The 144,179-nt window shown below is 44.9% G+C and overlaps 3 protein-coding genes across 3 annotated transcripts; 2 read left to right on the top strand and 1 right to left on the bottom strand.

Moving 5' to 3' along the window:
- The first annotated feature begins 18,597 nt into the window (after nucleotides 1-18,597).
- Nucleotides 18,598-41,670, top strand: LRRC69 (leucine rich repeat containing 69). Its single transcript, XM_078864186.1, has 8 exons — nucleotides 18,598-18,786; nucleotides 23,152-23,278; nucleotides 24,399-24,471; nucleotides 27,044-27,239; nucleotides 28,746-28,817; nucleotides 35,004-35,105; nucleotides 39,222-39,401; nucleotides 39,784-41,670. Exons 1-8 carry the CDS (start codon nucleotides 18,604-18,606, stop codon nucleotides 39,892-39,894), a joined length of 1,044 nt encoding a protein of 347 aa, XP_078720312.1. The 5' UTR covers nucleotides 18,598-18,603; the 3' UTR covers nucleotides 39,895-41,670.
- A 2,627-nt stretch (nucleotides 41,671-44,297) lies between these two features.
- Nucleotides 44,298-60,830, top strand: LOC144936746 (interleukin-17D-like). Its single transcript, XM_078863870.1, has 3 exons — nucleotides 44,298-45,068; nucleotides 57,936-58,216; nucleotides 60,101-60,830. The coding sequence occupies exons 1-3, from the start codon at nucleotides 44,817-44,819 to the stop codon at nucleotides 60,324-60,326; spliced, it is 759 nt and encodes a 252-aa protein (XP_078719996.1). The 5' UTR covers nucleotides 44,298-44,816; the 3' UTR covers nucleotides 60,327-60,830.
- Nucleotides 60,831-81,945: 21,115 nt separating this feature from the next.
- Nucleotides 81,946-139,117, bottom strand: LOC144936942 (rhophilin-2-like). Its single transcript, XM_078864185.1, has 15 exons — nucleotides 139,017-139,117; nucleotides 124,028-124,143; nucleotides 117,152-117,280; nucleotides 114,770-114,845; nucleotides 110,882-110,959; nucleotides 108,554-108,678; nucleotides 107,669-107,835; nucleotides 104,843-105,030; nucleotides 103,758-103,914; nucleotides 98,849-98,968; nucleotides 97,120-97,314; nucleotides 94,967-95,043; nucleotides 90,781-90,927; nucleotides 88,623-88,781; nucleotides 81,946-86,358 (listed from the first exon to the last, which is right to left on the bottom strand). Exons 1-15 carry the CDS (start codon nucleotides 139,059-139,061, stop codon nucleotides 86,143-86,145), a joined length of 1,995 nt encoding a protein of 664 aa, XP_078720311.1. The 5' UTR covers nucleotides 139,062-139,117; the 3' UTR covers nucleotides 81,946-86,142.
- Nucleotides 139,118-144,179: the final 5,062 nt, after the last annotated feature.

Raw genomic sequence — 144,179 nt, 5'->3', positions numbered from 1 at the left:
CGGGAGACCGACTACGCATCTGTGGGAAAGCGGCTACGCATCTGCCGGAAGAGCGGCTGCATGTCCATAGGGAGAGCAGCTGCACATCGACGGGAAGAGCGGCTGCACATCGACGGGGAGAGCGGCTGTGCACCGACGGGGAGATCGGCTGAGGTTTTCCGCAGTCACGCGCCAACCACGTGGCATGGTGGAGGACCGCCATGTGGAGAGGAGCGCAGGATGTCACAGAGAGCGCACCCCGGGCGACGGCGCAGAGAGGAGTATTGGGGAAATCCCAGCTGGAGCTTCCGTGAGAGCGGGAGCAAGGGGCCCCGGATGAGGGACCGTACACATGGTGGGTGCCATTTTTCCCTCGGAGGACCTGCTGTGGTCAGTGGGTGCCATTTTGAGGTGAGTGCGGAAACGCGCGGAGGAAGCGTGAACGTTGGCGGAACTGCAAGGAGCTGCTCCTGTCCTGGCATGGGAGGCTCGCACAAGATTCCTCCAGAGAGAGCGAAAGGAGGTTGAGACACCCTACGCCTTCCGGGAAACGCTGCTGGCGCTAGGACGGGAGGCATACCCGCTCTTGGGTGAGGGGGCGCTCGACTTTTAGGTGGCAAAAAGGCTGCGGGAGCTGGCGAGGGAGTTGAGAGTCACCCTGCCCTCCACCGTCGGTGCAGAGATTTCATCCTTAATGGTGGCCCGGAAGGTACAAGCCTTCGATGAATACCAGCAACGGACAAGGAAGGAGGCTGCTGCATGGCGGATGGAAGACATGATGGCGTCATTGGGTGGCCGGGGGACGCATGCAAGAGGATCCCTGCGGCGGGAGCCGTGGCAAGGGCAGTTCCACCCGCCCTGGGAACCCACGCCCAGGTGTGGGTTCCGAGGGCAGGTGTGGCCGGTCGGGCCACATCACTGTGGAGTGTCGGGGTGCCAGCAGAGTCACCGACGCCCTCTGACCCATTGGCAAAGTCGACCCAAGCCCCCCCACACCCGGGTCTCTGAGGCCTACCGAGACCGCCATGTGCGAGGTCTCAGGGACTGGATCCGGACAGGTGCGGCAGAGCAGAGAGGGGTCACGCCCTTTAAGCCATGGGCTCCTTCTTCCTCCATCATCTCTTCTTATCCCTCGGAATTCCGGAGGTACAAGACCCTGCTGAGATGGGGGTGACGGGTGCTATGAACTGGATCTCTTTTGCATGGGGGGAACCGGGGGAGAGGAGGGTTTGGGGTTAAGGGCCTTGGTAAAGGGGTTGAATGAAAGTGTTGCTGATTTGTGGGGGGGCGCCGCGTAGTTGAAGGTGTTGCCAATTCGCGGGGGGGGGGGGGGCGGGGGGCGCCGCATTGTGTGAGTTTGCTGTTGGTTCATGGGGGGCACGGCGGTTGTAACGGGATTGTAAAAATATATATATTTTTTTTCTATTTCGGTTGTGTTAGTGTTAGTGTTAGGGGTATTCCTCGAGATTGGGAGTTGCTCTGCCTGTCCACCGGTTGCGGCTGCTATATTGGCAGCCGGGACGGCTGTTTTTAACGAAGGGGGGAGGGGGGTGATGTAGTGACACAGCGCCAACTACTATCCAGCAGCGGCAACTGCGGTGGACACGCCATCGAGCATATACAGTGAGGGAAAAAGTATTTGATCCCCTGCTGATTTTGTACGTTTGCCTACTGACAAAGAAATTATCAGTCTATAATTTTAATGGTAGGTTTATTTGAACAGTGAGAGACAGAATAACAACAACAACAAAATCCAGAAAAACGCATGTCAAAAATGTTATAAATTGATTTGCATTTTAATTAGGGAAATAAGTATTTGACCCCCTCTCAATCAGAAAGAATTCTGGCTCCCAGGTGTCTTTTATACAGGTAACGAGCTGAGATTAGGAGCTCACTATTAAAGGGAGTGCTCCTAATCTCAGCTTGTTACCTGTATAAAAAACACCTGTTCACAGAAGCAATCAATCAATCAGCTTCCAAACTCTCCACCATGGCCAAGACTAAAGAGCTCTCCAAGGATGTCAGGGACAGGATGTAGACCTACACAAGGTTGGAATGGGCTACAAGACTATCGCCAAGCAGCTTGGTGAGAAGGTGACACAGTTGGAGCGATCTTCTTGGTTCTTTCGGTAAAGTCACGTAGAATGGAAATAATAAAATAATAAAAATAAAACATCATAAAATAATTCTTACGACGTTTCGGCCACAACGCAAGCAGCCGTCCTCAGGTGGAGAACAGACCTGCTCTCCACCTGAGGACCTGCTCAAGAACCAAGAAGATGAATCCCTGCAGTCACGAAAGCTTTAAATCGAAGTTGGTGCGATTATTCGCAAATGGAAGAAACACAAAAGAACTGTCAATCTCCCTTGGCTTGGGGCTCCATGCCAAGATCTCACCTCGTGGAGTTGCAATGATCATGAGAATGGTAAGGAATCAGCCCAGAACTACACGGGAGGATCTTGTCAATGATCTTAAGGCAGCTGGGACCATAGTCACCAAGAAAACAGTTGGTAACACACTACGCCGTGAAGGACTGAAATCCTGAAGCGTCCGCAAGGTCCCCATGCTCAAGAAAGTACATATACATGCCCGTCTAAAGTTTGCCAATGAACATCTAAATGATTCAGAGGACAACTGGGTGAAAGTGTTGTGGTCAGATGAGACCAAAATGGAGCTCTTTGGCATCAACTCAACTCGCCGTGTTTGGAGAAGGAGGAATGCTGTCTATGACCCCAAGAACACCATCCCCACCGTCAAACATGGAGGTGGAAACATTATGCTTTGGGGGTGTTTTTCTGCTAAGGGGACAGGAAAACTTCACCGCATCAAAGGGACGATGGACGGGTCCATGTACCAGCAAATCTTGGGTGAGAACCTCCTTCCCTCAGCCAGGGCATTGAAAATGGGTCGTGGATGGGTATTCTAGCATGACAATGACCCAAAACACACGGCCAAGGCAACAAAGATGTGGCTCAAGAAGAAGCACATTAAGGTCCTGGATTGGCCTAGCCAGTCTCTAGACCTTAATCCCATAGAAAATCTGTGGAGGGAGCTGAAGGTTCGAGTTGCCAAACGTCAGCCTCGCAACCTTAATGACTTGGAGAAGATCTGCAAAGAGGAGGGGGACAAAATCCCTCCTGAGATGTGTGCAAACCTGGTGGCCAACTACAAGAAACGTCTGACCTCTGTGATTGCCAACAAGGGTTTTGCCACCAAGTACTAAGTCATGTTTTGCAGAGGGGTCAAATACTTATTTCCCTCATTAAAATGCAAATCAATTTATAACATTTTTGACATGCGTTTTTCTGGATTTTGTTGTTGTTATTCTGTCTCTCACTGTTCAAATAAACCTACCATTAAAATGATAGACTGATCATTTCTTTGTCAGTGAGCAAACGTCCAAAATCAGCAGGGGATCAAATTTTTTTTTCCCTCACTGTACACGGGTGTGCCGGCAGGGCGGAGGAACTGGGGCAAGGGTCACGGAAGACCTCATAGGGAGGCCCCTGGAACCCTCTGGTGGGTTCGAGAAGGGAGGCACGGCTAGGTTTGAGTCAGGCCGTGCCGATTAGAATATAAGCAGCGGAGAGTGAGAGCTCCTGGCTGCCGGTTTTGGAGTGGACTCGTCTCGTCGTCGCTGCCACCTTCGCCCGATAATTACATGGCTGGACAGTAGTTGGCTGTCTCGGTCGACGCTGTCGATGCAGCGCAGTCAGGGTTGTGTCTAGGCTGGGGTGTACGGCAGCGTGGTCAAGAGAGAGGAGGCCGGAGTTGGTGTGATGGGATAATAAAGACAATGAGGGAGACGGTACCTCCTGCAACTACCTCGTCTCCGACTGAGTGTGTGCACCGCACACCACACGCACACACGTCGAGAAGAGGACACTACACATTCTTCATGCACTGTCGCGGTGTTCCAATTATTGAGAATGGCTTTGGCTTTCATTTGTGAGAACTTGCATGATAAATTCATCAATTATATTAATAATAACATTTTAATTACGAAATTTTAACCAAACAAAGATAGACAAGATGAGGTTAGACTGCGTTTTGAAACCCGAACTTAACATTTCAAAAGGAACATATTAATGTACCGAAAGTTGTAAATCAATATTTCACACGTGCATTAAAAAAAACGTAGAAATTGACAGAGAAAGTGAAAGACTCTTCAGTGTGTAAAGAAGCATTCTGAAGGTGCTTGCTAAAGATGACACAAAGACAGAAACAGAAACATGGAGCAGACAAAACGCACAGAGACATCGTGACTGTTAAAGAAGTGAGTGAGCCTTAGCAGGACACGCTGATAGAAATGATAATGGACAGTAGATGAGACTAATTGTGGGGCGCAGGCAAAGGGGGGGGGGACATACTCATGAATGAATACATTTACAAGTGCATTGCTCTATCACCTACGATCCCACTTGTTGGCAGCTGCTGTCCCTATGCCGCACAAGGTGACTCAACTCCCGCGCCGGCGATGGGCCTCAGTCTGCCAGTTGGGAGCAAGAGGGCGTCTACTGTGGAGATGTAGTGAAACAAATCAGCTGGTGTGGTGGAGCCAGTTGGATTGGCGAGCGGTGGGACAGGAGCTTAACGAGGGGGTACATTCGGGGCTCTCTCCCCGACCCAGGTGGCGACCGCAAACGAGAACCTGAAAGCTTGTATGGGAAGAGGAAATAATATAGTGGGGTATAGGGGGCAGGGAAAGAGGGGGGTCCAGAAGAGGGGGGGGGCCCTACATCATTTTTAAATAATATAGGACACACTGACCCAGCACGGCTGATATTCTATGCTTGAATCTGGGGGTTGTAGCTGGCAGTGGCTCAATGTGGTTACCGTGTGCAGTGACGTGGATCGTCTGTCTCATCGTTGAGTCATCAAACGACTATTCTGCAGATATGTTAAAAAAAGTAAACATCGTCCGGCTGTTGAGGGCTGAACTGCATAATGTGCCAGGTGATTAGCGCACGTTGAACACGTGTAAATATAGCATGGGCCATGTGCCATCGTTGAACATGTGTTAACAAAGCATGGAGCACGTGCCATCATTGAACACGTTTTAACAAAGCTTGAGGTATGTGCCATCGTTGTACGTGCCATCGTTGAACACGTGTTAACAAATTATGGGGCACGTGCCATCGTTGAACACGTGTTAACAAAGCATGGAGCACGTGCCATCATTGAACACGTGTTAACAAAGCTTGAGGCATGTGCCATCGTTGTACGTGCCATCGTTGAACACGTGTTAACAAATTATGGAGCACGTGCCATCGTTGAACACGTGTTAACAAAGCATGGGGCACGTGCCCCCTGATTGTCGGATGAGTTGGGCCTATTTAAGTGACTTGTTGAAGGGACTGCAGCTCGGCTGGCTTCATACCCCTGACATGGTTACACGAGGCTCTGCTGACGACAGCAGAGAGGATGATTTGCCTTGCGACCACAAGAATGGTAACAGCAAGTTAAGTTCTAATGGGTACAACAAATTCCATTGGTAATAAATCAAATGATAAAAATGCATATAATGGCAGAACGAATAACAGGGATTTTGTTTCTGGTTTGTTTAATACGCTGTTGAACGGAGGATATATATGTATATTTTTTTATCTAAATAACGAGTTATGAAATAATTTTAAACCATAACGAGAGTAAGAGAATGCAATAATGATGCTGATCTGCAATTGTAAAAGAAAAAGAGAAATTAAAAAATATCAAACGGAGCTTGCATGAGAGAGAAAGAGAGCTCCAACTCGGCTTCTTATCGCCTCCATTCGGAGGGTGGCCAGAGCCCTATGTGAGATAATATTCAGCACTCCCCTACAACCACTACACTTACATTTATTTACACAGCGGAAGGGTAGGATTGACATTAATATAACTATATATCTCATACACACTCAATATCAAAGGAAAAGAGATGTAAACATTATTGACAAGATGCGTTTCAGTCATGCAAAATCTCCTTTGCATACTTTCAAGATATTGAAATTGTGTAAGTTCATTTTATTGAAATTGTGTAAGTTTATTTTACTAGAATTGAAGCTCTAGCCAGCTGCATTTTAAGACCATTTTCCCCTAAAAATGAGTATTTTATCGGTGGAGGTAAACAATCCTCTTCACTGTCAAAGTAAACGGATATTTAATCAACCAGGGGATTTCAAAACAATCTCTACACCGCGTAATACAGTATTGCTCTTCTGAAGCTTGAAAGACAAATCGAAAAATTCAAATACAATCATTATAAAAAGCATGCTTAATGAGCTCCTCCTAGTCTTCCAAATTTAACATTCCAAGGGAAACCAAAACACAAAAGATATGTTAACAATAAATAGGGACTATGTATACGAAAACAACAGTGTGAAACGTATCCACTAAACCAAGTAAAGAGACAAATCTTCTGCGACGATGAACGACATGGCGTGATATTTGACCTGCCATTGTTTTTCATTTCTTTTTCTGTTCCAACCGATAATCCATATGTGCTTCAATCATTGCAGACAGCCGAATTAGAATATAGTGCCATCCCAGGATTATTTTGAAAGCACTTTTAATCTTTCCAGCCCTCACCACCGAAGCATAATACAGCAGACTAAAATCATAATAGGCTTTTCTGCTCAGCTCCAGGAGCAGGCGATCACACCGAATCTGGGTTTCTTACCTTTAAAAAAACTCAGCGCCTATAAAATAATTCCCCACTATAATAAGAGAGAGAATTTATTTTTTGAAAGCTTACAAAATTATTAATGAGGCTTTCATCACACTCGGTGACCTTTCCAGATTTCCATAAATTGTCATAATTAGCACAGTCATTACGGTATGTTTAAGATAGTGCAGTGATGAACTCAAATGACCTGTGGTGTGCAGTGTTTAATGCAGCCATTTTGTGTTGTCTTTACACACAATGGTCGCAGAGACACAACTCGGCTCGAGCACGCTTCAAATGGTGGTGGCGGTGGTGGTTTTATTGTGCGATGCAGACCCCCCCCCCCCCCGCGTTTGTAATTTTCTACTTTTACGGAAAACATTCCGAAGAGCACTAGCGAACAATTTGTACACACACGGTGATACCAATTCCGCCCTCCGCGTGGCAAATATAATCGCATAGCGACTGTTCCCATGTCTGTGGGAAACGGCGAGTTTTATCGGTGACTTTGTTTTCCATATAGCTGTTTAGACAGAATGCATGAATATGTTTAGGTTCCCAATAAATCACAAATAGATACAAATTATGTGAATGTATTTTCAAATCACGGTCATAAAAGCAGTCCTCCGAGGTTCAGCCTTGATGTGAATGAGGATATATAGTTAGGAATAAAACAGTTGTAACCAGACTCTTTGGTTCTTTCGGTAAAGTCACGTAGGTATAAAAAAATAAATTTAATTACGACGTTTCGGGTGCAACACAAGCGTCCGTCAGCAGGTGGGACAACCACAGCAAGAATCAATTGCTGAAGTGGGCAAAAGAGCTGCTGTAACAAGAGGCTATATAGGTAAGAGGGGTTGTAACCAGGTCCTGCAAAAAATATTACTATCCAATTTCGCCAAGTTTTAAGAAAGGCACTTACTTGACAATTGACAATTTTCTGTTATTTCGAGCCTTTTTTCAATCCACTGCTGGAGGAAGGCCTCCCCATGCCGTGTTATCCACAGGGGTTGATTAAGCATGCCCAGGTCCGGATCAGATCATCACTCGCTAATGATGTCAGCTGTGGCTGGAAATCGAACACAGGTCGCCGGGTTCATCAGGCAGTGCGCCAACAATTGTACCACCACTCCAATCATGATTTTAAATATCTTACTAAAACATTTTACTGCGATTTGGATGCATCGAACAAGAGCACACTTCGTATAACACATGCCTACCTGAAGAAAATGTCAAATAATTTCACTCACCATCCTTTCAACTTTAATTCTCCCTCATCGTTCCTGGTAAAATGTAAAATAAAAATTCACCACGTGTGCACTTCAAAGACATGATATTGAATGTTGAAACAACAGGAAAATAACATTCTCACGGCAATGTAACTGGCAACGCTTGGGCCGATTTCAGGCGAAACATTAGCAAGCCGATCATGGGACCTCCCTTGCCAGTATCAAAATATAAAAATATATTTGACCCTTTCTGGCAATAAAACAGGTGTTAAGATGTTAAAACACCAAACAGAAACCTTTTGCAAGGAATCAGCAAAAAAAAATAAAGCTGTCTGGTGTGGACCAATCAGTTTCAAAGACAATGCATAAATACTATTAGAGCATGTTTTTTTTGCATGTTCGCCACAAATATATCTGGTTAATGCAGACACGATTCATTGAAAAATGTTTCTTTTTGGTGTTTTAACATCTTAACACCTGTTTTATTGCCAAAAAAGGTAAAACCAATTATTATATTTAGCAAGCCGAGTTTTCGCAATGCAATATGGGAATAAAGACAGGTTTGACCATCGAACTCCACCGTGCAAGTGACAGCAGCTGAGCAGCAACGAGTGTTGACATTAATCATCACCACGTCCTACTGCCCACGCCAAAGCCCCCGGAACGACGTTCAATTGCACAGGAGCGCACCTTCTACCAAATGCGTCGTAATTTGCTTGCAGTTAAGATAATTTTCACATTTGCTCAAAAATTACTCGCGTAATATTCTATTTGTATGATTTTTTTCCTTCGTGAATTGGGTCATTACATTGTTAGGTGTTTAGATATAAGACTGTTATATATTTTTCCCCGTGGAAAAAAAGTCATATAATTTGCAATTTCCATAATAAAAATTGTGTTGCCTGGTTGAACAAAGCATCACGGTGTGAATGATGTGCAGACACGCGCAGTATTCGCAATGAGGTGAAGATTTTGTCGGTGTGGGCGATCATGTTTTCTCCGTCGTATTGAACAGCGAGTCACATCTATCTCACATTTGGTTCCTTTATTCGCTTGTGTTCGGCGTGTTTGTTTTCAGGTGTGTACTGGTGACGTGTTATGAAAATCACAAATGACGGAGCAAATGATCACGCCAGCCGCGGGTTTCTACATTACAGCATTACAGTGTAGATTCTCGCCGTTGTATTTCTAAAGGTTTATTACATTTTAGCTTGTTTCGATGAGAAATTACAAACAATGCATCAACACGGCATTGCCATGACGCCAAGTGTAATAGCTGTCCATAAGAGATGTTTTGGGTTTGACCGCGTAAATATAAATATGTCATTAAACCCACCACCACCCGACACAGCCAATTAGTAAGGTTTTTGCCACGTAAACAAAACATGACAATTCGTTACTAGTAAACTAGTACAGCACACCGGTGTGTTGGAGAGTAAACCCACAACGTTTACTCTCCAACACATCGGCGTGCTGTACTCGTAACGAATTGCCATTTTTGTTAACGTGACAACCCTTACTAATTGGCTGTGTCAGGTGTTGGTGGGTTTAACCACACATTTATATTTACGCGATCTAACACCAAAACCTCTATAATGGATAATATTAGTCGCGGAAGCCTACGTGTTAAACTGTAATAGCTGTGCTGCAATGAACAAAATCGAGAATGCTATGTTTTGTTTTCGAGTTAAATCTCTTTTTGTGATCGGATTATAAACTGGTTTTAGCGCTCAAAGTGTAATCATTGTTTCGGCGTATATAAAAAGTAAACATGTATTAAAATCATTCCTCTTTCGTGCCATTACGTATGAATTTCAAGGTGCATTCATTTGTAAATTATTGCCGAGTTGGTTCGCCTTATGAAAAGTTGTTTGGCCATTGATTTTTGTGTTGCATAACTTTATCACAAAACTAAATGCTAACAACAGCAGCACTTAACCTTACACTTATTGACTAAATAAACCAAATGCAATGTGGTGAGCATACCACCACCACCCCAACCCCTTATCAAGCTCCCATGTAATCAATACTCGTCCGATGGTGGGGGGGGGATGCATTAGCGGAATGGCGACCTTCGCAAAACCACACGCAAACATCCCCTTACAAAAACGGATTGGAAATCCTTCAGCGGGTAGACCGGGGAAGAGGCAGCGCGAGATTTCAGGGGGGGGGGTATCCCCCCCACACCGCCGCTGCTGCCAGAGAGACGACTTTCACGGGGTTGTGCTGGTGCTGTAAGGGGCCTCTCACGCAGGCAACGGCCACGCGAAGAGTCTCGCAATTTTGTTGCAAGGTATTTCAAAAGGGGAGAATTTAAGTCATTCTTTTGGAGATGAAAGGAGGTGCGGAACAAGCTATATAATTCCCAATTATTCACTCTCGTGTGATGTTTCAGGTATTTTTTGTGATGTCACATAATTGAGGATAATACGAAATCTAAAGTTTTCACATTTAATTAAAAATGTACGCGTAAAACAACGGTTAAAAGTTGCTCTTGAAATAAATCTACTTACATTTTTGAAATGAGTTTCTCAAATGAAATTCCTTCATGCCACTGGTACCTTGATCTACTGAGAGGCGCTCGGCAAAAAGTGAATTCATAGCTGTCAATGTGGCTTCAGACAATGGCGAAGCCAGGATTTTCAGGTAGGGGGGGCAACCCCTCCAGCAATGAAAAATGATAGAGGAGTTGTTAGTAAGGAAGGACTTGTCCCTTGCTTTTTATTCGACGCGTGTGCGGCGATGGCACAGCCATCGATCGAGGGTCGAATTCGAACCGCGTTGTGTGATTGGCATCGCGCTCGCTGAAGCTGTTGATGCCTTCAGGAAAGTCGTGTACTGTGTACACAACTGCGCACAATTCTGAGTCACTTATAACTGCTTTGCCGTTACTTATTGACGATTGTCCTATCATCTCATTAGAGTCACTGGCACGTAATAATATGCTACACAGTGGCAGTGGGGGTTGCAAAATGCCGATTTATTACTAATAAACCCCAATGATCCGATCGAAATTAGGGATTTCGATCGGATCATTGGAGGGGCACGTGCCACCCCCCCCACTGGCTCTGCCAGTGGCTTCACTCCACCCAACGGTACCTTCCACGTGGCATTTCAGTGTGCTAAGGAATTGCGATGTATGCCCAAGTATACACAATTACCATTTCACTTCAATCGCAAGCAAAGTGTGCAGCAATGAAGTATTACGTGAGAGACTTGAACACGTCAGTTGGGATGAGCAAGTACACGCTGCTCTGATACAGCGCACTGTATAAAACGTACTGAGGAGACCTCATGCACAGAATTAAGCAATATTGACAGCTAGGCGGTGTCATATAGAAAAACAAGGTCTTCTTATAATGTGCCTCTGTGACAGCTTAAGCCCAAACCACAGTAGTTACACACTTGTAAAAAAAAAGTTATCCACATCCCCATGAGGATGACACCATAAGCAATGGAAACCCAGAATAAAAATCAATCGAGGATCAGTGATATCAAGCCACTTAGCAGCCTAATCGACAACATGACCTCAGGATGTCCACACTGCGGTTGATCAATGAAAGCATTATCTGCTACTTTCCATGGATGGGTTCCCACAAGCCCATAGCCTCCCACGCACAACACACAGAGCGAAGCTTCGTCCAAATTGCAGTGAGCTGGTGATGTCTGCAGTACACCGCACTTGTGGGGGTGGTGGACTGCAGCTCGGAGTAACGCCTCTAATAAAACAGGAACTTACTAGATCATGTTTTGCATCGCATTTGTTATTGAGGTGCGCGTAATATTTTCACGATATGGTGTGGTACATAATGTAACAATTATAAATTGCAAAGGCTGGAATAGGTGGCGACCCACTGCTGATTCGGAGTATTTTTAAAGGTGCTCTACAAGTTTCTAATTCGCACCATGGTCTCTGCTCTTCTCATTGCACGACGATCTGGATTTTGGTCTTCCCCTTGACCTCTGAGATATGTGAATCACTCCGATGCCTGTCTTGGCAATGTGCCCTCCTCCATCCTGCACATGCGTCCCACCAATCACAACTACCTTCTCCTCTTCCCCCTTATCTACAGTACCCTCTTGCTGTATTCTAATGTGAACTTTCAAGTTATTTACTTTGTCCTGCTTTGCAATTTCTAGCATCTTACTCTATGCACCTGTGTTTAAAGTCCAACTTTCTGACCCATACACTAACACAAACATTACTCTTGCCTCAAATGCCTGTCTCTTAACACTAAAACTGACATCTCTCCTAAGAAGTGTTTTACGTATTCCATCACATGCCTGCCCTGCCATACATCGCTTTACCTCAAAAACTTGTCATCTCCTTGTCATAAATGCACATTCATAGGTCCATGCACAAGGTCCTCCAATACCTCAACATTCTCAGTTCCTCTTGGCACCCGTTTTGTGAGACAGGTGTGGTAAAGGTGGAACGAGAGTTTCCACATCGGTCGCTATATCTCACAACATGGAACGTTCTTCCTTCCGATATTAGGAAGCCACTGGGAGCTATTCACTTTTAAATCATCTAGATTGGAAACGAAATTTATAGGACTGCTTTTTGTGTTTAGTTTGTTGTCTTTCCCCCGCACCTCCTATTAGCACAATTGGCTACATACATAAAATATCCCACCATTAAGCAGTGGCAACCTGGTGCTAACTTCTCAGATGTTGCGAGCACTTGTAGATAATCATCCACCATGGAAATGTTAGGACAATTGTTGCCGTCAACTGTCACCCGCAATGCATTAACCATGAGGGACTACGACAGCTTGGCCTGCAGTGGAATGGAGTGTGTTCTCTCGAAGGAATCATTGCAGCATGGAGCTGAATCCGTTGAATGGCTCAGAAGCCGATCATGCTTATCGTTTACCCATCACACCACATCGTCGCACCACACCACACACCATCACGTGCACATTGCACTCATACAGGGGACTTGAGGCTGACATTTTTTTTCAAGTAAATAGAGGGTGCCATTGGATAGCAGTTGTATGATCCCTGTCTGCAATCTGATTGTAAGTCACCATCACGGGTGCTCACTCGATAGAGCTGGGATCAGATTTGTCCAATGTTTCGGCAACGATATTTGTATATTGGGAAATGCTGAGGCAAACAATTCCCAGTGCAGACTGTCCTAAAATTGCCGAAGTGGACCGTGGTCTAAGGAGATGCATTGCAGCACAACAACTCTGTTTTTGCCCTAGCACTGAGTTTCCACTCATTGTGAAAAATGTATGTCTGTGAATACTGCTGTCCTTTTCAAAGGCACCAATGGGCAAAGCTCACCAAACAAGCTGTCTGGAAACAACTCACCATCACCTTGAGTCAATGCCCACAAGCAAATAGATCTAACCAGACCATGCACTGTCGCTAAAGTGAAAGCAGCCCGCCGGGCCACAAAATCGAACAAGAAACCGGGATATGATTGCCTGTGTCCTGAGTTCTTAAAGAACCTGGGACTGCATGGGAAAAAAACGGCTTGCAAACCTCTTCACCCTCATACACAGGACAGGAAAACTCTCAAAATCATGGAAGCCAAAGTCACCGCCATTCTGAAAGCCCCAGATCCGGAAAACTCTGCAGCTACAGGCCAATATCCCTCTTGTCTTCCACCTCAAAGCTCACAACCATAACCACCTGTTACATATGTATTGACAGGGTGCCATCTGTTGACCAGGAGGGGTAATTACAGGTATGGGTGCGTTATATAAAAGCGGAGCGTAACTGGGCTAAAGGTCAGAGGCGGGGATCAGTCTGGAAGCTCCGGGAACCTGCTGGAAGGTTATAGAAGGAGGCATGGCCGGAGGCGGGACTTGGCCACGCCGAGGAGTATATAAGAGGGGCATAACCGAAGGTTCGGGGCTGTCATGGGGGTCCGGGTGCTGGCTGCCGTCACTGTCTTCGCCGTCATCTCTTCTTCATCATCCGGCTGCATGGCCGATCCGATGTCCGGCTCCCATCATCGTCATCGCTGTATTAGTCAGCCAGCTATATTATTAACGTCGGCGATGGGGCTGTATGAGTGGGGTCAGCCATGCATAGCCCAATATCTATGTTGCTCAGTGATTGTGCCTGTCAGGTGTGAAAATAAACAAGGAGCGCTCTGCACGTCGTGTCTCGGAAGTCGCTCACTATACATATATATGTGAGCTGCAATGTACATCATCTTGCAGGCTCATATATGCAAGTTCGTGTATGAGTCTCCAACCAAGTCCCTGCAAAACCACCACAAGCACTTTACACCTGAAGAATCATGCAGCAGATGGCACCCTTGATGTGTCCTTCTGTGGTAGCCCAGTGCCCTATGACCTCACTCCAAGATATCTAGGAGTTATCATGGATAGAAGCCTGACCTTCAGGCCCATATAAAACAGATCTGTGAAAATGCCAATTCAAAAATCACCCAGCAACAGACATTTGCAGGAGCGACCTGGGGCATCTCAACTGATTTGCTGCAAAGTGCCACCCTATCACTTATCTAGTCAGTGGTAGAGGACTGTGATCCAGCCTGGTCTAGGAGCTCGTACACAAAACTGTAAGATGCACAATTAAATAATGCAATGCGCATCATAACTGGAACATAGAAATTGACACCAATCCACTGGCTCCCTGTTCTCACAAACATTCTGCCACCAAATATCCTCAGAGACCTGCAAACTGCAAGGGAGTTGACATATTTTCCTGGCAATGACAACCTACCCATCAACCAAGACCCTCAACAATGTACCTCGTCGCAGACTCAAGCCTTGACCCCCCATTTTGGTATCGTGCTCTCACCATCCGCGAATCTCACCCAGATCTGTAAGAGTGGTGTCAAATGGAATGGAACACCTCATACGGTTGGCTACGCATCAGAAAATCAACAGGCCGAAGCGAACATCTCCTTCATGAACGTAAAATTAAAGAAGTAATAATAAAAATAAAATATAAAATATTTTATTTGTATTATTATTTCTATTATTTTTATTATTTATTTTTACCTACGTGACTTTACCGAAAAAACCTAAGAGTATGAATCCTTGCAGTCACGAAAGCTTCAAATCTATGAGTAAAATTAAAGGCTAAGCCACAGGGCGAATGCGGCCGTAAAACCCAAATCGTGGACCATATACTAATCCTGTCGTCTGTGCTCCTTCAACGGAGAAATAGCAAAACTACACACGCTCTCGAAGTCCTCTTGCGGCCAGCAGACCTTGACATGGGCATTTAGCTCCCGAACATATTGACATACACAAGAATAGCATAGGGGAAGACAGTGGCTACTCATGAATGTGGTGGTTATCTTTTTTGAAAAGTGCTGTTCCTTTTGTTGGAAACGTACAGAACCCTCACACAACACACGGCAATAAACGTTTGTGTTGACTTACAACTTTTGTCCGAGTTATTACTGGGCTCGAAATTCTTGTATTGGAAATTCATGCAGAAAAAAAACCCACTTTGAATATAATGTGCTATGGTTGTGGATGCTGCCGTGGTGCAATGGTTATAGCATGCTGGACTTCAGAAGTGGCCGTTTTGATATTCTAGTGCAGGAGTTGAAATAATGGTTCAAGTTTTATTTTTACCCCCCCCGCCTTTGTCCACCAAACAGCATAAGTGAGTACACCACAGTTATCCCCCCAGATGGAGTTACCTCGAGCTTAATCTCTAAATGAATTGGGAGGCTGCACCTTGACGTTGTTGTATTGTATCAACACATAGATGTTACACTAACTTCCTTTTTCACATTGTTGATTTCCCGCGATGTTGCCCAGCAAATGTAATACTTTAGAAAGCCAAATGGGAGTTTCCCAATACAGCAGTGGTTCTTCACTAAATTTCAGAGAGGGGCCACTTTTGCCGATAAGACATCATCAGTGTGAGGGCCACCACACATTTTAAACCATTGGGGGTTTGACAGCAGCACGATGATGATGATGGGGTGTTTTCACTATTTGTGTATTGTCGGGGGCCGCAAGTCAGGGGCCGTACTAAAGGCCACCATTGGCCCGCGGGCTACTGGCGGACACTTCACGGCAGAGTAGTGGCAGTGGTAACACCTGTGCCCCAGCAAGAATAGTTTTTGGGTTCGATTCCCAACTCGGGCGGCTTTCTGTGTGGAGTTTGTATGTTCTTTTCCTGTTCTGCAGTGGTTTCCTCTGGATTCCCCAGTTTCCTCTCAAAGAAAAAAAACCCCATACAATTTGACTGGTATTGACTCAACACCCCAATGCTGAAATATTTAACTGCAAATTACTCAATTGGGAATACACATAGCAACAATATATTTGGGTAAACAAGCGTAAATACATAAACAAACACAAATACGCCACTGCGAGCCACCAATGGAGCACTCCCGCCATCCAGTGTCTCGTCGTCGGCACTGCAATCTGCAAAATGACAATGCAGTGAATTTTAACACCGCTTGTTACGAGTACCGTGTTTATAGTCTAGGGTCGCCGCGATATGGCGATGCTACGATACATCGTACGGTATAATATCCACGATAATTGTACCGTCTGTTTGGAAAAAAATGTCATGGAGTGATTTTAGTTGGCGATTTTATATACAGAAATATTTCAAGACAAAATCATTATGGAAAAACATACGTAATTTATAGTTCCAGAAACACATAACTACAACCAATTATATTAGTGCTTTGTCATCGAGTTTTTTCAGTAATTGGTGGTTATAATACGTGATTTTAGTAATCTTTTAAATTAATTCTTGTGTAACTGACAGTATGTGCAATATAAGTGTTATAGGTTGTAGATCAAACACCCAAAAATGTAATCGTTTTATTTTGTATCGATTCTAACACTATTGATACACACTCACCAATAAAAACGCTCAACATACTGAACGAATGTGTTTATGTTTTGGTTATTTGTACTTGTGCACCACTGACATTGCAGCAGTATAACCAACTACTGTAATTTTACTTGACTAATTGTAACGGTGCTGTGTTAACGGTGAATTGTATGCATACACCTTAAAATGGCTTTCTCTCTCTTTAGATATTTTCAAACTGCTTTCTCACGTCTTTTTCCCTTGGTTGATGTTGAACTATTTCCGCCTTTTCATGCATTGCGACCCTGAGAACGATTGTTTAAGGGCGCTTTATAAATGTATTCATTATTTACAGTTTATTTTAAAATTACTGGTACGGCATGATCTAAAGTTTTATCTCAACATTCATTAACTGTCTTAAAAAGTCGAATACTGATACTGACTGTTACATTGTAACATGGCTAGAATTGGGCAACATTGGGCGAATTAAAAAAAATCACCCACTGGATGAGCAAGTACAGTTTAAATAAATGCAACAGTTACACTTCTGCCGATGGGAAACAAAATTGGGAGACGCCAAATTGAGTGACATTCATTCCTATTAAAATGTCGCTTCGTGTTTCGTCTGGCTCAACCACCTTCAAGGTAAACATAGATGTTGGCTCTACATCAACAAGAAGAAAAATAAGAAAACATGAAAATGTATCTTTAAATCAGAAGATTTGGTTATACTGGAGGAATCCGATGAGCTATAAAGTTATTCTTCACACATGTCCAGTAAATACATACAAAATATTCAGATTCTGATTTATCCCCTTCTCTTCAAAACACCACGCTCCCGATCGTTGTCCCTGCGAGAGGAGGGTAGTGAGTCCAGTTCCAATTCCGAGGGCACCTGGTCCCGGGTTTGTTATATTGGGCTGTATGTATCTTCTTAGGTTTTTTCGGTAAAGTCACGTAGGTAAAACATCAAAATGAATGAAAATAAAATAAAATAAAATCAAAAATCAAAAATCACGACGTTTCGGAGGCTGCATCAAGCTAATCTGGCTGTGACGGTCCCACCTGATGACGGAGACTTGTGTTGCCTCCGAAACGTCGTGATTTTTTATTTTATTTTCATTCATTTTGATGTTTTACCTACGTGACTTTACCGAAAAAACCTAAGAAGATGATTCCTTGCAGTCACGAAAGCTTCAAATCTAGGCTGTATGTATTTATGTTGAACTTCTTTCGCACTGTACGAAGCCAACCGTGCTAATCGGAGGTGCGGTGTAAGGACAGCAGATTAAACATTTCCAGCAGCTGTAACGAAATGAGTTTTTTAACCTCGATGATTTAAAAGTGCATAACTCCAGTGGCTTCCCAATATCGGTAGGAAGAGAGTTCCAGACGGACACAGAAGCGCATCTGAAAGCCCGCGATGCAGTGACCGTCTTTGTTCGTTCGCTAGCCAAAATCCACTGCTAGTCAGCATCACCGGAGATCGCTTTAAAATTGTGTTCTTAACTAATTTTCAGAGGGGGCCACTTTATCCGATAAGACAACAGATACACATTTGAAACCATTGGGGTTTGACAGCAGCACGATGATGATGGGGTGTTTTCACTATTTGTGTATTTTCAGGGGCCGCACTAAAGGCCATCAGGGACCCCTAGCGGCCCGCGGGCCTCGCAGTGAAGGAAACAACCGCTCTAAGATGTGTATCTACACGCACATTGTCCTCAGAGCACACTCGCACGCGGGCAGCGTAAATTTCTTCGAGCGGCCGGGAAGAGGCGGGCGACGACACCAACGACTGTTGACTCAATGACGGAGTCTTTGAGGAGCAACAAACACACGGGGGCCCACATTGCCACCGGCTGGCATTCCTCGCTGCCATGGCGATGTAAGAAACACCGGAGGGCATTTTTTGTATTTACCCCCTCCCCTCTCTCTCATTGTCTCTCTCACACAAAGTCGCGCGAGACGAGGGGATGTCGTCTTCGGACCCGGCGCTGCTGAGGGCCGTGCGAGCCAAAGCCAAGACGATGAACCTGAGCAGCAAGAAGATGAGGCGGCTGCCTGGCGCCATCGGGCAGCTGCCGTGGCTGGAGCGGCTGTGCGTGAAGAGCAACGCTCTGAGCGAGCTGCCCGCCGAGATGCACTGCCTGACTCGCGTGAGTGAGGAGTGAGTGAGTGTGAGTGAGTGTGTGGAGTGAGTGGAGTGGAGTGAGTGAGAGTGAGTGGAGTGAGTGTGTGGAGTGAGTGGAGTGGAGTGAGTGAGAGTGAGTGGAGTGAGTGTGTGGAGTGAGTGAGTGGAGTGTGAGTGAGATGGTGAGTGTGAGTGAGTGTGTGGAGTGAGTGGAGTGGAGTGAGTGAGAGAGTGAGTGTGAGTGAGTGTGTGGAGTGAGTGGAGTGAGTGAGTGGAGTGAGTGTGTGGAGTGAGTGGAGTGAGTGAGTGGAGTGAGTGAGTGAGTGGAGTGAGTGAGTGGAGTGAGTGTGTGGAGTGAGTGGAGTGAGTGAGTGGAGTGAGTTAGTGAGTGGAGTGAGTGAGTGGAGTGAGTGGAGTGAGTGAGTGGAGTGAGTGGAGTGAGTGGAGTGAGTGAGTGAGTGAGTGGAGTGAGTGAGTGGAGTGAGTGGAGTGAGTGAGTGGAGTGAGTGAGTGGAGTGAGTGGAGTGAGTGAGTGGAGTGAGTGAGTGGAGTGAGTGGAGTGAGTGAGTGGAGTGAGTGGAGTGAGTGAGTGGAGTGAGTGAGTGAGTGGAGTGAGTGAGTGGAGTGAGTGAGTGAGTGGAGTGAGTGAGTGAGTGGAGTGAGAGTGAGTGGAGTGAGTGAGTGGAGTGAGTGAGTGGAGTGTGAGTGAGAGTGTGGAGTGAGTGGAGTGAGTGAGTGGAGTGAGTGAGTGAGAGTGAGTGGAGTGAGTGAGTGGAGTGAGTGAGTGGAGTGAGTGAGTGGAGTGAGTGAGTGAGTGAGAGAGTGTGAGTGAGTTTGTGGAGTGAGTGAGTGAGAGTGAGTGAGTGTGTGGAGTGAGTGGAGTGAGTGGAGTGAGTGAGAGTGAGTGGAGTGAGTGAGTGGAGTGAGTGAGAGTGAGTGGAGTGAGTGAGTGGAGTCAGTGAGTGGAGTGAGAGTGAGTGGAGTGAGTGAGTGGAGTGTGAGTGAGAGTGTGGAGTGAGTGGAGTGAGTGAGTGGAGTGAGTGAGAGTGAGTGAGAGTGAGTGAGTGTGTGGAGTGAGTGGAGTGAGTGAGTGAGTGGAGTGAGTGAGTGGAGTGAGTGAGAGTGAGTGGAGTGAGTGAGTGAGTGGAGTGAGTGAGAGAGTGAGTGTGAGTGAGTGTGTGGAGTGAGTGGAGTGGAGAGAGTGAGTGTGAGTGTGTGGAGTGAGTGGAGTGAGTGGAGTGAGTGAGAGTGAGTGGAGTAAGTGAGTGGAGTGTGAGTGAGAGAGTGAGTGTGAGTGAGTGTGTGGAGTGAGTGGAGTGAGTGAGTGGAGTGAGTGAGAGTGAGTGAGTGGAGTGAGTGGAGTGAGTGAGAGAGTGAGTGTGAGTGAGTGTGTGGAGTGAGTGGAGTGGAGTGAGTGAGTGGAGTGTGAGTGAGAGAGTGAGTGTGAGTGAGTGTGTGGAGTGAAGTGAGTGGAGTGAGTGAGTGGAGTGAGTGAGTGGAGTGAGTGAGTGAGTGGAGTGAGTGGAGTGAGTGAGTGAGAGTGAGTGAGTGAGTGGAGTGAGTGGAGTGAGTGAGTGGAGTGAGTGGAGTGAGAGTGAGTGGAGTGAGTGAGTGGAGTGAGTGAGTGGAGTGAGTGAGTGGAGTGTGAGTGAGAGTGTGGAGTGAGTGGAGTGAGTGAGTGGAGTGAGTGAGAGTGAGTGGAGTGAGTGAGTGGAGTGAGTGAGTGGAGTGAGTGAGTGGAGTGAGTGAGTGAGAGAGTGTGAGTGAGTTTGTGGAGTGAGTGAGTGGAGTGAGTGAGTGAGTGAGTGTGTGGAGTGAGTGGAGTGAGTGAGTGGAGTGAGTGAGAGTGAGTGGAGTGAGTGAGTGAGTGGAGTGAGTGAGAGTGAGTGGAGTGAGTGGAGTGAGTGGAGTGAGTGAGTGGAGTGAGAGTGAGTGGAGTGAGTGAGTGGAGTGAGTGAGTGAGTGGAGTGAGTGAGTGGAGTGTGAGTGAGAGTGTGGAGTGAGTGGAGTGAGTGAGTGGAGTGAGTGAGAGTGAGTGAGTGTGTGGAGTGAGTGGAGTGAGTGGAGTGAGTGAGTGGAGTGAGTGAGTGGAGTGAGTGAGTGGAGTGAGTGAGTGAGTGAGTGGAGTGAGTGAGAGAGTGAGTGTGAGTGAGTGTGTGGAGTGAGTGGAGCGGAGAGAGTGAGTGTGAGTGTGTGGAGTGAGTGGAGTGAGTGAGTGGAGTGAGTGAGAGTGAGTGAGTGGAGTGTGAGTGAGAGAGAGAGTGTGAGTGAGTGTGTGGAGTGAGTGGAGTGAGTGAGTGGAGTGAGTGAGAGTGAGTGAGTGGAGTGAGTGGAGTGAGTGAGAGAGTGAGTGTGAGTGAGTGTGTGGAGTGAGTGGAGTGGAGTGAGTGAGTGGAGTGTGAGTGAGAGAGTGAGTGTGAGTGAGTGTGTGGAGTGAAGTGAGTGGAGTGAGTGAGTGGAGTGAGTGAGAGTGAGTGAGAGAGTGAGTGAGTGGAGTGAGTGAGTGGAGTGAGTGAGTGGAGTGAGTGAGAGTGAGTGAGAGAGTGAGTGTGAGTGTGTGGAGTGAAATGGAGTGAGTGAGTGGAGTGAGTAAGAGTGAGTGGAGTGAGTGAGTGAGAGTGAGTGAGTGAGTGTGTGAGTGTGTGGAGTGAAGTGGAGTGAGTAGAGTGAGTGAGTGGAGTGAGTGAGTGAGTGGAGTGAGTGAGTGAGAGTGAGTGAGTGTGTGAGTGTGTGGAGTGAAGTGGAGTGAGTAGAGTGAGTGAGTGGAGTGAGTGAGTGAGTGGAGTGAGTGAGTGGAGTGAGTGAGTGGAGTGAGTGAGTGGAGTGAGTGAGTGGAGTGAGGAGTGAGTGAAGTGAGTGAGTGAGAGTGAGTGAGTGGAGTGAATGAGTGAGTGAGTGAGGAGTGAGTGAAGTGAGTGAGTGAGTGAGAGTGAGTGAGTGGAGTGAGAGTGAGTAAGTGGAGTGAATGAGTGAGTGGAGTGACGGAGGAGTGAGTGACCGGCGGCCACTCTCGGGGCGGTGTTGACTCGTCAACGCCGACGCCGCTACTCACGGGCTCCAGGTCGCGTTCGGCGGTCGAACGAGGGAGGAGGCCGTGGGCCCAAGGCAACCTCCCAACCCCCTGGCAGTGTTGACGCAGAAGCTGCTGCCAGGTTTTGCTCGTGCTGAACCAATGCTGCTGGGACATGAATGCACAAAATCACTCCCGGCAGGAAGGCTGGTCGACTTGCCGATGGGATGTGCATCCAAAATATACATTGATTTTGTTTTCATGTGCGGGGGATTGACATGGGAAGGAGGCGAATTGTCTGTTTATGTTGTTTATATATATCCGTCCGTACATAAGCGCTCCTTTGTCATGTGTTTATACAACAGTGTTTAGAGAATAAACACTGACTTTGTCCACTTTCTATTGGCATTATAGTCACACTCCACGATAGTATAATTACTTATTTCACCACAATGATGATATAATGATTACTGTATTATTAATACGTGTTTAGAGATTTAGAGCTATTCATAACTATCATAAGTTTGGCCTGACTGAGTGAAACCCGTGAGCCTCTCTCTTATGGCTCGTAATTCTTTTAGTGAGCCTTTATGGATTGTTCGAAAACCTTTGAGATTTGATAGCCAGGGCTGTAAATCATCAACCATCATCGTAGTTCCAGTGTTTAGTGGTGATTGTGTAACGAGCTGCCTCTTAATGCGTTGGGTGATAGACTTGTTGGGCATGTCGTCAATGCATTGCAGTAACTGTGCCGTTACAGTACTGGTCTTGTATGCACAGATACAAATATTTAAACGTTACCTCTCTCTTGTCACAGTATTGTACTGCATTTTCTTTCATGAGAATACTCTGCTAATATTGTACCGCACTGTAAAGTGCATGAGGTGCATTACAGTCCCTACTAGTTTTAAAGTGTGAAGGATTACTAGCTATCAATTAGCAATTTTTAATGGACATAGCTCCTGACTTGGAGTAGAGAGTGTCTCTCAAACCCATAATGTCTAGGACCGCTAATCCCAATGAACTAATCCCAATAATTGGAACTCTCAGGAGGAAGTTCATGAGCGTACATTGGCGACATAATTTATGCACGAGCAAAACAATGAACCAATCTTAGCTGCTACGTGAGAAACTTGTTGTGCACGGACATGAAAAAATATTGTTGCTATTATGCAGATAAAATATTGTGGAGTCAATATTCCTGAGTTGACTGTAACATAGAAACGTGGAAACATTTGAAACGTGACCAAGTTCTGCAGCTGAAGGCAAATGCAGCATAAGATAACTGTGCTGATACATTATCACATTCTTGCACCAAATATGTAATCCCTAATGATTGTGTAACACTTTGCAGGTAACACTTTTGCTGTATTTTTGCAGCTCACAGAGTTGAATCTGGGAAACAATGAGTTGCAGGAGGTACCAGAGATCTTGCGCCATTTGACATCACTGCAAAAGCTCCATCTTTTCAACAACCGCATCAAACGCTTTTCAGACAATGTTCTAGGTACGTCTTTCTGTGGTAGATGGATCAAGATTCTCTAATTTAAACGAGTCTTGGAAATTGTATACGTCGGCTTTCCCGACCAACATTGTGATTCATAATTAGTTTATTTTGGTTAAATCATGGTGGAGGTAAAATGTAAATTTATAACACTTTAACCCTCCACCAACGTACAAAGCCAATCAAATCATTTTATCACGTGCGCAAATATGCCAAACCAAATCAACTGGCATATTTGCCCATGCGACAACTTAATTTTTTTGGTTCCATCGGGTAGTGGAGGATTATAGTTAGAAAACTGGCATACACGAGTCTTGAGACTTGGAAATATGGCATGAACTATTAGCTGTAATGGACTGTTAGTAATTTAAGAAGAAAAAAACAATTCAATCAAAACATTCCAAAAATTATGAACAATATATTTTTGGGTCAGATCCAGTGAGTAGAATGTGGTGTATAGTCTCCTCCACCCGACTCAGTTGTCACTTCATGAACAAACGTGCCAATGTATTATTGGTACAGCAGCACAAACGGTGTGTTGGAGAGTGATCCACAACATTTAATAATTGGGTACCTGACATGGCACGTTTGTTTACGTGGCAACTTCATTGTGTCGGGTGGAGGAGGGTGTGCAACCCAGCTTACTCACGCGATCTGACTCAAACACCAATTATGAATCATATTGGTCACAAAAGCCAAAGTGTTCAATTTTTTCTATTTCATCTGCATATTGTTTACATTGACTGTTTTAAACTCCCAATACTCCTCTCCAGCTTCATGACCGTCGCTGCACTCGTCGGGCCCACACTTGTATAAACGATATGACCTCGCTTACTGCACCGTGGCTCTGGCAAAATGCAGTCAGTACAGAATTCAGAGATTGATTTGCAGAAGCGCCTTTCAATGCAGCATGCAGATGCCTGCAAGTGCCCACAGGTCCACTGGCATGTACAGCTGTTGCCCAAGTCCTAACACAAAGTATACTTCTCATGCCTTTTATAGAACTTCGCTCTGGTTAATTAAATGTGTATTTTATGTTTTCCTAAAATGTTATCTTGTTAAATCAATTCTTTTGACAGCATGACATCGCTACGTTTAACCATAAGTGATATCATGCGTTTAGAAGGGTTGCACAACCTGGTGATGCTCAACATCAACAACAATCAGCTGAAGACCCTCCCAAGGAACATCAACAAGTATGCATGCACAGTGATCACACTCGGCATTTTGATAAAATGCAGTGCTGAAGCCTTTACTGTGATATTTTGTATGTAGTGGGTAAGCAATGATAATTAATTTACCAAATGAGTTCTACGTGCTTGCGCATGCTCAATTGGGATTATAAGTAGCAACTATCGTCCCCTGCTGCGAAAACTTGGCAGGGCCCTCCTGAGAGAGAGAGTCGTGAGACTCGGACTGGCTTTACTCGGTAAACGAGCAGAACATATCGCATAATCAATGCAACAAAAATCCCATACTCACCTCTTTAAGCTGGCCTGTACCCCCTAGTTCTGGTCGTTTAGCCTGGTTATGTTTACTTCCTTCTTTCCATACATGGGTGCATTGGGATCTACAGATGGAATGTGCCTTACAAATGTAAATGATTATACGAGGTAATTGCTATTGGCCAAATATTCCAACGCTAAACAAATTACCGTACATCCAAATGACTCAATTGGGATGACACGGGTGAACGTTGCCCCCACTGCAAGAACTTGGGAGGACCCTGCTGAAAAAATATTGAGACCTCAGTGAGCCTTTGATGGGCAAAGCTGCTTAATAATAATAATGATCGCCTTGCATTGCCATCAATAAGCCGCTAGAGGGCGATGTTGCTTATGATTACGTAATTTCATATGGGGACGGTGACAGCAGACACAACGCTTGGGATGCCCAAATTATTTGTTGCAATGAATACAAAAAAATGTTATGGCTTAGGGCCAGATGACCTTAATCCTAGGCTGCTTTCATTATGCTTGCACATTAAACAGCCACTGCACACAAGCTGTCACGATGCATGGAAAGGTCTTTGTGCCTCTCATCAGGATGTAGCAGCCAAGAAGAGGCGTTATCTTTAGCCTTCACAAATGAAGTGCGAGTGATGTAGACGTAGGGAGGAAGTCATGGCTGAAACTGGGATAAACAGCAATACTCAAGTCAAACCACCCACCAGGTGTATCTTGCAGAGCTGCCTGCTTGGTGGAAACCAAGGATCCAGAGTCAGTCAATGTTTACTTGCAGGATGCACTATAACGTCGCCAACAAATGAGCGAGACGTAATTCGATTTAAAATGCTTAGATTCACTGCAACGTTGTTTTGGACAATTTAAAGAACGCAGTAGTTTGGGCAGGGGCACGTGACGACCCACCACGTCACGGCGCCCCCTAGCGAGCACTCAAGCTCCAGATTTTAAAACACCACCACTGTACACTCCACTACCCTCTCTCAGTGGAAACTGCCGCAATCTCTGGTGAGAACTCTGTATTAACCTATAAATAAGAAAGGTTAATAGAGGGCATCTTGTTATCTTTATGGAACGGTACTTAATATTTGAATGCATGTTTTGTATGTATGTTGCAATTCTTTCACACCGTATGTAGAGCCAATTGTGATAATCATGGTTGACCAAAAATTACACCCAGGAATGTATCCTAAGTTTATATAATTAAGTCAACGGTGAAACAGGTTTCCATTTACGTTGTTTTGCCTAATGTCGCGTTTGCCGAGGACGCGTCCCCAACGTAAATAGAGGACTTGCCGTAGAGGACTGAGAAAGGATTGTAAGGAGGAACCCATTGGAGAGTGCTCTCAGGGCATGTTCTCCCAAACTTGACAAGTCAAACGCGAATATATGGACATTATTGCCAATAACTTGGTAATGGTGGGGGAATCTGATGTTTTTTGTTAATTAAAAAATAGATTTTGTCTGCTATTACAAGAATAATAAATGAGCTAATTTAGATTTTAAAAGCCCCATATCTACTTCTTTCCAAATGCTTTGTTGATCATATGTGGTTGGTGGAACAAGGCTTGTGCCAAGTACAGTGTTGCTTTGCTGTTCTTTTTTCCTGTGCTCTGGATAAGTGTATGTGTATGTATGTTACACTTATTTTGCACTGTACATACCCAACCGTGCTAATCGGATGTGCAATGAATGTCAAAAGCAACGTGGTATTTGTGGGTTCCCCAAAATATCCAGCAGCCAGTGTGTCCACCACAGACATACCAATATTTCTACAAAACAATTTACTTTCATACAGTATTCATTTTCTCTCTTGATTCTGAGCCAAGTGAAAAGTCCACGTTCTTATGGGCCGCCATCCATTTAGTACGTACGCAGGGGGGGAGGGGGTGTAAAAAATATGCGTGCGTACAGGGAGGGGGGAGGAGTCAAGTTTTTACAGATTTTTGCGTACGTACTGAATGGAAGGTCCCTTACGGTAGAGAACAGTCTTATTCATAGGGCAATCGCTGTCGATTTCACCACAAAGTTATACTCATTATATCAACCCCAGAGGGATGATGAACTTCGTCAAACCCCAATTTGCATTTAAAATCATCACCATTGCAACGTAGGAGGATCTTAATGCAGACTCGCTGGAAAGTCCACGGGCATTCTCACTGTGGCTGCATTCGACAAGAATCGCATTGCTTACCATGGAAGACCTATTCACTCGAAATCCTTGTCAATTGTGGCTGATTGCTGAGATGTTGTTGTTCGTGAACACCGCGCAATTTTCTCCAATTGTGTTGCATTGGCTGTCGAGTTTGACGAAGCTGCATAAGCTGAGTGCGAACGGGAACCTGCTGGAGAGCGTTCCCGAAGAGCTGTGTGGCCTGGCACGCCTCAAGGAGCTGCATCTGGCCAACAACCGGCTCACGGCCCTCCCAGCCGAATTGGGACATTTAAACAATCTGGAGCGTCTGCACCTGCAGCACAACGAGATCCGTGAGCTGCCAGAGGTAACGCACTAGTCGGTGGTTGCAGGAAAAAAAAAGTCAGTGTCCGAGATTTCTTGCTCACGTGTATGTATGTTGAACTTTTTTCGCACTGTACATAGCCAACCGTGCTTATCGCAGGTTTGAATTATCGTTGAGAGGGTGCTCATCAATTTACAAATATGAGCATGTTGTGGAATTACACAGTCCTATGGCAGGGGCAAGTGTATTCACATGAAAGCCGCTGTTATCTTCCCTACAAAATGGTACCTATTTTTTTTATCAACCCCAAAGATCATAGTGTAGTGAGTCCAACTGAGTCGCAGACATTATCTTGGGAGCAACACTATTTATGATACAACAGCACGCAATATAACACGATCTACACTCGGGTCTGGAATGCCCATCTAACCATGCTACGGCAGAACTAGACACGGTTCGCTATCCCAGTCTGGACCACAAGCTGGGTTCCGGACCGCGTGGCTAGAGGCTTCTTCTCCCCGACGTGGATCTTCATAACACCAGCACACCAAGAACCTCGAGCTCCTCATGGGGCCCTCGTTATATTACCCGGGGCTCTCGTTATATTACCCGGGGCTGGGGCTGGCTCCGCCCTTCGCCCCGCCCACCTTCCAGGTCTCTCGAGCTCTTTCTCAAAGGTTTCCGAGAGCTCTTTTGGACCACGTGACCACCCCGCGGCCCCCGTTCACCGGTGGTCCCCCTCCAATATCATCCGGTCACATGTCAGCAGGTCAACCAGTGTATCATGCCCCAACTTAACCCCGGCTGGCTGATGCTCCCTCTCGCTCTCTCACCGGGAGCCCGCACCGCATACTGCTTGCGGTGCCTCCATGCTAACCTGCGCTCACCCAAGCCCCACTACGGCTGGTACTACACCCCGTAACCCAGGCTGCCCATAATGACAACACATTATCCGCCGTGGCTTCGTAAGCCCCGGCACCATACAGTGACAACCACAGTCACTACATCAGTAATAATTTAAACGTGTAACGTGCCACACTGTTTTCTCTCACTCTTGAGAGAGAGAACGATACGCAGGGACAAACAGGAATCACAGGGAAGCGGGATAGGCAGTCAATCGGGCAGCTAGTGCCAAATTCCCCCTCTCAAGCTCTCCAATCCTACATATGTAAAGGTGTTATCAGCCAATTAATGAGTGTTTAAGTGTGGGAATAAACCGGAGCACCGGGAGAAAACCTACGCGTGCGAAGGGACGATACTCTATCCCACACAGATGGAACAGGTGGAGTCCATATTTGCTTCTCTTGGCAAGGCAGAGTATGGCACCTCCTCAACGCCCATGGGAAGAGAGTTTCCCAACGTTTGTGTGATCTACCAACTCTCGCTGCCTCCGCAGTGCTGAATTACAGGGGTGCATAGCCACCACAACATTTTTTTTGCTATTTCTATGACCATGGTAAAGTATTTTCTAAACCTGTTCCTGTGCTATTTTAAGAAAATGTCTCAAATAACATGAAAGCCCCCGATCGGTTTGTTTTTCGTGTTTAGAGTCTTGGAAGCCTTCAAAAGCTGGAAGTTGTTGATGTGGCAGCAAACGAACTCTGGGTTTTTCCCTCAAGCGTAAGTGTGAACAAACAAAAACATCGATAAACTGCACGGCACACATTGCAGTTGTTTTGATACACAAACTTTAATGGTTGGTTAGGCATGACCATATTTACAAATGCAAATGCACATGAAAGAGCAAATCACTGACAAAGAATTGTGTTTAAAGTCAATATAGGACACCGCATATACAAATTATGAACTGCCAACGTACAAAAAAGGAAAGTATAGGATTACTTCTTCCAAAAATGTATCCACAAATTTTATTATCTGTCGGATCCAGATGATCATGTAGGATTCATAGAAACATTTGATGAAGGATCATTTTAAAACTTAAAAATTGCGATTGTAAATAAGGCATCTGTAAAGGAAACTGGGTGTCGCTCCCAAATCTGTAGGAGTAAGTTTTGGGCTCCGATCTGGCTACCATAGAACCATGGGTGGAGTTGGGGGGGGGCATGGGGACGCAAGCCCCCCCCCCCCCAAACTGGACACCTTTATTTATTTTCAGTAGTTTACAATTAAGACTTAAAATAATTAAATATATGCACCCGCGATTCCTAACCTGAGGGACAAAGCGAACCCCTGCGCCCCCCACTCCCCAAAATATAGAAGTCAAACTCCGCCTATGCACAGAACCTGATGGAACAGCTGATGGGGGTGGGGATGTGGGGTGGGAGAGGCAGGGTAGAGAGGTGGAGTTTACACCTGTAGAAATAAGATGTGTTTGACAATCCGGGATATAAATGAAACACTGACAAGTTGACAGGGCTGAACTCATTAGCATCTACCATAAGTTTTGGTTGCGACTGTCTTTTCTCCATAGTCATGTTTTCTAACCGCAAAAGTTTTAAATTGCCTCACTGCCAGTGACAGAGATAAATGAGTTATTGTAATTGTTGTTTTATATATTTGTATATATATAAATGTGGGTTTTCCAATGTCGCAGCATGCATGACGTTGCGTTTAGCAATCGTGGGAGGCCACGTTTGTTTACAAGGTTCACGAATTGTTTTTTTTATCCAAGACAACTTGAACTTTATAAACTCACTGGGATTTTTTTTGCCCAAGTCAGCCCCCCTGACATCATTGTGAGAAAAGTTTTACCATTGTTACCTTTCACTCATATATTCTTACCCAATTTAAATTCATGCACTGATAAAGAAAACGAATTTTACACAACATAAAATTAAAATAAATAAAATAAATATATAACCTAAACTCCAAATTGCCATATTATGTTTGAGAAGGAAATTTCACATCCGAAATGGAAATTGCAGGTGAAGTTCTTTATTGTTCTACAAAACAAGGATTTAAAAATAAAAATAATTTCAAACATGAATATGTGGCAGCGCTTATATTATCACTAGCTTATTTGCCCGTCCTAGGATGGAAGCTGTAATATTTACGGAAAAATTTAGAGTATAATTGTATCCTGTGTAAAATTAATGGCAGTGAATCTTGCAAAAAAGTATGTCATCAAACACTTCACTGCATTTCACTGAAGCACTGTATTAACGGCAGTGATTATTGCACAAAACTACATCATAACAACCTAACTTCATGTCACTATAGTACTGACCTTCAATATGTTCAAATTCACTGCTCTGATACTTTATTCTCTTCTGTTTTTGGTCGCTGGGGTTGAAATAAATTGGAATTTGATACAATATCTGGAAATCACAGAGAAATGTCTATTTTACCATAATGTAGAAGCATAAATTAGACTGACCTTTTGTCTGAAGTGCTGAAGAAATAAATAAAGACACCAAATCCACTTTGTTGCTGCGTATAATTATTTATTAGATTCACTTTCAATAAAGAAACGTCAAACTTAAAGCAAATTTGTGAAAAAAAATTACGTTCGACCTTCTGCGTGAGTGTAAAAATCCACCCGCTCGTGAATATTAATGAGGGGGGGGGGGGTTAGGCATTTGGAGTGACGTCACGCGCGTTACACACGAACAGACATTCTTGGCTCATTATAGTAGTAATGTTGTTGTGCGTTCATTTTTAGTAATTGGAGATATTTGCTGTATTTGATTAAACGTTTCTTAAGTATCACAACAGCATAAATAAATTTACATTTTCTAACAAAACCATTATGAACAATAAATGAAAGGATAAACTCATTGCCATCTACAGCACGGATAATAAACTTGATATGTGCGTTAAACATAGCCATTGATTTATTAGACTCTGGTACTGCACAACAACGGCAGCCAATGTCCCCACAATGTAAACATTGAAATTAATCAAGAAGTGACTAAATCAATGTGGATCTGGATCGATAAATCAACACACACACACATCTACTGATGCACACAGACATCGTCTTTCACACACACACACGACTTATATACACACGGATGTACACACGCATATAGGCTCACACACACATCGACCTACACACACATATCGACTAAGACACACACATGGATCCACGCACACACATGGACTTACACACACACACTAATATGGACGTACACACACTAATATGGACTTACACACACTAATATGGACTTACACACACAGACATATCAACTCAGACACACACACATATCGCCTCATACAGACACATATATCGACACACACACATCGACTTACATAGACTCACACACGGAACTACACACACAAACATATGGACTTATAGACTCACAAACACATGGACTTACAAACACATACATCAACGCACACACACACATGGACCTACACACACATGGGCCTACACACACACACGAAGAAATGGAGTTACACTGACTCACATGGAGCCACACACACATCAACTCACATGCACACATCGACTCACACGCACATATGGACTTAGACACATACATAAATATTAAAACAATGTACTAACTTAATTTAAAAATATTAGTTGTCTACGCACACACACCACGCACACACATATCGACTCACACACGCACATGGACTTACACATGCACGGCGACTTACATATACACATATCGACTTACAAAGACACAGCGACTCACACACATGCACTTACACACATACATCAACTCCCACACATCGCTTTACACGCACACACAATTGATTTTGTATTTTCACTTACACACACACATCGACTGACACACACACACACATCGACTCTTATACACAGACACATGGACTTACACACACACACATCGATGCAGACACGCACATGGACTTACACGCACACATGGACTTGACACACACGTTATTATTAAAAAATTTACGAACCTAATTGTTAAATATTAGTTGTGTACACACACATCACGCACCCCCATTGACTAACACACACACATCGACCGACACACAGACATATCAACTCACGCACACACACATTAACTCGCACACATATCGACTTATATACACACACACACTGACGTACACACACACACATCGTGGCAGACAGACACATCGACTCACGCACACAAAGACATAGATACACACATAAATATTGTAATATTTAGCAGCTACATTTTTTAATATTAGTTGTCTACACACAAACAATATTATTTTTATGTTTCCAAACTTATTTTGTAAATATTAGTTTTCTATGTACGTGAATTTAGCGAAAGAAGAAAATAAGACTTACTTAACATTGCCATGGTGAGGCCTAGTCCCGCGCTAGAGCCCCCGGCCTCGCCTAGATTGCCCAGCCGGCCGAGATGGCAACTTGGCAGGCTGGAGGCCAGGCCGCTACCACCCCACCCACGATCCTCCTGCCCACTCTGCAGTAATATCTACGGCCTACAGTAGTAGCATTTACCGACTATAGTAGTAACTGCACACATCAGGGTGGGGAGGGAGAAGAGGACATCACACTGTGCAGAATTTACCTCAGCATTTTGTGTATTTTTATAGCATGTTTAACGCTAAATAAAATTCCCCCCTCACCCCCACCGAACGCGTGTGACTTGGCAGGGGCCTTCCCCCCCACCGAACGCGTGTGAGTTGGTATGGTCGATTGCGCGCGATTGAATAAATAATTAAATGAAAACAGCACTAAATCGCTAATTTAACTACTTTAAAGTTGACGGATGGGAAAAAGGAATAGCGCTTGCTCACCACGGGGCTTACGGCGTGGTACCTAACTATTTTTTTTTTTAAATATAAACCCCACCTTTTGAGAGCCAAATCCTTCGCAAGTGTGCGAACACACAGACAGACAAAAAAATACATTTATAGGTAAGAAAATGTGCATGGTTGCGTGGATTTTTCTCCGGGTCCTCCAGTTTTCCCCTCCACATAAAAAATCAACATGCATTCATATCATATTTGGTCGCTATACATTTCCACATGATAAGCCACTTTGTTAAGCTAGCATTTATGGCCAGGTCACTTCTGAAAAAGAGCTACATAGCTCATTGGGCCTTACCTGGTAAAATAAAAATGGTTTAGTTTATAGTAGTATTAAGCTAGCAATTACAATTCAATGATTCCCCATGCATTAACAAGGTGCTCATCTCCTGGTATATCAACAGGGCAATCATAGTTGGCTTTCCAAAAAGTGGTACTGAATTTATGAACCCTGTAAGGATAGTTCACTGAATCGACGTACTGAAGGAATACAAGTTCACAACATCCGACTGTGAGTTAGGATCATTGTGAGAGAAACTTTCTACTTGAGGATTTTGGTTTCATTGAGCCCATAAAATCACAAATTTAGCATTTTGATCTAATTTTCAGGGTCAACTACAGGGTGGGTAAAATAGCCAGATCCTAAATAACAGCAATGTACTGGGACGGAGATAGTTTGTGTTCACTATCCAAAATAGCTTAAAACGGTGGTGTAATCCAAATCTACATAGTGGATCATGCAGATTTTGAAATAAAATCAAACCTGCTGGGCTTCAAGGGAACCAGAAGATGGTAGTGCAAATGGGTCAATGCATCTGTGTGGACAAATGCATATTATACCCTTGTAATGCGTGAGGTTTTTTTCTCCCTTGGTACTCGAGTTTCCTCCCACTTGCAAATCACTTCTCGTAAAAGTAAATGGTCACAAACGCCAATACGGCAGCCTCCTGAAGCGGAGGGTGTCTTGAAGAGCTCTCAGCCTTACACATCATGCAGACCCTACCCCAGTTCAAGAGAACCGCATCCGTGGCTATAACACAGTGGTTCTTCACCTTTACTGCAGCCTTGTACTTATTTGGTTCTCAATCGTAATTTTTTTACAATGTTATTAAATACATAGGGTTTTATGAAATAAAGTAGTTGTACTTACGTGCCCGTGCTTAATTTGCATTTCGATAATTTACCTACTAAAAAATTCTGCCCATGTCTCACACCCCCAGAAAGGGCATCTCTCACCCCAGGGGTCCGTGCACCCCAGGATAAGAACCACTGCCATACCAGTAATAGGTGAAGACATAATTTGCTCCACCCCTTACTCACTGCCAGGGTGCAGCCATTCAATGTAATTAAATGTCATAAATACCCTGAAGCTGCCTTTCAGGTAAATATGTGGCACGATGTGGGTGATTTAGCAACTTGCTGACAAGATTATCACTGTAAACTTATGAAGTAGACATAACCCAGAGCCAGAGATGGAAATTCCACATTCCTACATATGGGGCCAGTCTCTACAGGAAACTACTGTTTACTTTCCATAATAATCATCAGCACGATCCATGAGCAGATAGCCCCGTAGGTGTCCACTGCACATTTCGTAATTAGTTTCCACTTTCCTCTGTCTTGTGCCAATGTCCTCAAGTAGTGCCACATCCTTCTGGCTCAATCTCTGATGTCGTCGTCAAGCCGTTCTCTGTCCGGTCTTCCTCACTTTCCGGTTCCATCCATTTTTCCGAACAACACACTTTAAATTTTCCTGTTGTCCATCCTACAGATGTGTCCAAATAGTGCCATTTTCTTTCTCATCACTGCCTGCATCAGGTTTTCTTATACGGTATGAGCAACCAATGTCTTACTTCTACGTTGGCGACTCTTTGGGTCCAGCTTAGATGCAGTATCCTTTCCATAATGGGATAAATTAATCGTAGGGAGATGATGGGCTGAGCCAACCACTGCCTGGGTGTTGAGCTTCCAAGCCTTTGGGCATACCATGTTATACCGAACAGCACCATATAAACAAACATCGGCTCCATCATTCAGTCGTGGAAATTCTGTACAGTGCGGCGTGGGAAGAAATCCATCCCGGTGGTAGTGAATATCGACTACAAAATGACAGCATTTCCAAATACATTTGCACAGCTGCACAGGTTGCCCCTGAAGGAGCTGTACTGCGAGGAGAACCCGTTGGTGAGGTTCTCCCCAGTGGAATCGGTCCAAGAGGATGAGGTGATGTCACTCAAGGCAAGTACAACTGGCATCATCAACCTTAGCCATACACGTAGTCAATTTAACACTCTAAAATTGTTATTTTTTATGCTATGAGACGTTATACAGACTATCTTAATATGCGTGTTCGTTTCAAGCGTATTGTACACATTAAGACTGCCATTTAGTTTATTTGTTTCACGAAATATTTAACATTATTCATTGGTGTGTACGAGGAATATTAATACTGCCAAGTTTTACTCATCGGCCACACCTGTTAAACAGGTTTGCTTCACAGGAGGTTTTTCACCCCATGCAAAGTAACATTATTCACGATTGTAATTCGTATATTTTAGTCTATTTTTCTACAGTCGGGGTGGATTGCCTATCACGTGAGTTTGATTCTCAGCTGCAGCTAAAATCAGTGGCGAGTGCGATAAACCTCTTTCTCCCTCACACCCACTTTACCAACCCGCCTAACCAGCATGGTGAAGTATGGTCAAACAACCCCCATGACTGACATGGATCAACATGCCTTCATCCAGCAGCTGACTGATAAAGGACTAAACGATTATGAACTATTAAAATTATTATTGTAGTACAGGAGTCAATGACATCAACGTGAGGCATTGCTACAGCAGTCACTATATCAAAGCGACTGCTTGTCGATGCAAATTGACTTGATGTGTTTATATTACTGATCTACTATGTCCTTGGCAAACATGAACATACTTTTGCCTTCCTTGCTGTCCTTGGGTGTGGCACATAGCGCCACTCATGCCCAAGAGCAGTGGTTTGTATTTTGACTCTATTCTAATGTAGTACATTTTCAGCCAGGTTGGACTTTTATATACACACATTTTTAGATTCAGATTTCCAATTTCGTAGGATTAATGTTTGTATTCTTGTATGACTCAAGAGAGCTGTGAATTTCAATACATGGGGGAGGACGCTACACATTTCATGGCTGGACAGCGTAAGCAATTTGGAAATCCAGAATAGAATTTGATGGGAAAATGTAGACGTAATTAAGAAGAGGTGGTAGAGAGTCAGACGTGTGTGCACAGTGAAGAACGGGCATTTTCGTCCAACTAAATCTCCAGGAGAGCCAGGACTACCAAACATAATGGTCTCACACATTGCAGGTACAATCCTTCTACACACAGGAAACACAAGCCCTGCTCCTCTCCCACAAAATAGACATAATGCAGAAGCACAGCAACAAATCCGTGGATTCGTGGAATCTTCCTCTCATACCCACATAATAAATAACTCATTTTTCATTAAATTACATCTTTAATCACTGCTCTTGCAGTGCTCAAATTAAACCAAAACCTAAATGCTGACAGCTACTGAGTGAAACCCAGCACTTACAAAGAAGGCATATACTGTACTGGAAGGGAATCCAGGCTTTGACACTTTAAAGACACCACGACCTCAAGTGGTAAAATTTAATTGCTTTAAAAAATAGCCCCAAGCACATCACTCCATGTTAACCAGTTTCCAACATATTCAATTAAATAATCTCATCACACAAATAATGACACATCACAGATAACCCACCCAATCAGCCCTCTTAATTAAATGGCTAGATTACCCATTGGACCTTAATAGAATATCTCCTCTTTACAACATCACAGCCAACAGTGCCCCGGGATCCACATACGCATGCCTTATGGCGTAATATTTCCAGCAAGGCCACTGCAGATAATGCACGGGAAGAAATGTGTAAAAACTCATACTGTATCTTTGAATAAGCATCACGCCACTTCATCCAATTCAAATTAATCCACGGCACATATCTTTCAAAGAGGCAATGAGTCAAATACTGTACAGAAATTTCCTCCTACAAGTCAGCGCGAATGATGCAATAGATCATTTGAAACATATTTTTTGGGCTTGTCTTAATGTATACGATTTTTTGGGGCATATTTGGACTGACAGTATCTGTCATGAATCACTAAACATCTCATAGCCGTTAATCCTGAAATTATTATTTTAAACCTGTTTCATACCATGAAGGTTATCTAATATTCCAAGTCGATGCTTTGTACCAGCTTAACAACTGCGAAACTAACCATACTAAACACATGTATCACGATAAAATACATCGTTTTCCCGATGTGGACAATGAATGAAGAGACATGGCAATCACTAGATACATCTATTACCGTATTGATGGGAACATCTGATGGAAAATTTGAACCAAATGTGGGTCCAATTCATAGGATCACCACCAATATAAGAAAGTTAAAACATTCATGACCCTCAATCAAACCTAAGCACCCACCAACTCAAACCCACCCCATAGTATAAAACTTACCCATCGTAAATGTATATAACATAACGTACCATCTAATGCATCATCCTTTGGCCATCACAGCTCATCACGTAAGTATATCCCTTTTATCTGGATACTGTGGCGGCAAACTCCCCCATCCCTTCCTCCTCTTTTTCTGTGAGTTCTCTTCCTCCTTTCCCTTTCTTCCTTTTTCCCAAATCCCCCCCCCCTCGCTTAATCCCTCCTCCCCTTTGATCTGCTTTTCCTGGAATGCGATGATCACACTGTCTTTTATCTATTTACCACACTCTGGATGCAGCATTCCTCTTTAAGTTTCAATAAATCATCAAATAAAGAAAATAACTAAAAAGGTTATCTTCTTGGTTCTTTCGGTAAAGTCACGTAGAAGGGAAGTAATAAAATAATAAAAATAAAACATAAACATAATAAAATAATTCTCACGACGTTTCGACCACAACGCAAGCAGCCGTCCTCAGGTGAAGAACATGTCTGTCGATAAGACAGAGTCTGTCTTATGTTTTATTTTTATTATTTTATTACTTCCCTTCTACGTGACTTTACCGAAAGAACCAAGAAGATGAATCCCTGCAGTCACGAAAGCTTTAAATCGAAATTTAACTAAAAAGGTTAGTTAACAAAGATAGGAACTTGAGTGACATCCAGCAGTTGAGCTTTTTAAATGATTATGCATGTTTACCCCCTTGTTCACCTCAATGATTTTTGAGGCTCTTTTTTCAGGAGGGTCCTGCAAAGTTTTTTGCAGTAGGCAGCGATGTTGCTGCTGTGTATAATCCCAGTTGAGTAATTTGCAGGTAATGTTAGCATTTGCGATGTTTGGACAATAGCAGTTACATTTCCTATTCTTTCGGTAAAGTCACGTAGATAGTTTATAAGAAAATAACGATCGCTTGTGTTGGGATTGAAACGTCGTAGTTTTTTGTAAAAAAAATATTTTTGTTATTTTCTTTGAACCTATCTATGTAACTTTACTGAAAAACCCAAAGATTATGAATTCCTGCAGTCAGGAAAGCTTGAAGTCAAGCAGTTACATTGTTTTTTGTTTAGACCTAAAGCGAAATGGTTTGAGACTGTCAAATGGGACCTTGGAGGAGTGGTCAGTTTAACACATAGGCTTTCGCGACCAATATTATCCGTAATATAGGTTTTCTTTCGGGTTAGATCGTGTAAATAGAAATGTGTTGTTAAACCCGCCACCACCCGACAAAGCCAATTAGTAATGTTTGTCATGTAAACAAAACATACAAATTCGGTACTAGTTCAGCACACTGGTGTGTTAGAGTAAACGCACTACATTTTTAGAAGAGTCGACTGTGGGAAATAGCCGAAGGAAGATGTGTCAACAGCAATGGCGTTGGATAGGCTACGTACGGTGCAATAGAAGGTCAACATACATAGTCACAGTGGTGGGCTTACTCAAACTCTCCAAGATCGTACTGCCCCATAACTCTGGACCACAATTGCTATAATAGCTAGCCAAATGTCATTATCACAGCAATGCAATAAATCAAAACCACAGCTATATTTCTCCAGATATTAATGCTCTATGATAACCCCCAGTAGTCAACTGGGACATTTTCAGTAAGCAGCGATCTGTGAAACAACCACGTGACTTATTTAGTCAAATAACCCATAGTTGCTACTCCCCCATGTTTTCCTCATCAGCCAATTACACTCATGTTATGCCATAGGCCATACAGTGCTGTAAACGTTGATCTGGATATTTTATTGCTTAGCCTGAGGGAATTTTATTGATTCATTGTGCAAATGCGCAGGTAGGAAAGCAAGAAGCAGATTTTAATAGTTTTCCCTCATGAATGTCTCCATTACAGGAATTGGTTGCAAGATTTATTCTGCATGAGATGAAAACATTTTCGTCGCCTCTGCAACTTGCTGTGGCCGAGCATCCACCTACTCAGGAAACATTGACACAGGCCAGGATCTGCGCAGTCTGTGGAGAGAGCTTTCTCAATATCTGGCTTGAATGTGTGCAATTTCTCAATGCCAAGAATGTAAGTCCTTACACATTTATAAACCATATTGTTGGTTGCAAGAGCGGAAACTAAAAGGCTCAAAGTTCTGTTCTTCAAATCTTAACTTTTAGCTTTTTTAGTTGAAAATGATAAAGGTATTGGAATAAAAATTTCCATCTGCCAGTCATTCAGCACTGTGGCAGACAGAATTCCTAACAAATTTTGGGATATGAACCAAAATATTTGCCATGCAACGGAAAGGATCCCCATTGTTGGGTAACAAAATCCACCATCTTGAAACTAATAGCACCTATTTAGGTCGCCATTATTTAAACTACAATTTACAGTTTTTGGCCCACAAATGTGTGATGCAGATACTGATCTTGTGTTGACCGACTGATGTGTTATGTTGTCTCGGTAGGATCTGAAGCTGATATCAAGCATCACAGTCATCCCTGTGCGAGTACTTCTCTGCTCCTACAAGTGTTTTAATCAGCCAGGGCATGCATTTTATGGGATGGCCTTCACATAGATGTGCAGATGCAGCAACTGTTAAGAGCTTTGGGGTGCGAATTATGAAGAATATCCTGCCATCATCCTGTCCCATTCTGATGGAATGACGACTATTTTTTTTATAAAGTCATCCCGCATCTGCCATTTATAATTCAAACAAGACCCTCTCTGTCACTATGAGGCCATATCCCAACAGATCTCAGTCTGTATACCGGATAGAGCCAAAATGGGCATGAATGGGTGCCAACTGGGGGCATGGCCTTGACAGTGACTGTAGGTGTAGGGGTGGCGACAGTTTTAAAAGTCACATTGGCCACATTAACTCGGCCACAATGTGGTTTGGAATTCAACGACAAAAATTCTGGAAGGGGTCATAATTGCATAGAATTAAAGAGCTCCATACCCATACAGGTTACACGGGAACACAACCAACACACGCACAGGTTTTGTGACTCGCTATCACCATTTATCTTGATCATCAGTATCACAGTATTAGGTACACACTGTCCTTTGTGGACCAATCCTGCTAAGCAAATGCATGTACACGCAAATAGGTGTACATGTGAGACAAATTGCTACCCAATCAGTTGGCTATGTCTGTGGATGGGCATTGCACTATGCTGCATGGCCTGTGCCCATCCATCAACTCTGGTTAGTATTCAGAGTAGAGTGCTCAATACACTGACCCACTTGTCAACAGAAATGGACACCATAGAGGATCATTGACTGACAACAGTTTTCCACAGCAAAATCCATCACGTACATGAACAGTGTCCCTGATTTCCAAATTCCTTCCTTTGCTCATCATCAGGCAAAAAAAACCCTTGGTGCGTAGTGGTTCACACAAGACGCTGCCAGGCGATCCTATTTCCTGCGCTTACCACCAAACTTAGTGCAGGCCAAGGCCATGGTGGTGAAGATCAGCCTCAATTGTGCGTGTCCACATCAGCCATGTCCTGCCCTGGGTCCTAGTGTGGATCAGCAGAGGACGTTCGCCCTGGCAACACGTCCAAAGAACCGAAGTTTTCTGGCTCTGACCATGTCAGACACTGATGGAGCGCCCTGTGCAAAGGCGGACCTCGCCACTGGTGATAAGCTCACTGAAGTAAATGCGGAGTGGCCGTCGCAGGCACCACTGGTTGCAGGCATCCAGCTTCTATCTCAATGACGCTGTCGTTGACGGAAAGGATATTCACATTATAGAGGCCGATCTTTGTTGCTGTTGTAATGCTGGAGCGCCAGATTTGTCTGTCGAGCTGTTTTTTACACTCGCGTGTAATTGAGATTCGCCTTTTTAATTTCTGCCTTGCTGCTTCCAGAACGTTGCAAATTACTACCGAGATACGTATACGATTTTACTACTTCAAAGTTGTTGCCCACTCTTTGCACTTCAGTTAATTCGTGTAGCTGCTCATCAGTGGTCTATATTTTTGGTAATCAAACATTCAAGCTTCATGAAAAGTAAGCCTATAGTTTGTAAAGAATAGGAGGATTTTTTTAAATTAATGAACACAGTCTACCATATTTTAGTACTGGTCCGTAAAATTGTAAAAAAAATTATGTACATATTGATATGATTTATTGTTTTGTATGTTACACCGTATTTCCTGTGCAAACATTCTTTTTTATATTGCCCTCTTACTCTAAAATGAAATCCCTGAAATTAAGGTATGTTGTAAATAATATATATTTCTACAATTATATTTAATAGGGATACAAATGTTAAAGTATTTTATTACCACACACCTTACGCACAAAAAACAATTGGACCTCATAACCAGCTTTTCACACCTGAAAATGGTATATATTAGTGATACTGTGTTTTGTTATAAAATGAAAACATATTTTGGTTGGCTTTTTTTGTTACGTTATTGCTATTGCGTTCAATAAAAATGGTAATCTGATGTAACAAAATGAAGAGATTAAACTCTTAAGTACAACTTAGTTTTACACTGCACCATCATGACATGGATAGATGATACACATTGATTACAAAATTGAGAGTACAGTATATGCAAATTTACAAATTTGTGATTTGGGACAGCAACACCACCATTCTGAGATAAATGCATAAACGATGTTAGGAAAAGATTTTTGGAAATCTTAAAATCGGTAACAAATTCCCACCAACCTCACCCCCACCACCTTGATGTCTTAAGGTGCCATGCAGAGAGACAATGTTTCAAGGTTCCATGCAGAGCGACAATGTGTCAAGGTTCCGTGCAGAGCAACAATAATAGAAAAGGTACCGATTGGCAACATAAGAGGTTTTCACGACCTTATTAACATGTGCCTGGAAGGAAATAGACTGGTCAAATAGCACCGTGATATTTCTGATCTCGTGTTGAGCAGGCATTATGGCCATTACTCTGCAAGTGGAGTAATATGTCTGAAATAAGCATTTTAAAGGTTCATATATATTTTTTTATGGCTTCCAATTGAGATGCTCTTTCTATCTTGGGTTAAATTAACCTTAGTGCTGCATTTGATATAGTCAATTATAACACTTCACTTACTTGATTTTAGAACCTATTTGGTATGGAATTTCTAGTACTGCCTCTTAGTTGGTTCAGCTGCTATCTCTCTAAAAGAAAGCAATTTGTCTCAAGCCGTCTAGACGTTGAAAAGTCAAAAAGTAAGGCTCCATTTCTATTCTTGGTCCCTGCACCATGTGGACCAATGCACGTCTCATAGGCAGTCCTGTTGATACCAATTTCCGCATTGAAGTCTCTGAGGACAACAAAGCCATCTTGAGGGGGCCACATGTCCACTACTGAGTGAAGCATAGCATAGGTGTTCCCGTCATGTCAGTAGGAACAAGAGGCACCCTAAAGAGTGCCTCAACCTTATTATTTTACACTCACTGACCGCAGTAACCCCTGCCACCATCACGACTAATCTGGCTCTCCACAGGGCAATGCACCTCGGACAGGGCAGCCACTTTGGCCTGCACAGTTTCCTTGATAGGAGGGGTCTGTATGATCACCTAGCCAGTGTTAGGACGATCCAGGAGCCGAACCTTTCGACTCGTCGAAGGTTCACACCAGGCTGGTGTCCTTTGGCAGCTGGAACAGCCGGGCCGGGGCAGAACTCACCGCCGCCCTGGCTGCTGATCCTGCAGATCTTTGTCGAGGCATCAGTAGAGGGTCCTTTCACGAGGCTCAGTTGCAACCTGCACCGCGGATGATGTTTTTTGTCTGTGTTTAAGATAGCATGAAAACACACCACAGGTGGGCTATGAGAAGGCAGAATGAAAAAGTAGGATATCGACAAGTCAGAATGAAATGAGATTTTAAAAAATAATCTGTACGAGTCGTGACAAGTTGTTATCGCTATTGTTGTGATCGTTATGGTTGCTGTTAAGTTGGCAAAGTGAAGAGCACAGGTGGTGCATCTGCCAGTCATCTCAGTCAACCCATGGCACCTGGGTCTGTTCAGTGACCTCCTGCCAGCGGACCTTCGACAATTCACATGGCCTCAAAATGTACCTTGCATAGCACAAAAGTGCCGTGGTGCCATCACCGTCACTTAGTGCCGGATGGCAATTGTTGTTTCTGTTAATATTGTGGTAGTTGGTTATTATTGTGGTAGTTAGTGTTGTGGTTGTTATAGTGGTAGTTGTTATTGTGGAACTTTGCAATGATTATTGTGGTGGCTGTTTTGGTAGTTATTGTGGTGGGTGTTGTTGTTGTGGCTGGTGCTTTGATGTTATTGGGGGCCGTCCATAAACGACGTCACGCGATTTTGGCCGATTTTTGACCCCCCTCCCCCCTCGTCACACGGCGTCACAAAAAGTCAGACCCCCCCCTCAAATATGACGTCACAAAGCTCTGCCCCCCCCCCAACCATATTTCCATTTTGAAAATAAAACATGCTTCAAATCACTTTAAACTATTGTCATTGTAGTGCGTATTTAATGTGGCGCTGCACTCTGATGTTGAAGGAGAAAACATTTATTAATAAGTCGATTTAATTCAATAGAACGCGTTATCTATATTTATTTAAAGTTGCGCATTTTGATGTGACGTCACATTTCTCCCCCCCCCCTCGTCATACATCGTCACAAATGTCTGACCCCCCCCCCAGGTGCGTGACGTCATTTGTGGACGGCCCCTTGTGGTTTGTGTTGTGGTCGTTATTTTTGTGGTAGTGGTAGTGGTGCTGATTGTGGTAGTTGTTGTGGTAGTTGTTATTGTGGTGGTTGTTGTTGTTGTTGTGGTAGTTGTTGTGGTAGTAGCTAGTGTGCTGTTGGTTGTTGTGGTGGTTGTTGTTATTGTGATAAGTTTTTGTCGTGGTTGTTATTGTGGTGGTTGTTGTGGTGCTGGTTGTGGTAGTTGTTGTTGTGGGAGTTGTTATTGTGGTGGTGGTTGTAGTTATTGTATGTTGTTGTGTTAGTTGTTGTGATAGTTGTGGTGGTAGTTGTTGTGGTGCTGGTTGTGGTACTTGTTGTGGGAGTTGTGGTGCTGGTTGTGTTAGTTGTGGTTGTGGTAGTTGTTGTTGTGGTAGTTGTGGTGCTGATTGTGGTAGTTGTTGTGGGAGTTGTTATTGTGGTGGTTGTTATTATTGTGATAGGTTGTTGTTGTGGTTGGTCGTGGTAGATCGTTGTGGTTGCTATTGTGGTGGTTGTGGTAGTTGTTGTGGTGCTGGTTGTGGGAGTTGTTATTGTGGTGGTTGTTGTTGTTGTGGGAGCTGTTGTGGTGGTGCTCGTTGTTGTTGTTGCTATTGTGGTGGTTGTGGTAGTTGTTGTGATAGTTGTTATTGTGGTGGTTGTTGTGGTTGTTGTTATTGTGGTGGTTGTTGTGATAGTTGTGGTGGTAGTTGTTGTGGTTGTTGTGATAGTTGTGGTGGTGGTAGTTGTTGTGGTGCTGGTTGTGGGAGTTGTTAGTGTGGTTGTTGTTGTGGCAGCTGTGGTGGTACTGCTCGTCGTTGTTGTTGTTCGTCATGGCGAGGGAACGCGGAAGCGCCTCTGGGACTGGAGGTGTAGGAGGAGGAGGGGTCCCTCCCCCCGACACGGGCTCGACTTCCCCCCCGCCTCACGCTGCCGCCCTCCGTCTCCGCGGGCGACCACCTCCGTGTGCCCTTTCACCGTCTCCCACCACTCCTCACTCACTCGGTCGGCCACCCTCGGCTCAGTCACAGCCCGCAGGGCTCCTCGCAACAGCAACAGCAGCAGCCATCATGAGATCCCAGCAGGTAACCAACTCTCACCCACGCCGCGCCTCGTGTGTGCTGTGTGTGCTGTGTGTGCTGTGTGTTGTGTGTGCTGTGCGGTGTGTGTGGTGTGTGTATGTGCTGTGTGTGTGTATATGTGCTGTGTGTGTGTATATGTGCTGTGTGTATGTGCTGTGTATGCTGTGTGTGTGTTTGCTGTGTGCGTGTGCTGTGTGTGCTGTGTGCGTACCGACTGATGGGAGATGCGGCTGAGAGGCACTAGCCTGTTTGTTGTCACCTGTACCTCACCTGTACCTCACCTGTACCTCACCTGTACCTCACCTGTACCTCACCTGTACCTCACCTGTAAGCTCACTACTTAACCTGTGCCTCACCGTGCCTCATCTGTACCTCAATGTATCTCACCTGTGCCTCACTGTAGCTCATCTGTACCCCACCTGTACCTTTACCTCATACAATGTATTGACCGTACAGTATAGTAAACCAACACGACACGAACTCTCTCCTCAAGCCCCCTCGTCGTGTTCATCAGATCTGGACATTTAGATCCTGAGCATATTGCCATCATACGCAAGAATAGAATATATACCTATATACCTCACCGTGCCTCACCTGTACCTCAACATACTTCACGTTTACCTCACAGTACCTCACCAGCGCCTCATCGCTTCACCGTGTCCCACCTGCACCCCATCTGCACTTTATCTGTGCCTCACCATGCCCCACCTGTACCTCACCTGTACCTCCGGTTGCCACCAAACCCTTACATATTTTTCAGTCGACCTGAGTCTATCTAGACTGTGCAGCATTACTGTAATAGTATTCAACGAACACAAAACAATTCCCAGTCTGTCCAGGTCAGAGCCGGACATGGGGCCACCCTACCTGCACTTCTGTACTGCACAGTAGATCACTGTGTGTGTGCAGCTTATTAACAATATCGATTAATAGTAGAAAATCTGCAAAGTTGTGGGCCTGTGGGCGGTTGTTAATCAATAAGTTCAGTGTTAATCCTTGGGCAGGGGAGATGCACACAATATGGATGGGTGAAGTAAACAACATCGTGTGGTGAGTAATGCAACGTTACGGCACCATGGAGGACGCAAGTTTCAGTGTCATAAATTGCTCTTCAGTGTTGTAAAACACCACCTTTCATTGCTTCATTGGCCACCAGGTGTTGGGAGTATCTCATCCGGCAGTGGATTTACAAAGGACTGGATAATAGAAGGGTGGAGATCTGGTGATTTACTGCCACGGCTAACATCATTGGCGAGTAATGGCTGAACCATACCTTGGCCCCCTCTACACCAAAGAGCACTTCGCGTGATGGATGAAGAATTATGACTACATAACCCGCTTCAAATGTATTTTGTTTGACCAGGGTAGTCTTTGTTTGCAAGAGTGACCTGGGGTATTAGTCTACCAGTAGGGGGCACTGATGGCTGCTGTGGAAAATCCCAATGGAGTAATTTGCGGGTAATTGTCGATTTAAATTTCTAATTTGGACCTTGATGCCGGCACACAAATGGCATACTCTTACGAATGGCGTCGGGTGATCTCTAACGTCCACTGTGAAGCAGACGGAATGTATTGTTAAGTTATTAAATCGGCAGTAATAATCAGTTTGGCTGTTGAATCCAAACCATAAACCTCTGCAACAAGTGGCCAATACGCTAACGTCAATTCCAGGGGTCAGCAACCTACATCTCCGGAGCTACGTACCGCACTTTAAGGACTGCTTCGTGATGTTATTTATCAAGGACCATCGTCTCGTATTCACGTGCATTGCGGCTCTTCAAATATTGATTTTTGGAAAAAAATGACTAGTTATTTTGGTTTGCCAACCCCTGTGTGGTGGAGATCTTCATCCAGTAGTAGATTTAAAAGAATGCTATAGTTTATCTTCCATTCTAGATTTGAAGCTTTCGTGACTGCAAGGAATCATCTTCTTAGGTTTTTTCGGTAAAGTCACGTAGAAAGTAAAATAAAATAAAAACAAAAATCACGACGTTTCGGACGCAACACAAGTCTCCGTCATCAGGTGGGACCGTCACAGCCAGATTAGCTGTATCAAGTGAGGCAATGATTCAAGATGTAATCCCTTAAAAGCGAGTTGAGGGGGGAGGGAGAGGGAGGGGGGAGCTCATCAGACTATGGTAGCCAATGAAAGGAACGTATCGGGAGGGAGGGGGGGCGAGGCCAAAAGGGTGGGCGATGGACGTGGAAGCGCTTGTGCGCAAGCGGCCAATTACTGCACACGCCAACACAATGGAGAGAGAGGGGGAGGGGGGGTCTGATACACATGATAGACAAAAGAACGAAAATGCCCATGTTTATACCAATGCTGGCTGAACAATGAAGAGAGTACTGTTAAAATAACTGGGGATGTTAACACTCGGTAAAGTACAGTAAAATAGACTTAATCACAAATTTTTTGGACCATCTTATCTGACAGGCACTATTTTACTGTACTTTACCGAGTGTTAACATCCCCAGTTATTTTAACAGTACTCTCTTCATTGTTCAGCCAGCATTGGTATAAACATGGGCATTTTCGTTCTTTTGTCTATCATGTGTATCAGACCCCCCCCTCCCCCTCTCTCTCCATTGTGTTGGCGTGTGCAGTAATTGGCCGCTTGCGCACAAGCGCTTCCACGTCCGTCGCCCACCCTTTTGGCCTCGCCCCCCCCCCCGCCCCCCCTCCATCCCGATACGTTCCATTCATTGGCTACCATAGTCTGATGAGCTCCCCCTAAGTTTGTACCCATCATCATTTTCGTTCTTTTGTCTATCATGTGTATTAGACCTCCCCTCCTCCTCTCTGCCCATTGTGTTGGCGGGTGCAGTGGCTGGCCGCTTGCGCACAATCGCTCCATTGTGTTGGCGTGTGCAGTAATTGGCCGCTTGCGCACAAGCGCTTCCACGTCCATCGCCCACCCTTTTGGCCTCGCCCCCCCTCCCTCCCGATACGTTCCTTTCATTGGCTACCATAGTCTGATGAGCTCCCCCCTCCCTCTCCCTCCCCCCTCAACTCGCTTTTAAGGGATTACATCTTGAATCATTGCCTCACTTGATACAGCTAATCTGGCTGTGACGGTCCCACCTGATGACGGAGACTTGTGTTGCCTCCGAAACGTCGTGATTTTTTTTTTATTTTACTTTCTACGTGACTTTACCGAAAAAACCTAAGAAGAGTTTATCTTCCATTTTTTAAAAACACAATTTTTGTCCCAACATGCAGAATTGATAGTGCCTACTGATTGTGGTGCACAGATGTTTTTTTCCCTTGAAACTCATAAATAAGCTCCTGTGCTTTCCAGTGTCCATGTCCAGCAGCCAGGCTGTGCCATGTCGCAACTACACACACCAGCTATTTGAGATGATTGCGCTCGACATTTTCTGACTGGTTTGAAAAGCTGTCCTTTTTTTCAATTGTCGTTTTTGTTACGAATTCCATTTTAAGAAAAAAAAGTTAACATTCGTTAATTGTATACAACCCATATGATTCATAATGAGTTTATTGTGGGTGGTTAGATCGTGTAGGTGTTAAGTAAAATGTTGAACTTATTACTCGCCACCACCAGATAAAGCCAATCAACTCAATTTGTTACGTGGGTAAAATTGCCAATTGATTGGGTTTTTAGCAAAGCCGAAAGTTTGTACAAAAATGAAATTTTTTGCTTGCGTTTCAACGTTTTGGTTTTCCAAAAAACAAATCAATTGGCATATTTTCCCACGAGTGAGCTTGATTTGATTGGCTTTTGCATGCTGGAGGATTGGAGTTAAAAACGTGACATACCTACACCATCTAAGCCAAAATAAGCTATTTATGAATCATGTTGACATTTTTATTTTAGTTAATATACCTTCACCCTTATATTCTAGAAACTGGTAATGATGCTAAACAGTAGTAATTGCTGCAGGTTTAGTAAACTGTATCGAAACATGAGAATGGTATCTGAATGTAGATAATTCCTTTAATACATATCCATGTTTAAGCAACAACACAATGATCAACCACGTTAACATCCACATCATAATCGTCATCAACATTAACACCAGCATCATCAACATTTAGGTCAGCAGCACCATAGTCAATGTACACAGCAATGACGACAACATCAGTGTTGACCAATATCATGTCTTCATCGCTATAATCATCATAAAAATCAACATCTGCATCGACAAACTCAACATGAATATAATCAGAATCAACATTACCATCGTCAGCAACATTTAATCCACAAACTAACATGAGTTTCATCGGCATCAATATTATCATGAACACCAATGTGATAAACAACAATAATTTCTGGTAACTTTTAATCCACTGTTAATCCGTGTTTGCCATGGTGGTTATTCGACCATACGTAAACACCATACTTCATCACGGCTATGTATCTAATTAATTACCTGTGCAAAATTGTCCGTGTTTGATGAACTTGAATTGAGAAGGTTGAACATAACGCACGATTGCAGCTGCACTTTGTTTTGCAGCTCCACCCCCAATGCATGTAAACTTTATTTTCAGTCATGCTTGAAAAACAGAGAAAGGGTCAATAAGACTACGGTAATCCAGTGCAAGGCAACATGACTGTAAAAAAACATTCAGTTTATACAACAGTTTAAATAAAACATTGCCAATAATAGTTTTTTTGAGATTGGTTATCTTTTTTGCAATGTTTTGAGAGCTGATACGTTTGAAGCTGTGGGTTTTATCACAACTGCTAATTTTAAAGTATTTACTCTTATTTAAAATAGGCTAATGCTTGTGCCAGTGTTTCCAGATCAAAATTTGTGCCTCAGGATGTATTCAGGAATGTTAAGTAATATAATGTTTACAGAAGCATGTTTTTAATGGGTAAAGTTTTATATGGATATATTTGTTTAATGCAATATGCACCTGCAAGAAATTTGTTTACTACTCCATTGAATGGGAAAGTCATTATAATCAGTCTTTGTGTATGGATTTTTTGTTAGTTTGGGGATTTTTGTAGTTAATAGAAGGGCAATAAAATAACTTATGTGCAGTATTATAGTAGCATTGCTAGGCGACAGGGCTCTAAAAACTAAACGTGGTAGTCAAACATTGGCGACTTATCCCACCATTTTTTTTAGGAAATAAACTCCCTGGAGATGGATAATTCATTTAAATGTTTTGAGCACCAAAGGGACTTTAAGAGGTTAAGCTGTCTTCTTTTTCCTCTTCTTTTTGTGTCCGTCCACCAAAGTAAAATATATCCCCGTGGCGAGCTCATTTCAGTGCTTGCGGGTTGCCTGCTGCAAGATCTTCCTAGAGCAGTGGGCAGACCAAGAGGTGTTTCATGGTCTGCCTCTCGCCACTGGAGCAGCTCTTTGTTTTTACACGCTTTTATTTAACTCAACTCCGTCTGTTGTCGTATCCTCAAAAAATATTGTAACTTAATTTTAACCCACTTCCCAATGTTGTATCGACTGCAAACATGGTATACTTATGTCATACTGGTGACAATACTATATTCTATCATTAAAAATAATATATATATATTTAAACAATCTTTTTTATATGTTATGTTTCGGCTTGGGTCTAATTATCCACGCTCAACTGACGTTGGCTGTAAATCACCATGGCCCCTGACGTTATGGCAAGCCCAGGGGCCACTTCCTGGAGTCGTGGAGTTCTGCCATTACTAGTACGGAACATTTCATTAAAGCGTGTTTTCTAAAAAAGTACTTTAAATATTATTCTTTGACTACTGCCATTTGGCCATGTTGGAACTTGATCGGTGCGAAGCCAGTTGAGAGTTTTCAATGTGGTCCACCCTGCGATGGCTCCTTGTGTTCACTCGCCTTCATGCCCATGTTTATCTCAAAGCTAATTCTTATGTGGATGTCAACGTGGTTGATCATTGTGTTATTGCTTAAACATGGATATGTATAAAAGGAATTATCTACATTCAGATACCATTATCATGCTTCGATACAGTTTGCTATTGACCAGGAATAATGTGCTATCATTTGTGGCCAGGTCGCTTCTGAAACAGAGCTATATAGCTCAGTGGACCTTGCCTGCTAAAAATAAAAAGGTTGGTGTGTAGTTTAAAATTAAATAATAGACGGCAAGGTTACAGAGTTACGGCTTAAATGTCGAGTCATCGCAAAATCCCCCTATTACTTTGAAAGTGTCCATTGGCTTGTCTGTTTTTATAGCAACCTGTTCTAAGCTACCAGTTGTAAAAGGGTGAACATATTGTATTACGTGCTGGGAAAGCAACATAAAACAAGTTGAAGATCGAGAACCTATTAAAACGCCTCATACGGCTAAAGTTGAGGGCAAATTGAAGCTCAGAGTTCATTCTCTTGTCTGCATTTTGTAGATAATGTACAATTGTCTTCATTAAAATATTGAACATATACAAAGGTTGTGCTGGATGAATTTGGCGTGTGGCTGTTATCTGAAAAAAAGACCTGTAGATATAATAATAATTTTAACTTATAACGTGCACCACGTGCACAGAGAGAGAATGACTCAGAGGCGGTTGTGGGGGCACAGACAATAATAATAATAGTACAATTTGTAACGCGCGCAAATTTGCAGACGTAGTGACCGCAACTCAGAGGCGCGGAGCCAAGCTCAGAGTCGCTCAAAAGCATGATTGTAGAGGTGAGTTTTTAAGTGTCTCTTGAAGGAGGCGATTGAGGTGATGCTGCGAATGTGCAGAGGGATATCGTTCCAGACTGTTGGGGCTGCCACCGAGAAGCGGCGCGTAGACATGACCATCCTGGATCTTGGTATCGAGAGGAGGTCGTGAGTCGCGCTGCGCAGGCATCTGCCGTGTGCTGAGCTGCAAGTTGTCAATAATGAAGAAAGATACGGCGGGCAGGCGGATATGAAGGCATTGTGGCAGAGGCAGGCGGTCTTGTATGTGACCCTACTGGCGATGGGGAGCCAGTTGAGAGCGCGGAGACAAGCTAGTGAGTCGAGGCGGGGATGAGTGTGGGCAATGACGACGCGTGCTAGGTTATTTTGTAGTCTTTGAAGTTTCTTTAGGTTGCCAGCGGAGGTCCGGACAAGGACGGAGTTACACTAGTCAAGGCGAGACCCAACTATGCAACATGGCAATTTCAGTAGAGATGAGAGGACGTATGTGTCTAAGACAAGTGGTAAGTTAGCCATTTGGTGAGTAACACTTTCCCAAACAGATGGAACAGAGGGAGATGAGTCCATATTTTAAAGTACCGCCTTCTGGAACATTGATGCTCACAGGAAGGCAGTTTCACAAAATCTGTGTAATCCACAAACTCTCACCTCCACAGTGCTGGGTTGCAGGTGTGTGCCACCACCGACTAGCATAAATAAATATGAAATTGGAAGTTCCTTATATTATTCGTACATGTCATCCACACAAATTAAAAGGTGAAGTGATGCCGTGTTGTGTAACGGGGTGTGGCGTAACGCATTGCAGTGCCCGTACCTCATAGTTGTGGCAGCATCAGCAGTGACTCATCCACCACCTTTATTATCATCCACAGTAACTTTATACTATTAACCATCAGGTGTGATTATTAGGATTTAATGGGGATCTCGGCCATATCACCGTCTTCTTCAGTCATGGTCTAGTCACGGCTGGATGAAGGTCAGCCCTTGTCACCATCACTAATGGTTTAGCAATGCCACAAACCTTGTTAGTGCTGTGCATGAGTACACCCACTGTGGGGCAAGTGAGGATCGGTGGTTGACGCATTTTTGTAAAACTCCCTTCACGCTGGGCTGAGAGAGAGTGAGTGAGGAGGCTGTTTGGCAAGTCCATACCTTAACCAGTCTATGCGGACCTTTGAGTGTTATCGCCTTGTATGCCTGTGTTTTATCTGGGTATGCCATTTTATCTCACGTGAAAACACTCATTGAAACGCAAGTGGCAAAACATTCCAATGAAAACCCATATAAAAAAGTCTTGAGACTCAGAGGTACCTTCCTGAAAAAGAAAGTTTAATTTCCAGCAGTAGTATTGGTAGCAGCATAATAAATAGAAACAAGATCACCAGCACCATAAATAGTATCGTTGATGAATTACATCATCAGCAGGAGCAACAGTGATAATAATAATGATGATCGTCATTGCCAGCATCTTCATCGTCATCATCATCATCATTGCTGTCATCATATGATATGTGGAAAATCAAACAGAGGATAATTTAGTGTCCTCTTTTGACAATTTCTGCATGGCTCATTTTATTCATAAAATTTCATAAATAATAACATATGACTTTCACCAACCACAACCATATCTGGATGAGTCCTCATATTTGTATTTTTTCTTGGATAACAGGAGCATTTGTTGATTGAGACATACATATAACAGTTTTCACTTTACAAGTAGAATATCAAAAAGTGGCGAATTGGCAAATATGGCCACCTCTATATTAACCAATTTATCCACTGTTAAAACTTTAAAAAGGCTTGTCATTTTATATAACCCGGCGCTTTTTGCATGGTTTGTTCCATTTAACAATTTGTTTCATGACATCTTTACAGGGCTATCTATTGTATATAACGTGGTTGTTGTTGATATCACATACTTAAAAGGCCGGTAATTTTTCTTGCCTGACTGTTTTTGCACATTCCCTGATGTGCTTTTTTAGAGTCAACTTTGATGAAAGACATTTGCACCGCAGCTGGGGATTTTACTTCACATTTCCTCAATTCTGTTTTATGTGAGGTGTGCAAGAACAAACCTTAAGTGCAAATTCTCAAGGGGTTCTGGAAAGCTGCTCGTGTTGAAAAAAAGGTGTTGTATTTCCTTTGAGCCAGGTTAGAGCCGTTTGATACAGCGTGGGAGATATACAGGGAAATTTAACGAGTGCATTACGGTGTGCAAGTGAGAGAGATACCCCGGGGCCAGCCGTAAGGATGTGCGACCACACAGGGCACCGCGAGCTGTGTAGAATGGCACCATTGGAGATCACCTGCAGTCTTATTTTTCTTGTCGTATGGCTGCTGATGTAGATGCAGAGCAACAACTGTAATTTCACATTCAGGTGTTCAAGCCAGATAACCGTATCAAGAGTTTATCGCTATGATGCCTCCTTCATATTTATGGATCGGACATTGCGTCGTTATGCGTTGTATGGTCTGTTCTGGATGACTACAGTCGCACACTGGAGAAATTATAATTTTCCATTTGTTGATCAGGTATCTGCATCTGCCATGCTTTGTGATAATGCGGTTTAGGGTGGACCATGAGCTTTGTGGAAGATCAAACCCAGGGGATTTTCTGTGTTGGGTCTTTCACAAGGTGTTTGTGATTTTTTTTTATTACATGCTTTTTATTAACTCACTCTGTCTGTTGTATCCTCAAATCTTGTAACTAAATTTTTACCCACTTCCCAATGTGGTATCGACTGCAAACTTGGTATACTTATGTCATACTGATGACGATACTATATTCTATCATTAAAAAAAAATATGTTTAAACATTATTTTTTACATGTTATGTTTCGGCTTGGGTCTAATTGTCCACGCTCAACTGACGTTGCTGTAAATCACCACGGTCCAGTACGTTATGGCAAGCTTCGGGGCCACTTGCTGGAGTCGTGGAGTTCTTCCATTATTAGTACGGAACATTTTATTAAAGCGTGTTTAAAAAAAGTTTTTTTAAATATAACTTTTTAAAACTCCATTCAGCTTTCCTCTAGTAGTTACCTGCAGTAATTCATCACTATTTAATCTTTTCTGCAGTAATCATGCATCATTAAATTACAGTACAGTATATCACCACACTTAATCTGATCTCGGAGGGACTTTTGGTCATCGTGAAGCTGCCCCACCCTTACCCCTATGGCCCCCCACCAACCATCACGACCTGCTGCTGCCCATGCACACTCCTCCACCCCTTCCACAACCCCCATCACTTCCTCCAACACTGCCCACACACTGGTCCTACACTGTGGCCGGGGGTGGGCCTAAACGTAAAGAGGTGCAGACTAAAGAAGGGCTGGGGCCTAAAAAGGAATGGCCCAGAGACAAGAGAGGAAAGAGAATGGGGCCTAATCAGGAAGGTGCTGGGGGCTTAGAAGTAAGAGGGGCTGGGCACAAAGAGGAAGGAGGCAGGGCCTACAGAGTTTGAGTTAAGGTAATCAAGAGCATTGAATGACATCCGCGCAGCAGGCAGCGGCATACCTTTCGTGCCACAGATATGGCCACAGGTCAATTAGTAATAATTTATTGGTAAACTGCATTAATAACCAGAGTCGAAGGATGGAGTGCAAAAGCGGTCGCAACTGGTAATTTCCGGAACCAAAACCAAACTAAAATATTTTTATGATCTGAAATGAAAACCTAAAAAAAAAGATGTGGTTACCAGCTATAAAACTCATTGGATTCATCCAGTATAAATATTCGGATTCTAAAATGTGGTTGTTATTGCAGTGACTGGAAGACGCGAGTTTGCATGCCCCTTAATGCCATGCGGGCATTCACAAATACGACTAGAATACACCGCAAAGAATTAAGCGTCGTGTTGATCCTTGCATCTATTAAATTGGATTGTACTCATGATCAGTGACAGAGAGAGACAGTGTTGGCCCGATTCGTGTACAACAGTTCAAAGTTGTCAAACCGGATAAACCAATTTCATCTAAGCAAAGTATAGTTTGTTTTATGCTTCAATGGTGTAGTATTATTTTATTTATTCCTCTACTTGTTTACTCAGAAAAAAGCCTCACCGAGACTCACGACAATTTTTCAGGAGGGGGCCCTACCATGTGTTTTTTTTCTTGCAGCAGAAGGCGATGTTTACGTGAGTAATCACCATATCAAGTAATTTGAAGGTATTTTTTTATTTGGGATATTTGGACAATACCAGTTCCATTGTTTTTTGTCGTTGTCAAGCTCTGTGATTAAGCAGGATAGCCATCACATACTGGGTGTTCATGAAGGTGCTTCACCAATGAGAGAATTCGTTTTCCAGAAGTTTGAGCTACAGTAGATGCTAAAACTACACACATACACATATTTGGCTGTCAAGATTTTATCACTTGCATTTCAGCCCTCTGCACCAAATCTAGATTGAAAACTCATTTCTTTACAACTGCTTTTTGTGTTCAATCTTGATTTGAAGCTTTCGTGACTGCAGGAATCCATACTCTTTGGTTCTTTCGGTAAAGTCACGTAGGTATTCGGTAAAGTCACGTAGGTATAAAATAAAATAAATCACGACGTTTCGGGCGCAACACAAACGTCCATCATCAGGTGGGAAAGCATGATCTGCTGCTGAGGCAGACTGTTTTAAAAGGTTTGAAATGGGTGTAGCTAAGGGGTTATAAAGAAGTGGCCGGGGCTAGTGATGTTAATGTGAGAAATTAGCATGTAACTGTAAGAAAGAAGAGTGGCCTCCTTAACGAGGGCACGGAAGTGGCTATGTTAATGTGAGGGATTATCATGATGTTAATGTGAGAAATTAGCATGTAAAAGTAAGCTAGGAGAGCGGCCTCCTTGCCCTCGTCTAGATGTTGAGGGGGAAAATGCCTAAGATGTGTGGAGTAGTTGTGAAGTGTGGCATATGACTAGTGTCGTGTTGTAGTATGGCGTCGTGAAGCAGTGGTGTAGTTTGGTAGTGTAGTGTTTGTAGATAGTAGGGTGTAGTTTGATATTGTGTAGTGTGGTGTCGTGGAGTAGTTTGGTGTAACTTAATCTGGTGTATAATGTTGTGTAGTGTAGTAGTGTGTCGTGCGGTGTACAGCAGAACGCCCAATAATTGGCGGTGATACGAGAGCGCCATATCTCAAATCTTGTAGTGCATGGCACACTGTGGAAAAGAGCATCCTGGAAACCTAAAAAAAAATTTGCGCCAACGCGGTGAGCCACACATTACATGAGGAATTAGCTGCGCTACTCCATTAATCAGTTAAATATTAGCAGACTATAGGGAAAGCATGTGGATCCATGAATCTGTGATAAATTCGCGGATTCCGAAGTTACGAATTTTTCGAAGACCAAATGGCACAAATCAGCAGAATTGGTCGAAAGTAGAGGACTTTTAATATTTTAGACTTGATATCCTACTGGTTTTCTTCCAGATATATCACGTCAGAAAACTAAATGTACGTGTTCTTAATTAATAAACTGTCATCACGGTCAACAATGGACAGAATTAGTTTTTTGGTAACACTAGCAACCCATACGTCGTTTGGATATGACCGTCCTTCCCTCCCAACCAGCCACCAAAACTTTAATATTATATAGAGCCCTGTTTCTCTCCATCTTTATATTTCCTTCTCTGTACTGTGTATCCTAATGTATCTCGATATCTTCTTTTGTCTCAGTTATTTCATTTCCCTATTCATCTGTCCCTTCTGCTACTGCTCTCTCTCTATATTCCTCTCCTCCCTCCACTCTATCTTACCCCTATCTCTCTCACGTCTCACTCTCGACCTCGTTATTCCCACCTCTCCCTTTGCCTTCTCAATCTCTCGTGCCTTTCCCTAATCCTGTCTCCCACTGCTTGTCACTTTCCCTTGCTCTTCTCCTCCCATTTTGCTCTCTCTTTCCTCGACGTTTCACACTCTTGCACTTTCTCCCCACCCCTCTCCATCTCTTCCTCCCTCCCTCACCTCCCTCGATATCACAGTTGCCGGGGCAGGGGGGGTCAGCAAGCATGAACTCATCTCTACGCAGTGCAATATTGGTGACATCATCACTCAGATGTGGGCAACCCACTGTTTGATATGGAAGGGAACAAGACCACAAAACAACTTAACATCAATCGTCCCCATATGTTTTGTTTTTTTAGCTGGCACGTTCTTTTGATACGATCACGGCAGGAGAGATACAGGATGAGCCGGCTACATCCCATTGCTTTACATCACTCCACTTTCGTGAACTCGCTCGGCCCCTTTGTGCACTTGCAGCTGGTGCTGTTGCTGGTGGTGCTGCTTGGCTCGTGCGATGCAGCTTGGGATTCGCCAGGCAAACATCGTGGTGGAGCTTGCGCCGAGCCCTCGGACAACAAACTACGGATGCAGCTGAGGAAATTGGAGCCCACGATCGCCCCGGGATTCGGAGGGAGCGGGGAGAACAGCCTGCTGGTGGATGGCACCGAGGATGTACAGAGGCATTCGTGCCCATCTGGAGCAACCGGTGGCAAAGGAAAAGACATCAAGGATCGCAGTGTTTCTCCCTGGTCCTTCACGTACGTTGTTTGTACACCTTGAGAAGAGGGCCCGACACTCAATAGGCTTTTTTGGAGACAAGAGTTGTTATAGCTTACCCATTTTTGTTATTAACCACTTGCATCAGGTGCCACTAATCATTTACAGAGAGAACAGTAGCCTACAGTGGTCCATTGCCACAGTCATATGTGACGTGTGTAATGAAAAACGGAGTAAGCGACAAGACTTCTGTTTATGAAGAGGTATTTTTGTGTTTGGCAGGTGTGTCCATGCCAGGGCTAAACTTGATTTTAGCAAGAGTTCACCATGAAAATAAATGTTGGGATTCAGTTTGGCCACCACCTTGTTTGAAATAAGTAAACATTTCTGCCATGAGATTAACAATAAAGTTTTCATATTCTTGTTATGCAATGAGATCGGCCCATAAACATTGGGAAGTGTCTTCCTGGCTGTGCACAAATTTGGTTCATCAACTTAGACCGAGAGAAAATTACTCAAGGTATTTTTTACATTCATGTCAAATGCAAGTTTTCAGCATTCATAGATGCGTAACAGGTACCAAAGTGTTGTAATAAAACTTTAGCAGGTGCTAAGAAACTAACCAGATGTACTCTATTTTACAAAGCTTGGCTCATACCTTGCCACTGCTATCTTTATGACATTTAAAACAAAGCTAAATTCTTCGTTTTTTATGTTGATATGATTTTCACTTATGTCTGGAGAAAACAACAGGTATTCCATATTACCATAGCAATTGAAAACATCTGTTTCCTGCCAAACATATAATTTTACTCACCCAAAGATCAAATTGAGACTTGTCTGCATTTACAATGACTGCTTTGTCTCCTCTCCCATCACATTCCTTTCACTGAACAAAAGTTAAACAAAAAACTATTCAAAATCATCCCTCAACAGCAAATTAGTTTTCCTTACAATAGTTACAAAGTGTGTTTTGCTCTTAATATAACCAGTGTCAAGTTCCACTTAACTGGGTACATCACATTTTCATTGTTGTTTTTTTCCACTTAATTTGAATTTGTGAAGTATTTTATAATGAAACATTGTTGTCACCTCATATTTATCCTGGTCTCTTAAATTCTCATTTGGTTAAAGAAAATAGACTAAACCATAACTGAAATGTTAATAATTCGAATGTTTGAAAAATAATATAATATACTAGGCTTAAAGTGGGATGTTGTTTTAGAGGTATAGTTATAAAAGAAAGCTGCAATTTGAGTTAAATACGTGCATATTTGTTTGACACCATGTCTGACACCATGTTTAACACCACACATGCATTATGTATGTATGTTAAACTTCTTTCGCACCGTACTTAGCCATTTGTGCGAATCGGAGGTGCGGGGGAAGGAGAACAAACTAAACACAAATAAACTCCTTTAAAAAGTTTTTTTTTAACAACGGTTTTATTTTAAAGTGCACTAAAAAGTAAATAACTCGATTGGAGAACAGGAAGTGGACGACATCTTGATTACAAGAGACACGCGGCGCCTGCTTTTTGTGCGAGCCGATTCCACAGTTTATGGACCGCGGCGTTTTTCACCTACACAAAAATATAAAATTAATTTGCCGTCCATGAAAATGTTTTAATTGCTTGAAAGGAGGCAATTAATTGACTATTTGATGCCGATTATAATACAGGCATGCATTGTCACCGGATCTGAGTACGTGTGCAAAATTAGGGATTTATTGGACAATGGGAAGTGGATGAAATGTAGATTACAAGATTTGACCACGACACATGAGTCAAGTTAAGTAAAACCGTTGAAAAACTGTTCTTAAAGAAATTCGTTTTAAACCTAGCTCCATTGACTTCCTAACATCGGAAGAACATATTTGAGCACGAAGGAATTTGCTCGCTGTTTGTGTCACGGTCTTGCTCACAGGGTCAACCAAGATTCCTCGCGTTACCCTCGCCGAATAAAGGAGGCCTACTGTCTGTGTGACGGGTGTCTGCTGGGCCACGACGGACAGGAGGAGCGCAGCGTGATGAGCAAGCCCTTCTTCACTTCCATTATGGTGCTGAGACGCACGAAACGCTGCCATCACGGACGCTACGTTTACAAGCCGGACCTAGAGACAATTGCTCTCTTTTGCACATGTAGTGCCTAGTAGAGATTCCAGATCCCGTGGATTGCCATTCTCCCCCACGGCAGGAGAGGAGGACCTCTGGGATGCATTAGCAGTGCTTTTCAATGTACCTACAGGAAATCCACTATGCACACATTGTGGTAGGAAAATAGAATGCATTGGGTTAGCAAGCATTTCGATTTTTTAATCAGCAAGAAAGAGTAATAATGGGTTTTACATCTTTAGAGTTTTGCTCATGTTAAAACAGATGTTAATGTTGCTTTGGTCATTCAAGGGACAGTTTGTTCTGTCATGTATAAGTCTTCCACGGAAGAAAAAAAGTTACCTTATAAATGGATATTGATTGGGTTCCGGTGTTTTTAATCAGAAAATAAAACCTTTTTGTAATTTTTTTTAAAAAATAGACTGTTAAGTGGAACAAAAATATCTGTACATTTATGAAATGATTTAAACTTTCATTTGCAGATTAGTAACCATCATATGCAATTCATGTGCCAGTTGAATAAAGTACTTTTTAGCCCAACAGTCATGATGTGTCGGTTCTCATTGTCTTAAACTTTGGTTATAGGCATACCTCTTACAGCGCTCAGGATGCGTTCTTGGTAAACGGAGTGCTATATCAAACAGCGCTATAGGTTATGAAAACATGGTTCCAATGGAGATGTGTTCCAGCGATATACAAGGACTTCATTGGGGTATCGGTAAAAGCCTTAATAATCATACGGTATACATGATAAATGTATTAAAAAGCATGTTATGAATAAAAAATCCTTTTACTGGAAATGACTTGAAAAATATACATTAAGTTATGTACTCGCCAGTGCATTCGGTCAGAGCTTGCGTAAGGATTAACCACCGTCTGCCCAGTGCCGGATTATCCTAGTGTAATAAAGGTCGTTGAGGCGACTTTTGGAATCCGGTCTTTTATTCACTTTGTATTACAGCTTTCCTTCACGCTGCTGACAGGCAGCGTGAGAGGGATAGAGAGAGAGACGCGCCGCCACGTGGCAACCCGGAGCCCCGCTCACGCGTGGCCCCCTCCTCCGTTCCCGTTTTGACCACGTGTCGTTCGTCTCCACCCCTATTTAATACCCGGGTCACGTGGTACGATTCCACCAATCCTGGTTAGCCTCCATGGAATATTCCAGACTCCCTCGTAGGCTCCCGGGACCACGCCCCTGACTAATCTCCCCATTGGCTGTGGCCAAAGCCAGCAGAACCAATCCTCTACTTACAGCTGTCACCTTTCCATTACGTCAGGGCCACGCCCCTAGGCTTCCCCCCATTGGCTATGGACCAGAACCAGCAGAGCCAATCATCATGACGAGTTGTGATACGTCAGTGAGCCGGATATATCCTCACATTACACTAGTAGCAAAAGTAGCATATGCTACGGGCCCCGCACTTTCAAGGGCCCCACGCTAAATGTTTTCAAGCCATCAATTCCGGTTCAGTGATTCTGCACTTGCTCCATTACTATAGTACGATACTGACCAGCTAGTTGTGCCTCAGGCTTGTTCCATCTGGGCCGGCCCTCTAGCTGCTACCGTAGGCACACACCAGGCTCAACATCCCTGGTGAGTCGCTACAGTCAGCAGTTGCCAACACACCAGGCTCAACATCCCTGGTGAGTCGCTACAATCAGCAGCTGTCAACGCACCAGGCTCAACATACCTGGTGAGTCGCTACAGTCAGCAGCTGCCAACGCACCAGGCTCAACATCCCTGGTGAGTCGGTGCAGTCAGCAGCTGACAACACCAGAATCAACATCCCTGGTGAGTCGGTACAGTCAGCAGCTGACAACACCAGGCTCAACATCCCTGGTGAGTCGCTACAGTCAGCAGCTGACAACAGACCAGGCTCAACATCCCTGGTGAATCAGTACAGTCAGCAGCTGACAACACACCAGGCTCAACATCCCTGGTGAGTCGGTACAGTCAGCAGCTGACAACACACCAGGCTCAACATCCCTGGTGAGTCGGTGCAGTCAGCAGCTGCCAACGCCGAACCCTGGGCGGCGGTTGACTAACCCGGAAAACTCAGCTTGTCTGAGCCTGGGCATGTGGAACCCCTGGTGGAGAAAATTCCACCAAAAGGGTCTTTGGACCTTTCACTGCAACCAGGACCATCTCCAGTCGTCTTGACTACGTCTTGCCACTGGGTACAGATGGGGCTGGTTGAGAGAGAGGTTGATGCTGCGCAAATCACCCTCACTTAAATCCAAGTTCTCTGCGCAAGTCATGACACTTTTTACCATCATTAGCCAAGTGCTGTGGCGATGGGTGAGCGATGATGCAGCAGGCACGGATATGCGGGAAGCTGTAGCCACAAACCTGCACGCAGGCGGCTCAGGATATTGGTCGTTCCCTCACTGGACCAAAGTAGCAGTGAAATCCGGCAACACCCTGAGTGACTAAGCAGCCATATTCAGGATCACACTGCTCACCTCCATAGTGAGGAAAGGGTTAGAAAAGGTACCCTAAACATTGCCTGCTTCAAAACATCCTGGCCTGCCTACCGCAGCTGGCAGGATCCCATACTTGCGGTCGAAAATAAAATGAAAAAGACCAAAGTGATACCACTCACTGTTGGCGCCTAGAATGTGCGCACTTTGATGGACGCATCTGGATCGGACCTGAGAGACGCACCGCTCTCGTGGGCAGAGAGCTAGCCAGATATAATACGGATGTTGCTGCCCTTAGTGAGACCCGACTGGCCAGGTGACTGAAGTGGGTGCAGGTTACACATTATTCTGGAGCAGATGGGGCCAGGAGGAGAGACGTGATGCTGGTGTTGGTTTTGCAGTAAAAAAACAACTGGTCAACTAACTGGCAATCCAACCCAAGGGTATAAACGACCGTTTAATGACCTTAAAGCTCCACCTTTTGGGTAAAAAGAAGGCCACCATCATCAGTGCCTATGCTCCTACCATGTCCAACTCTGACGAGATCAAAATCAAGTTTTATAATGCTGCCACAGCCAGCTCTGACAAATTCCTGATACTTGGTAACTTCAATGCCAGTTGGAAGTGACCATCAATCATGGAATGGAGTCATAGGTGCACATGGCATTGGAAAATGTAACAGCTACGGCCTTCTGCTGCTGAAAATATGCTCTGAATTTGACCTGCTCATCACCAACACGATATTCTAACTACCAAAGTGCAAGAAAACTTCATGGATGCATCCTCGTTCACACCACTGGCACTTGATTGACTACTTCATCATGAGGAGGAGTGACCGGCATGATGTCAGGGTGACCAAGGCAATGTGTGGTGCTGAATATTGGACTGACCATCGTCTCATCAGCTCCAAACTTAACATCCGGATTAAGCCTCCCAGACGCCCACAAGGAAAAAGACGTGTCAAGTGTCTTAACATCACTCGCCTACAACAGGAACACACCAGACTGGCCTTTGTAGTCTAGACCATCACTTGGAGTCTCTAAGCTTCGAGCATACAGACGCTGAGGCAGACTGGACTGCTCTCAAGACCGTGTTGCATTATACAGCCCTTGAATCACTTGGTGTTCCCATACGTACACATCAAGATTGGTTTGATGAGAACGATGCAGAAATCCAAGCACTCCTTGACGAAAAACATTGCCTGCATGAAGCATATCTGAATGACAGCAGCTCAAGCTTAAAGAAAACTACCTTCAACATTCGCAGGATTGTCAAGACACCTGGCTGTGCACAAAAGTTGAGGAGATTCAGTCCTACGCTGACAGTAACAACACCAAGTGCCTCTATGATGTACTCAAGCAGGTCTATGGTCTGCAACACTCAGGAACTTCAACTCTCCTGAATGCAGATGGAACAACACTCCTCACAGAGAAGGACAAAATACTTGCAAGGTGGGCTGAACACTTCAGCGCAGTCCTCAACCAGCCATCATGCATAAATGAGGAGGCAATTGCGAGACTGCCTCGAGTTTAAATAAACCTTTCTGTTCTACCATCCATTGAGGAATCCAGCAAAGCCATAAGCCTCCTCTCATCAGGCAAAGCTCCATGGTCCGATGCCATTCCAGCGGAAATCTACAAGGCTGGACGGCCTTGCTTTGTTGAGAAACTGACCGACCTCTTTCAGTCTCTGTGGAAATTAGAAGCCGTTCCCCAGGAGTTAAAGGATGCCTATATAATCCATTTATATAAGAGGAAAGGCAATCGGCAGGCCTGCGACAACCATAGAGGCATCTCCATACCATCAATCGCTGGCAAATTATTGGCAAGAATCCTTCTGAACTGCCTAATTGTCCACCTAGACCAGGGTCTGCTACCTGAGAGTCAGTGTGGTTTCAGAAAAGACCGCGGAACCACTGACATGGTATTTACTGCCCGGCAGTTACAGGAGAAATGCCAAGAACAAAATGCTGATCTATACAGTGATACCTCGGTTCACGAACTTAATTCGTGAACTGACTCTGGTCGTGAACCGAATTGGTCGTGAACCGAGGCACATTTTCCCATAGGGTTCAATGTAAATCCGGTTAATCAGTTCTGACCTTATTTTTTGGGTTTTTGAAGCACAAAAATATGAAACAAGTGACAATACACATTACTCTAGTACTGTACAGTATAGTAATGTATAAAGAGAGAACACTAACCTTGCTTGAGATGACTTCTGGCATGGAGGAAGGCAGGTGGGATGCGGGTGGGAGACAGTAAGCACTCAAACGGGTGAACTGTACAATACAGTAAGTACAGTATTGTACAGTACAGTAGTACAGTACAGTACTGTATGTGCTAAAAAACACACCAAAAATCAAAGTCACTGAAAGTGTCTTCACAGTACTTCTTTCTGTGTCTCTGCGTCTCTCCACGATCTTCCTACAGGAAGTCACGACCATGTGACAGCCTGAAATTAGCATAAAAATGGCCACGGCTCCTGTTCGTGAACTGAAGCGGAGTTCGTGAACCGGAGCATATTTTTATGAAATTTTCTGTTCGTGAACCGAGTTGTTCGTGAACCGAAGCGTTCCTGAACCGAGGTATCACTGTATATGGCTTTCGTTGATCTAACAAAAGCATTTGACACAGTCAGCCGGGAGGGTCTATGGAAGATCATGGCCAAATATGGATGTCCAGACAAGTTCATTGGCATCGTGTGCAAACTCCATGATGGCATGATGGCCAGCGTCAGAGACCAGCAAGAACTCTCTGATCCGTTCCCAATCACAAACGGGGTGAACAAAGCTGTGTTTTAGCGCCAACACTCTTCAGCATGGTGTTTTCTGCCATGCTGCAAGACTAATTCCAGAGCCAAAATAGTGGGATTAGCTTCATCTACCGTTTTGATGGTGGGCTATTCAATCTGCGGAGGATGCAAGCCAAATCTAGAGTGGAGGAAGTCACTGTTCGAGAACTTTTGTTTGCTGATGACTGTGCTCTGGCTGCTGACTCAAATACAGATCTACAGGACAGTATGGACCACTTCTCCTCAGCTTGTAACAATTTCGGCCTAACAATCAGCACAAAAAAGACTGAAGTCCTATACCAACCTGCTCCTGGGAAACCCTCCACTGAGCCCACCATCTTTGTGAATGGGCAAAAGCTTTCAGCCCTTGACAAGTTTACTTACCTTGGTAGTACTCTATCTCGCGCTGTGCACATAGATGATGAAGTTAACATGTGGATTGTCAAGGCCAGTGCAGCCTTTGGACATCTACGTGACTCGGTATGGGAAAGGACTAGCATTAAGCAGGAGACAAAACTGAAGGTCTACCAGGCTGTTGTCTTACCAACTCTTTTGTATGAGTGCGAAGCCTGGACATTCTACCAGCGCCATGTGAAGAAATTGAACCATCTCCACTTGAGCTGTCTAAGGAAACTGCTGAGGATCAAGTGGCAAGACAGAATCCCTGACACGAAAGTCCTCAGCAAGGCCAATATCCCCAGCATCCACACCTTGCTTGCGAAGGAACAGCTTAGATGGACTGGCCACGTGACCAGAATGCCCTACGCGAGACTGCCAAAACAAGTCTTCTTTGGCGAGCTGAAGAATGGCAAGCGAGTGCAAGGTGGCCCCAAAAAGCGCTACAAGGACACTCTTAAAGGCTCCTTGAAAAACTTTGGATTCGACCTGAAAAGCTGGGAACCCTTAGCTCAGGACCGATCTGCCTGGAGAAGAAAAGTACAGGATGGTGCAGTCCTCAGTGAGAGCAGGAGAAGCTCCTGTGCTATCTTGAAGAGGCAGCAGCGCAACTCTACCAAGGAAGGACTTGTAGCTGTACCTCAGAGCTCTACATCCTCCCTGACCTGTCCAGTGTGCCATAGAGAATTTCGCAAACCTGCACGCAGGTGGCTCAGGATATTAGTCGTTCCCTCACTGGACCAAAGCAGCAGTGAAATCCGGCAACACCCTGAGTGACTGAGCAGCCATATTCAGGATCACACTGCTCACCTCCATAGTGAGGAAAGGGTTAGAAAAGGTACCCTAAACATTGCCTGCTTCAAAACATCCTGGCCTGCCTACCGCAGCTGGCAGGATCCCATACTTGCGGTCGAAAATAAAATGAAAAAGACCAAAGTGATACCACTCACTGTTGGCGCCTAGAATGTGCGCACTTTGATGGACACATCTGGATAAAAAAGACCTGAGAGACGCACCGCCCTCGTGGGCAGAGAGCTAGCCAGATATAATACGGATGTTGCTGCCCTTAATGAGACCCGACTTGCCAGGTGACTGAAGTGGGTGCAGGTTACACATTATTCTGGAGCGGATGGGGCCAGGAGGAGAGACGTGATGCTGGTGTTGATTTTGCAGTAAAAAAACAACTGGTCAACCAACTGGCAATTCAACCCATGGGTATTAACGACCGTTTAATGACCGTAAAGCTCCACCTATTGGGTAAAAAGAAGGCCACCATCATCAGTGCCTATGCTCCTACCATGGCCAACTCTGACAAGATCAAAATCAAGTTTTATAATGCTGCCACAGCCAGCTCTGACAAATTCCTGATACTTGGTAACTTCAATGCCAGTTGGAAGTGACCATCAATCATGGAACGGAGTCATAGGTGCACATGGCATTGGAAAATGTAACAGCTACGGCCTTCTGCTGATAAAAATATGCTCTGAATTTGACCTGCTCATCACCAACACGATATTCTAACTACCAAAGTGCAAGAAAACTTCATGGATGCATCCTCGTTCACACCACTGGCACTTGATTGACTACTTCATCATGAGGAGGAGTGACCGGCATGATGTCAGGGTGACCAAGGCAATGTGTGGTGCTGAATGTTGGACTGACCATCGTCTCATCAGCTCCAAACTTAACATCCGGATTAAGCCTCCCAGACGCCCACAAGGAAAAAGACGTGTCAAGTGTCTTAACATCACTCGCCTACAACAGGAACACACCAGACTGGCCTTTGTTGATGCTCTAGAGTCTAGACCATCACTTGGAGTCTCTAAGCTTCGAGCATACAGACGCTGAGGCAGACTGGACTGCTCTCAAGACCGTGTTGCATTATACAGCCCTTGAATCACTTGGTGTTCCCATACGTACACATCAAGATTGGTTTGATGAGAACGATGCAGAAATCCAAGCACTCCTTGACGAAAAACATTGCCTGCATGAAGCATATCTGAATGACAGCAGCTCAAGCTTAAAGAAAACTGCCTTCAACATTCGCAGGATTGTCCAGCGGAGACTCAGGGTCATGCAAGACACCTGGCTGTGCACACAAGTTGAGGAGATTCAGTCCTACGCTGACAGTAACAACACCAAGTGCCTCTATGATGTACTCAAGCAGGTCTATGGTCTGCAACACTCAGGAACTTCAACTCTCCTGAATGCAGATGGAACAAAACTCCTCACAGAGAAGGACAAAATACTTGCAAGGTGGGCTGAACACTTCAGCGCAGTCCTCAACCAGTCATCATGCATAAATGAGGAGGCAATTGCGAGACTGCCTCGAGTTTAAATAAGCCTTGCTGTTCTACCATCCATTGAGGAAACCAGCAAAGCCATAAGCCTCCTCTCATCAGGCAAAGCTCCATGGTCCGATGCCATTCCAGCGGAAATCTACAAGGCTGGGCGGCCTTGCTTTGTCGAGAAACTGACCGACCTCTTTCAGTCTCTGTGGAAATTAGAAGCCGTTCCCCAGGAGTTCAAGGATGCCTATATAATCCATCTCTATAAGAGGAAAGGCAATCGGCAGGCCTGCGACAACCATAGAGGCATCTCCATACCATCAATCGCTGGCAAATTATTGGCAATAATCCTTCTGAACCGCCTAATTGTCCACCTAGACCAGGGTCTGCTACCTGAGAGTCAGTGTGGTTTCAGAAAAGACCGCGGATCCACTGACATGGTATTTACTGCCTGGCAGTTACAGGAGAAATGCCAAGAACAAAATTCTGATCTATATATGGCTTTCGTTGATCTAACAAAAGCATTTGACACAGTCAGCCGGGAGGGTCTATGGAAGATCATGGCCAAGTATGGGTGTCCAGACAAGTTCATTGGCATCGTGTGCAAACTCCATGATGGCATGATGGCCAGTGTCAGAGACCAGCAAGAATGCTCTGATCCGTTCCCAATCACAAACGGGGTGAAGCAAAGCTGTGTTTTAGCGCCAACACTCTTCAGCATGGTGTTTTCTGCCATGCTGCAAGACTAATTCCAGAGCCAAAATACTGGGATTAGCTTCATCTACCGTTTTGATGGTGGGCTATTCAATCTGCGGAGGATGCAAGCCAAATCTAGAGTGGAGGAAGTCACTGTTCGAGAACTTTTGTTTGCTGATGACTGTGCTCTGGCTGCTGACTCAAATACAGATCTACAGGACAGTATGGACCACTTCTCCTCAACTTGTAACAATTTTGGCCTAACAATCAGCACAAAAAAGACTGAAGTCCTATACCAACCTGCTCCTGGGAAACCCTCCACTGAGCCCACCATCTTTGTGAATGGGCAAAAGCTTTCAGCCCTTGACAAGTTTACTTACCTTGGTAGTACTCTATCTCGCGCTGTGCACATAGATGATGAAGTTAACATGTGGATTGTCAAGGCCAGTGCAGCCTTTGGACATCTACGTGACTCGGTATGGGAAAGGACTGGCATTAAGCAGGAGACAAAACTGAAGGTCTACCAGGCTGTTGTCTTACCAACTCTTTTGTATGAGTGCGAAGCCTGGACATTCTACCAGCGCCATGTGAAGAAATTGAACCATCTCCACTTGAGCTGTCTAAGGAAACTGCTGAGGATCAAGTGGCAAGACAGAATCCCTGACACGGAAGTCCTCAGCAAGGCCAATATCCTCAGCATCCACACCTTGCTTGCGAAGGAACAGCTTAGATGGACTGGCCACGTGACCAGAATGCCCTACGCGAGACTGCCAAAACAAGTCTTCTTTGGCGAGCTGAAGAATGGCAAGCGAGTGCAAGGTGGCCCCAAAAAGCGCTACAAGGACACCCTTAAAGGCTCCTTGAAAAACTTTGGATTCGACCTGAAAAGCTGGGAACCCCTCGCTCAGGACCGATCTGCCTGGAGAAGAAAAGTACAGGACGGTGCAGTCCTCAGTGAGAGCAGGAGAAGCTCCTGTGCTATCTTGAAGAGGCAGCAGCGCAACTCTACCAAGGAAGGACTTGTAGCTGTACCTCAGAGCTCTACATCCTCCCTGACCTGTCCAGTGTGCCATAGAGAATTTCGCAAACCTGCACGCAGGTGGCTCAGGATATTAGTCGTTCCCTCACTGGACCAAAGCAGCAGTGAAATCCGGCAACACCCTGAGTGACTGAGCAGCCATATTCAGGATCACACTGCTCACCTCCATAGTGAGGAAAGGGTTAGAAAAGGTACCCTAAACATTGCCTGCTTCAAAACATCCTGGCCTGCCTACCGCAGCTGGCAGGATCCCATACTTGCGGTCGAAAATAAAATGAAAAAGACCAAAGTGATACCACTCACTGTTGGCGCCTAGAATGTGCGCACTTTGATGGACACATCTGGATAAAAAAGACCTGAGAGACGCACCGCCCTCGTGGGCAGAGAGCTAGCCAGATATAATACGGATGTTGCTGCCCTTAATGAGACCCGACTTGCCAGGTGACTGAAGTGGGTGCAGGTTACACATTATTCTGGAGCGGATGGGGCCAGGAGGAGAGACGTGATGCTGGTGTTGATTTTGCAGTAAAAAAACAACTGGTCAACCAACTGGCAATTCAACCCATGGGTATTAACGACCGTTTAATGACCGTAAAGCTCCACCTATTGGGTAAAAAGAAGGCCACCATCATCAGTGCCTATGCTCCTACCATGGCCAACTCTGACAAGATCAAAATCAAGTTTTATAATGCTGCCACAGCCAGCTCTGACAAATTCCTGATACTTGGTAACTTCAATGCCAGTTGGAAGTGACCATCAATCATGGAACGGAGTCATAGGTGCACATGGCATTGGAAAATGTAACAGCTACGGCCTTCTGCTGATAAAAATATGCTCTGAATTTGACCTGCTCATCACCAACACGATATTCTAACTACCAAAGTGCAAGAAAACTTCATGGATGCATCCTCGTTCACACCACTGGCACTTGATTGACTACTTCATCATGAGGAGGAGTGACCGGCATGATGTCAGGGTGACCAAGGCAATGTGTGGTGCTGAATGTTGGACTGACCATCGTCTCATCAGCTCCAAACTTAACATCCGGATTAAGCCTCCCAGACGCCCACAAGGAAAAAGACGTGTCAAGTGTCTTAACATCACTCGCCTACAACAGGAACACACCAGACTGGCCTTTGTTGATGCTCTAGAGTCTAGACCATCACTTGGAGTCTCTAAGCTTCGAGCATACAGACGCTGAGGCAGACTGGACTGCTCTCAAGACCGTGTTGCATTATACAGCCCTTGAATCACTTGGTGTTCCCATACGTACACATCAAGATTGGTTTGATGAGAACGATGCAGAAATCCAAGCACTCCTTGACGAAAAACATTGCCTGCATGAAGCATATCTGAATGACAGCAGCTCAAGCTTAAAGAAAACTGCCTTCAACATTCGCAGGATTGTCCAGCGGAGACTCAGGGTCATGCAAGACACCTGGCTGTGCACACAAGTTGAGGAGATTCAGTCCTACGCTGACAGTAACAACACCAAGTGCCTCTATGATGTACTCAAGCAGGTCTATGGTCTGCAACACTCAGGAACTTCAACTCTCCTGAATGCAGATGGAACAAAACTCCTCACAGAGAAGGACAAAATACTTGCAAGGTGGGCTGAACACTTCAGCGCAGTCCTCAACCAGTCATCATGCATAAATGAGGAGGCAATTGCGAGACTGCCTCGAGTTTAAATAAGCCTTGCTGTTCTACCATCCATTGAGGAAACCAGCAAAGCCATAAGCCTCCTCTCATCAGGCAAAGCTCCATGGTCCGATGCCATTCCAGCGGAAATCTACAAGGCTGGGCGGCCTTGCTTTGTCGAGAAACTGACCGACCTCTTTCAGTCTCTGTGGAAATTAGAAGCCGTTCCCCAGGAGTTCAAGGATGCCTATATAATCCATCTCTATAAGAGGAAAGGCAATCGGCAGGCCTGCGACAACCATAGAGGCATCTCCATACCATCAATCGCTGGCAAATTATTGGCAATAATCCTTCTGAACCGCCTAATTGTCCACCTAGACCAGGGTCTGCTACCTGAGAGTCAGTGTGGTTTCAGAAAAGACCGCGGATCCACTGACATGGTATTTACTGCCTGGCAGTTACAGGAGAAATGCCAAGAACAAAATTCTGATCTATATATGGCTTTCGTTGATCTAACAAAAGCATTTGACACAGTCAGCCGGGAGGGTCTATGGAAGATCATGGCCAAGTATGGGTGTCCAGACAAGTTCATTGGCATCGTGTGCAAACTCCATGATGGCATGATGGCCAGTGTCAGAGACCAGCAAGAATGCTCTGATCCGTTCCCAATCACAAACGGGGTGAAGCAAAGCTGTGTTTTAGCGCCAACACTCTTCAGCATGGTGTTTTCTGCCATGCTGCAAGACTAATTCCAGAGCCAAAATACTGGGATTAGCTTCATCTACCGTTTTGATGGTGGGCTATTCAATCTGCGGAGGATGCAAGCCAAATCTAGAGTGGAGGAAGTCACTGTTCGAGAACTTTTGTTTGCTGATGACTGTGCTCTGGCTGCTGACTCAAATACAGATCTACAGGACAGTATGGACCACTTCTCCTCAACTTGTAACAATTTTGGCCTAACAATCAGCACAAAAAAGACTGAAGTCCTATACCAACCTGCTCCTGGGAAACCCTCCACTGAGCCCACCATCTTTGTGAATGGGCAAAAGCTTTCAGCCCTTGACAAGTTTACTTACCTTGGTAGTACTCTATCTCGCGCTGTGCACATAGATGATGAAGTTAACATGTGGATTGTCAAGGCCAGTGCAGCCTTTGGACATCTACGTGACTCGGTATGGGAAAGGACTGGCATTAAGCAGGAGACAAAACTGAAGGTCTACCAGGCTGTTGTCTTACCAACTCTTTTGTATGAGTGCGAAGCCTGGACATTCTACCAGCGCCATGTGAAGAAATTGAACCATCTCCACTTGAGCTGTCTAAGGAAACTGCTGAGGATCAAGTGGCAAGACAGAATCCCTGACACGGAAGTCCTCAGCAAGGCCAATATCCTCAGCATCCACACCTTGCTTGCGAAGGAACAGCTTAGATGGACTGGCCACGTGACCAGAATGCCCTACGCGAGACTGCCAAAACAAGTCTTCTTTGGCGAGCTGAAGAATGGCAAGCGAGTGCAAGGTGGCCCCAAAAAGCGCTACAAGGACACCCTTAAAGGCTCCTTGAAAAACTTTGGATTCGACCTGAAAAGCTGGGAACCCCTCGCTCAGGACCGATCTGCCTGGAGAAGAAAAGTACAGGACGGTGCAGTCCTCAGTGAGAGCAGGAGAAGCTCCTGTGCTATCTTGAAGAGGCAGCAGCGCAACTCTACCAAGGAAGGACTTGTAGCTGTACCTCAGAGCTCTACATCCTCCCTGACCTGTCCAGTGTGCCAGAGAGAATTTCGGGCTCGGATTGGCATGTTCAGCCATCTGCGCGCTCATCAAAACCCAACAAAATGACAAACGTGCCATGGTTATCATCAACTTGATGGACGAACAAGAGAGAAATACTGCCTTCAACGTTTATGAACTGGGTTTTTAAGGTTAGCGATTTGTCGTATTATCTGGCTGTATAGAAAATGAAAAAATTATAGGTTTTCCCCTTTTTCTGGCAACAAAACAGGTGTTAACATGTTAAAACACCAAACTGAAACCTTTTACAAGGAATCATGTCTGCATTAACCACAAAACTTGTGGTCAGAATGCAAACATAAAACAAAAAGGCGTCCTCTGGTCTAACACCGTTTGAGACAGGGCTCAAAAGAAAGCTGTCTCTGGTGTGGACCAATCAGTTTCAAGGACAATGCATATATTATCAGAGTATATTTTTTATTTGCATTCTGACCACAAGCATTGTGGTTAATGCAGACATAATTCCTTGTAAAAGGTTTCAGTTTTGTGATTTAACATCTTAACACCTGTTTTATTGCCAGAAAAAAGTGGCAAAAACCTATTATCATATTTTGGTACTGGCAAAGGTCCCATGAAGTAAAACATATTTTGTTTATGTTTTTTAGGGCCCCTTTATAACATATGCTACATGCCCCGCACTAGCTTAATCCGGCACTGCGTCTGTCGTAAGCCGCACGTTCTGTGGGAAGCGTTCAAGACTGGCGGGCGGGGGAACCGATTGGGTGGGTGCCAACGAGCGGTCGCCACTCTCGCTGAACGAGCGTGCGGCTCGGGGAAATGACGGAGCGTCACACGCAGGAAATTTTTAACCAACGACGAAGGTGGTGAGCTCTTAGATTTTCGATTGTAATCCATCGCCAGGTCATTTAATTCTCACATGTGCGTGTAAGTGTGCGAACCCGGTAACCCGAAACTGATTACCGCTCACGGCCAACATCGGTGAGGATACCTGTACCAGTCCTGGACCACCGCTGAGGTGACTCAGCCGCACATGATTACTAACCCTCTTGCAGTGTATAAAGATCACCGCTGGGGAGACGAAGGTGGCTGTGCGTGGGACTACCCATGCTTACCCGCCTTGTATTCCACGTCGGCTTTGAAAGGCGCTATACGGGGTGGACGGGAGTATTTTCCTCCAGGACAAAGAGCGTTATTTAAGCGCTGTATTCACATTGCAGGATGCATATGCCATAGAATAATTTTTATTTACTGTATAATGAAACACTTTATATATCACTCCAATTATACGCTGCCAGAATATATCAGTGAAAACTCCTATTGCCTGTGTCAATGTCACAGATACGAGTCCCAGTGGCAAAATCATTTGTTTTGACAGAGGAATGGTTGTCTTCACAAGATGAACTTTCTCCAGGTATAGCGTCCAATATTTTCACATGTACATTTCTGAAACGGATGTTATGTAACTACTACAGACTGACATCAGTAAAATGTCTGGCCACATTGATTCGGATGTTTTATTTTTATTTATGCAATGCGGGGTGCATGTAATTGTATGGCAATGAACTCATAAATTGGAAAGGTGTGCCTTACCTGAAGGTTCATATCAAGCAGATTATGCTGAATACATATTTCAAATTAATTATGATTATGATAAAATCATACTTTGATAGATTCACCCAACGTCTAAATATATTTGAGGCGAATCGAATCCAATAGGAATTTCAGGTCGGTATCTGCAGTCGAAACTAAATGACCAAAATGACAACTATTTCTTGAATTGAAAAAGGATATAAACAAATGACAATATGCAATAATGTAAATGCTGAGAAAAAGGGCTAACCTCTAAATAAACTATAATTTGAAATTATATAGTATGTAAATCTATATAAAAATTTGAAGCTTTGTGCGTGTGTCACACGGTCCTCACCTCCAAAATGTAACGCGGTTTCTTTCCGGCCTGTTGGTTGACCAAAACAACATTTACAATCAGGGATTGGCAGAAAGTGCCTGTTTTATACACCGTGCTTTTATGGAATCCAGTGATTGGTCAAATGTAAGATTTGATTTAACGTCTCCATTTTATCATGTACTGCATCTGTACCGTGTCGTAGGAAGGGGCATGAAATGTTGATACATCTGTAATGAGAGAGCATCACCTAAGGAACGACGAAGGGCTGCATAGTCACTGATGGGTTACTCGTATCCAATCAGAGGGAAGGGTTCCATCTGGGCCAAAGGTAACGGGCAGAGCTCGTGGGTACGTACGGGAAACAGCAAGAAGGTTCCGCGAGGGGCGTGGCTAGAGGCGGAGCCTAGCTCCGCTGAGAGCAATAACAGGACCCTGCGGGGTGGGCTGGTAGGAACGAATAACCAAAGAATATAAACATAATGTATTATGACACTTGTTTAGCCAGGAAAGCCCCACTGAGTCTAAAGGTTTTTGTAGGGTCCTGCCAAGTGTTTGCAGTAGGGGGCGATGTTGCTACACCAAATCGGACGATACGAAGGGAGAGTGAGGCCTACTTCTAGGCTTTAGGCCTAGCTGTAGGCGTTAGGCCGCTGTGAGTTAATTTGTAATTTAAATGTTTTAATTATTTATGTAAAAGCTTTAAATGTAAATGTTTCTATTTAAAAACATCAGGGAATGTAACATTGTAAAACATTAACTCCCTTTCACACATGCGGGGGTATGATACGAAGGGAGAGGTTGAGGCCTAGTTCTAGGCTGTAGGCCTAGCTGTAGGCTTTAGGCCGCCGTGAGTTAATTTTAAAATTAAATGTTTTTATTATTTAAGTAAAAGCTTTAAATTTAAATGTTTATATTTAAAAGCATCAGGGAATGTAACATTGTTAAACATTAACTCATTTGCACACACGCGGGGCTACGATACGAAGGGAGAGTGATAGGCGTAGTTCGAGGCTTTAGGCCTAGCTGTAGGCTTTAGGGTGCTGTGAGTTATTTTTTAATTTCAAAGTTTAAATTAAAAGCTATCTCAGGAAATTATAAGGGAATGTTACACTTGTTTAGCCAGGAAAGCCTCACTGAGTCTAAAGGTTTTTGTAGGGTCATGGCAAGTGTTTTCAGTAGGGAGCGATGTTGCTACACGTAATCGGACATCGGACGGACGATATTATTTTTTAATTTCAAAGTTTTAATTAAAAGCTATCTCAGGGAATTATAAGGGAATGTTACACGTGTTTAGCCAGGAAAGCCTCATTAATTTAAATGTTTTAATTAAAAGCTATTTGAGGGAATTATAAGGGAATGTTACACTTGTTTAGCCAGGAAAGCGTCACTGAGTCTAAAAGTTTTTGTAGGGTCATGCCAAGTGTTTGCAGTAGGGGGCGATGTTGCTACACGGACGGACGGACGGTCGGACGGACGGACGAAATAATCTATTGGTGGCTGGTCCACTTCATTCCTACCAGTATAAGGAGAGACAGTGAGAGGACTCGGGGTCGGTGTTGGGAAGTCTGGAGTCCGGACGACATCATCCCCTACCTCGTCTCGCCACCTGCCACGTAGCGACCTCTGCCAGCGAAGCCCTCTCTCCTCCCCGCGCGCCAGCAGCGAGTGCGAGAAGAGAGAGACGCGCCGCAACGGTGGACTAGGGAATGCGCGCGCTACGGCAAGAAGAGAGAGAGCGGAACCATCCGGAAAGAGAGAGAGCGGAGCTGTGTAGTCATTGTTAATAAAAGACAAGTCTACAGTCGTCGTGGTAGTGCTTTAATACACATTGGTGCTTTTGTTGCACAAAATGAATGGTTGACATCTCATCAATGTCTTTTATTTCACCATATACGATTTATCGCCTATGTGACTTTTCTTTGATGACAGACACTTATTATTTTCTCAATACCCTCACCATTTACTCGATACAGCTTAGGGGCCGTCCATAAATGACGTCACGCACCTAGTGGGGGAGGGGGGTCAGACATTTGTGACGATGTGACGAGGGGGGGTTGGAGAAATGTGACGTCACATTAAAATGCGCAACTTTAAATAAATATTAACTAAATGGAATTGTTATAACAACACAAATTTTTATTAATTTTCATTATTAACTATTTGATTCTTTAAATTTACTAAGGTCACCATTTATTTAATCTATGAAGGAGAATTTGCTTCTCCATGGGAGAATGGAGAAGCATCAATTTTGTAAAAAAAAGTAATGATTGTTATTAAACATTTTGATTCTACCAGGGCTTTTCATTCTGTGAAATGAATATATGATTGTTATAATTGTACTCTTCATTTTGCTTCGGTCTAATACAAAGTTTCAAGTATCTTTTTTGGGTTATAATTACTTTCAATATTTGATAATTATAAGAGAATTTCAATATATTCTGAACATCTGCAGTTTTAGTTACACTTTGAATATTTTTAAGTGAATTGTATGCTAAATTTCAGCTTTCCAACGCCTTTTTAATACATGTTTTCTCCTACAACATCAGAGTGCAGCGCCACATTAAATACGCACCACAATGATAATAGTTTAAAGTGATTTGAAGCATGTTTTATTTTCAAAAATGGAAATATGGTTTTGGGGGGGGGGGGGGAGGGGGCAGAGCTTTGTGACGTCATATTTGAGGAGGATCTGACTTTTTGTGACGAGGGGGGGAGGGGGTAAAAAAATCGGCCAAAATCGCATGACGTCATTTATGGACGGCCACTTAGACATTGCACATGGGGAGGGTATGTCACAACATGACGAATCACACTATACAGCACACTATGTACCAAGGCCGTAGCCATGGAGTCAACATTGGGGGGGAACAAATCTTCCAGGGGGTCTAGGGGTATCCCCCCCAGAAAAAAAATGAATCTAAATTTGAAAACTAATTTCCTGGCTAAAATATAAAAAAAATTCACTAACACATGGGTTGGACTTTTTATAATTTTTTTACAATGTCTAAGTGTATTGTATTACATTGCTCTGTTTTTTTTATTACACTCTTTTAATTGTTGTATCCTCAAATCTTCCAACGCAATTTTTACCCTCTTCCCAATGTGGTATCGACTGCGAACTTGGTATACTTATATCAGGGGTCGGCAACCAAAATAACAAGAAGAGCCATTTCTTTCCAATTCGGTACAAAATTCAGTATTTCAAGAGCCGCAATGCATCTATGTACATATACTGTACATACGTACATATCGTCAAGAAGCAGCCCGTAAAAAGCCGCATGCGGCTCCGGAGCCGTAGGTTGCCGACCCCTGACTTATATCATACTGATGACAATACTATATTCTATCGTAAAAAATAAAACATTTTAAAACATTCTTTTTTATATGTTATGTTTTGGCTTACCTCCAATTGTCCACGGTCAACTGACGTTGGCTGTAAATTACCAAGGTCCCTTACGTTATGGCAAGCTTCGGGGCCACTTCCTGAAGTCGTGGAGTTCTTCCATTGCTAGTATGGTACATTTCATTAAAGGGTGTTTAAAAAAAAGGTTTGTTTTAAATATTACTTTTACCTTTTCTTGTTTCATTGTATGTAATGGCAGAGATTACGGATTAACAAAGTACAACCATAACCACAATAAAAAAAAAACAGAAATCTATGCATTGTTATATGAAGACAAGTCCAGATATTGTGGCCAAGGTTTAGCAAATTGTTGTTTTTATTTACATAGCATAGCAATTATTTAAAAAATATATTGTTTATAGCAATACATTGGGGGGTACTTTTTGAGCATATTTGAATATTGGGGAGGGTATGTAACAATTACACACGTGTACTATTTCTGAGCTGTATACTGTAGTGTGATATGTAATGTTATGGGGGGGGGGGGTGCTTTTATAATTCCGGATTTGATCCACTCAACTGCACGTAGTGGCCATTGTCCACGAAGACACCAGCTAAGTATTTAGGACAATAGGGAAACTCAACTTTAAAGTGTAACTGCAGTACATAGTCTGAGGTGTTGTTGACTCAACAAAATCGTTCACAAGGAGTAGAGGGGTAACATGTTTATATCGCGTGTGTGATGGGACTGCGATTGTGTACCCATCCGCTTTCTTTTACCGTAGCCACACGGTGCGTGCGTGCAATAGAGCGGTGCTTACCGCATGATACAAACTGAAAATATTAGACACGGCAGATTGGCAGAAGTTTGACCAAATCATTTCACTTTCTATTGGGATTGCATGTTTATAAATATAGTATTCAGCCGTCCGTGACGGTTTTTGATGTCTATATGTATATGCATATTACTGGTAGAAACCACCTGGTTCCACCTGCCCACAGGGGATTATTGTGTCCGTCCGTCGTGCATCCAAAAATGGGAGGGGAGGGGCTGGTCACCCCGTGGTGCCCTTATAAAACTCAACGTTTAACCTACTCACGCCGGCTTGTGCCCGCACTCACAGTCGGGCATATTTGCGGAATACACCACGCCGCCGTTGACCCTGGCCATTGACCGAGCGACCCAACGTTCCTACCAGCTCCCTCCGTAGGAATGTGTTCGGTATTGGATCGGGAACAAGGCCTCAAGCTGTGCTCAGTATCCCCTGGAGTATTTCACCTTTCGAAGGCCTCCATCAAGTTTGCTATGTGCTGCATATGCTTGTTAATTTGGGTTTATGCATAAAAACATTTTATTGGTTCGCTTTATTGTGGGCTTGGCAGTGTGTTGATTTTCTTTGGGTCTTTTGGTAAAGTCACATCGATCGGTTCAAAGAAAATAACAAAAAACTACGTTTCGATCGCAACACAAGCGTTCGTCATCAGGAATAAAAGTTAGCTTCTAAAGGTAAATTGTTTATAAAGGGTTGAAATGAGCGTAGCCCAAATGTCAGCAGCCAATGTTAATGTGAGTGGTGGGCAGCAACCACGACGGTGGTGGGTTTTCCCACCAATCAAAGGGCTGCCCGGTAAAAATTAACATGATAATCTAAGATCGTTCAGCAGCTTCGATCGAAACGTCGTAGATTTTTTGTTAATTTATTTGAACCTATCTACGTGACTTTACCGAAAGACCCAAAGAATATGGATTCCTGCAGTCACGAAAGCTTTAAGTCAAGATTTAACGTGTTGATTGTTGTGTGCTGACCCGGGATGCGTGCGAGCTTGCGTGGCAGACCACAAACTCCGGGTCGGGCATTGGGGAAACCCCATTCAGGAAATGTGGAGAGTGGGGGAGTTGCAGACTCCTGCCTCAATAAACCTGTCACCTCCTCTATGAACCGGTCCTAGAGGACAAGACTGCGACATATCGGGCCTGGAGGAAGGATATACTCGCCCGCGGTCTCTGTCATATAACAGTTTGACCGCGGAGAAACATGTATTAGGAATCCGGGATATCTGATATGGCGTGGTAATACCAAGAGCCATCTCCTTTGTCTGGGACCGCGTGCAGACACGGTTGTCATTCAAATGGAGATGGCAGTCGACTTATCCAGCTCACGTCCAGCTCGTATCAATTAGCTGTTTTTTATGTTATAAGTGGTTTACTCTTTTATAGTGCGATGTGACTGCGTACTTATATATTGTCTAACGTTTTGTTTATATATTTGAATATGTGTCCAGGTAACGGGCCCCCCTCAGCTAGTCTAACTGTATTGTGATAGTTTGCAGTAAATGTATGGTAGTTTTCGGTACTTTGCTGCAATTAGGACCATAATTTATTACTTGTCAATTTTAAACCTGGAGTCAAAAGTGCTTGTTTTTAACACGTACATTTTCGCAGCCAACATGATACTTGATTTTGGCTTAAGTCAATGATTTAGCCAAATTTGTTCAACGTGCCAGTGAGCTGAAATAAGAATTGGCGTTACTAGACCTCCTTTGTCAGTACCAAAAATATAATAGGGCTTTCCCCTTTTTTCTGGCAACAAAACTGAAACCTTTTTACGAGGATTCATGTCTGCATTAACCACAATACTTGCAGTCAAAATCCAAACAAAAAACACACTGATAATATATGCATTGTCCTTGAAACTGATTGGTCCACACCAAGGGACGGCTTTCTTTTGATCCTCGACCCAATTGGTGCTCGACCAGAGGACGCCAAAAGGCATACAGCTCAGACAATGCACTATCAAAGTAATGAGGAACTCCTTTGCCAGTACCAAAATATAATAATAGGGTGTGGTACTGGCAAAGGAGGTCTAATGATGTAGATGCTCACCCCGAGCCCTCATTACTTTGATAGTGCATTGTCTTTGAGCTGTACGCCTTTTGGCTCCCTCTGGTCGAGCACCAATTTGGGTCGAGGATCAAAAGAAAGCTGTCCCTTGGTGTGGACCAATCAGTTTCAAGGACAATGCATATATTATCAGTGTTTTTTTTTGCATTTTGACTGCAAGCATTGTGGTTAATGCAGACATGAATCCTCGCAAAAAGGTTTCAGTTTTGTTGCCAGAAAAAGGGGAAAACCCCTATTATAATAATGGGCATGTTAATCTCTCATGCATGTCACAATTTAATTTGTTTTCCCGTAAGGTGGTGGAGGGTCTTACTGCTGAAATTGTACCAGATCCTTGTGGCCTAACCGCAACAATAATTATGAAGCACTGTAACTAGTAGTTACTCGAGGTCAGTATTGTGGTGAAATAAACTCCTGGCACACATATCCCAGCTCCTGCTACAGTCAATGGGCATTTCTATGCACAAAACACACCGAAAAGATTGAGTGTGGACTTGCCGTAAGTTTATTGTGCAGTTGTTTTGGATGTAAAGAAAAATAAGAGTTTTGGCGTGAGATTTCAATAAGATGTATTGTGGCTGACAGGGTGTGCAGGACTACAATGAGTTGTTTTCAACTGCAACATTGAAAGAGGCGACAACTATCTTGGCATTTCTGGACATAGGAGTCAATATTTTCTCTCCAAAAGTAAATGGGCAAGTGGCGTGATTAAAAATGCTAGATTCATACACTTAATTATATTGGTCTTGAGATTTGCTTACATGCAACGTACTATTGAACTTATGAAGTATCAAAAGACAACAAACAAGTCAAACTACAGTTAATGGCAGTGGAGTTAATGAAATGCGATGCTATGGCTAATTGGCTGGTTATGGTACAGTACTGAGACAAATTATGTTAGCAGTAGTATTAATACCAGAAATGCCAGGGTTGATAAATATTAACAATACATTTTACATTCGAACAAACCATACTCCATAAGTGTCACTGTGAATATTAATAGTTAAATAAACACACAGGCAAGGGAAAGCCATTCACTCTGGCTTTGATGATGCCTAAAATATATGTAATCAAAGAGGGTGTGTTTGTGTAGCAGCAATATACATTTACTTATAGCAGAAATATAAACTATATAACATAATTAACCTATATGCCAGCCGTTCACTTTCTGGATACACGACATCAGAACTGGCAAAGATTAAGTATCCTGGACATTTTCATTCTCAAAATATTTCCCAATCACAAGATTTTCTATTTTACCTCACACTAAATTCATTAAACTTCTTTGACTGGACCCAAACAAATCAATCAGAAAATGGTAGGACATGTTTAAAATGTACGTATTGTTTTTGAATGCCTGGCAGCACTCTCTGCATTAATAACTACGGTAGAGCTCTCCAAACGGGTTTGGCGTCCAGAGAACTGGTTTTCTGGAAGGCCAACCCAACCCCCAGGTGTACTTATAAAAGAAGGTGGGGTTTGACCTTCTGTATTTTTTCCTGCACTCCCATCCATAATTATTAATTATTTGGGTTAGATAATGTCAATTTTCCAGAGCTGAGCTGTTAAAAGCTGATGATGTTGGATGTAATCTCCCGCAAAAACGTACACAGTTGTCAACATTTGGATTGCTTTTCAACATTCCGGTTTGCTGAAAAAACAAATCAATTGGAAATATTTGCCCACGTGACAACTTGATTTGATTGGCTCTGTCACGTGGGAAAAGATCTCCTACTTCCTAAGCTAGAGGCACCTAACCTGGTGATGTTCTCAAGAGTGAGCGCATAATAGTTCCAGGGCTTTCCCCTTTTGTCCCTGCCCTCCATCAGCATTTGCAGCAGGCGTGGGACACTCTGCATAAAAAAAATATAATTTCACTCTCTGATACGGCCAAGTTCTGTCCAGGATCGTACTGATCGACTGTCTTGGGAGGACCTCGAGCATTTTTACATCATGCTCTTTGCCACCTCGCAGAGCAGGATCTTTCTGTGCATCGCGAAACCCGGCACCATCCAACTCCAGGCTCGGCAGTTGAGGTTGTTGGGTTAGCCCCGCCTACAAACTATAGCCCATTAAGCAATATAGCTCTTTTATATAGCTCTTTTTCAGAAGCGACCTGGCTAACACAAATTATAGCTCAACGAAGTGGCTTATGTGGAAATTTATAGCAGCCAAATACTCTTAAGGGAATGTTTCTAAATGGAGGGTTAACCGGAGGATCCGGAGAAAAATCCACACGACCACAGGGAGAACATCCAAACTCCAAATATACAGGAGTCAGGGTCGGGATCGAACACACGACCTCCTGCATACCAAGCGAGGTAGTTAACATCTCGCCACCATAACCTTAGAAATGCCGCCCCTGCAGTGGTACCTGTTAGCACAGTGGTGACTCGACATCTCTTGCCACTCACAACCGAACCGGAAGTCAGAGTTTGTAAAGGGACAGACGACCTTCTATGGTGGTGAGACGACTTTGGACGATCTGTATCCAGAACTGGCCTTGGAGACTAATGTTAGTTGCTGGGGTTGGAGAGCACACCTGGGAGGCTTGACAGCCCAGCGGCAATGGATATATACTCAACAGTTTAAACACGCTGGAGCTAAGAGCAGTCCAGAATTCCCTGAGAGCATTTAGCTATGTAGTCAGAAGGAAGAAGGTGCTGGTCCGTTTGAACAATGTAATGTCGGTAGTCATGCGGAACCAAAGATAGGCCTCTGTTCACTTCAGCAGGTTGATACAGGTCACTGGGAGATATTCTCCTGGTCCCTGTTACCAGCAGCACCGCATAACCCTGTCCATTGTACACCTCTGTGGTGTCCTGAACCGTGTGAAGGACCGACTCAGCAAAGGCTAGTTGGATCTGGGCGAGTGGAGTCTGCATCCCGAGGCATTCAAACCACCAGCGGACTCGTCTGCCTCGGCAGAGAACCATCTCCTCCCATCCATCCTACTGCACCCATTTCTGAGACGTGCAAGCTCTTGGTGGCAGATGCGGTCAGTATCTCCTGGAGCAAGGGGCTTGCCATTTGCTTTTGCTCTGCTGCCGTTAATTCCAAGGGTTTTGGCCAAGGTCAGGAGGGCCACGCCTCCCCGGTGCTAGTCACCCCCAAATGGGACAGGCACGTCGTGATTCTCCGACCTGCAGGCACTCAGATGGGTCCCCCCCCCCCTCTCAGGTTCCCCAGATGGAGAAATCTGTCACAGTATGGGGGAATCTCTTCAGGAATCAACTATTTTTCTCTGACTGCCAGAGACGGACGGTAGGATTCAGGAGACACGGGCCATCTACCGCAGTGCAAGAGTTGTTGCTCCAATTCAGTAGGTCATTATACCGAGGGGTTTCTGCATTTTCTGGTTGGTGCACACACAACCTCTAAGACCCGGTAGTGTGCTTCATTCCGGTCATAGATTAATATCTCTTCAATGAGTTTCAATTTGGAGAATTATTAATGTTGCGTGTGCTGCCAAGGCCTTCAAAAAAAGTATTTATGAAGGCCTAACTCCAACATGTTCATAGTACAGTATTTTAGGATGTTTTAAAATTTAAAACACAATGTCGACTTGGGATAGCCTTCATCAAGCTGTAGACTGTTCATGGATGATAATGGTCATATCAAATTGTTGAGCAAAAATGTTGGCCTGACAGGTTTTGGAGAAGCTGCTTTGTACTTGATATTCAAGTACAGTAACTCCATGTCCTTCAATTGGACAGAAGCCCACAAAGTGGTTTGTGTCACATGGGAGACCTGGGTGGGGAGCTAGTCAAGTAGGGTGCATTTTATATACATTATATTTGATAATAATATACAAGGGGCCTACTTTAGGGAATTATATCACATGGTCTTTAACACATTTGAGTACATCTCAGAGAAATTGTTAGGTGCCAGGGAGATCCAAACTGACAATTACATGCAAACATATCCACACAATGACCAGCAAGCTCTCCAGCCCTCTAAAGGCTGTAGACTAGCAGTGGGAGTGACATTTAGATTCATCATGCACACAATGTGCACACTCGCACACCTTAAGTCTCACCCAAGCACTTGATATACTTCCTTCATACAAAAAAACATAGCATGTGCCAAATACAAATAATGCATGCTTCATTGATGCAATTCTAAAATTCAATTCTAAAAGCACTTGATTGTGCAAATTTGCAGAGTGGGAATTAACATCACAATTTTGTCCTAATTTGAATATAAAAAACATTTCCCAGTTGGTGTGGGCACAACCATGTCCATATGACAACAATTCAAAATAAAAGTGTTGACATTTTATCCAGTATTGCTAAAAAAAGTAAATCAGCTTATAGGCATTTGTACCTCTGATTTGAAATAGTTTTTTACGTTTATAAATGGAGTTGTAGCAATTATCAAAAAATGGTGGGAACATCTACACACAGTGATGCACACAAACAGGACAGGGCAAAGCAACAACCTCCGATTCACACTTTCAAATAATCACCAACCACCACATTAACTCGTGAAAATAATCTACAAATTCCTTGCACAAAAGCTATGGCCTTCACGATTTCTTTAAATGTGATGTCTATGTCATTAGCCACAGACAATGCTGTCATTGTATTCTACCACACACGAACAGAAAATGTGCCGACCCAATTTCTGAACTGGGTGCTCGATAAACGGTACCGTCACGACGCGTTGCGGAGGCAGGCTAATTGCCATTTCCCAAAGAGGTTATACTGAAGCAGACTCCAGGAAGGGTGTTGTGTCCACGGCTCTTCTTCACCCCGCCGAGCCAGCCCAGAGGGAGCAGGCTCCGCGCTCGCCCCACCTGCTCCGCTCGCCCGCTCGTCTTACTCATGCCACTCGCCGCGTGGGACGGAGACGAGGAGGAGAGGGGGAAGGTTGCGTTCGTCCTTCTTTCCAGCTGCGAGCACGACACCACAGCACAAGTGTGTAAACATACAGCTATACGTACAGCTAGATCACGAGTTCAGTTATCATCCCCGAAGGTTGTTATGGAGGCAAGCAGTGGCGTCGTGATTATTCCAACATGTGCTATAACCACAACGAGACCCCAAGTTTGATTCCCGGCCAGGGTGAACATCGGGGTCGTGAGTGATATCTGAACTGATCTTGGGTCCCACTTGACCAACCCACAGTTTCTACCTGGTGAATTATGGTCAAACAGACCCCATCAGAGTTATGTTCTTTTGTTTGTATTATGACTGCAGGTATTGCGGTCTATGCAAACATGACTCCTTGTAAAAAGGTGTCAGTTTTGTTGCCAGATAGAAGGGTAAAAAAACAATTATCATATTTTTACTGGCAAATGAGGTTCCCATAGAATTGTAGGAGGCCTTCAATCAAATGTGATTGACATGGGACTGTAAATGTGTATGTATATATAATGCTTTGTTATGAATATTACCTATCCCAATGGGGCTGACTAAACATTGGTATACTGTAGTACATTGTGCAAGCCAACGTGTATTCCTGTTTAAAAAAGGAATGAGTGATTGGCAGCGAAGCCAGTGGTGGAATTCTATATTATGTTGGCAGAGGCCAATCTTTTCATATAATACGGTCACCACAGTTAACTTACCACAACATAGTTGCATAGCATTATTTTGCCTATATCTAAGCAATGTAATGTTAATAATATAACTTCCAAAATTACTATAACACTATACCACCAAATACTGATGGCGTCCTATCTTATTGGAGGGAATGCCACATTCCATATTTTCCTTGCTTGTTGAAAATTCACATACCTGCTATGATGCACAAATAGTTGTAAACTTAAGTTGAGTGATCGCCCTCGTTCAGATACAGCATATCTAGTCTACACCACTGAATACAAATGCATATTTTACCCGATGATGCTCACAGAGCTCCCGGTTTAAACAAAATTAAATGTTATTTCAAGATAAATCTAACGTTCAGAAAAAAATGCTACCCATTCTCACATGAGCATGAAGCTAATTTGCCTTTTTATCTAACCTCTTTCTTCAAAAGCAAATCTAGCCAATGCAAATTAATTCCACACCGCTGAAACATCAGAGAGCAAAGTAATGCCAGCACTGCCAGCCGTGATGCACAACATCGCACGTGCATGCGATGGGCCACGCGACAATCAGCACCAAATGGGACACACGGAAGTGCCCACCACTTTGCAGTCACGGAAATTGGCGAGTTTAACCCTTTCTCGTTCCAAGATGTCTGCAAGTTCACTAAACAAATGTTTTTTTACCAGGTAAAGCCCACTGAGCTATATAGCTCTTTCTCAGGAGCGACTTAGCCACAAGTGATAGTTTAACGAAGTGGCTTATCTTGTGCAAATTTATAGCAGCCAAATACTCTAAATGCATGTTTCTAAGTGTGTAGGAAAGAACCGGAGGACCCGGAGAAAAATCCACACGATACAAATATATAGGCGTTAGGGTTGGGATCGATCACACGACCTCCTGCATACCAGACGAGAGAGTTAACATCTCTCCACAGTGACGCCAAAGTTGCAGGGTGGGTGTCCTGTTCATGGCTGAATCTCGGAACGTGCAAACGGTTGGCATTAATTTTGTTTAGAGAGGCATAGCGCTGTTGTTTTTAAAGACATTGTACTCACTGCAGAAAACTTTAGCGACACGACCGCACTCTATGATAGCTGGTGGCAAACTGAGCCATACGCTCTCTCGCATGACATTTTTGGAGCCTCGGTATGTTTTCCAACATAAAGACGTACGGATAAAGTTATTTTATTTTTTCTTCCGATTCCGTTTCGGTGACATATGACATACATATGTGTATGTATGACATACATATGTGTATGTCATATGTCATCGGAATGGAAAATGGTTAAAAGTTTTAAAAGGGTTGAAAGTGTCTGCCATGAAGGGTGAAGAGGAGGGGGATTCCCCTCTCCCCCTCCGTACATGTGGGTTTGGGGGAAGGACAGGCACTTGTGTATGCGTATAGTCCGGGTTTGCAAGACCCATGTCATCAAAACCAATGTCGAATGTTCTACTGTTGATATTTGAACTCTGAAGGGCAGCACGATAGATCGACCGATAGATGGATTGCTACTGTGTAACAAATAACTGCTACGTAACAGATGGAAATATTGAAAGTCAACTCTAAGAGACGGAGAGACGTTACAAACGCATGAGGACCGAACTGCCTACCCCCTCTTACCGTGCTGGTGGACTCGGAGGGCAGTGGGGAGACGATGAGCAGCGTCACTCCGGCCGCGTCCGCGCTGCGCATGGCCTCCACGACGTCGACGTGCTTGGCCCACTTGCAGTCCTCACCACCCAGAGCCACGATGCAGTCTCCATTCTTCACACCTGCCAGCTGTGGGGCCATAGCAGTGGGAAACAAGAGGTGCAAACCTTTTCAAGGAAAAACATGTGATCCACCGATATATACATATGACTCGTATTGCTTTAATATAATTTAGTTATGAATCGTAGAACGAAAGACAATCCAACGTAGCCTTATCCTCATCAAACATTGTAATGATAACCACATGCCAATGTTTACCCTCATACACCATAGGCATACAATCACATTCACCAAACGGTGCTCATATTTCTATCTTGGTCTCTTATAAGGAACGTCCCAGAGTTATGCTTCGTCGACAAGATTGGACAGCCACTAATTTCTTAGTGATTACTGACAGTGAAAACCACTTCCGCGTTGAGATTTTCGGAAGGCCAAATGGCCTGCATTTACAGACACTGTGGCCGTAATATTATGGTACTGGTTGGGGCTAGGATACTGCATCTATCACAGGTGTCTGGGTGTCATGGTGGCCAGATGTTAACTACCTCGCCTGGTATACAGGAGGTTGTGGGTTCAATTCCGAACCTGACACCTGTATATTTGGAGTTTGCATGCTCTCCCCGTGGTCCTGTGGATTTTTCCCCGGGTCCTCCTGCTTTTCCCTACGTATTTAAAAAAATGCGTCTAAGAGTATTTGGCTGTTGTACATTTCCACATGTTAAGCCACTTTGTTGAGCTATCATTTGTGACCAGGTCGCTACTGTAAAAAAACTAAACAGCAGAGTGGGCCTTATCTGGTGAAATAAAAATTGTTTGTATAGTTTAGATTACTCTGTAAATGAGAAGTTCCGAGGCAGCAGATGACCTCAGGTGGCAATATGTATGGAGCAAGCGATTAGATTACTCAACTAACTCTATGAACGGTTGTGAGTTCATATATTATTACGGGGTAGACTTAGCCCATAATATCTTTGGGGATAAAATATCTACCACTTCTGTGCCTATCAAGGACCTCATCAGAGATCCTTCTGTCCAGATGCCTGGCTTCAAACTCCCAAGGTGCCAGTGAGTTAGGTTGATCCGCTTGCTGTGTGACCTGGGGGTGTGTGCCACTTCTGAACATCTGTAGTGGCTGGTTTGGAGACGTAACTCTTGGAGGCAATTATTTAATTTAACACCGAGCACACTTAGTACACTATATACCATACACACCCTACACTAACACAACGCTGCCTCTCGCTTAAAACACAACTCTACTCTCGTTGCTAGCCTACAACACAACGCAAGCTGTCTAACACTGACGGCACTGAGCGAAGACAGCCAACTACGGCTAGCAGCGCAATTATCAAGTGGATGGCGACAGCGACGAAGGCACGAGACGACAGCGGCGAAGGCGACAGCAGCGACGACGATGAGGGGATCCCACTCCAACGACGGCCTCGAGAGCCTTTGCTCGGGTCCCCTTTTATCCTGTTAGCGGGGCCTCGCTCCGCCTTGGCCATGCCCCCCTTCTGGAACCTATGAGTGGGCTCTCGACGAGTCCCCTCCGTAACCTTTACCTTAGATCCCTCTCTGGTCTGTCACGTAGCCTGCTCTCAATCCGGGCTGCTTCACTCTGCAGATCACCTTCCCTGCCAGCAGGCAGTGCTATGCCACGTAGTGACCAATTTACATCTTAACTCATCGATGGAGCCTACATGACGGCCTTCTGTGTGAATGCGGAGAACAGGACACCATGGCGTACATCGTCTCCAGTTGTGAAGTCCGTCTGGGCATGCCAGGCAGACTTGTTGCTAATAAAATGCTGGAGGACGAGGCCGTCATCTAACACTGTGGCTATGTGGGCTGACGTCCACCCACATAACATCGACATGCATATGTGCAAATATTATTATTTATTTACCTTGTTTATCTGGTGCTCTGTGTAAAAGTCACGTGTAAAAGCATTCACAAAAAAAAGTTCTGGGAAGTCAACAGTGGTTCTCTTACGGACAGACTCACCCCCGTCATAGTAAGGTGTATTTTCCACTAATGGCTCAAAGTGTCACTTATGGCAATGGCCACTAACCTCGGCGACACTGCCGGTCTCCACGGTGGCCACCCTGACGGGTGAGTCTCCTCGCAGCACCAGTCCATAGCCGTCGGCGCAGGGCACCAGCTTAACGCTGCGGGGCGACGTCCAGCTGTGCTTGGCCGAAAACACAGACAGAGGGCCCTAGGTACAGACAGGCGATCATCAACACCACTGTAGTCATCTGTTTACCAAATATGAATTAATCTGTAATGTATGTGTGTTGAACTTCTTTCGCACCGTATCAAACCAACCGTGCTCATCAGAGGTTCGGGGGAAGGAGAACAAACTAAACACAAAAAAGCAGTTCTTAAGAAAAGAGTTTTAAAAAGGTAACATCCAAATGTACAATAGAAATTGAAACGAAGTGAATCGTATATATTGTGTAATACTACAAGCTTGTATCAAAAGAAAATGCAGACCACCCTGGTTAATTCGGCGGGTGTACTAATCATGAACAGGTGCCATTTGCATTAGTGGACATTAAAGATGCTGTGAAATTACGTGAACAAGAGGAGGCCCTCTGGTGTACCAGCGGCAAAACTCAAACTTGGCAAACTTGAAAAATCACTCGCAAATTATTTAATTGGTATAACTAAAGTCTATTTCACCCCTAACAGGCTAATACCCACTTGTAGCTCAAGTGGGTATTAGCCTTGTGCTGCACATGAACAGCTGTCATCATGGGGTCCCCCCTAGGCTAACTAAAAAAAACACTCCAGCTGAGCATTACCGTGATTTAGATGTGATCTACAGTACACTGCTTTGAGATTTTGGGGCATTTAAGCACCCAATCCGTGACCAGAAATTAAACTCAGGTCGCCAGGTTCATATGCGTAGGAGGTGGGCGGGGGGTTTAATATTACACTATGTATTATTCTACCCACCCTACTGTATACAGTAGGGTGGGTAGAATAATACAGTGTAATATTACAATGTATAGTCTATACAGTAGGGTGGGTAGAATAATACATAGTTTAATATTACAATGTATAGTCTATAAGCATATTAGTTGCTGCAGCTCCATACTATTAACATTCCTTCCCTTTATTCATGCTAACCTTACTCCCTCCCTTTGATGCTGCTAATCCTGCATAATGCACGGGCATATTATGACTTTGAAACCCCCCGCCCACCTCCTACGCATTCCACAAGTAATGACTAATCCCATATCTGCATTTCCCATAAATATGCTAAATTGCTCTTGATATGCAAATTATTTTGTCAAGGCGCTCTTCCCCCTCCAACCCAGCTTAAATATACGCTCCAAGCCTGGTGGTGTTTCATTCAGACGCTGTCTTTCCGACAGACCTGTTCTTCACCTGAAGACGGCTGCTTGCGTTGTGGCCGAAACGTCGTGAGAATTATTTAATGTTGTATTATCCAATTATTTAATTATTTCCCTTCTACGTCACTTTACCGAAAGAACCAAGAAGATGAATCCCTGCAGTCACGAAAGTGTAAAATCGGAATTTATTTAATTATTTAATACGCACGCTCGACCACACCAACTCATGCATTTTTGGTAGGGGGGACGGACCATGCCAAATCACACGCGTTCGGTGAGGGGGAAATTTTATTTCGCCTTAAAAATGCTACAAAAAACACAACGCTGAGGTACATTCTTCACTTTGTGATGTCCTCTTCTCCTCCTCCCCGATACGTACAGTTACTACTATAGAGTCCGTACATATTAATATAGCGCTTAGATAGTATTATTGTTGCGCGGCCAGGGGGATAGTGGGGGGGGGGGGGGGGTAGCGGCCCAGCCTCCAGCCTGCCGGCTGGGCAATCTAGGCAAGGCCGGGGGCTCTGCACGGGACTAGGCCTCACCACGCCACTCTGTCAGGTTCGTGGTTTGTGCTATAGAGTCGATTTATACTGCTATAGAGTCAGCATGTACTACTGTTGTGATAGCACGTACCACCACAGTCAGTATGCACTGCTGTAATCATAGCAGGTACCACCACATTAAGTATGCACTTATGTTGTCAAAACGTGTACCACCACGATATGCACTGCTGTTATCATAGCAGGTACCACCACATTAAGTATGCACTTATGTTGTCAAAACGTGTACCACCACGGTATGCACTGCTGTTATCATAGCAGGTACCACCACAGTCAGTATGCACTGCTGTAATCATACCAGGTACCACCACAGTCAGTATGCACTGCTGTAATCATACCAGGTACCACCACAGTCAGTATGCACTGCTGTAATCATAGCAGGTACCACGACAATGTGCACTGCTGTAATCATAGCAGGTGCCACCACATTCAGTATGCACTGCTGTTGTGAAAGCAGGTCCCACCACAGTATGCACTGCTTTAGTGATAGCAGCAACCACCACAGTCGGTATGCACAGCTGTAGTGAAAGCAGATACCAAAGTCGGTATGCACTGCTGTAGTGAAAACAGCCACCACCACAGTATGCACTGCTGTAATCATACCAGATACCACCAGTCAGTATGCACTGCTGTAATCATACCAGGTACCACCACAATATGCACTGCTGTAATCATAGCAGGTACCACCACATTCAGTATGCACTTCTGTTGTCAAAGCATGTACCACCACTGTATGCACTGCTGTTATCATAGCAGTACCACCACGTCTATGGGACTACAAACACCCTACAGGGACAACCTGCATGCCCTTGCTCAAGAGATCCTATGTTAAATATGCTGTTATGCTTTACAGCTTCTTAAATTTATTTAGGAAAATTAACCAAAGCTGAAGGATGCACAAATACAAGCCTACACGAAAATCTTGGAAACATTGAGACTACAAATCCAGTCTTTTTTTTCCTTGATGCACCTGCCAGTACTGGGAAGACCTTTGTTTTCAAACTGCTCCTCACTCAGGCTCGCCAGAGAGAGAAAATGTATCTAGCTGTGGCATCATCGGGGATTGCTCTGTAAGTCGATGTGTGTGTGAGAGTCGATGTGTGTGTGTTTAGGTCCATGTGTGTGTGTAAGTCGATGTGTGTCTGTGTCTTTTTTGCCCGGGCAAGACCAGATGTCTGTGTGTGTACGTCGATGTGTGTGTGTAAGTCCATGTGTGTGTGTCAGTCGCTGTGTGTGTGTGTTACTCTATGTGTGTGCATGGTTTTATGTGAGTGTGTAAGTCACTGTGTGTCTGTGTCTATCTGTGTCAGTCGATGTGTGTGTGTACGTTGATGTGTATGTAAGTCCATATGTATGTGTGTGTAAGTCGATGTCTTTGTGTGTGTGTGGGTCAATGTCTGTGTGTGTAGGTCGATGTGTGTGTCTGTCTTTTTCGCCCGGGCAATGCCAGGTACTTACCGCTAGTTTACAAGAAATCACAACATTACTGTGTTATTATCACCACTCACTTTAGTGTGATGTTATATCTCGATAGCTTGCGTGTGTAGCATCTTCAAAAATGACTCACACCGACACGTTGTAACCTGTTTACACTTTATTCACCTATTCTTGCACCAGTTGTAAGCACTCCTGTAACTATATTTCCGGTAACTTATGTTTAACTTCTCCCTACTCTTATCTACCTTCCACCTCACTTGTCCTGCACTCGGCAGCTTTGCTCTCAGTGACTCCGCACACAGCGCCTTCGCACACAACGTCTCCGCACACAACAACTCTACATCTCCACCGCAGCCCTCACCTACGCTCCCCCAGACCCACTCAACTGTCTATCCCGGCCGGGGGGGATCAGCCAACAACCGGCCGGCGATGGCGTGAGGGTTGAGGTCCCGTTGATGGCTGGAGCGGCAGCGGCGAGATTTCTTCACTTGTTGACCCCGGAAACAACTCCCTCTCCGTTCCCGCACACACCCTTATATCCCTTTGCTAATTATCTGAGACCTCTCGTGCGTCTCTTTTAAGCTCTCGCCAGGCCGGCACCTGTCGGCCCATCAATCAACCCTTATCTCCCGTCTCCCTGGCAACACCTCTGGTCTCGACGTGCATAACCGGTCGACCCCTGTTGTACCTGCTTCGCCCCTTAACAACTGGCGGTCTGTCTGTGCAAACCTCACGTTGCACACGCGCACTTGTTTGCCCTCAGTTGCCCTTGGTTAACTGTTCGCACCACGTATTTCACTCCTCTATACATGTATAAATGCAAATATACATTGGTATGCATTGCGTTCATACATTTACTACAATACCTCATTTCCAATGGAACAAAAACCCTTACCAGCTCGTGGAAAAAATCCATCACTTTGATCTTGGAAAAATCTGGAGGCTTCATTTCCGCCTTATACAGAGACTTGGCTGTGAAAAAGCAAAAAGAAACACAAGTCAAATAAAGGTTATTTTCTCTCTTTACACATTCACATATCCTATTTCTGTTGAGATATCCTGCCATGCGAGTGTTAAGAATGGTCATTGTGCACAACTGGGCATTTAAAACGTTTTGCAATCATGCCACGTTGATATTGTAGTGAGGTAAGCAGTTATTACCTCATTTAAATGCACAAATGTATTTAAATCAATTTGTATTAAGGTTGAAACTATTTGAGCAAACAAGAAACCTGTGCATAGAAAATAAAAAGGAGTTTGTCTGAACAGACGCTAAATCCAATCTTGCATATGAGCTCTCATTCACTCGACTACCCCCTCCACACACACGCTCTCCTACTTCTGCTCTCTCATCCCACTTTACTCCTCCTCCATGTGCACTCTGATCCGGTGACCGAGCCTTTTGTCAACCCCCCCACTCCCCCTGATCCGCTACTCCAGTTGAATTTGTTTAACCAGGTGAGAACGCAATAGAGCAGGATGAGTCTCATTTGCAAGGGTGATCTGTGTCACCAACATGGCAAAAGGAAAACAAATAAAATAAAGTGCAGCGACGAAACAAATAGAAAGCACTGAAAAAACTGTGTCATATAAAAATGTGGATAAACATAAATCAACATCAGATAATATACTCCCTGTAATGCAAGTTGGTTTGTGCAGATTATGTTTAGACTGATCATCGTACCAAATACAATTAAGTTACAGCAACTTTAAACAGATATAGGGTGGCCACTGTATTAATATGTAAAGAGACAAGGATATGTCAAACTCAATGGGTAGTTGTTCTTTCGCTGCAACTGCCCCTGCTGTTGGTAACTCCCTGCCTGACTGCTGACTCCATTTAGCTTTTACAGTATGGGCTTAAGACCTGAAGACCTTCCTCTTCTCATCTGCATACATTCCCCATTTCCCCTGCTCCAAGTAACCTTCCTACTTAAAGAAAAAAAAAAATCGGAATTATTTTTCACAATCTAAGACCCATTTGCTGTGTGTGTATAGTGTCATAAGGTGTAGTCACATCATTGATGTTTTATAAATTCTAGTTGTGTTGCAGTGTATTATGATTGAACATTTTCTGTTTGGATGCTTTTTATAATGGTTTAAAATGAAGGCTAAAAAATTTGGCAGACACCAGGGCATTTGGAAAAGTAACAAAAGAGCTGTGCAACGCAAGTAATTTTTTAAATCCTTTATATTAAGTTCGCGTGCTTGCTTGCGTGCTTGCTTGCTTGCTTACGACCGTGCAAATCTTTCGGTCGTTTTTTAACCCACTTCCCGTGATGCAATCGAGCTGACATTTTCCACACAGACTCGTTGTGCGAGACAATTAATGTTCGTGAAAAAAATTTCCCAAAATTTTACACTTTTTAGGCAAAAAAAAATTATTTTACATATATTCAAATAGAACTCATTCATGGCTTTGGCTGAACGTCAGAGTGTAAGAGCCCAGAGCGTAACCCCTCCACAGGCCGTGGCGGAGTAGCGCAGTTGGTAGCGCCCTCGCTTCCCATGCCAAAGGTCGCGGGATCGATCCCCGCGTCCTCCACAGGCGAATATATTTTTAAATCCTTTATATTAAGTTCGCTGCCACGCATATAAAGGATTTATAGTGAAAAACTTTGTTTTTACGGGTTATACTTATTGTATGTATTATTATGCATGTTTACCCAGAACCACCTCAAACTGTAATCTTTTTCAGCAGGGTCCTGCTAAGTTTCCACAGTAGGGGACGATGTTGCTGCTGTGTGTAATCCCAATAAGAGTAATTTTCAGGTAAGTTGTCAGCATTGTTATGTTTGGCCAATACCAATTACATTGTATGTTTTTTTTTCCTATGGGAGAAAACCGGAGAACCAAGTGGAAACCCTCGCAGAACAGGGGGAGAACATTCAAACTCCACACAGAAAGGCGCCCGAGTCGGGAACCGAACCCAGGAACTTCTTGCTGCGAGGCAAGAATGTTGCGCCACCCTGCCGCCCAATAAAAATGAAAATGCACAGAGGGTAGGTGCGGAACTGCATTCCGAATATGGCAAGTGGAAACACGCACGGGTGATGTCGGGCACGTCAATGAGCACAAAGAAGTCGTCTTCCTCGTCGACGAGAGAATATTTGCTGAGAGAGCGCTCGTGGTCGAAGGCGAGCACCTCCTGGAGGATGTCCAGCCGGCGGAGTGGCTTGCAGAAGTTGTGAACACGCAGCGCCTCCTCGTGCTGCATTATCGCCTTGCGCAGGTGAGCTTTGCCTGTGGTGGAAACCCGGTCATGGATTTAACAAAAAAACGACACAGGTAGTGTTTAGTAATATATGAGAATGTGTGCTGTGTGTACTTATGTATGTTGAAATTATTTCACTCTTTCGCTATGGAAAGGGAAAATTATGTATGTATGTTGACCTTATTTCGCACTATATATAACTGTGCGAATCAAAGGTGTGGTGTGAAGCCGATGTTCATTGAAATATGCAGAAGTATATTCTGGTTTTCGGAGTTCACGACCCGATGAAACTTCAAAGCAGTTTGAGCAAAACGTCGCATTCTGATGTTAAAATCAGTCATGAAAGTCTCAAACCACCAATGAGGAGCTTTAGCAAGCAGAATTTGATCAATATGTTTGAAAGTATAAATAACTAGCCTTTTGCCCGTCCAAGGACGGGTGTATTGCAGTAAATCTGAAACTTGCAAGTGAAAAGCAGACCACGACGTGATATTCTTTGCATTAATGCGTGTGCAATTTGTAAGGGCGCAGTGACACAGACCTATTTAATTTAAAGGTTATAATCCCTTGTTCATCATGACGTCCTTTTTACTTTGATGTCTCAATAGCGTTACGGAGATCGCGTGACGTGAGTGTTCTGCCTTTGTCGTGAGGGTTGTAAGTTGACGCCGAGGAGAGGGGAGGAGGCGCCTCGGCCCCCTATGTGGAGTGACGTCAGCCACTAATTATTATGAATGGGGGGGATGTCCATTTGGAGGATGTCACCTTATAATGATTATTAATAAGGGGGGCTGTTCGATGTGGAGTGACATCACCTGCTCATGATTATTAATGAGGGGGGAGGGTGCTCCATGTGGAGTGACGTCACCTGCTCATGATTAGTAATGAGGAGGGGTGGGGGGTGTCCATTTGGAGGATGTCACCTGCTCATGAATACTAATGAGGGGGGCTGGTCGATGTGGAGTGGAGTGAAGGACAGACATTCCTGGGTGATTATAGTAGGTTTAACTTTTTAAACGTGACAACCTTGTCAGGAGGTGGTTTAATAAGAATTTTGACAAAAAACTACTAGGTGGCCCAACCTAAAAACCAAATATGAATCATTGTATTGGCCATGAAAAATCTAAGTAGTTTTTTTTGTTAGCCTGTAATATAAATGCCATATTTCGATTTAAAGCTTTCGTGACTGCAGGGGATTCATAAATGCCATAGTTACAGATTGTTGTTTTCATGATCTTGGGGCCGTTGGGCCGTTGTTAATCCTTTCCCATTCCGAGACATCTGCAAGTTGCAGGGAGGGGTGTCCCGTTCACCGCTGAATCTCGCAACGCGCAAGCGGCTCGGCGTTACTTTATTTAGAGAGGCGTAGCGCCACTGCTTTTAAAGACATTGTACTCACTGCAGAGAACTGTAGCGACACGACCGCACTCTTTGATAGCTCGCGCCAGACTGTGCCACACGCCCTCCCGCATGGCCTTTTACCTACGATTCTCATCAGAAGAAAAACTGATGACGTATGCGTACATCATCGGAATGGGAAAGGGTTAAGAAGAGACATTTTACCAAGTTTCCTGCGCTCCTCATTGTCCCTGAGTAGCGTGAGTGGAGAACTCCACTCCGGCTGTTCCACGTGCAGCTGGGAGAGCAGCTTTTCCTGCAGGTCAGCATCATCTGTGGGTCCCACTGGAATCACAAAGACAAAGAAACCCCGTGTAGCTTTTTTATAGACTTTTCAGGCAAGTGCTGTTAGCGAGCACCAATGAAGGCCAGCATGGCACACGAGGGGGTAGGTGGCCAGCACCATGCCCGGTCGTCTTTGTCTCCCTAGTGGTGATGTTTATGCACCGTGCTGGGTACTCAATTGAGACTGGTCGACCTCGGTGAGGCCCAGGATAGGTTTAGATATACATCACTTAACCTGTGAACAGGAGTTGAAGTGGACTCACAGGATCCATAAGGCAGTGCGCTAACCTCTGCAGTACTGCTCTCCAAAATCACCCGCCCATGCAAAGATCCCCCATATCACTTGAACATACTGTTGGAGAAAGTGCTGTCAGTGAGCACCCACCCATGATGTAAAATTTATGGGGGAGAAATCCACTTTGGTAATTACCCATTACTGTTATTCAAATGCTACAACACAATAGACCCATGCTAGTTATATCCTATACAACAACTAATGGTGATGCAGTTTAGTAATATAACTTTCCTTTTAGTTGTAAGAGCATAAAAAAGTGACAGTTTTCCATCTTGTACCCCAACAGTTTATACCTAGAGAAAGACTGCGTTTTACAATGAACAAGGAGTTTGCAGCGATAAGGGGAGCATGCTCAACTCAACTCATTCAACTTGTTCTTACAGTCAAATGCTGGCTGTGGTTGTGGGAGAGAAGCTGAAATAGTGCTCGAGGCCGGACCTGAGACTCTGCCCTTAAGAGTGATTCCCCTGTCAGCTCAACCCCTGTTGTGACCCCTGAATTAATTACATGGATAAAAGAAAAGCAGGAACTCAAAGTTAACCTCTGTTATAGTCCCTGTGAAAATAAAAACAAGGCCTCAACCTAGCTTGAAACTTTACACAGTTAAACGCCTGGGCTCACTGGCTTGTAGAGGGCAGACATTCTACCTATGTAAGTTGAACGTCTTTCGCACAGTACGTAGCCATCCATGCTAATCGGAGGTGCGAGGGAAAGGACAACAAACTAAACACAAAAAGCAGTGCTTAAGAAATTAGTTTTAAATCTAAATTTAAAAGTGGCATCGCTGAAGTGGCTTCCTAATATCACAAGGAAGAGTGTTCCAGATGGCTGCGCATCTGAAAACGCGCAATGCAGTAACAGACTTTGTTCAATCGTTAGACAAAAGCCACTGCGAAAATATGGAGAAGTGAATGATCAGAGGTTTTAGGAACAACACAGTGGATGGAATATTACTGATGACAATGGCTAACCATCAAACAAAGACGGTCACTGCATTGCACGCTTTCAGATGCGCTTCTGCGGCCGTCTGGCATGCATACCTGTCAACCCATATGGTTGATCTGTATTCTTGCACAGGAAAATTGAGTTCAGGTCCGTATGGCGTACAGCCGTTTTAATACGGGCAACATTCCGTTTGTCTGACTTGCAATACCCTGGAGACTATAAACTGAGTTGCAGCTGTGGTGACTGTTACATTGGGGAAACGAAACGTCATGTCTCTGATCGTGTCCGCGAGCACAAGTCAGATTTGAAACACGGCAAAATTGAGTCTTCCGCCGTTGCCGATAATTGCTACAACGCGGTGGGCTCTCATATTGTTTTCTCCGAGACTAAGGTGCTCTGCAAACCCTCTGGCTACCATCAAAGATTTGTACACGAAGCCATTCAGATATACAAACACAGACATAATTTCAACCGTGATGATGGGTACAAACTTAGTAATCATTGGAAAGATGTTATCAACCATGCAAAAAAGATTTAACTACACATTTTTGGACCATCTTATCTGACAGGCACTATTTTACTCTACCGAGTGTCAACATCCCCAGCGTTTAACAGTATCCTCCAGCAGCATAACAAAATGCGGCTTAATCGTATTTAATTAATTTACCCACCCAGCAGCATAACAAAAAGCAGTACTTGACCACTTCACAACTCCTCCTCCCCCGCGGCCCTTCCTGGCTCCTCCCCCCTTAACCACTATATAAGGTCGTACCTCTTGGGACTTCTCTTCGCTTGATACAGACATTTTGCTGTGAAAGTTTCACCTGAAGACGGAAGCTTGTGTTGCCTCCGAAACGTTGTGATTTTTATTTTTTATTTTTTTTTATTAATTTTATTTAATTTTTTACCTACGTGACTTTACCGAAAGAACTAAGAGTATGTTTGTCTATTTGTTTGTGTTTCTCTCTTGTGATGGGACTTTGTAGCATGAACGTTGAGATTTATAAGGGCATTGGGTGACCAATAAGGTCTGAATTGGTCTGTAAACAGGTAGGCACTGATAAGGGATTGACAAGTATGGGAATCTAGATTTGAAGCTTTCGTGACTGCAGGAATCCATACTCTTTGGTTCTTTCAGTAAAGTCACGTAGGTATAAAATAAAATAAATCACGACGTTTCGATTGCAACACAACCAATCATCATCAGGTGGGAAAACCACAGCAAGAATTTTTTTGCTGAAGTGGGAGAGAGATGCCGTGGTAAGAGGTTATATCGGTAAGAAAGGGGGGGAGGGGCAAGGGGGGAGAGAGAGGGGGGTGTGGAGTAGGGGGAGGGGAGCGCTGCGTGAGCACTAGGAGAGGGGACGCAACGCCGAGAGAGCTGGGGATGCGGGGGGGGGGGGAGTTAACTTGGAAAAATAGACTAGTATCCGGCAGATATGATAAACAACAACCATAAATCAGATAGGGTTTTACCTGGTTAATAACATGCTTCCAATGATTGCTCAATTTGTATCCATCTTCTCGGTTTAAGTTACGTCATTGTTAATATATCTGGACGGCTTCATGAACAAACCTTTGATAGTAGCCCGAAGGTTTGCAGAGTACCTTGGTCTCGGAAAACACAATATCATGTGAGCCCACAGCATTATAACAATGGTCAGCTACTGCAGAGGTATTGGTTCTGCCGTGTTTCAAATCTGCCTTGTGTTCGCAGACATGGTCCGAGACATGTCGTTTCGTTTCCCCGATGTAACTGCTGCCGCAAGTACAATTCAGTTTGTAAACTCCAGGATATTGCATGTCAGGAATGACGGATTTTGATGTAGTTTCTCTGTTCACCAAGGTTCCTGTACCTGACACCTTAGCAATAATTGAAGACTTAGTCCAACATGGACTGAACCCTGATGTACCTACCCTGATTAGACACTGGCTTACCAACACTTACTTCACCTGGAATGGTACTTTCTACAAACAAAATGAAGGTACCCCCATGGGTCCCCCCTTATCACCAGTGATAGCGAATGTTTTCATGGAGAAATTTGAAACAGATGCCATCCAGACATCCACCCCACGTCCTTCCTTGTGGAAGAGATATGTTGATGACACTTTCGTCATTTGGCCACATGGCCTGCCAGCTTTGAACCAATTTCTCAACCACATCAATTCCATACACCCATCCATCAAATTCACCAAGGAAGTGGAGAAGGATGGTAAGCTACCGTTCCTGGATGTTTTGTTTGAGAAGACACCTGACGGATCGTTGGGACACTCTGTCTACAGGAAATCCATCCACACAGATTCCTATCTGAAACCTGATTCCCACCACCATCCAGCACAGAAGAATTCCCTTATGAAAACACTACACCATAGGGCCCACTGCATTTCCGACCAACACCACCTAGCCAGTGAGCTGGAACACGTACACCAGGCCCTCAAGATGAATGGGAACTCGGACCGCATTATTCGCAAAGCTGTTTCTCCAACTATGGAGAAACAACCCCCCTGAAAAAGCAATCAAAACCAGGTGTTACCAAAAAGATTTCCAAAATCTTAAACAAACACAAGATCCAGGTCTGATTCAATACAGTACACAAAATCCGTGATCTAATCCCATTTGTGAAGGATGTCATTCCTGACAAGCAATATCCTGGAGTTTTCAAACCGAGTTGTACCTGCGGCAGCAGTTACATCGGGGAAACGAAACGACATGTCTCGGACCGTGTCCGCGAACACAAGGCAGATTTGAAACACGGCAGAACAAATACCTCTGCCATAGCTGATCATTGTTATAACGCTGTGGGCTCACATGATATTGTGTTTTCCGAGACCAAGGTACTGTGCAAAACTTCTGGCTACTATCAACGGTTTGTTTATGAAGCCATCCAGATATATAAACATAGACATAACTTAAACCGAGAAGATGGATACAAATTGAGCAATTATTGAAAGGATGTTATTAACCAGGTAAAGCCCTAACTGCTTTATGGTAGTTGTCTATCATATCTGCCGGATACTAGTCTATTTTTCCGAGTTAACTTCCCCCCCGCATCCCCAGCTCTCTCGGCATCCCACTTCTCCTAGCGCTCACGCAGCGCTCCCCTCCTCCTACCCCACACCCCCCTCTCTCTCCCCCCTTGCCCCTCCCCCCCCTTTCTTACCTATATAACCTCTTACCACGGCATCTCTCTTCCACTTCAGAAAAAAAATTTTCTTGCTGTGGTTTTCCCAACTGATGATGATTGCTTGTGTTGCAATCGAAACATCGTGATTTATTTTATATTATAACTACACGACTTTACCGAAAGAACCAAAGAGTAGTTATGGGAATACTCTTGCTTCCGATATTAGGAAGCCACTGGAGCTATGCACTTTCAAATCTAGATTGAAAACTAATTTACTCAGAACTGCTTTTTGTGTTTAGTTTGTTGTCCTTTCCCCGCACTTACGATTAGCATGGTTGGTTATGTATGGTGCAAAAGAAGTACTTATCACCAGTATCTCAGTTCAAGAGAACTGTGGGTGACAACGTGTGGATGTGTAACGCACGTGAGTGCTCCAGCAGCGCCAGTGCCACGTAGTGGTGGGACAGAGCGAGGAAGTGCAAGCTCTTCACCCGCACCATGGTGCGCCATGACACAGGTACGTAGTCCGTGATCGCCGTCTGGTCCATGGTCTGGTGAGTCACATTGTAGACGTCCGACACCTGCGCACCAAAAAAAACAAATACAAAGATCCCCCATGTAGCTTTAACAGACTGGTGGGGTTAAGTGTTGTTAGAGAGCACCTATGAAGGCTGGAACGGCACACGAGGAGGTGGGTGGCCAGCACCACGCCCGACCACCTTTTTCTCCCAAGTGGTGATGTTTATTCATGGCACCAGGTACTCATTTGAGGCCGAGTCGACCTAGGGGAGGCCCAGGACCAGTTCAGATATTCGTCATGAGCATCAATTGAACTTGGATCGCCGGGTTTATAGCACCGCACAATAACCACTACACTACCGCTCACTCCCACCTGGGCAGCCAACAAATGTAACACATGCACATTAGAAAATTACTCTACATTGAACTGTGTATTTTTCAAATGACAATATTAATTGCAAATTACATTTTAAATGGAACAGTTTTTTTCAATATCACAGGTAAATTCTTTTTAAAAGTGGATACAATATTTATGGCTCATTAGGCATGTGTTCCTGATTTTGGGATTAAACCGAAACATTTGAAAACAGTCCCGAGATACAATATTTTCCTGATGATGCTCGAAGCAGTCTGAGTGAAATGGAGGTCGATGTTAGATTCAGTCGTGAAAAGCCTTAAGGAAGAAGAGATGCATCCTTGGAATTACGCAGGGAAACAGCAAGGGAATCCATGGATCAGAGAACAAATGCATATTAGAAACATTACATTGACTGTTAAGATAAGTGGGCTTGGACAGCAAGGATGCACCATGGCTATAAAGGATGATGGCTGATGTACGGCTGTGGATAGATCACAGCTGCTGCTGATAATGATGATTAATTATGATAAAAGATTTATTAGACATAGGAGTGGAGATGAAAAGGATCGATGTGGCAATATTACGGTAGAATTGGGAGGAAGGCGATAGAGGATGTGGGTGCTGTTTCTAACCCTGGTGGCCTCCTGTGCGATGTTGATCAATGCAGGGACGTCGTTATGCAACCCCTGCAGCAGGAAACGCTCGAAGACGCACTCCTGCACCTGTGCAGCCATGAGGCGCACGAGCATCGTGAGCGAGGCCGGGCTCATGTCCAGGGTGGGTGCATGCGTGAAGTTTTCCTTTAGGTAGTTGAATGCACCTGTGCAGTCGGATGCGAAGACACGGGGCAGTCGCGCTTAACACAACTCACAACATATTTGTATAATTCGCGTCTTGTGTTTGCTAGCGAGAAGTTCTCAGTTTTAACCATAATGCATCAGTCTCCCTTGAAAACTACATATTTTAATGATGTAACTTAACTTACTCGTGACTATAGAAATATATGTATTGTCCAAGAGCTGAGAAAAACATTCCACTTTATTCAATGTCCACTCATTGCTGTGGTACGATGCCATTCCTTTTCATTTTCACTCCCTCGCATCCCTTGTCATTTCATACCATGAAGGGGCTAAGGGGGGCCTGTGCTGTAATTGACTTTCTGCGCCTCATGTGCCAGATTTCGTTTATCAGTTTTGCTATCGGCTTTAAGGCAGCCAAGAGCACTTATTTATTGGCCGTTTGTTTAATCACCTGGGAAAAATAACATTTGCTGTATTGATTATATTTTTTCTATTAAATAACTTACAACATATACCACAATATATAACATACACACAGGACGATTTTTTTTTATCTTAAACTGTCAAAATAATTATTTCATCGCGTACCATGGCAACAAGTAAATAAATATGAGTTTACTTTAGATATATTAACGTTTATTTGAAAATTTACTGAAAAAGCTTATCTACATATGGTACAGTTAACTCTCAATAAGCCAAGGTTATGGGGGGAAAGCTCAAATGCAAAACAAATGTAAATCAGGATATGAAAACAAACTTATTTCTTCAGCATATAAAATATAGGAGCAGATGTAGAATGTGTCATTTGTTTTTACCCTTTACTAAACTAATCCATTTATCGCCATCCTAAAACCGAGAAAACAGCAATACTCGCCCTCCCGCTTCCGGCCAATATCCCTCTCGTCCTCCACCTCCAAACCAATGGAATGTGCCGTACTTGTCAGACTTTCCCCCAATATTGACCCACAACTGCCTGCTGAACAAGTTAGATTTCGAACTGGTTGTAGCTGCTGCGAACAGATTGTTGCATTCACCACCCTCAAAAGAAGCTGGTTTCCAGCATGAATAGAAAACGGGATGGCAACGATTGACATCTATGCTCTGCTGCTGAAGATGGCCAAAACCATCAGATGCTGAGCTACTGGACACCAAATCAACGTGATGCTCAGCACCTGTACCTTTAGGGTAAACCTTGCTATTGAACACAGCCACAAGAAAATCGTAAACAATGGTATCCCTCAGGTACTCTCACTATTTAACATATACGTGACCTGCCATGTATCTATAATATCTCGCAAGTTCATCCATGTAGATGGCATAGCCCTTGCTGCACAGGACACAAACTTCAAGAACATTGTTAATAGATGGTTACCGCATTACGAGCTTTCAGATGTGCTTCTGCTGCCATCTGGAATGCTCTTCCTTCTGATGTTAGCAAGTGACTGGGGCTATTTACTTTTAAAATCTAGATTGAAAACTAATTTCTTTAGAAATGCATTTTGTATTTAGTTTGTAGTCCAAACAGCACACCTCCTGCCTTTGACATTCCTCAAAGAAATTGGTATAAGTGTCAACTGCATCAGAACATCAGCAGGCCGATGCGCACATCTCCTTCATAAATAGAAAATTAAAGACAAGCCACAGTAATGCGACTGTGGCCATGCAACTCTAACTATGGACCATCTAGTAAACCACTGTAATTTACACTACTTCAAGGGAGGAATAGCAAAACTACACAAACTCTCTGCGGAAGCCTTCTCGTGGCTAGCAGACCTTGACATTTCAATTTAGCTCAACATATTGCCATACGCAATAGAACATAATCAGTTAATTTTCCGACCTTTTTGTGGCCACATTGAGTCAGTTACTCGCGATGAGGCCATTACAAATTTACGGGCAGTGATGGTGCACGACTGCAACAAAACACTATGGAAGTGAGGGGTAGTGGATCACACAAATTGTTAAACTTACTTCCCATGGGTGCCATACCTCGACTTGCAAGGAGAAGGCAGTATAGCAAAAATTGTGGACTCCAACTCTTCCTTCGGTATGGGATAGACTGTTTCCCTATCACACGCACAGGTTTACTCCGGCTACTCCGATTTTTTCCCAAATGTAATCACTCATTAATAATGCCTTAATATAGAGAAGATCGCAGACCTTGGGCAATTTTTGGCACCAGTTCACCATGAGTCTCTCTCTTCGAGAGTGAGTGAATACTGTGCGGCGACGCATTACAAGTTGAAATTATTATTAACCCTTTCCTGTTCCAATGACATACATGTATGTGTACATCATCAAAACGACACCAGAATAAAAAATAAAATAACTTTATTGGTACCGAGGGAGGGCGTCTGGCACAGTTTGGTACCAGCTATCTTAGAGTACTGCCGTGTCACTACAGTTTTCTGCAGCGAGTACAATGTTTATAAAAACAACAGTGCTACGCCTCTCCAAATAAAATTAATGCCGAGCCACTTTCGCGTTCCGAAATTCATAGGCGAACAGGACTCACCCTGCAAATTGCAGATGTCTCGGAACGGGAAAGGGTTCATAACAATTACATTTTGACTTGCGATTATCCAACAACATTTTTATAGGAAGTAAACTAATTTGTTTTATAGCGAGATTTTAAAAAATGGTTCGCGAAACACTAACCGGCCGCTTTTTGGAAGGCGTCGATGGCACTGTGGAGGCCATCGTGCGCGGTGCGGTCCTGCCGCGCCCCGATCTGCGTGTAGAGGGCGCCGACGTTGAAGAGCACGCTGCCTCGCTCAAACGCGAGCGTTCGCTGGCACGCTGGCATCCCGGTCAGCGAGTCATACCTGCATGCGGTGTGCAAGGTGGTGCATGGCAGTGTCACAACCGTCAATGCCTGACAGTATTGTTACCGATTAATAATTCTAACTCACCGCAAGCAAATTGTATATGCAACTAAAAGTGTTATATTTTACTCAATTGTTGAGGAAATACATAGCAATCATCACCCTCAAATGTGACTGAGAGTACTGAGACTGAAGTGAGGCATTGCTGGGTAAACTAAACAAAAAAACTCAACTATTTTTTTTATTTTACCAGGTAAGGCTTGCTGAGCTATATAGCTCTGTTTCAGAAGTGACTTGTGCACAAATGATAGCTCAACGAAGTGGCTTATCATGTGGAAATGTATTGCAGCTAAATGCTCTAAACACATGTTTCTAAATATGGAGGGAAAAACTGGAAGACCCAGAGAAAAATCCACATGACCATGGGGAGATCCAGACGCAAACCCAAAATATACAACAGGTATCAGGTTTAGGATCGAACCCACGACCTCCTGCATACGAGCCGAAGGAGTTAACATCTCGCCGACATGGCGCCCCAAACATAACGATGATGATTCTTCATGGAAAACGATAGGTTCGGTATCCAAGGCCGATGACATTACTTTTGACGGTTCGTGTGAACAGGGTGGGCCACGAGAACGCTGTCATTATCAGCAGCACATTGACAACGATGTTGTGTAAGGCACGGAGATGTAAACAATGGCAATCAGTTACTCACCACGTGAAGAAGACTCCGCTGTGCCTGTGCGGTGGGCAGAACCTGTTCTCCACAAAGTACAACTGGTTGTAATACTCCATCAGCAGCTCCACGCCAACCTCGTTCCTTCGTGGAGTCCGCATCGCCTGCGCGCCCAGGTACAGCACAGCCAAGGGTCTACGACACAATACGTCGAACATTACACAGCGACGTGTTGCCTGTATTGTGGCTTCCTTCAATCTGTGACCACTGTAAAGTACTTAAGCTGAAAAAAGTATTTTGAATGTCAGAGGCCTCTAATGGATGTGTAGTGGGTCCAAGTGAGTTGCAGACGTTGTTCCTTTTAGAGGCAACACTTTAATTTGTAACACCGTAACACAAAAGGCGGTAACTGCCCCTTTTCCAGACGACAGCAAGTTACTGCTACAAAGGGTCAATCCCTCACTCGGGTTTCCGACCACGTGGTTGCCTCATAAGACGGAGAGCTTCAGCTTGAGACGTAGAGCTTCCAGCTTGTAGAATGCAGCGACCCCGGTCCCTCTCAGGGACCCACCTTATATCCCTCTCTGGTCGGGGCCGCTCCGCCCTCGGCCCCGCCCGCGTTCTCGAACATTCTCGTTCCCTCTCGATCCTTCTCAAGAGCTCTCTCCGGACATGTGATCACCCACGAGTCCCCCCACCTGGGGCCCCCTGTGTGGACATTCCGGATCACGTGTCTACGGGGTCAACCAGTGCCATGGTCCGGGGCAACCCTGCCCCTGGGCTGACACTCACCCACTCCCCCTCGTGGGAGCCCCCACCACACGCTGTGCGTGGTGCCCACACTATCCCAGTGCTCGCCAAGCCCCGCTAGAGCTGGTATTATACACAGCCACCCACACAGTGCTGTCCACAATGTAGGAACATCGAACGGCATGACCCTTCCGGGCTGGCACCATACAATGACATCCCCGATGTCACTACATCAACCCCCCCTTCGTAGCATCTAGCCATCCCGGCTGTCAACTCCCCCCGCAACGAACAATAAGTGAAATGCCTCAACAGTAACAAGAACAGAAATAAATACCCCAACCCACCTGTACAAAAATTACATTATATACAAATGTACAAACCAACAGGGAGAAGGGTGGAAACCAACGAAACCATAATAACCACACCATCTTAACAACAATATAAAAGAACAGAGTGAACCACGGGATCCCCCATTAGCATCAGACCTCCCACCTTCATCGTGTAACGACGGACGTGAGCGCAATGGCGGCAAGGTTAAACCAATGATCGCCGCAGTTATACTTGTGCCTCAGAGCAAGAAGGACCGGAGTTTGATTCCTGACCTCAGTTGCCTTTCTGTATGAAATTTGTATGTTCTCCGCCTGTTCTGCATAGGTTTCTGCTGCGTTCTCCGGCATGGATATATGTCGAACTTCTTTCGCACCATACATAGCCAACCGTGCTAATCGGAGATGTGGTTTCTTCCTATAGCTACAAGTGTAACTGGTGTTGGCCAAACATCGCAATGTAGCAGGACGATCCTGAAAAAGTATTCGGACTTTGGCTTTACTGGGTAAATAAATAATTGTTATACTATTGCAGTGACATCGCTGGATGTCACCATGCTGCAAGTGCAGTACCGGCCCTAGAGGGCACGGTGTGTGTCGACCTGAAGGGAAGGTCAGGTAAGGCCATGACAGCCTAGTTGACCCGGGAGGACACGTGACTGGTTAGAATGACAGAGGGGGCCCCCGAGAGGGGGCTGTGAGGGTCATGTGATGAAACCGAGGTTCTTCGTAGAGGTTCTGGAAAAGGGGCGTGGCCAGGGGCGGAGTCGGCAACGCTGGAGAAAAATATAAGCCGAGTCCCGAGAGGGAGCTGGGCTTGTCCGTCCCTTCGTCTATGATCTCCGATCTTCAAGTCCTAAAGCACGTGGACCCGGGCAGTCTGCTGTTGGTTCCGGTCAAGTTGATAGTTACCTTGTAACCTGTGTAGTTAGCCAGGGTGGTCACCACCCTCGGTTGTTGTCGTGTTAAGGGGAAAGTTACCCCGTTGTGTTGAAGTAATTAATGCGCTGCCTCCGAGTCTAAGTGTGCGACTCAGTTGAACCCACTACACTATTATGCATTGGCAGTAGTGCACAAGCATAAATAACACACTCACTCATTAATAACACTGCCTTAAAAGGAATATATAAATATAAAATAGGTGACGTTTATGGTAATGGCCTTTCTTTACGCCAAATACGTTATGTGCACTGTCTGAAATGTCTCCACTTGTATATATTACTTTTAAGGCAATGTTTTATTGATGAATGTGTTGAGTTTAATGTTATTATTATTGTTATATAATTATTACCTGTCGGAGCTCCAGAAGATCCTTAATTTCCTCTTCATATTTTTCTCCACATTCACCATAATGCTCTTCAATAAATGCCTGAAAAGTACACAATTGTTAAAACCACACAATTTCGGAAAATATCAACGATAAAATAAACAAGAACATCTAAACTAAAAATTAAAATGAGAGGCCAGAGGTGACTGCCGCTGACATCACTAAAGCACACATTCACTTTGCTCCATCGGCCAGGTCATAGAACTGTTTTAGTCAACATCTCAAGATTTGACTTGATTTTTTTCTTTGATCGCAAAAAAAATTACTCATTGCAGGGCCTCTGTTTGTAATAATTACAAAAAAAAAGAAGATTTTTTTTAAATACCAGGTAAAGCCCATAGAGCTATTAGTTCTTTTTCAGAAGCGACCTGGCCACAAATCATAGCTCAACGAAGTGGCTTATCACATGGAAATTTATTGCAGCCAAATACTCTCAAAGCATGTTTATAAATGTGGAGGGAAAAACCAGAGGACCCAGAGAAAAATCCACGTGACCACGGGGAGAACATGCAAACTCAAAAAATAATGGCATCAGGGTCGGGATCTAAACCATGACCTCCTGCATGCCAGGTGAGGAAGATAATAATTCACCACCGCTGAGCCCCAAAATGCTCTCCTCCATCTAGTATTAGGTATTCATTCTGGTTCCATATTTCCAAGTTTCTCGTATCAAATATGCCAAGGAAAGCAATGTTCCCACAGTAAAATGTGCACGTGCTATTTACACTCCACTAAAGGACACACCAATGGTCATATTGTCAGTTGCCCTATGACAAATAAAGTAGTAAAAGTGATAAGTAAGGTGCATTTTATCATTTGAATTTGTTCCCTGATCCATGTGTTTCTCTTTTGTCTCTTGGTGTACTTTCATGCGTGCATCTTTCTCTACTATTTTGTACAAATGTTTGATTTTGTTCTATTTATTTGTTAAGTGTCAATGTTTCTGATCCATATGTAGTGAGTCCAACTGAGTCGCAGACGTTGTCTTGGGAGCAACACTTCATTACATCAACTCAACACAACATAACGTAACCTACACTCGGGTGTTAAACGCCCATCTAACCACGCTACGGCAGAACTAGACACGGTCCCGCTATCCCGGTCCAGACCACGAGTTGGGTCTCGGACCGCGTGGCTAAAGGCTTCTTCAACCCGACGTGGATCTTCACTCACCAACAGTCATTGAGCACCACATGGGGCCCCCGTTATATCAGCCTGGGCTGGGGCTGGCTCTGCCTCTCGCCCCGCCCACCTTCTCGATCTCTCCAGCTCTTTCCACAAGGCTCCCGAGTGCTCCGCCATACCACGTGACCACCTAGCAGCCCCCCTTCCACCGGTGCCCCCCCACCAATATCATCCGGTCACATGTCGGCAGGTGACCCAGAGTATCATGCCCCAACGTAACCCTGGCTGGCTGACGCTCCCTCTCGCTCCCTCACCGGGAGCCCGCACCGCGCACTGCTCGCAGTGCCTCTGCGCTGACCAGCGCTCACCCAAGCCCCGCTAGGGCTGGTACTGCGCCCAGTAACCGGGCTACACATAATGGCAACATACTATCCACCGTGGCCTCGCAGGCCCGACACCACATAGTGACATACCCAGTCCCTACACATACATCATAGCTGGCAATATGTAATAAATTACAACTAATTGACAACTTTCTTGATACACCTAGCATTTAAATATGTGATTTACCAATCACTAACCTCCTGTTTATTGCTATGATGCTCCTATTGCTTATGTCTTCAATCACTCTGTGTTGTGTTGATTTCTCATCTCATTCTACACATGATTTTACAGAGATCTTTATAATCTCACCTAAATTTACACCTATCATATTTTTTATATTTTTCATCGTGTTTTTTTTATGGGTTTAGAAAACTTCTGCTCTTATAACGCAGTTGGCTCGCACGATATTGTTTTTTCCCGAAACCATGGTACTCTGCAAACCTTCGGGCTACCATCAAAGATTTGTCCATGAAGCCATCCAGATATATAAACACAGAGACAATTTCAACCGAGAAGATGGGTATAAGTTGAGCAATCATTGGAAGGACATTATTAACCAAGCAAAGTCCTAACTTGCTGTGGTGCTTCCACTCTCCCTGCCCTTTAGCTGTTATCTCCGACTGTCTGAGTTGCATTGTCCTGTTGGGTGCCTGCCTTAACGGGCTGGGGTCTCACTAACATGGCCAACTCTGCTCCCTTAATCTCGATGTATCGATGGTTCTGGCAGTGTGATGGGCTGTGTGTCTCACTGGCGCGACCACCGTTGCGGTGGCTCTCTTGCGTTGACGCGCTTGCCTCTCACAGCACAGTTGGCAGTGCCGCAGCTTGTGTTACACATAGACATGACATTAACTTGCTAATCTCCCTAATCTCTCTGCCTAATCTCTCTCATCAACATAGTGCTAATCTCCCATTAACACTGCTGTTGTGCGCATATGCGGGGACGTTACTCTTATGCGGCGACGGAAGCTCATTTCATGCTAATCTCTCTCTCCCTAATCTTCCCCATTAACACAACTGACGTGCTTGCGTCCAGGGATCAAATTCCTTTCCAGCTCAGACCCCGCCTGCTTGCCCTTCACCACATATATAACCTTGTTGTAACAGCTCTCTTGCTGTGTTTCTTCCTGGTTCAGCAGTTCCACTGCTGGATTATTTTTTCTGCCTGAGGACGACCGCTTTTGTTGCGATCGAAACGTCGTGATATATTATTTTTTACACTCTTTGGTTTTTTCGGTAAGTCACGTAGGTAGAAATAAAACAAAATAAATCACGACGTTTCGATAGCAACACAAGCCTCAAGGCAGTAGACATCGTCCTGCTCGCAGCAGACATCGCGGCTGTCGCGATTTTCACCTGAAGACCATGGCTTGTGTTGATATGGAAACGTCGTGATTTATTTTGTTTTATTTCTACCTACGTGACTTACCGAAAGAACCAAAGAGTATGGATTCCTGCAGTCACGAAAGCTTCAAATCAAGATTTTTTTTTTCTACCTCCATGACTTTACCGAAAGAACCAAAGAGTATGGATTCCTGCAGTCACGAAAGCTTCAAATCAAGATTCTGCTCAGCAAGTTTATTTCCCCCCCCAACTGATAATTATGATGCTATTAACGTCATTACCTACAGTAGTACCACCCATTTATAAGGTTTGTTTCTCTTAGGATTTGAATCTGTTGCAAAGATTCAGTTTAAATTCCCCCTACCTCCCTCCTCAACAGTTTTTTTTTTACGTAAACTGTCATGTTTTTTTCTTACAAACTATCTTTGCCCTCTTTGCTATGAGATTCGTGTTGCAGGACAGTCAAATCAATATTTTATTTCTCAAGAGTTAAAAGTGAAAAAAATGCCACAAATGTAATGTGATGGTCATTGGTGACTGGGCTGAAAACATCAACTCGTGAGACGTCAAAACCCAGTTTAATCGAGGGCAGCCACCTGCATTCAAACCCTATTTAATAGCCTTAATTTTAGCTGAGAAACGAAACATTACGTACTCTTGAAGCCTATAACTTTAAGTGCGATTCCCAGTGAGACTAAGAATCCCATGGTTCATAAAAAAATGAACACTGTCTTTAAACATGTTTATTTACCCATGTTGACACAGCACACTGTATTTGTTGTGTAGAAGCAGTGGTGTTTTAACAGCTGTGCCCAAGATCCATTTGTTAGATTTTATTTTCTCCCAGTGTCGTATTTCAGGCTGACTCACCTAGGGCGATGCCGCGCTTTCACGTCACAGGTGCCAAAGGCAAAAGATGACAATAATCATAATTTACACGTCTAGAGTGCCGTCCATTTCTAGTCGTGCAGCTTTGCCATGTTTAATGACAAGTCGTACCTTGAAAGGTGTTAAGAAGTCAACTTCTTTAGTTTCCTTTAGGCCGAGCGGGATCAATGGGACGCTGATGCCTTCACTGTCAAGAAAAACACATGCTCACATTTATGTATTATTATGATTATGCTTGTTTATCCAGAAAAACCCGAGTTTCAATAATCTTTTTCTGTAGGGCCCTGCCAATTTTTTTAAAATAGGGGTGATGGTGCTGCTATGTTTAATCTCAAGTGAGTAATTTGCAGGTAATTTTTAAACATTGGGATGTTTGGCCAATACCAGTTACATTGTATTTTTTCTTTCAGCTATGGCACAGAACTGAGGAACCCGGAGGAAACCCATTATAGAACAGGGGAAGAACACATAAACTCCACACGGAAAGGTGCCCGAGTTTAGAATCGTACCCAAGCCCTGCTTTCTGTGAGGGACAATTACCACTGCACTACCCTGCCGCCAAATGTAACATCCTCAGAGTACTGTATAAAATGCTGAATTAATAATGATGACATTTCAGCAGTCACACTTATTTGACATAACACTCTCTTTCTATAAACCGTTTTACATTAACAATCATGCTGTCTGGAGATAAAATGGATACAATGTTACATAGTCACAGCAAAACAGCATGGCACATATCCACAGCAAACATACTCACAATGTATTACAACAGCAACAACACATCCAGCTGCTGTGAAGAGAATCACATTAATCAACTGAATACATGAAATCTACGTTGGACCGATGGCCCTAATTACAATTACAGTATTCTGATGCTTCGCAAGTCTATAAATATCATGTGCTCAGTGTTATCCAAAATTGAAACACAAATCCCCATAGTAACATAATTTAGACTTCTATGTGTATAATTTAAAAAGTATACGACGTGTGGTGTAGCTCCTTTTGATCTGTCAGTCTGTCATGGGCGAACCTTGCTATATGCATACTCAGCAGATCCACGATTCTTCCCATTACCCACAGATTCCCCCTACGGATTCACATATATGTTTAAAAAATATTATTCATATATATGGTATATTTGATGGTGATAAAGAAATAGTTCAATCGTGACTGTGACAAGGATTCACGTTGCAATGCTGTTCCCAATAAAAAACAATGTGATTTAGGGTCCTTGCAGGAGATGGCATGAGACATGGTGAGCAGTGCACCTGTCCATGTGGAACTTCTAGTGCTGTCCCTCTGTATTTGTGGGCTTTTCCTAGTTACCCCTGTGTTCTGTTGCATGAAAAGCCCTCTTTATTAAAAGAGTCATAACCAATCATCCCAATGCAGGACCGTCTGAAATCGAGTCTTGAGATATAGTGAGGCTTTCCTAAATAAACTATAGTATTATCTTAATAATTTAGGGAAAAAAAGTGGATAAGTATAGCTATAAATAAACTATTAACTTTTTTTTTTTATTATACCAGGTAGGGCCCACTGAGCTATATAGCTATTTTTCAGAAGCGACATGGCCACAAATGATAGCTGAACAAAGTGGCTTATCATGTGGAAATGTATCAGATAAATACTCAAAACACACATTGTATCTAAATGTGGAGGGAAAAACCGGAGGACCCGGAGAAAAATCCATGCGACCACGGGGAGAACATGCAAACTCCAAATATACAAACGTCAGGATTGAGATCGAACCCACGACTTCCTGCACACCGGGCGAGGGAGTTAGCATCTCGCCACCGTGGCGCTGGGATGGGCTGTGCACTGCCAAAATCCCTTTGGGCAACCAAAATTCACTCTCCTTAGCAGTACATTACTCTTATGGTGCCCCCCACACAACAGTTTTACTGCACCGCCCTCCCCATCTGAGAGGAGCTGGATGAAATGACGTACACTTGTTTCTGTGAGTGTTTTAGGCTACTCGGCAGTTGGAGGTAGATGCCCTCCAGCAATAACGGAGGGCAGAGGAGCGACGCTCACAACAACGAGCAAAGCACCGGGTGGTTAAAACACAGCAAGCTAGCACACAGTAGGGCGCACAGCTGGTGCGTCAGCCAGTCATGTTAGTCAATCCATGGCGCCTGGGTCTCTCCCGTGACCTCCTGCCAGCAGGTGTTTGACACTTCACGTGGATTTAAAGTGCACATAGCCTGGCACAAGCGCCTTGGTGATGTCACCGCCACTTCGTGGCGAATGGCAATTATTGTTGTTGTTGGGCTAGGTCAGGGGTCGGCAACCAAAATAACAAGAAGAGCCATTTCTTTCCAATTCAGTACAAAATTCAGTATTTCAAGAGCCGCAATGCATCTGAGTACATACTGTACATACGTACATATTGTCAAGAAGCAGCCCGTAAAGAGCCGCATGCGGCTCCGGAGCCGTAGGTTGCCGACCCCTGGGCTAGGTGGAGCCGGCTGCCCGTCACTTGCCCACCTGTCGTTCTGGTAGATCTCCATGGAGCTGTTGAGCTCGGCCAGCTCCTCCTTGAGCAGCTGGAGTTTGGAGTTGACGAAGCTGAGCTCGATCGCAACCGTTTCCTTGACTTTGTTGTTGTTGGTCGCTCTGCCGTTACAAAATGTATTTCGTGGATAAATGAGCTCCCGTTGCAACAAAAAACAAACAGTTACAGCCCGCTTACATGAGTGAGCTGATGCTGTTAGTTTTACATTTAACAAATGTCTTGAATTATTCATCACCAAAGTCGTACTGAGTTACATTGTAGTACACAAGTAATAATCCATTACACTATCGTACCTGTTATCCTGGCCTTGTACTCAATAAATGTTTAAACAGGCACGTGTCGCAAAACAATTCATGTGTAGCTCAGCATTCCATATGGGCACACAAATCATTCTCTAATGTTAAAATGTATTCTTCACTGCCGGGTCTGTTTTTAGTAATCACTGTTTTCCAATGTTGTGTAAAACTTGTGAATGCCCAGATGTAGCTGGGTGGCTCTGGGCATCCACAATGCCCCTGTGTGGAAGCACTGAGCCGGCATCAGTGAGATGCTGAGGTAGATACCCGTGTGGTGAGTTTATGGTCTCAGCCCAGTTTTTTGTTATGTTTTGGCTTAATTTGCCACTTTCCAGATGTGAAAAAAAACATTTCATGCTGGAGTGCCAATAAGACGCTGATTGCAGTGCCATCACCCATAGCTCTCTATGATGTTAAGTTACAAGGTCATTCTCTGACATGTGATCTACCACTTGATAATTTGTCTCATGAGATGAATACAATCATAGTTTCAAAACAACATGGAAAATAAACATTTCAACCTTCAATTCCCACATAAAACAGACATCTGTAAAAAAAAAACAAATCAAGAATCTCCCTGTTACACACACTTGCAGGAATGATCCTGGAGTGCCTCAGCTGATGTGCTGCGAACTGCGACCCTCTCATCGATATGCTAAGTGGCATCATATTGCACTGCAGCCTGGTCTGGGAGCTCGTACACAAAAACGGCTAGATGCACAATTGAATAACACGATGCGCATTATAACCAAAACATTAAATCGAATGGCTTCCTTTTCTGGTGAAAATTCTGCCACCAAATATCCAGAGATATACAAACTGCAAGGGCATTTACACGTTTTCTTGCAAACGACAACCGACTCACCAACCAAGACCTCAACAATGTATTTCACCTCCAACTCAAATCCCGATCCCCCTTCTGGGATCACGCTGCTGTCACCATCCTAGAATCTCACCCATATCCAGAAGAATGCTGGAAAACACAGTAGAACAATGCGGACGTCCAGAATAACCATCTCATTCGAGACCCCAGACATCGAACTTCCTGGCTTTAATATTCCTCGAAGACACTGGTGTAACCATCAACCGCAGCAGAACATCAAAAGGCTGATGTGTACATCTCTATCATGATTGAATATTTAAAGACAAGCCAAAGTGCGCCTGTGGCTGTGCAACTCAAACTATAGACCCAACAGTAAACCACTGCAGTCTGCACTTCTTCAACGAAGGAATAGCAAAACTACACAAACTCTCAAGTATGTATGTTGAACTTCTTTCGCACCGTACGTAGCCAACCGTGCTAATCGGATGTATGGGGGAAGGGCAACAAACTAAACACAAAAAGCAGCTCGAAAGAAATGAGTTTTCAATCTCGATTTAAAAGTGCATAGTTCCTAGTGGCTAATGTCAGAAGAAAGAGTGTTCCAGATGGCCGCAGAAGTGCATCTGAAAGCGCGCGATGCAGTTACCATTTTCTGAAGCCCTTTAGCTCCTGAACATATTACCAGATGCAAAATAAAATCGGGTCTGTCTAATTTGTTCCAGGCCACAAAACCTAGTGAGCTGGAAATGTGTATTTAAAACAAGTGACAATCATAAGCGGGTTGACTCAGAGAAGCACTTCAAAAGAAGTGAAAAAGAATGAAGGGCTCCCTGAGAATATAAGCCCTGTGAGATCTTCTGTTGTAATACAGAATCATGGGTGAGTCATGAAGCTCGGTGTTTGTTTCCCAAGGCAGGTCAAAGCTTTTGCCGATGGGGAATTTTGCAGCACTCCCTATTGATCGTACACATGTGGGAGTGTGATTAACTATGCCACCACTCTTGCAACTCTTGCAATGGCAAGTAATAACGAGCAATTCTTTGACTTCACTCTGCACTTGGTAAACATTTATGGGTCTCTGTGATGTTAGACAACACCAGCCTTGTGGCCACTCTTAATTGAAATATAAACTCAGTGACTACCAAACTTAATTCAGACTGCACCTCGGATTAGCATGGTTGGCTATGTACGATGCAAAATAAGTTCAACATATAACTGCTATTACTATTTTTATTTTATCAGGTAAGGCCCACTGAAACGACCTGGACACAAATGATAGCTCAACAAAGTGGCTTATCATGTGGAAATTTATAGGAGCCAATTACTCTACACGTATATTTCTAAATGTAGAGGGAAAAACCGGAGGACCCAGAGAAAAATACACATGACCACAGGGAGAAACTCCAAATATATAGGCGCCAGGGTCGGGATCAAACCTAGGCCCTCCTGTATACTAGGCGAGGTAGTTAACATCTCGCCACCCTGTAATCTACATACCTACCAGCACCATGACCACCGATAACAACACCACCGTGATCGCGAACACCAGTCTGGACTCCTGACCCAGATTAATAATGTAACCGTCCCATTAAAAGTCAGATGACATGGTTTTACCAAGATTCATGGATTTCATATGGATAATATCAATATTGATAAATGTGGTCGGATGCTATTCTAAACTTTACAAGAAATACACAATGACAAGGCTTTCTTTGAATAAGTGACTTGGTTCTTGTCAACACAATTGAAGACATTTTTTCAGGTTGTAGTGACTGATAATTATAAAGTGTCATCATGGGAATCTTGGAGTCTATTTGATGTCTGCTTGTGATTTGAATGTTTGTGATGAAGATTAATGTTGTAAAGGAATTAATCATATCGCGAGTAGAAAATAACAAGTTAATGATTCTTTATTTTATTTGTGACCAGTTTTTTCTCTTTTCCACAATGAAAACATGTAAGCAAGCTGTTTTTCATTCTCTCTCTATACAGAACATTTCTTCTGCATTCATTTACTTAAACGGCTTTTCTCCATACAGTTATCTGCAGAGCAAATAGTGCGGACGTGGAACGCCTTTCACAATTGGCTAGTGTGCTCTGGGAGCATATTGTCGTGCACACAAAGCCTATGCTGCCCGTCATTCAGTGGGGGTTCACAAAAGTGGCTGTGGGAGAAATCTTTATACAAAAAATTAAACAAAGAGTTTGTGAAGGCTCCTGGCTGGGTCCCAGGCACTGCGTCACCCTCCACCGCGCCACCTCCATCGTGCATTGGCTGCGGAACGTTTAAATGGGCTGGGCACGGCCTGTCCACTGGATCCCACCCATGGGCACCAAGTGGGCGAACAGAAACGGCCCCACTGCTCAATTTGTTGGGTAAAAAGGGTGGGCTCGTCCATTCAATAACTTTGCATGTAGGGAAAACCATATTACACCAACAAAACGTATGGATAGATGGGGTTAACAGCCAAAACCCCATACAGGCAGACCAGAAACCCAATTACTGTACTCCTCTCAACCTTGCAGCACCGTTGTCTGGGCAACTCACGCAGATGATATTCTCCAAAAAGTGTGGAAGTATGAGTGTGCACCACCTTGTGCGGTGGAGGGCTCAGAACTATGCATGGATTCGCGATGCTGCGGTTACAGGAGTTCTCATCAGTAGGCTCGTATCTCCCACAGACACAGAGGGGGTCACAGTGAACCCCTTACACACTTGAGACACAACGCTTTTTATTTATTTACTGAACGTTAGGGGAACCCAGTAACGTGATACATCATGTGAAACACACACCGCTGGAAAGCTTCACTATTTCTTGCTCATGCCACTTCTGACCACTGTAAGGGCCTCCATACAGGGTGCTCTATACAGCCCCTCTGGTAAAGGCTCCAGAGATCTCCTCTATTGGGTATTTGGCCTACTCTTCCACAATGGCCAGAAGTCTTGGAAGAGGTGGGAGTATCCATACTTTACCCCACAACACACAACACTATAAGTATACAAATAATAAATAGTATTATTCAGCTATTTGTCAATCCAAGGCTGGATAAGGCTGCCCTATGGCAAGTTTGTGTGCAAGACAACATATTTGGCCATGCTGATCAGTGTGGGTTGGTGAAAAAGGGTGACGATAAGGAATAAGGGTTTGCATTCATTGGGTGTTGAAATTCCTCAGGATCTCAAGAGATGTACGTCAGATCTCCTATCAATGATTGCAAGGCTCTGCTGTAATGGTTTTGTTGCCTAGGGGACTTCCTGATGATAGCTGTCGGTGAGGCACAAGGGAACGCCAGTGGGCATTAGTCTGGCAATATGGGAGGGGATCTTGGTTTGTGACTTTCTCAATTAAGTACTCTTATCTGTGACCTGGAATTGAACTCAGGTCGACGGGTTCAAAGCGCAGTATACCACGGGCAGCTCCTTTTATCCGCTAAGTCCCACTGTTAGTGGTGGGTACTGGACATACGAGAATAATTGTTTATACAGCATGGAGAAGTGACACCTCATGCTGGAGGATTAATGAAATGGCACCCAAAATAAAACAAATGTTGCCACATTCTGGGGATGTTTTTCCCATAAATTTAGTCTCAACTGCCCATAAAGAATTCAACATGTTTATTTGCATCACACCATAAATCTAGACACAATAGGGATATAAATGGCTATACAATCTTCATATATATCACAGTGAAGTCCTCATCCACATCTGTGCAATGTAGCATATAATGTATCTAGGTTAAAACTGTTAACATGGGAGAATTGACCTGTTATCAAGTGAAATTGCTTGGGCAGCATGATGATCTGTCCGTCTAATCTCATCTGTTGAGATCCACAAGTGAGACGTGGCAAATGCTAACAGCCTTCCTGTAGTCCGCAAAACACTGGATCAGAGTAATCCAAAGTTAATGCCATCTCAAAGCACACACAATGCACATCAGCCAGTCCAACATACGTTTATATGCCATGAAACTCCTTCCCAGGAAAAAAAGAAGCTTATCCTGTTTCCATCATCACAGCTATAACCACGTATTTATAAGTAGATGACACATTGTAATAAACAGAGTACTTTATGCCTAGTAATCTACCTTTCTAGTAGCATCCTTCAAATTATTATTAACCATCTGTTCATAAAATACTGAAGGATTTAGATCTTAATTAAGGAAGAGAGATTATTAAGAGCACGATAGAGTACATTTGGGAGAATACATTTTTTGTAATACTCAAAATACCAATGTGCAGGAAGAATAAAGTTTTCAGTGCATATCAATTGCTATGAGGTATGGATCCGAAATGTGGACACTGATTAAGATAATTGAATGAATGCTGAAATGTGGAAAATAAGTATTGCAGCAATGCATGCACGGAATTAAACCGAGAGACAGAAAGACAAATATATGGATCAAGAAACAAACGCAAATCAGAAACATCATACTGTTAAGGATAATAAGTAGGATTATGCAAAACACATCACAATAAGGATTGACGGCCAATGAATAGGACTGGTGATGGAATGGTCGCCAAAGGAGAAAACGCGTCCAATAGGACAACCGCCCGAAATAAATAGTGATAAGATCAGATCATGTACAGGAGCGACATGGATAACGATATCACAAGACCACGGGGGGTGGTGTCGGCATGAGGATGCCTTCACAAGGACATGAATAGATCATGGCAGATGATTAATTCACTTTTTATACCCACTTAGTCTTTGACATTTGTATGTACCAACTGTACTCAAGACGTGGAATGTGACCGTGAAAAAAGCATGAGAAGATCGGTGAGCCACGAGTAAAATAATAGAAAAAGGGAAACACCTAAACCATCTCATAGCAATAACTGACGGCTGTCAAACATATCCTGCACAAATCATGAATCGGACAACTAAATGATGCACTTTCTGCGCATCTAGATGCGCTCACGTGCAAGCTGTCCTGTACACACTCACACCCTCGTGCGCAAGCAAGTGTGCAACAGCACCACATGGACGAATTTGTCGAGTGAAGTGTGCCACTGTGTCCTCAAACACCACCGTGTAGGAAAACGCATTCGTACGATACTGTGCTTAACCCCAAAAGAGGCGCACTGAATTTGGCTATAGATCTCTTCCTCCATGACCTAAAAACTCCTCCATATAACAAAGACTTGCAAAAATGTGTGGATTTAAAATAAACCATTAGTACCACTTCTTCAGTGCATCATACAACATTTTTAGCAGTCTCACTTTCAAAGACTGCGACATATAACCAACATTCATACAAAACACATAAACGAGCCAATACGCCAAAAATCACACAGATGGTCAATGTGAATGGATGCTAATTAGCAGACGTGTGTAGCAGGAACTGGATTCAGCTCGCAGTAAAAGGGCTTTGCTTGATTAAATCAATTGTTATAATCATCAGGAGAAAACCTGTAAGACCTTGCAAGCTCCACCAGTGCATGCACAAACACAGCAAAGCGACTAATCCAGCAAGAGTCAAGAAACCTGGCAAATGTCTCCAGGATTAACTATTAACATGGACTCAATATGCTACTTCAGACCATGTTTGTGCCCTGCACTGTGAGACAGTGCCCTCCCTACATTCGCTCGGCATCCATTACAACGAAACTGGCACAAAACAAAGGCTTGATGAGCCAGGGTATCCGGTGCGATCCCTGTTTCATTGTCTCGTTACGTAACGTGAAATAGGCTTTAATGCCTCCGCTTGTGAGAGTTCTCCGCACGCACCGTAAGAGGTTCTCGGCGCCAGCTCGGAGCCTCATCTCCTTGTTGATCTGCTGGTTGAGCTTGGCTCGCCGAGTTTGCAACTTGCTGCGCTGCGTCTGAGCAAAGGGATCACATCCCTACACGCAACACACAAAATACGACATTGAGCAAATAGCAAACAAAACAACTTACAATTAGTTTTTAACACTCCCACTGTAGTCCAGAACCGGTGCTAGGACTGAACTGAATGAAGCTAATCTTTGTATTTACCAGGTACGGCCCACTGAGATATGTAGATTTTCAGAAGCGACCTGGCCACAAATGACAGCTCAACTAAGTGGCTTATCACGTGAAATGTTTTAGCAGCCAAATACTCTAAATACATGTTTCAACATGTGGAAGGGAAAAACCGGAGGACTCGGAGGAAAATCCACGTGGGGAGAATATACAACAGGCATCAGGGTCGGGATTGAACCCACGCTCTCCTGCACACTAGGAGAGGGAGTTAGCATCTTGCCACTGCGGTGCTAGGATGGGATGTGCCCTGCCAAAGTCCCTTTGGGTAACCCAAGTTCACTCTCCTTAGCAGTACATCACTATTATGGTGGTACCCACACAAGAGTTCTACTGCCCCCCCCCATCTCAGACCAGCTGGAGACGGGCAAGCTGTATGTTTGAGACTTAATTACGATGTTGTTTTCACAAGCTATTAAGATATTTCAGGTAACAGGTAATTTGCGAAACAGTGAAGATAGTTAGCGTTCGGGCCATTTAGGATTGTACAACCGCTGTGGATATTCAAGAATAAGGTATCACACAAATATATGATTGGTGGAAATTGCTCTAAAATTGTCAGTTTTCTGTTAATTAGTACAGTGCGAGGTCGTAGGAACACAACAACAATGTGGTTGAACCTTTTGGATTCATTAGAGAAATTACAGACAGGACACTTGTAGTGCTGTTAAATTGACCGACTTAACACTTAATAACATTGAATAACTATATATTTACAATTTAATAGACAAATTATGAGCAAAACATTCACTACTCTGCAGTTTAATCCAAACCACTTACCACCATCATGAAGCAGAGGATGAAGACCAAGGCTCACGAAATATGGAAGGCTGAATAAATATTCTGATGAGTATGAAGCATGTATTTGTTATATGTGTAGTGGTGATACGCGCTGGGTGTATATGTCGTGTGCCAGCGCGTATGTACGGGTGTGTGTGTGGTGACGCGCGCTGACGGGGAGGAGCAGGCGTCAGTGCGCGGGTGGGGGTAGTGCTGCTGATTGGCTGTGTGCCGGTGACGCGCCCAGAGGGAGTGATCGGGTAGCAGCGCGGTGTGATTGGTCGGAGAGTGGAAACACGCGCTGAGCGGAACCGGATCGTGGGGATAGCGCGTGGGGATTGGGTAACGGAGGAGCGGTGCCGACGTTGAGGTCCGCATCCGCTCCGTCTCCCGGGAAGAAGGGGTATATAAGGTGATGCACAGAGGAGCAAGGGGCAGAAGTGGAACCATCTAAGAATGAAGACGAAGGTGTAGAGATAGAGCCCGGAGAGGAGAGTAATGGAGAGTAGAAGAGAGTAAGGTATAGTGTGTAGCCAGCGAGAGAGAAAGGTCTACACGAGCTGAGTAAGGTATAGTGTGTAGCCAGCGAGATAGAACGGTCTACACGAGCTGAGTAATGTATAGTGTGTAGCCAGCGAGATAGAACGGTCTACACGAGCTGAGTAATGTGTAGTGTGTAGCCAGCGAGAGAGAACGGTCTGCACGAGCCGAGTATGCATACGGTGTAGCCAGCGAGAGAGAACGGTCTGCACGAGCCGAGTATGCATACGGTGTAGCCAGCGAGAGAGAGGCAAAGTCTACACGAGGCGAGAGAGGAGAGTGTAGCAGAGGCGCAGAGTCTACACGAGGCGAGAGAGGAGTGTAGCCGAGGCGCGGAGTCTACACGAGGCACAGAGAGCCGGCAGCACAGAATCCTGAGTCAAGAGAAGTGCGGTGTGAAGAAGAGAGGCCACGCGTTGTATTGTTACAAGTCAAGATTTAATAAAAGAAGTGTGTTCCCGTCAAGGAGTTTCCTGCCGTCATTTTCCAATACTTCATCTGGCGTCAGAAGTGAAACGGGCTTCCAAGTATGGAGACGAGGAAGACCCGTAGGACCCACGGGATTGACCGCGAGGAAGACCTGGACGACTCGGAGCCGCTGGTGGCGGGGGGTGAGGAAGAGGACTTGCCCACGCTGCAGGGTCCGTCGACGGCGCCGGCCGAGCGACCGGGGACAGACGCCGGGCTTCGTGAGGCGCACTCCCGACTGGCGGAGCTGCTGCTCGCCGCCGCGTCCATCTTGGCGGAGATCAGCTCGTCGGGAGGAGCGGGGACGGTGGGGGACATTTTACAAGGTCGCCCCGCAGATTCCCGCCAAAACGAATGGGGGATTCCCGCCATTGCGCCTGGGCCTACTTTTGGCGGGAACGGCGAGCGCCACGTGGTGGTGGGTTCCCAAGCGCGCGCATCGACGTCATCAGCGCGCGAGGGGGTCCGCCATCTTACGTCTGCTGCTGGAGCCGCCATCTTAGACACCGACGGACAGGCGGAGAGGAACCACGAGGCGGATGACTTCATTTTTCAGCAGCGCCTGCCCACGTTGTCAGCCTTCAAGGCGGAAGGCGGAGACTGGGGCCAATTTCAGCGAAGGTTTTTGGCGCATCAAGAGATGTCAGCGTGGTCCGATGCTACGGCGCTGCGGGCATTGCCCGCCATGCTGGACGACGATGCGCTCGCGGCCTTCAGGGCTGCACGGAAGTCGGACCGCTCCACGCTGAAGGATGCGCTGGGTTTGTTGGCCAGGGTCTACGGGCCTCCCTCTACATGCCGCCATCAGTTCTACGCAAGACGGAAAGCGGCCACGGAGACCGCGCTGGCCTATCGCACGGCGTTGCTGGCTCTTGCTGATGCTGCGTTCCCTCGGATGGACGAGGAGGGCCAAGACGCGATGGTTTTGGAGCAGCTGCTCAAGTTGGCGCAGGACCTGGGGGTCCCTATCAACACAGCTGACGACATTGATATTTCTTCTTTGAGAGTCGCCACGAGTATTCAAGCGCACGAGGCCCTACAACGGAAGCAAGGCGTTGGTTGCAACGCTGCTGTCGTCGCAGCCCCGGGGTTGGTGGTCGCCGAACCCCAAGTCGTCAGCCCACGAGAGGAGGCGTTCGCCACGGGACGACCAGGGGACTGGAGGCCGGGGGCCCGGTCGCCTCTGCGATCGGGCCGAAAGTCGGAGCAACCAAGATCTACTCCGACCCTCGTCACGTGCTATAACTGCGGCCTCCGGGGCCACGTGGCGTCCGGGTGCCGCGCTCCGCGGCAGCGCGCCATAGGAGCTCGGCTGGACGACGACCGAGAGCCCAAGTCATCTCTACAATCCCCGGCAAGTCGCGGCACCTCACACGCTCGGCCTGTTTATTCGGCACACATGGGACGCCGCGTTGCGGCGGAGGAGGGCCGGTTAAGGTTCGGGGATTCGGTTCGGCGAGGGGGGTTCGGCCGGGACCAGGGAGACATTGAATGGGCGGAATTGGGGCATAGAATTGTGGCTGCTTCGGCGGGTTCGTCCGTTGTTACGGGATCTATTGATGGGGTTGAGATTAGGGTGTTAGTGGACACGGGGGCATCGGCAACTATTATATCGGACCTCATTTATAATATTCTTCCAGTCCAATGTCGTCCGCTGCTTCCAGTGGATGTGCCATTTTACGCCGCTAATGGGGGATCGTTGGGCATTATCGGTCAGGTTAGGGCGTCCATTTGCATTGGAGATATCAAATTATCGGGACCCGTTTTCGTTTCGTCTTCTTTGGCAGTTCCGTGTCTTTTGGGCACTGACTTTTTGGCTAAAATGCCCATTAAAATTCTTATCGATCAACGATGCATTGAACTGCCATCGGGTCGCCGGATTTCATTTTTGACGGGCCCTACTGACATTCGGACGGCGTGCGCTACGATACAAGCGGTGGCGACGCAGACAGTGCAAGTGCCCCCGGGTTCACAGATGTTGATTCCCCTCCGGTTGCGAAAACCATGGGTGAGGGAGGCTTCGGGACAGAGTATGCTTTTGGGTCCTTCTAACAAGGCTGTCGGGGGTCTTGATTTATCGGTGGCTCACACTTTGGTGCGGGCTGACAGGGATCCGTTTGTGATGGTTTTGAACGCGGGGTCGCGACCAGCTGTCATCCCGCAGGGCACCGTGCTGGCTCACGCGGCGCAGGTTCCTGGGGATGATGGGTTGGTTGCGCAGGTGGGCTCGAGCCCCGCGCGGAACGTTGAGCCAAAGGAAGACCTTGAGTGGGTCCATTCGTTATGTGCCGCCTCGGACGATTTGTCGGCGGCGCAGTTGGGTGCGCTGCGCGAGTTGCTCATTGAATTCTCTGATGTATTCAGTAAACATAAGTATGACATTGGGTGCACGGATTTGTTGCACCATCACATTGAAACGGGCGATGCGGCGCCGGTCAGGCTAAATCCCTTCCGACTGAGTCCCGTGGAGAAGGAACATGTTCAGTCGGCTGTTAACGATATGCTAGAAGCCGATATTATTTCACCCTCCTCTAGCCCGTGGGGAGCGCCTATTGTGCTGGTTAAGAAGCAGGACGGGTCCCTGCGATTCTGCGTTGATTTCCGTCGCCTGAATAAGATCTCTGTGGCTGACGCGTATCCGCTCCCCAGGATGGATGAGTCCCTCGATGCATTGTCTGGTGCGCGATATTTTTCGACTCTTGATTTGTTATCGGGGTTTTGGCAGTTGCCGCTCGACGAAGAGTCGAAACCTAAGACAGCATTTCGGACTCCAGGGGGGCTGTTCCAGTTTAACCGGTTACCCATGGGACTTCACTCCTCTCCAGCGACGTTTCAGCGACTTATGGAGCTGGTTTTGTCGGGCTTGCAGTGGGATACATGCTTGATTTATATGGACGATGTCATTGTTTTCAGTAAAACGTTTGAGGAACACCTCCGGCGATTGAGAGGGGTGTTCTTGCGAATGCGATCGGCTAAGTTGAAATTTAAACCGGCCAAATGTCACCTCCTTCGTAGGTCCGTTAGATACTTGGGTCACATTGTCGATTCTTCGGGGATCTCCACCGATCCCGCGAAGACGGATTGTGTCGGTTCGTGGCCGACACCTACGTCCGTTTCCGACGTGCGTAGTTTCATCGGGTTTGCTTCTTATTATCGGCGGTTCGTTGAGCACTTCGCCACTATTGCAAAACCCTTGCACGCTCTAACGGCGAAGGGAGTGAAGTTCAAATGGGGACCGGAGGAGGAGGCCGCGTTTCGCTCCCTCCGGGACGCCTTGGTGGGTGCCCCACCCTTGTGTTATCCCGATTTTGCCAGTCCCTTTTTGCTGGACACGGATGCTAGCAACACGGGCATTGGGGGGGTGCTATCCCAAGTCGTTGGGGGTGTCGAAAGAGTTGTCGCCTACGGTAGTAGGGTGTTGTCTCCGGCGGAGCAGCGCTACTGTGTCACCCGTCGCGAGCTGCTTGCCATTGTTTTTTTTGTGCAGCAGTTTAGGCCATATCTGTATGGTCGTCACTTTACAGTCCGAACGGACCACGCGGCGCTACAGTATTCATTGAGGGTCGCCCAGCCCTCGGGCCAGTTGTCGCGTTGGTTGGAAGTCCTCCAGGACTATCAGTTTACGACTACGTACCGTAAGGGGTTGCGACACACGAATGCCGATTGCTTGTCGCGGTTGTTGCCTTGTGATGAATGCGCGTGTTTGTCGGGATCGGCGCGCTGTAAACCGACGCTTGCGGGGGAGATGGGGGCACTGGCTGCGACAGCGGGCGCACCGAGTGGGGATGATTCCACTGCCTCTCAGGGGCGGGACTCGCTGCTCTCGCTGTCGCTCAGCGAATGGGGCCGCCTCCAGATGGCGGACAGCTCGCTGCTAGCATTGCGCCGCAAGGTTGGGGGTCCCGAGGGGGACCAGGAGCGTACCGGCTCCTATGTACTTGAGCGGGGCGTGTTATTGAAATGGGACAGTTTGTCCCGGCGGAACGCACTCGTGGTGCCTTCCGCTGTGAGGGGGAGGGTTGTCTTGGCGGCACACGAACGCCTCTTGCACTTGGGAGTTAACAAGACGCTTGCCCTGCTTCAGCGTGACTATTACTGGCCGGGAATGGGAAGTGATGTGGTGCATATTCTGAAGGGGTGCGTTGAGTGCGCCAGGCGTAAACCACCGGCCGTGGCAGCTAATCCACCGCTGCAATCTATTCAGGTCTCGCGTACCAACGAGCTCGTTGCACTCGATATTTTGGGGCCCTTCCCAGTCACGCCGAGAGGGAATAAATATTTGTTAGTGGGGGTCGAATACTTTACCCGATGGCCTATGGCGTGGCCTCTCGCTAACCAGTCGGCAGCGGCTGTGACGGATGCCTTCGTCCAGGGCTATGTCCTGGACAAGGGGGCTCCCGAACGCCTGCTGACCGACCAAGGTAAAAAATTTTCGAGTAAATTGTTGCAAGAGGTGTGCGATCTGTTGGGTACCAAGAAGGTGCGTACCTCCCCGTACCACCCGCAGACTGACGGGATGGTGGAGAGACTCCACAAAACCTTGACTTCCATGCTGTGCCAGCAGGTGTGCGAGGCACATGTAGATTGGGACCTGCAGGTCCCGGGAGTCCTTGCCGCGTATAGAATGGCCCCCCATGCAGCTACGGGGTTTTCCCCATTCTATTTGATGTACGGTCAGGAAGCTGACCCGCCAATAGAAACGCAACTTGGCCTGTCCGCTCCACGAACTAATTCTAATTTGGCAGAACATATTAAGTTTAATATTCATAAGCTGACAGAGGCGAGGGAGGCCGCACGGCTTAATTCGCGGGCTCGCCAAATTGCTAATGAACGGTTGCGGGCACGGAAGGTGTCCATGCACGAATGGAAACCAGGTGACAGGGCCTGGCTGCATTGCCCTCAGGCACCCTTGGCTACGTCGCCTAAATTGTTGAGACCGTGGAGGGGACCCGTGGAGGTCGTGCGCGTTGCACGGCCCCAGTGCGTTCAGATAAAGTGGGGAAAGCGCCGGTGGTACGTTCACCCCTCCCGACTGAAACCGTTCTCGCCTCCATATGGCCTCCCCTTGTGTCGTGATGGCCGGGCGTGTGACGTGACCGGCGACCCAGAGGGGGAAATGTCTCTGCCTGATCCACACGTATTGTCGCCTGATCTGCTCCCAGGTGTCTCGGAACTGACAGCTGCCGATCACCGGCGGCCGGATCTCCGCGGCGGGGCCGGCCCTTTCAGGCCCGTTCCGCGCCGTCTGGAGCGGCCGGAACCGCCGGACGGTCGTCAGTGTCCCGCCCCATACGATGGACCAGCCAGACGGACTCGCGCCAGGTCGTGCTACTTTGCATGACCTGCCTCGTGAGGAGTCGGGGCAGTTGGAGCGCCTCGTCACTGCGTGTAGTCGCAGGGACGTGGGGCGCGTTCGTTTCGAATTTGCTCGTATCGTGTTATTGTTGACTTTTCGCGTTCATTGTCAATCTGTACATAGTTATTCTTGTTGTTGTTGTTGTTGTGTTATGTTACGGGGCACACTCGGGGGGTTATGGGGTTTTTTTTTTTGTTGGTTGTCGTTTTATCGTCGTGGTTGGTTGTTGTTAGCAGCCGGGCCGGCTGCGAGCTATGTGGGAGGGGGTGATGTAGTGGTGATACGCGCTGGGTGTATATGTCGTGTGCCAGCGCGTATGTACGGGTGTGTGTGTGGTGACGCGCGCTGACGGGGAGGAGCAGGCGTCAGTGCGCGGGTGGGGGTAGTGCTGCTGATTGGCTGTGTGCCGGTGACGCGCCCAGAGGGAGTGATCGGGTAGCAGCGCGGTGTGATTGGTCGGAGAGTGGAAACACGCGCTGAGCGGAACCGGATCGTGGGGATAGCGCGTGGGGATTGGGTAACGGAGGAGCGGTGCCGACGTTGAAGTCCGCATCCGCTCCGTCTCCCGGGAAGAAGGGGTATATAAGGTGATGCACAGAGGAGCAAGGGGCAGAAGTGGAACCATCTAAGAATGAAGACGAAGGTGTAGAGATAGAGCCCGGAGAGGAGAGTAATGGAGAGTAGAAGAGAGTAAGGTATAGTGTGTAGCCAGCGAGAGAGAAAGGTCTACACGAGCTGAGTAAGGTATAGTGTGTAGCCAGCGAGATAGAACGGTCTACACGAGCTGAGTAATGTATAGTGTGTAGCCAGCGAGATAGAACGGTCTACACGAGCTGAGTAATGTGTAGTGTGTAGCCAGCGAGAGAGAACGGTCTGCACGAGCCGAGTATGCATACGGTGTAGCCAGCGAGAGAGAACGGTCTGCACGAGCCGAGTATGCATACGGTGTAGCCAGCGAGAGAGAGGCAAAGTCTACACGAGGCGAGAGAGGAGAGTGTAGCAGAGGCGCAGAGTCTACACGAGGCGAGAGAGGAGTGTAGCCGAGGCGCGGAGTCTACACGAGGCACAGAGAGCCGGCAGCACAGAATCCTGAGTCAAGAGAAGTGCGGTGTGAAGAAGAGAGGCCACGCGTTGTATTGTTACAAGTCAAGATTTAATAAAAGAAGTGTGTTCCCGTCAAGGAGTTTCCTGCCGTCATTTTCCAATACTTCATATGTAACAAAATCAAAATGAAACAACGAGTGTGAAAGCTCTAACAGAGCCCGTGACGTCCAAGGGAATGTATTCACTGAATTATTTACAGAGAAGTAAACAAGTTATGCTTGTATACTATACTTTGCATATGGTATTTATAATTAGTAGTGCAAACACGGACACCATCTCCTTGAGTGCAGATTAATGTATGCGGTAACAGTGTTAGGGGTGGAATCCATTGGTTTAAAAAACACATTTTATTCAGTTAGAAAAGCCTTCCGGCTTTTCTAAATCCAGCTTTGAGAGGTTTTAATGTACTATATAGAGATAAGCACACATACGCCCACAAACTTGAATGCAGATTTAGTAAGATGATAACTCAAAAATCATAAAGGCATCATATAAATGTGGAGTGACATTGCGGACGTCACTGTGTAATGCCAGCCCTTGAGGCATGGCGTGCAATGTACTGACATCGTGAACATCATGTATATTGGGAGATCGTGGATGTCACTGTGTAATGCCAGCACTAGAGATGCACGGCGTGCGATGTATTGACATCGCGGACACCCCGTATATGTGGGTGTAGTACCGGCCCTGGAGGGGCTCGGTGAGCGCTGATGGATAGCGCTGAGTGGCACCACTCAAGGCGTGCAGTGCCGACCCCTACAGGATGGGGTGTGAGAGTGTCAGCATGGAATGGGGTTACTATAGGCCGTGGTACTCTAGTTGACCCCCAGAGGACACGTGACTGGTAAAGTCTACACAGGGCCCCCCAAGTGGGGGCGAAGGGTGGTCACATGTCGGGTGGAGATCCTGCTAGAGGATTTGAGGTGGTCGTGGCCGAGGGCGGAGCCAGCCACGACCAGTGAGGCTATAAGCCGGTTTCCCCAGAGGGACCGGGGTTCAGCGTTGCTGTTGTCATCCTGAAGAATCGACGTTCGAAGTCCGAGAAGAGTCACCAACACGTGGACCTGGACCCAAGCCGGGGTCCTGTCCGTTGTAGCTACTCCCAGTGTAATTAGGGTAGTTAGCCTGGTGGTCCACCACCATAGGTTAACTGGTGAAGGGGCAGTTACACCTTTGTGTTGGTATCAATAAATGTGTTGCCTCCAAAAAGTGTGTCTGCGACTCAGTTGAACTCACTACAAATGTAATACAGGTCTCTAAAAGGCTACATGCTTGGGGGGAAACACAATAATTGGTCTTGGGGCAGCTATGTTGAGGCATTCGGCCATAATGTGTGTTTTCACCGTGTCTCCAGTTTGTCTGCAGGAATGGGTCAATGAGAAGACCGAGTTTGAAGTTTTATGGATACAATTATTAATTAAAGTGACTAAAGCGTAAAGACACGTAATTGTTTGATTGGGAGGGAGTGTATGAATAATAGTGTTTAATAATTAAACCAAAACATTACGTTTGCCAATTTAAGTCTTTCGTGACCAATGTTGACATTTTTGTGATAAGCTTGGACTGTTTTGGGATGGACAAGAGTGCAAATGAGATATTTGGTCATAAAAACATCAAGTGACAGTTTGAACTGAGAGTTTAGTATGGCTCATTTTTGGTTGGGGTGACAATTGTCCGCAATTATGCTCCCAAGTATTTTTAAAAACGAAAGTGACGCTGATATCTGCGGGAAAGACCTATGGTCAGACCTGGGAGGCCATTTTGCTAGAAGCTTGGGAGGTTTCATGCCAAGGAGGAAGAGACAAAGAGGTGACTGCTGTGGTGTTGTAGAGTGGAATGAGAAGACCATAACATTGGGCTGGGACACACATTGGAAGAAACCGTGATGCGAATCACAACGTAAGAGCTTTACAACATCTCACACGTGAATAGCATTGTCAATGGTTAATGACATACAGTTCAGGTTTCTCCATTGTTGTGGAAATCGCTGGTTTGTAAGACTGCAAAAGTTCAACTTACCACTTGCTTTTAAAGGAAGACCAAAGATCGAAATGTCATCATAGCCAAACACCTTTGATACCAGCACTCCTCACAAACGCTTTCTACCCCATGGCAGATCCAGCAGCTGCTGCACAGTAGACATGCAACCTCCAAGATGAAGACATAACCCAAAAAAACAAGCAGCTCTTATTTCTACACACACTTAGGCTACGGGCTTGTCCTATGCAGGTTTTAAATTTCATTAACGATTAAAAAATATATATGAAGAGTGCCATAATGATGTTTTTGACCGTAACTTTGAAGGCTTTATTTCATTTAAAAAAATGTTTCAAACGATTGTCAGACATCCGTGTACAAAATAAGGGACGCTTTTGTTGTTGCACATTCCCGTAACATCCCCAGTAAAGGCTTTGCCATACAGAAAGGACGAGGCAGTCATTATGAATGTGCCGAGACATGGAAATAAAAGCTCATTAATTAAATATAGAATGTTTGAACTATCAAAAATAAGAAAATTTATGAATGCAGTTATTGGATTTCAAAAGCCCCAGCACCTCCGAATTCGCACAGTTGGCTACATAAGGTGTGAAAGAAGTTCAACATACATACAATAGCCATACAATATTTGGGAAGATAATATTACTCAGACAGAACTCTTAACGTCTGTAATTTACGGGAGAAGGTATGACAGGGAAGAAAGTCTGGGCTGTGGTCACACTCAAGTTGGGTGTGCCTCCTTGTGACATTTGTTGCGCTTCATATGTATGACGCAGTACAGGGACTGCATATGATGCAGAAAAGGGACTGCTTGTGTCAGACTTAATAAAAAACAAGGACTAGGTTGCCCTATCACATTGTCGTCTAAGCACAAGGCTGTGTGCTGCTTATTTATTTCCACCGATCTCGGTAGGCTGTGTGCACAGCGGGCAGTTTTGGCACTTCCTGGCATGGGATTCGGACACTGTATTGTGCCACACATGCTACTTAAATGAGTTCAATGACTCCCTCAAGTTTTCCATGTAGTGGATCAGCAAACATTTTTAGTATTAACTTAACCTCCTCCATGAAGATGCGTGGGTGTGGGAGTGGGATGTTGAAGTGGCCCTCCCACGTGTGATTTAATCATTGTGGTGCCTTTCACCAATAACAAAATCGTGATGTCCGATATGGTTTAAGTGGGACACATGCCATATGACATGGTAAATACAATACATGTGACAGTGAGGGTTTCCTCTCGTCTGATTTGTTGTGGGTCGAAAAAGTGAAAATGAACAAGCCCCTGTTCTTATGTAATATTGCTCAATCCTGGCTAATATTGCCCATGTTGAATTGCAATTATATTTAATGAGGGCAAACTGGACGACTTGTCATGACAAAAGGCATGAGGATGCGATTCATAAATGTTAAAATATTACAACAGCCACAATTAACTTAAACATTTTCATGCAGTTTTTTAAGTATGTTACTAAATGGTGAATCAATGATATAAAAGAATGTGGAATGCCTAAGGAACTATAATCTGCTCAATGCGAGTGACCCTGCCAAGTACAGGGTCATCTATCCATGTCACTTGATGTGATCCTACCACACCTGGTTACCCTATGTATAAACTGGCCTTGCCATGGAAATGTCAATTTTTTTGTGCTTCTCCATTGCTCTTAATATGAAGACAATTTGATTGCCTAATTTGCCCACTTCCTGCTCAACCAATTTAGACTCTAAAATGCCTCACTCCCGACTTGACCACCCAGTGGCCTATGCCCTGGCCTGTCTGCTGTGGCCTAGGTCCGGCTGCCTGTTCCATTCTGTATTGTTAGGCAAATCCTGCTCAGCCACTTACTGTTGTCAGCACTTCACAGCTGACCCTGCCTGTTTCAGCCCCTCCGTGATCAGAGTTGCAACGTGGACAACCCCACGGCCGACTAGGCCACAAACTGCAACCCCCAATACCTGACTGGCTGCTGGTCATAACCTGGGACAAAGACCCCCCCCCCCACTCACCGAGCTCTACAGGAATGCTTATCACTTCGAGACAGCACCATCACACACTCTTCTGCCGACAACAGCCCTCAATTCCTGCCTTACCACCAGTTGCAATCACACTATGCTATGACATATAATTGTCACAATTGTATATACCACAACATTTTTTGTCATACTACATCAATAAACAATGACATCATGTATTTATATGGCTGAAGCTATTTTATAACGTGTTTGTTGTAAACCTGCAATATTTTGTGCACATCTCGAGAAGATGTTCTAACCTCAAAATGTACAATGACAATTACTTTTACCTTGAACGGACACAATGATATAATTTTTAAATGTGTTAATGTACTGTATGCAACATTTTTGCATTGTAAGCTTTGGCCTTTTGCAAATCACTATTTAATGTCGCAACATAGGTAAAAATATACCAATTTTTTTTCGGAGGTGTGACGAAGTCAGTCGCAGGCGTGCCTAACATGTACAACATACATAAAGTTTTCAATTTCCCTACCAGCCAGCTGACACACCCTGGAGAGGAGTCTGGAAATATGCACCTGTGCCCATTTCAACATGGATATTGGCTGCGTTTGCACAATTAGGTTTAAAAAAAGCAACAAAAAAGTAATTAAATGGACAATACTCAGGGCTGCGCACATCAATTTCCCAGTACAATGAGATATTTTTTCTCAATATATATTCAACATATTTGTAATGCTTTAACAGTGTTTTAGCTGGATGAAAATATTTGTGATTTATTCAATACAACAGAAAAGTTTTTGTAGTAGTTGTACCACGGTTTGTGTTAGAGGCACTTTTAACCTGACAGTAGTTTTTAGAAGTGTGTTCCAACAGTGGTTTACTGTTTGTTAGCTCAATCAAAAAAGAACACCACTCCCAGATAACATTGTGACGACGGATCAACGTTGAACAATGCTTTATCTCATCACCACTGGTCCACAGTCATTAACTGGGCATTGGCTTCACATCCGTGTGCACGGGGTCCTATCCTTGGTTGTCGAGTGAAAGGTGAATACATCCTTCAATACCATTCATAAGTGTGATGATTAAATCGAAATTAAATAAATCAATAGCTAGGATGACGATTTGAAAATATTGCAATTCAGCCATCCATCAATAGGGAAGTAAATCACATTCATTCACTCCTTTACATGCTCCTTCAAAAGCACAATTGTGCTTTTGGTGGATAGTTCATTCTAGTTCAACTTTTGGTTCTTGCTTTAGAATCTGTATGCCTGTCAACTCTCAATAGCCCAACTGCAGCAGTCTCAAAATAAATACGCAGCCAATACGCCTACTTCCCATGTCTTTCACTGCATGTATGTTGAAACTATTTCGCACGGTACGTAGCCGTGCTCATGGGAGGTGCGATTAGCAACCACTGGTTCAACACAAGCAAAACTCTGCAACGATTTCGATATGTGGGACCCAGTACACAAGAGGCAAAAAGGACCCTTGGGGGGCACAAAGCCTCAGATGTACAAATATGTAGAGGACACGAAGAAGGTACACACTGAGAGACGCAGAGGGCCAGAGCCACCAGAGAGGCAGCCCGATAGCTGTGGGGTTCCCCACTGCACTTGTTACACACGCTTGGAGACGGCACTATGAACGTGTACTGCGCCAATGACTCTGGGCTCCGGGCTCGTGAGGGGTTGAGGCGGTGTCTACCACTGCTGCATGCCGAAACTCGTGCTGGCTGGCCAGGCATGGGCCAATATCTCGCCGTGATTGTGGCCCAAGACGAGGCGTAAGAGACGGGAGGAGGACGGAGCGCCATCTCGCACCTCCATCCTCCTAGTAACCTCACTCATCCTCCAATCTATTGTGGCGGAGACATTGCCCCCAAATGTGGGCGCCTTCGCCGCCGCTTGTTGAAGAAGATCACGGTTGGAATCCCACGGCTGCCCCGGTTATCACTGCGGGTATATAAAGCACAGTAACACGCGCTTTCTGATTTCACGGTGGACGTTTAAAAAAAGGTCCCTTACATCATTCGCAAGAGTGGGCCAGTTAGTTCCGGCGTCAATGTTCAATACTGTATACTAAATTAGAAAAATGCTCCCAAATTACGATCAAACATAGCAATCGCCGCCCTACCCCCCCTTATTGTATGAACTGCATGTTTAACTTCTTTCGCACATTACGTAGCCAACCATGCGAATCGGAGCTGCGAACATTTTGGCAGGACCTTCCTGCGCAAAAAAGGAGTAAACGAGCGCAAAGATCAACAGCATCCACCCTCAACTCCACCTCAACTCCACCTCGCATCTCTCCACCACCACCGCCGCAGAGGGACAGAGATGGGAGGTTGCCTGGCAACAGGTGGGGGGGGGGGCAGCGAGGCGCCCCCCCCCACATCGCCACCATCGCCCTCGGAGTAGACGGCTCCCGCTCAGGGCACACGCCGACACGGTGGGGACACGGGGGACACACGGGGTCAGGGAGATCGCGCACCTTTCGGAAGCTGCCCTCGCACTCCGCAGCGTCCCCGTCCGACATCGCGGGTTCCCGAGAAGCGACGAGACGCGGGTGGGGGGGGGGTGTGAAGGGGGATGACTCTGCCTGCCCCCCCCACGGCCCCGCCCCTCGCTCAGCGTGGCCCCGCCCTTATCCGGGACACGGCCCCGCCCCTCGCGTCGCGTCACGGCCTCGCGTCGGTCACGATTCATGGATTCGCGATTAAATCGACTTGGTTTCTTTCAATCGATTACATTCCTTAAGATTAAATTACGATTCGTAGAGACTGCGCTAACTTGCCTATAATTATTTTTTTGCAATCGATGGCGAGCCCCGAGAAGATCGCTTTAATATGGGCCACAGAAAGCGGAAGAGCCAATTCACGCTAAGAATCACGACCACTAATGGAATCGCGTCCCACCGTGAATCGTGAATCGTGACATCCTGCAAAGCCCGCACCGGCACCGCCCCTCACCTGGGCAGAGCTCGCGCCGAGCCCCGCCCCGCACGCGCGGAACACCGCCCACTACCCCCCCTCCCGGCCGTGCCCCCCCTTGCCCTGCCCCCACCGATGCGGCTCAGAGCGGATGACGCAGCTCGCAGTTGGTGGTGGAGGAGGAGGAGAGAGCGGTGGTGGTGGTTGGGGGGCAGCGGTGGTGGTGGTGGAGGGAGCGGTGGTAATGGAGGAGGAAGGAGGGTGCGGTGGTGGTGGAGGAGGAGGGAGCGGTGGTGGAGGAGGAAGGAGGGAGTGGTGGTGGAGGAGGGAGCGATGGTGGTTGGTGGTGGAGGAGGAGGGAGCGATGGTGGTGGTGGAGGAGGGAGCGGTGGAGGAGGAGGGAGCGATGGTGGTGGTGGAGGAGGAGGAGGGAGCGGTGGAGGAGGAGGAGGGAGCGGTGGTGGTGAAGGAGGAGGGGGCGGTGGTGGGGGGCAGCGTTTCGCTTGCGTCGCGCTACCAAACCGGCGACCCGAGTTCGACTCCCGTTCACGGCTAACACCGGGGACGATTATCTGAATCGGTCCTGGGACTCCCCCCCCCTAGGTCGACTCAGCCTCAAATACGTACCTGGTACTAGGATGTAAATACCGCCACTGGGAAGACAAAGGCGGCCAGGCGTGGAGCTGGCAGTCCACCCCGTCTTGTGCCGTGCCGGCCTTCGTAGGTGTTGCTTGCTAACAGCACTTGCCCCAATAGTCTGTTAAGACGAGAGGGTTGGTGATCTTTGGAGGGAGGCTTCACAATGGCCGGGCCAAAACCGCTGAGCTAAACCCGGGGTTGAATCCATTCCTTATTTAGTGTGGATTAAATGTGTGTAGACATCGTATGTCGATGTCCAATTCAAAATCCAGATCGTGAATGTTTCCACGTCAGAATTCTGAGACGGGATACAGCGACACGAGTTCACTAAGTGAGCGACTGGGTTCGCTGCAGTCACATGTTTAGAAACATGCATTGCGAATATTTCGATTATTTGGCTGCTATATATTTCCGCATGATACGCCACTTTGTTCAACTATCGTTTGTGGCCAGGTTGCTTCGAAAAAATAAATTAATGCCTCAGTGGGCTTTTACCTGCTAAGCTAATATCCATACTCTTTGGTTATTTTGTTAAAGTCACGTAAGTATAAAATAAATTAAATCACAACGTTTTGGGCGCAACACAAGCGTCCGTCATCAGGTGGGACAACCACAGCAAGAAACAATTGCTGAAAATTGTTTCAGCCGACAAGGGCAATGCCACTGTCATCATGGATAAAATAGAATATAACAACAAAATTCAAGAACTACTCAACGATGGCAGCTATACAAAAATAAAAAAGAGACCCCACCAACAGCCTCGTCATACAAACCAACAAAATAATTTCTGATTCAACCGCATTAATTGATCAAACCAAACAGTTCTCGTTGAAACCTGCTGCCAGGCCACCAAGATTATAGGGATTACCAAAGATACATAAAGAAACATGATTTGAAGCTTTCGTGACCGCAGGAATTACTCTTTGGTTCTTTCGGTAAAGTCACGTAGAAAGAAAATATATTAAATAATAGAATACGACGTTTCGATTGCAACACAAGCAATCGAAACGTCGTATTCTATTATTTAATTTATTTTCTTTCTACGTGACTTTACCGAAATAACCAAAGAATACATAAAGAAGATACACCCCTTCGTCCCATCGTCTCTACGATCAACTCCCCCACCTACAAACTGTCTCGTTTTTTGTCTGAAATCCTGCGGCCTTTCACTGGAAAAACCACCTCTGCGGTACTAAACTCTACTCACCTGGTATCGACAATCAAGGGTATTTCCCTGTCCCCAGACGACCTGCTTGTCAGTTTTGATGTGGTTTCCTTATTCACCAAAGTTCCTGTACCTGACATCATCGCAATCATTGAAGACTTGGTTCATCAAGGACTGAACACTGAGGTACCCCCCCTGGTGAGACACTGCTTAACCAATACATACTTCACCTGGAATGGAAATTTCTACAAACAAACTGAGGGCGCCCAATGGGCTCCCCCCTATCTCCGGTTGTAGCCAACGTTTTCAAGGATAAATTTGAGACTGACGCCATCCAGACTGCCACTCTACGCCCAACCTTATGGAAGAGGTACGTGGATGACACTTTTGTCATCTGGCCACATGGCCGGCCTGCTCTAGAAGATACAGGGAGAAATAGCCCTAATTTGCATCGCATAGGCAATGTTTATGCTCTTTCAGTCCCCCCCCCCCATTTCCAATTATTATTATGGGGGGAAATTCCTCGTTAAACATCGTTTTGTTACAAGTGTAGTGGCATAGAATAGTAATGTAGCAGCATAGCACTGGCTGCTGGCTGGGAAGGGGATTCGCGGCTTACAGCAGCCCTGACGTAAGCAGGCCACGTGACACACCAGAGGGGGGTCTAGGGAAAAGGTCACAGAAGGGGCACACCAAGAACCGCTGGTAGGTTCGAGAAAGAGGGCGTGGCCGGGGGCTGAGCCAGGCCATGTTGACAGTATGAGAGGGGCTTCTGTAGGGGACATCGGGGCTGTCATATGGAGTGGGATCCCTGTCGTGCTGCTGAAGTCTTCACCATTCTGGGTAGCAGAGGGTATTGTAGCAAAATGGCAGGGGGAAAACCTCATCCAGCAGTGAATCAACAACAGGGCTCTTACGTGTACTGTATGCATGTACAATATATCAGCATTGTCCTGCATGTGCAACATTTGTGAAATAGGTTTTTTCTTCCAGTTTTTCAAATCCCCACTAATGACCTCTACGTTTGAGATTAAACAGTGATTGCTGACTCAAAGATGCAATGAGCAGCCGTTGATGAGCGACCCGCCGCAGAAGTGCCAGCCAGTGGAATCCTGAGCAAAGATCAACGAGAAGCATGAACGGAACCTGTTTTCAATGACTCTACAACATTTATCTGATTATAGCTACAATCCCCATCATGAGTTAATTTTGGAACACATTACATTTACCAAAATAGACATTATGACAGCCGGTTAATAGTAATAATGCCACATTTATTCATTCATCTGACCCTATCTCTCACCAGAGTATGTGAGCAGTGTTCAACAGGATGCAGGGTTCCACCACGTCAATGCTACCAAGCTCGAGTGCATGATGGTTATTGAAAGTTAATGTCGTAGCTGGAGAGACACTTGCTACAGCCAGGATCCAGGGACAGCCTCCTCACCGTTGATGATGCGAGATTAAAAAGAGATCGACAGTTGGATGTACTGTACGCCACACCCTACCCAACAATAAATTATTGAATCAGTGAATGGTCCTTGACGTGAACATATGCAATTTCCACCAAGATCTCAGGACTGAGGACAGAGATAAGCACTGCTGCATTCTTGTGTAGTGTAACGACTCTGGAGACATAAACTGTAGAAGCTTTTCCTTTATTTCCTCACACTCACATGACTACAACTCGGTAACATGAACTAAACGCTGACAGTCTAGCTTGACGGCGCCGACTCGACTAAATAGCTGGCTGACTGTTTAGCGACAATGACAATGAAGCATTGCCAAAGACGACAGCGAGGACGAGGATGACAGCGACGATGTCCCAGACTCCGACCCCCCATGACGGCCGAGAACCCTGTTCCTCGCTCCCTTATATCCCCCAGTGTGGCCGTGGCTCCGCCATGGCCACACCCCCTTTCTCAAACTCTCCAGCTGGTCCTGGGAACTCCCAGATGGATCCCCTCTCTGACCATTGGCCTAGATATTCACCCTTGTGGTCGCTTCGTGTATCTGTCTCTCTTTCTGCCCATACTGTTCTTACATCCACAATTACCACTTCTGGCCAGTAGTCAGCGCACTGTCTCTACACTTGTTTAAAATACTGTCAATGTTTCTGATACTATACTCATTTATTCTAGATTTGAAGCTTTCGTGACTGCAAGGATTCATACTCTTAGGTTTTTTCGGTAAATTCACGTAGGTAAATAAAATGAATAGAAACAAAATAAAATAATAAATCACGACGTTTCGGAGGCAACACAAGTCTCTATCATAAGGTGGGACCGTCACAGCTAGATTTACTGTATCAAGTGAGGCAAAAAAATTCCAAGATACAAGTTCTTAAATACAAGTTAAGGGGGCAGGAGGGGAGGAGGAGCTTATCTGAGTGTGGTAGCCAATGAATGGAACGTATTGGGGGGGAGGGGGTAAAAGAGAACAACATGTGCACATGTTAAAGGTGCACCTGCTAGAAGAGAGTGAGCGACACTGCGCATGTTGTTTAACCCAGTGTTGGTGACAACCCAAATACAAAAAGGAGAGTACTGTTAAACGCTGGGGATGTTAACACTCGGTGAAGTAGAATAGTACCTGTCAAATAAGATGGGCCAAAATGTGTAGTTAAATCTTTTTTGCATGGTTAATAACATCTTTCCAATGATTACTCAGTTTGTACCCATCGTCACGGTTGAAATTATGTCTGTGTTTGTATATCTGGATGGCTTCGTGTATAAACCTTTGATGGTAGCCAGAGGGTTTGCAGAGCACCTTGGTCTCGGAAAAAACAATATCATGAGAGTAATGATCGGCAACGGCGGAAGACTCAATTTGAGTCTTCCGCCGTTGCCGATCATTGCTACAATGTTGTGGGCATGTGCATTATGCGAGCCCTTTGAACTTGTCCTTACTGTCTATGGTG

The sequence above is a fragment of the Lampetra fluviatilis genome, chromosome 17, assembly GCF_964198595.1.
Source record: "Lampetra fluviatilis chromosome 17, kcLamFluv1.1, whole genome shotgun sequence".
Classification (NCBI taxonomy): domain Eukaryota; kingdom Metazoa; phylum Chordata; class Hyperoartia; order Petromyzontiformes; family Petromyzontidae; genus Lampetra; species Lampetra fluviatilis.
Note: the sequence above shows the minus strand (reverse complement) of the source record. Positions and strands in the feature narration are given on the sequence as shown.

Bases quoted from the DNA above. Each gene is read 5' to 3' on its own strand.
- LOC144936942 (XM_078864185.1), bottom strand. From the start codon at position 139,061: ATGTCGGACGGGGACGCTGCGGAGTGCGAGGGCAGCTTCCGAAAG. The intron at 98,969-103,757 runs GTGCGTTACACA...TTGTGATTCCAG, and splicing joins GGCGCTGCTGGAGCACTCAC to TGGGACCCACAGATGATGCT. The intron at 88,782-90,780 runs GTTAGTGGCCAT...ATGGCCCCACAG, and splicing joins AGACCGGCAGTGTCGCCGAG to CTGGCAGGTGTGAAGAATGG.
- LOC144936746 (XM_078863870.1), top strand. From the start codon at position 44,817: ATGGCGAGGGAACGCGGAAGCGCCTCTGGGACTGGAGGTGTAGGAGGA. The intron at 45,069-57,935 runs GTAACCAACTCT...GTGCACTTGCAG, and splicing joins CCATCATGAGATCCCAGCAG to CTGGTGCTGTTGCTGGTGGT. The intron at 58,217-60,100 runs GTACGTTGTTTG...TCTTGCTCACAG, and splicing joins GTTTCTCCCTGGTCCTTCAC to GGTCAACCAAGATTCCTCGC.
- LRRC69 (XM_078864186.1), top strand. From the start codon at position 18,604: ATGTCGTCTTCGGACCCGGCGCTGCTGAGGGCCGTGCGAGCCAAAGCC. The intron at 27,240-28,745 runs GTAACGCACTAG...TTTCGTGTTTAG, and splicing joins AGATCCGTGAGCTGCCAGAG to AGTCTTGGAAGCCTTCAAAA. The intron at 39,402-39,783 runs GTAAGTCCTTAC...TTGTCTCGGTAG, and splicing joins AATTTCTCAATGCCAAGAAT to GATCTGAAGCTGATATCAAG.